The sequence below is a fragment of the Gopherus flavomarginatus genome, chromosome 18 (genome assembly GCF_025201925.1).
Source record: "Gopherus flavomarginatus isolate rGopFla2 chromosome 18, rGopFla2.mat.asm, whole genome shotgun sequence".
NCBI lineage: Eukaryota > Metazoa > Chordata > Testudines > Testudinidae > Gopherus > Gopherus flavomarginatus.
In genome coordinates this window covers 17,601,825-17,746,003 of record NC_066634.1, presented here as the reverse complement: position 1 = coordinate 17,746,003, position 144,179 = coordinate 17,601,825, and the positions used below count along the sequence as shown (strand labels likewise).

General features: G+C 49.5%; 1 protein-coding gene across 1 annotated transcript; it reads right to left on the bottom strand.

The window, feature by feature from the left end:
• Positions 1-25,402: 25,402 nt before the first annotated feature.
• LOC127036950 (deleted in malignant brain tumors 1 protein-like) lies at positions 25,403-117,222 on the bottom strand. Its single transcript, XM_050928236.1, is given in 21 exon segments — positions 25,403-25,545; positions 46,697-47,026; positions 49,032-49,141; positions 49,143-49,292; positions 49,294-49,354; positions 51,430-51,502; positions 79,169-79,275; positions 80,193-80,306; positions 81,468-81,781; positions 82,957-83,311; positions 99,562-99,876; positions 100,509-100,835; positions 101,689-102,012; positions 102,834-103,163; positions 107,621-107,944; positions 110,543-110,866; positions 111,607-111,921; positions 112,699-113,046; positions 114,200-114,514; positions 115,165-115,512; positions 117,204-117,222. Coding segments are annotated over 21 exon segments (5,046 nt in total).
• Positions 117,223-144,179: the final 26,957 nt, after the last annotated feature.

Genomic DNA, 144,179 nt, shown 5'->3' with positions numbered 1-144,179 from the left:
CATCACGAACCACTAACAACCCCAGGGACCAATCCCCAGCAATCAGTAACCAATCATCAACCACTAACAGCCCCTATCAGTAACCAGCCCTTTATAGGTCACCAATAATTTGCTGTACATTACAGCAATCAGCCATCCATTGTAATCAGCAATCAATTTGAGCTATCGGTAATCAACGTCCTGTCACAAATTTATAATAGCTATCAAGAATCATTTAATCATCAAGAATCAGCCACTATCTAATCAACAGCAATCAATAATTAACCAGAGTAATCAGTGTCGTGCCCCATCACAGCACTTAGTGACTGATAATAGTAACCATTATCAACTAGAGTCAGGAGTAATCAATCATCCATCATAACAATCAATAATTGGTAATAGTAATAATCAATTACAATAATCAGTATTACATCACAGCAATCAGCAAGCAATCATTTTAATAGTCAGTTATAATAATCACTAAACAGTGATCCAGCTTATTAGTGAACAATCAATAATTGAGCATTACTAGGTTATAAAAGCAATGATCAATATAAATAATCAGCAATCAATAAGAAAAAAATCAGTAATTGTTTAATTACTGATCAAAATAATTGCTAGTAAACAATAATCAGAAAGCAATTAGCATAGCAATCTATAACTGGATAGCTATAATAGTTAGCTGTAGGTATCAGTATTAATAATAACTGATCAGAATTGGTAGTAAGCAAACAGTAATCCATAGTAACCAATAACCAGCAGCGATAGCCAATCTTAGTAAAGGAGACTGATAATCAGTGTGGGCTGGATTCACAAAGGGACATAGGCACCTAATTGCCACTTTAAGCGACTAAATCCCAGAATCAGGCCACACTGAGAGTCACCAAACCTCTGCTCAACTGCTCCTGAACCCTAAAGGTGCCTTAACTCACCTAGCACCTGAATTTTTCCAGTAAAATTTCCCTAGGTACCTATGTTCCTGCTTCTGAGCCTGCGCACTGCAGCTCCATGCCAGGTGTCTGGATGCCTAAGTCCAAGTGCAATGCACGAACTGGCCTGGAGGCTTGATCTGGTAAGCATGCTCAGAGCTTGCCTACCAGATTGGGCCCATTTAGCTGAGTTAACACAAAACAACTACAGGGAAGGGGGTAGAGGCCCTTGCTTGTAACTTTTAGCCCAGTGGCTAGGATACTCCCCTTAGGCATGGGAGATCCCTAGTTCAACTCCCCTTTCCACCTGAGAGGGGGAAGGAGAATTGGGATCTGCCACCTTCTACATGGGTATTGTAATTACTGAGCTTGAGAATACTCTTATGCAGGGAAAAAAACCCAATCATTCCTACTGAAGCTGTGCCACTGTGGAGAAATAATTTAAAAGGTCATCAGAGCAGAGTGTCTGCATCCCAGGTCTGCCACCTCCCCGTTGAGTGTACCAACCACTAGGCTACACAGTCATTCTTATGCTTGTTTTCTCTCTAGCCCAATGTGTTTTCCATTGTTTATCCACCCTGGAACAGCTTCAATATGAGAGAGTGAAAGAATCCCCTTCCTGAGCAGTGCCACACTGAAATTCCTTTATGAATCTATCCCCAAATATAATTGATAATTGTACCAATTAATAATCAGCAGAAAATAAGTGTTTATCCTAGTATGAATGGTAAGTGGATTTGTGTGACATTCTGTACCCCAAAGTAGCACCCTGGAATCTCCATATTCACCATGGTGATATGGTTATGATATGTTTTCTACAAAGTAAACCTTGTAAGGTATCATTTTAAAAGTCTTGATCTGTTGAACATTAATAACTTGTTGGATTGTATGAATTAACATGGTCTGTGAAGTTATGAAGTATTTCTATATGTGTTACTGAAATAGGTTGTGAAGTTGGGAACACCCACAAGCAGCCTTTCAGATACAACAAAGGAGGAACCATCAAGACACGCTTGGGGTAGTTCAGTGGTTTGAGCATTGGCCTGCTAAACCCAGGGTTGTGAGCCCAATCCTTGAAGGGGCCTTTAGGGATCGGTCCTGCTTTGAGTAGGTGGTTGGACTATATGACCTCCTGAGGTCCCTTCCAACCCTAATAATCTATAAATAGCCAGACAGTGTTAATGGCTCATCAACACCCCTCAGAAAAATAACCCACTATCCCAGAGACCTTGTAGAAAAGGCACATATGCAATGGAGACTGCTTGACCAATGGGGACTGCCTGATCCCCACTTCAGAGCAAAGATCTTTCCAGCAAGCTGGGGGAGTATAAAAGAGGGTGTGACTGGGGTCCCAGGGGAGTCACACTGAGATTGCTCAGTTAGGGCAAATAGCAAAGAAAGGGGCAAAGAATCCCCCAAACTGATGGTTATTGTCAGCAATTAAATACTGGTGGTTATTGCCAGCAATAAAAACAGCTTCCATAATGCTTTACTGGTTACCCAGAAGGCAAAAATACAGTTCCTTTAAAGCAACCCAGCTGTGTGCTTTTCCATCCAGACAGCCAAGTCAGATACGAGGATTATTGGAAAACCTTGTTCATCATATAAAAAGTTGTACCAATCCTAAAGGATCAGATGCATTACCTCCCAGGTCAATGAATATTTCAGATCTTACCCTAATATACACTTACAGCCAATTCTTATTAACTAAGATTTATTAAAAAAGAAAAGGGAGAGAGAGAGTATTGGTTAAAAGATCATTACACATGGAAACTTGAATAGAGTCCTTAGGTCAGTTTCACAGTAGAGATGGTGAGCTTTAGGGTTGCAATGAGTCCTTTTCGGAATCAGTTCATCAATTTATAAATCCAATGTCCAAATATTTAATATCAGGGTGGTCCAGATGGGACCTCAATCTTATGACTCAAACTTCCCCTGAATGAAGCTTAAGCTTTTGATCTCTGAATCAATAGCTAGGAAATGTGTTTACATGGTTAACAGTAACAAGACATAAGTAAACACATACGATTAGTTTTACCTCTAATTCTCTAACAATGCAGGTTTGCATTTCAAAACCTTAGTTCATGTAACGTGGCTGTTAACTATTTATAAGGAATGGTCCTAATTACCGTTTATATTCTTCTCTAAAATGTCTCTAAAGGCTGAATTTGGGACAATTAGCTTGCTAGTTGTGTAACCCTTTCTGGGCTGTGTCACAGAGTGGAACTGACATCATCACTTGGCCTTTCTCCCCTCCCACAAATCAGTACCTGGAAGAATGTCTGTCAGATAAAGACTTTGAACTGGGGAAGAGTGGTCCCAGACTGGAAAGGGAGTCCAGTCTGTGTACTGAGGAACTGTAATGGGGTTGTACCATCAGTCAGGGTGAGAACAGCTGTTCAATTCAACTCTTGCTCAGACTAAAAGTTTAGGATTTAGAAACCATGTTTACTTTTTATGTTTTTAAGGTAACTATCTCTGACCTTTGTGCCTAACACTTAAAATCTATCTTTCTGCAGTTAATAAACTTATTTTTATGTTTTATCCTTACTAGCAAGTTAGTTTAAAGTGCTTGGGGAATGTGCTCAGATTGCAAAGGCTGGTGCATGTCCACTATCCTTTGATGAAGTGGCAAACTAATTAATGAGCGTGCATTGTTCAAGAGAAGGTCTTGAGCAAGGTAAGATGGTATATTTCTCGGGTGTAAGGCTGTGGCTGGGGGGATTTGTTGGTGTCTTCCTGTGTATAGTTCATGAGAGGCTGTGAGAGCCTGCATGTAACTTTGGCCTTCACGTGCTAATGGCTGTGTGAGAGTGAAGCCTGAAGGAGTTGCTTGTCACTAGCAGAGCAGTATGAGAGGTACACCGATCCAGAAAGCAAAAGGGGACACAGCAGACCCACAGTCCAGATTGTACCCCATGGGTGTCACAACAGCCCATGCAGGAAACTAGGCTATGGACCTGAAAGAATTGATTACAGATGTCACATGCCCGTTCATTATGTGTGCTGATCTGAGTAGTCCCAGGAGATTGTGGGGAAGTAAGGAAAAGGATAACAGTGGAAAATACGTACAGAAATTCCTTCAAGAGAATAACTTAGTGACATTAAATGAAGGAGTCCTACCAGGTTCAATATGGCAGACAGAAGTTTCTTATGTCTGGAACTGGGAAGAACTTCTAGCACCATAGCAAGTGAATGCAGCAGGGAAAAGTACAGAGAGGAAGGACTGGGTAGTGACCACTTCCTGACATTAATTATAGATCAAGGAAATACTGAAGGCAAGAATAATATCCCCACTAAATAGGCAATTCAGAAATTCTTAAGAAGTAAAAGTGAGGAATATGTGAATGAGTAATGCATCAATGAAGATACTGAGGAATTCTGTAGTAATGTTACGAAGGGAATCAGAAAGATAGCCAGCCATGGGTGGTGGGTATAATAGGCCAGAGCAGGCTCAGCCTTCCCTGGTGCTGCCGTGGCCACTGAACTCCTGGTTGTGGCGTTTTGGGGGGAAGTTTTTGATTTATTATGTCCTATGCAGGTTCCAGGGTGGCTGAGGAGGTGGTACATGCTATTTAGCTTCCTGGATTCATCAGTCATGATTGATGAACCCAGGAACCTGAGAAGCACATACTGCCTCCACAGCCACCCCAGAACCTGCATGAGGCTTATCAAAAGCTTCTTCTGGAGAAAAGCCTGAGAGACGCTTTCTGCGGGTGGCTTGGGGTCTGGGGAGAGGAGGTGCAGCACGATGAGGCTGCAGCTGGCCCTGGACTCCTCTGAGCAGGTGGGGACTGTGTATGAGGGGATCCCACAGCCTGGGCCTGGGGGACCCCTTAACTCTCTCCAGTCTGGGCTGTCTCTCACAATGCTTTGCTAGTGACAAGCAGCAACCCCCTCCAGGCGCTGTGATCACTCAGCACAACCGCATGTGGAGTGCCACACTCAACTAGATTGCATGAATGCTCCCAGAGCCACTCATGAATCACACAGAGAAAGGCACCAGCCAAATCCCCCCAGCTCCTGGCACTCTACCTCAGGAAAATACCGTATTGCATTGCTCAAGATGGGCAGTGCACATTTATTAATTGGTTCGCCACTTCAACAATGGGAAGTGGACATACACCAGCCTTTATCAAACCTGAGCAGATTTACTCCACACTTCATAGAAACACACTGGTAAAGATAAACAATTAAACACATTTATTGACTATAAAAGATGGATTTTAAGTGATATTAAGTGATAGGCAAAAAGTCATTTAGTTACCAAAAGAAATAAAATATAAGCACATAGTCTAAACTCTCAACCCTATTAGACTGGACAACATCTAGATTAAGCAATTGTTCTCACCTGCAGTCCTTAATATAGAGGTCCTTAATATAGTCCTTAAATCTGGACCAGTCTCCTCTGTTGGAGTCTTGTCTTCTTCTCAGTGTTTTAGGTGTTTGCAGCATAGGCAGGGGCAGGAGAAGGGCCCAGAACATGGCTTCTGTATCTTTTTTATACCCTCAGTCCATGTGCTTGGGAAACCAAAGTTCAGGCAAGTCTGGGGCATTGCTGAGTTCCCAGGCAAGGTTGAGCAATTCCCCTGGTGTAGCCTTATGCAGGTCAGTAAATTGAATTGTAGCTCCCTTGCTGGGCAATGGCTCTTGATGGTTGATTGACACCTGCCTGGTTACTTTCCTTGTTGTTGCCTCTGGGGAGCTAATACCTGTCTGATTCCCCAATTTACAACATGTTTTAGTGACAATCATATAACACAATTCTCATAACTTCATATGCATTAATGATATACATATATGGATAGATAAATGACTTTCAGCGGGTCATAACCTTTCCCCTGATACCTTACAAGACATGCTTCATATGTAAGATCACAATTATATGAAAATGGGGAATGTGGGGGTTCCAGGATGCTCCCCAAGGTATAGAATGTCACAGGGGAGCTTGAGGCTTTGGCCAGCCCCAGGCTCCTCCAGTTGGTGGGGTCCTCCAGGCAAGAGGGGACTCCTCCAGCTGAGAGAGGTGTCTTGGGGACTCCAGTGTAGTGTGAAAAATTCCTACCTGTAGGAATTTGTTACCCTTAGAAGCAGCAAAGAATCCTGTGGCACCTTATAGACTAACAGACGTTTTGGAGCATGAGCTTTCGTGGGTGAATACCCACTTCTTCAGATGCATGTGAAGTGGGTATTCACCCACGAAAGCTCATGCTCCAAAACGTTTGTTAGTCTATAAGGTGCCACAGGATTCTTTGCTGCTTTTACAGATCCAGACTAACATGGCTACCCCCTCTGATACTTGCTACCCTTAGAAGTAACTCATATGTAAGAAATTGTAAGAAATGCTAGCTGATGTAGCAAATGTCTATAGATAGCAGTTTCTCACAATATGCCCGCCACAGGGGAGGGGACAGGGAGGAGGTCTCAGGGCTCCAGTCATGTGAATGGGATGGAAGAGGTGGATCCTGGGCTAGCGTCCCCAAAGGGGCACTCCACTCATCACTCATGCAGCCAGGTGGCTCCAGCTTCCTTCTGAAAACCTCCAGTGAAGGAGATTCCACAACCTTCCTAGGCAGCCTGTTCCATTGTCCTACGACTCTCACAGTTATTTTGTGTGGTGAGTGCTTTGAGGATGGTTTCTATGAATCACAATATTTCTTCAGTAAGAGTGCCATGGCCAGCTATGATGGGTCTGCCTGGGTTGCTCTGTTTGTGTATCTTGGTAAGCATGTAGAACAGGGGTGGGCAAGTGCAATAAAGGAACACTTGTCCAATTCAAGCTGCATTTTTTTCAATGGATAAAGGGGCTAAGACGTTGCAAGAGATTGCCTCAGATTTTGTGCGAGCAGATGAAAACTTAGACTGGCCTAGTTTCCCAATTAATTGTGATGTACTGTCACTAGAGCGGAAACTGTGTGCGTGCCGCACTGAGTGGCAAGCAAACACTCCCTCACTGGCAAAAACTTTTTCAGCTTCTGTGTCTTGCCTCAGAAAAAATCCTGAAACACTTGGTGTTAAATGTTTACTTTTACTGGCATCTCTGTGGTTCTTGCCTTGAAGGTGCTAGGTAATATCATTTCAACCATTGGCAATGGAGGAATGTGCTCCACGTTTCACATACGACTTTGCTGTTGTCCAGTGTTGATCTGTCTTTTTTTAAAAACTTGAACTGTTTTTGGAGGTCTTCATTATAATTACATAGATGTTTCCTAGACATTTTTCTAGCAAAAAATGACCACACACAAACTACAGCAGGCAGCCTATTTGGCTCAGGGAGACTCTTAGCTAAAACAAAATGTGCAATAGAAACCCTTCCTATTTCATGCTGTCTCAACACTCAGGCTCTCAAACAAGGCAAACATTGGAGCTGGGAAGAGACCATCACGCTGTTTTCAGCCTGCAGCTGCAGCTCAGCTAACCAGAAAAAAATCAGCGTTTACAAATTAGAGCACTGCCACTAACCCCCATCAGAGAGTGAGGACTGCTGCCCGGGGGACAGTTCTGAAGGCAGCGTTTCCTGCACACATCAGGGCAAATGTCCAGTTTTAGTGAAAGAAGTAGGGAAGGCCAGAACAGAGCTGAAAAAGGGGCCTGTCCCTGCCAAAACAGGACATATAGTCACCCTAACACGGAGGAGGTGAGAGCGGAGCATTTCAAGGAGCAGGGAGCCATTGACACCTTGTGGAAGGCTTTGGGAATTACAAGAACTCAGAAAATGGCAAAAACCCATCTTTCAGCTGTCAATATGCTACTAAGGCAAAGAGAAGGGGGAATAATGTGGTTGTTTCCCAACATCATCCACTGTGAAATGTGCAAGAGGGCTCATGTCTGAACACAGCTGCCATCTCTGTGTCTAGCTGTGTAATATTACCACAAGGTGTTTATACAGCACAAAGAGCATCTCTCTTTGGTGTAGGACTATACCGCATTTGTTGGTTTTATACCTTTATATACTTTTGGGAGGCATTAATGTTAATAGCATAAGAGGGGGTGTATTGCAATAAGGTACAGGTTACATTATTCATCACTGGAATAATTTCTATACAGGTGAAATTTCCTGTGGCAGAACAAACTCTTTGGGTATTCGTTTAATTATTCACTAATTGGGTAACCAAAAAACAATAAGGGCCTCTTTCATGTAACACAGTAGAAATTCCAGGAACAGCCATCATAACTACTTCACTGTGGAACCCATCAATTTCAATTACAGATTCTTGGGGTTCATTTGTAGTGATATGATAGATTTCTATTTCCACTGATCCATTTATTTTCCACTCAATTGTTTGCTTATATGGGATATCCTGAACTTAATTTTTTTTCAAACAATCTTTAAATAAATCACTAAAGTGTGAGGGCCTTGGCCATTGGTTTTATCAGATATATGGCATTGTCTGTATTTGGATGTATTACAGGGGTAATAGTGTAATGGAGAAGATGGCAGAGGCAGTGGCAACAAGGTGCGTTTAGTACTTGTCATTTACAATCCAGTTAGGTAGGACAATACATGCTGAGGGATTTATCTGAACCACAGGGCGCAGCCTGTAGAATAAACCCCAAAATCCAACAATACCACATTCCCAGGCATGGGTCCCACAAATTTCTTCCTGCCAGTGTATAATTCTTTGTTTCTTCACCGGGGTCATTTCTTAATGACCCTTCTAGTCAAGAATTCCTGGACTTTGGCAATTTCAGTGGAGCGAGTGTTCCTTCTTTCCTGAAGCAATCGTGGTTCAGCGTTATACAGGGGAGAGGTTACCAGCACATCACCCTGTAATGGTTTTGCTTCTTCTAGAAAAATCCAAAGGCACAGTAGGTCTGTCAGTGGAGAAGGGAGAGGTTACTAGCACTTCGCCTTGTCCTTTTTCCCTGCTGTCCAGAAGGCACAGCAGAACTAGAAGGAGAAATATGCTGATCATCAGTCGGAGAATCCTCCCGAGATGGAGAGGTCTTTTTGCGGTGAGAATCATGGGTCCAGGCAGGTAGTCCTTGGCACTTCATGGCAGTGTTGGTGGTTAACAGGACTCGGAAAGGGCCTTTCCATCGTGAAGCCAGAGCAGTCTTTCGCTGATGGATCTTTACATAGATTCAGCCTCCTGGTTCCAAGGAGTGGCAGGGCTGCTAGGGTCTTTGGGTAGCGCTTCTTTACCCGTGAGAAAAGAAACCTAACACATTTAATAATGCGTGGCAGTGTTTTGCAGATCTCATAGCTGTTTGGGCTCATTCAGGCTCCCCCCTTTTCTTGGTTGTCAGCCAAGTCTTAGCTGTGAGCAGTGTCCTTGAATGGGGCCAGTCTCTTATCTTTAGACTGAGCATATTAGCTGTTTTGTTCCCCCAGTTAATTCGGTCTGTTCTTTTTCCTTCTCCCCTTCTTGGCTTCTTTTAACCTACAAAGAAAACTTCCACTCTTCACTCATACACCTTTTCCCAACCATGAACACATAAATATTGCCATTATACAGTACATTAGCCTTATTATTCAGTGCATGCCACATATACCCTTCCAGTAAAATAACTTTATTACAGAGCTTTGGAGCAACCAGCCAGGACAAGCACACCCACTTTTGAGGAGTCCACTCAGTACAACCTCTGGTGTCCAATAGCTTCCCACCATCCCCAGCCCTCTGGCTAGAAATCTGAGGTAGCCAGAAGGATCCCATGTGCAATATGGGGAGTGGGTTAACTTTTCATGTCCTTGCTTCCAAAAACTGTTGGTATGCAAATTTTAACAACAATTTTTTTTCAGTTAAAAGATCTGGCCAATGAAGTTTCTTTTTCCTACTGAAGCAAATGTATTAGACTTTAGTATATCACATTTTCCCGATTTATCAAAACACTTTGTATTTCAAGTTGAATAAAACAAGTATCTGCATTTTAATTTAACCCTTCTGTTTGATTTTAAACTAGACTATCCTATAAAAATATTAAATACAACAATTCTGACCACGAGACAAACACCACAAGGCAGGACATAGAATACAGAACATAATTCCTATTGTGTCAGTAAATGCATGGTATGTTGAATGCTGTTCAGCTGGCATCAGTTTTCTCTGATTATCTGAAAGACAAAAAACAGAGATCTACCCCTTCTGGGTAGTCAATCATTGATTTCAGGCAAAACAGAGGAATTACCTCATATTTTCTTGTATTTGTTTCATAGGCAGCCCAGGTTTCAGTGGCTCCTACCTTATCAGTTAGATAATTTGCATTAATACAGATGCTTTCTGCTTTGCTTCTGGATCCAAAGCTATCCACAGCTTAAAGATTCTTACTTTAAAAAGGACATAATTCACTTTATCAGAATTTTGATTGCCTTTTATTTCTGACTCCTGCTTTCAAACACACAAAGATCTGATTCTTATAGTGCCCCTTAGAGTCTAATAGGGTTTTAATTACATAGCACTGTATACATTTCTTTAGCCAAATGATTGCAATCAAATAATTTCTTGCCTGGATTTATTTACAAAACATTTCAAAGACACCAAGAACTTTCCTCTTTAGCATTTTTACAAAGTTCAACTGCTGTTCCCTCCAGCAACTAGAGTTAACTTCTCACTCTTTCCTTAAATCACTTGCTTGTCTCTCAGTGGCCACTTTTATCAACTCAAATCACCATTTCAAGTATTGTCCTGGGTATCTGAAATCCCCACGCTTATACTTACTTATTCCTTCTTTCCACTATGCCCTCAAAATTTTCCAACCTGTTTTCTAATCTCTCTATCTGTCATCTGCCTGCCTGGGCCCGATCCTGCTTTCCTTGCTGAACTGTCCCTTCCATGGGCACTAGCTTATTCCATTACCAGTTTAGCTAGGAGGGTGGGCTTCTCAACTAGCCCCCACCCTTCCTGGTCTCTCTCCTTAAACATTCTTACTCATAAGGCTACCAGAGTCCTCCCTCGTGAGGCTTGCCACCTGGGCAAAAACACATGGCCCATTGGCATTTAACTATTCAATTTCCTTTTGTGGCAAACACAGTGCTGTTATGGCGTATGCTGAGAACAATTGGTTAAATTTTGACAAGTTGCTGAAGGACCAATACTTGCTTAGCCAGTGCTTCCTTTTCTACCTGGAAGTCCTTTCTCAAGGCTTGCAACTTGCGCTAGGTGTAGGTTTGAGTTGCTGCCTGGTTCATGATCCATGCTCTTAATTGCTCAATTCTAGTTATCAAGTACACATCTTTTCCCTTTTCTCCAACTTCTCTATTTCTCTATTGCCCAATCCTGCTACGACTAGGGGTAGATCCACCTGCCACCCTTCCTGGTCAACTGGGGTGGAGAGAGGAATTTTAAACTCCTCTCCAGTTCTCAGACTTACTGTGGCTGAGTGGGCACACCTTTAATCATGCGATCCTCAACATATAACACCAACAATACAAAGCAAAGCAAACATAAAATAACAAGGGCAACACAAATAGATGATGTAAATTCTGCAGGGCACCCCCCTTTTCAATTGCCCACCAAAATGTGATAAATTTCCTTTATCAATCTATCCCTCGTGTCAGATGATCAGGCTGACACTACAGGATCATTGGGGGAAGATAAAGAAAACACACCATATGACTGAATTTTAAAGCTTCATTAATAAAATAATAATACAACAACAGAGAGTGTTGGGAGCGCTCCCATATCACTTGGGAAAAACATTAATGCCCCAAGCCCTAAACCACTATCGTACTCACACACGTACGTCCAGACTGGCAACGTCTGTGTATAATGTTCAGAGAAGGAGGAGAGGTGGACGGGAGATTATCCTATATACAGCTTGTCCAGAATTTCCAATATGCTTCCCCTCTTGGGAGGGCTGTTTTTTTACCCCCTGGAATCTCCTGTGGTGTCTCTTTCAGAGATTCCAGTCCAGGCCAGCTGCCTGTGGCTTCTTCAGTGTCACCAAGCCACACTGGCTCCAGGGTCGCAAAGGCACACTGTTGGATCTCATTGGACAGTTAACCTTTGCAAATGTAATCTCAGTCCTGCAACTTGTATTGCCTTTGGTTTGCCTCTGTCTATATTTTTCCACAGCCAGCTGGGGCTGAAAGCAGTTTTTCTTTGTACTTAGCATGGTCTGCATTGATTCTTGACTTTGAACACGGAGCAACTTTCTCTTTGTCTCTGGGCCAAGCTGAATTTCAAATTAACCCGTTCTTTTCCTCAGCAGACAAATTGCTCACACTGTGTCAGAGGCTTTTTGGTGATTAAAAGCTCCTCTTACATGTATAATCTTATCTAGATTGAAGGTACCTTCTAGTGGGCATTGTTTAGATGGATTTTCATGCATGTAAAGATTCAAATTTTCTAAATATCTGCAGGTTTTAGGACTATAATGTACGTACATGTAATATACTGGGGTACCCTTAGGGTGTGAGAGGAAATGCTTAGACTGTCCCCCACCCATTTTCCAATCATACCCATAGGGGGGATGCCCTGTCTGCACTAGCGGCACATAAACTAAGGGTCTCTCCCTACAGGGTACTCACACAGAAGAGGCTAACGAGGATGGCCATGACCCTCCTATACCTCCCTTCAGCAAAAAGCATTGGCTAGTCTCAGAGAGACGGCACCGCTTACTCTCGTTGTGTCCAGTGAGATGGTCAGACTGTCAGCAGCTCTCATGGAAAGGAAGGGGGCGGGGAAGATAGGTTCACACGCTCCTAGACCCAGGTAGCTTCCTCGCGACGATGCCAGGCCAAGTCAGCCCACTGTGGGTCAGATCTTCTACAGATCATCTAGTTATCGGGCTTTCGTTAGAGTAGTCCTGGTCACGAGCTTTTGCTTCGCAGAGTACTCTGGGTGTCTTCCGGTAACAGTCATTCACACTGGTGTACACACACTTACACACCAAGGCCTTTATTTCTAAATACCACGATGCATCTGTAGCTTATGTCCGGACTCAATACACATGAGGCAGTAACAACCCCTCTTGAGGCGGTAAAAACCCCTCAGCAATGGTGCACCTAATGCATTTCCCTTATGCATTAACCTTATTGGGGGTGGCCAAACTAACAGTTCCCCGACACTGCATACAGCTACCTTGTTGAAGGTGGCAAAACTAAGTCCCCAGTACCACTTCAAACTAACCTTACTGGGAGCGGCAAAACAGTTCCCCAGCATCGCTCTGCATCTGATCCTGCTGACAGTCAGTAAGTTCAGATGGCATAAGCCCAACAAAGACAGATGGCCCCACAGACAGTCCTCCGATACCCCAATAGAGATTTCAAAATCTCATACCTCTCTTGTGGCGCCATGGGGTTCAAAGGGAAACAATCTGTAGCAGCTGCTTGTGTCTCAGTAGGCGTTGGCATCCCGGACGAGCCCCCATATTGTCGGAGAAAAACTTAGTTCTCACTTTTTAGTTGGGTACAGCAAAGTCAGATACCTTATTTTCTCTTTACAATTGTATAGAGGGAAGGAGTGCCCTAGGACACAGGGTTGCTCCAGTCCTATGCAGGTCTCTCTACAGGCAAACAATTACAGCAAGCATTTATACTTTTTGTTACCTACAATAATAAGCAACAGCTGCATTTGTTTATACGTGGGCCATCTTGATATCTTATTTTTCTCACTTCTATAGAGATGCCTGTGGAAGAAGGGAAAGAATTGACAAGGATTTGTAGGGGATCTTAATGCATGTCAGTCTGTTAGCAAGAATTAGGCCAGCTGTAACCCTAATGACGTGCTATTTGTAGAAACCAGGATAGTGTGAGGCGAGTAGGAAAGAACTGTGTGAGAACTTATCACGACCTTGCACTGATAATCAAATACGTAGACTGGTGCCCAGAAGTGAGGAAAATAAGATAGCAGGATAGCCCATGTATAAACAAAATGCAGCTGTTGCTCATTATTGTCTGTATTATTGCTTGTTATTGTCTGTAATAAAGGTATAAATGCTTGCTGTAATTGTTTACCTGTTGAGAGACCTGTGCGGGACTGGGGCGACCCAGTGTCCTAGGGCGCTCCCTCCCTCTGTTGCAATTGCTGGAGAAATAATAAAGTATTTGATTTTGCTGCACCCAAACAAAAAGCGAGAACTGAGTTTTTCTCCGACATGCCAGTCTACGTTCCTCATTATTGACACAAGGTCGCAACAACTTCTCCCATAGTTCTTTCTCACTCCCCTCACACACTCTCGCTTCTACAAATCTCACGTTAGTAGGGTCACAGCTAGCCTGACTCTTGCTCACAGAGACTGTCATGCATTGAAATCTCTGTCAGTTCTTGCTCTACTTCCACAATGGGAAGGAGAGGGACACTAGTAACTCCGGGGACTTCCTTCCCCAATTTACCTAGCGAGGCTACACCAGCAGCACCTTGCCTATGGGACCCCAGAACACCCTGCGATTTGGTTTAAGGCTGCAACCCAATTACCAGTCATCCTCCCTCTTGTGGGACCTCACAGCTGCTTGTGAGACCTCAGGACTGAACCTGAACACTGGAGACTATGGCAAAGGGGCTTCCACATTGCCTTGTCCCCTCACCACAGTACCTCCTCCCCAGCTTCTCCTCTTATCCATGTCAGAGCCATCTGTGAGCTGGAGTGCTCCTGCCTGGCTACTAGATAGATAGATTCCTACTAAGTAACATCCCCCTAATTGCCGTAGTTGGTTTATCAACATCTAAGCTGTTAAAAAGGGCACACACACAAAATGCCAACTCAAATACAACAGATTGATCTCTCTCAGGAACAGCCTGAAACTGTGAGAAAACTTGTTAGCAGGTTTCAGAATATACTAAGCAGCTGAAAGGTTTTAAAATATACTAACACCATCGTCACACTGTGACCTACATGCGGATGGGAAACATGCTGAACTATTTACTCTGTATGTACACATACAAACCAACACACTTTTAACAGTAACAGTCTCTTTTCTGGGTGCTGAAATTTGGCTTTTTGGTTGCTAGTGCCAGAAAGAGGTGTGATGAGGGCGATATCCCATTCCCTGGGTTATGGCTTCCTACGACGTTCCACAGAAATTATCATAGCAGTGCCCAGACCCCCCTTTTTTCTCTTTTTGTGCTAGCCCCACATCTTCTCCCCCGAGAGAGAGCCTAGTTTGGAAGGTCACTAGATGTCGTTACCCAGTAGCTTTCATGAGTGACGAAGATCCATCTCCCACACTGGTGAATGCCCCGGCCGAGTACTCACGGAGGGATTGGGCCACTCAGCCCCTAAGGCCAAGTGTCAATTGAAAAGGAGAGAAATCAAGAAAAGAAAAACCCATCCTCCTCTGAGCCACGGACTCCCTGGTCTTCTGTAAGGTGGGGCTACCTTAGTCCAGGCGATGCATGGCTAACGCAGCGGCCTTGCCTCAGGACCAGATCAGAGAAGTCTCTGCAAAGCTGGCTGCAGTCATCAACCTGGCTCAGGGGCTGCTAAAAAACCCCCAGGCCAGGGTCGTCATGGCTCCCTGTATGGGGGAGCGGCAGTTTCTGGGATACCACAGCTCAGCCCTCTTTGCTGCCCACTCAGTCCCCCTTGCTGGGTCTCTGCCTGTCTCCTGCTCCCTCACAGCCAGGTCGTGATCCTCCAGATCCACCCTGTAGCCCCTGTCTCTGCTGCTAGGTTTGCTCTCCTCCATGGGGTCCTGCCAGGCTGGACCCATCAATGTGTCATGGTGGGGCTCTATCCCCTCACAAACCCTCATCCCACCCCCTACCCTTCTAACTGAACCTCGCCCCACTCACCACTCCTCACCCCGCCTCCAGACTGAGCCTGGCCCTATCGCCCCCCTGCCTCTAACCCTACTCTCTGACACTTACTCCACTGACAGACCCTGCCCCTCTAATCAACCCTGGCTCCAGCCTCCCTCACCAACCCTCACTGCACTCCTGCCCACTGACCCTGGTCCAATCCCTCACCTTCCTCACTGAACCTCGCCCCACTCACCACTCCTCACCCCACCTCCTGACTGAGCCTGGCCCTATCGCCCCCCTGCCTCTAACCCTACTCGCTGACACTTACCCCACTGACAGACCCTGCCCCTCTAATCAACCCTGGCTCCAGCCTCCCTCACCAACCCTCACTGCACTCCTGCCCACTGACCCTGGTCCAATCCCTCACCTTCCTCACTGAACCTCGCCCCACTCACCACTCCTCACCCCGCCTCCTGACTGATCCTGGTCCTATCGCCCCCCTGCCTCTCCCCACTCACAGACCTTGACACTTTCCCCACTCACAGGCCCTGCCCCCCTCACTAACTCTCACCCTGCCCTCTCATGGACTCTCGCCTGCCCCCCTCACCAACTCTCACCATGCTCACTGGCCCCACTCCCTGCCCCGCCATCAACCCTTACCTCTCCCCCTTGCTGGCTTAATCCACCGAATGTCCCTGACCCCATCCGTCACTGACCCCAGGGTGGTTCAGAGACACTGGACAGACTGATCTGTCCTGAACTTCACAGTCAGCCTGACAGTGTGAATAAATGGCAGGAACATGGAACTTAATGGGGGAGATGGACTGGGATGTTAAACTGTAGCGCTCCGCTCAGCCACTGGGAGGCGCTGTGTGTAATATCCCTTATGGAGCCATACTTGGCGGGGCACTAAAGCATCTAAGGATGAACGCAGCTGGAGTGGACGAGCAAGTTCTGTAGTCAGACCACATCTGGAATAGGAGCATGACACCCTCTTCCCCCCAGGTTTGGCTAGGCCATGCACTGTCCCCAGTGCATGTGTGTGTGTGTGTATGCGGGGGGGGGGGAGCAATTACAGTGTTTGAATTCCCCCTGCCCACCCATGTTATTTTTTTTACTATAGTACCATAATCCTCTTTCAAACAGCACGTTAACTCGAATTAGGAAACTTGAGCTCACGCTAGCAACGTTCACACAGGGCAGTCCAAGTGCAGCCCTTTGGTGCGCTCTGCAATTCACGCCCCCGCAGTACTCTCTGTGTGCAATGTAGACATGCCCCATGACTGGGGAGTGTGTACCCTTACAAAAATGGGGGAAATTGGGTTTGAAAATTGAAGCACTGGAATTCGAGCAAGAAGCCAGGATCACGTGTGAGCTAATAACGGTTTGGATTTCATTGGGAGAGGGAGATACAATGGAGAGTAGGCATAGGGTCCAGAGTGACCTAGAAAAACTGGAGAATTGGGCCAAAAGAAATCTGATAAGGTTCAACAAGAACAAGTGCAGAGTCCTGCACTTAGGACGGAAGAATCCCAGGCACCGCTACAGGCTGGGGACCAACTGGCTAAGTGGCAGTTCTGTAAAAAAGGACTTGGGGATTACAGTGGACGAGAAGATGGAAACCAGGGCTCAGTGTGTAGCAGGGTCACTGGCACAGCGCTGGGTGCACGAGGGCCGGGGTGGGGCCCTGTAAGAACCTACCCTGACTTTGGATAGAGCTGTGGGGTGCTCCCTGGAGATGGTGAACAGTGCACCCCTCTCCCCCTCACTGCTTAATTCTCATCTGCAATAGTCTCCAGCAGAGCTGAGGGGTCAGGGCTGGGGGGTGAGAATGGTTACATCTGGGGGAGGGGACTCCTCTGTGGTGGGACTGAACAGCTGGTGCTGTTTACTGTAGGGAGGGGGCAAGGCTGAGGGATGGGACTGAGGGACCCATAGTGTCGGCTGGGTCAGATATGGGAGATTGGGTGCTTACCATGATGCAGAGAAGGGGAAATCCACACTGACCCTCGGTCCATGCAAATCATCTGGCTCCTGCACATAACCCTGGGGTCAGGCGGGGGGCAGCTGCACTGGGGGCTGAATCAGACTGTCCCAAACCCCACCCTGGGGAAGCTGCGCCACTCTCTCTCTTCCCTTCCTGTGACATCAGCCAGGCTGCTTTGGCTTGCTCAGCCCCTCAGGAAGCATCTTTCCTCCTGGTCTGTGCCAGGCGTGTGACCCCACCTAGGGCCGCGCTGCTCCGAGCTCACAGTGTGTGGTGGAGGGTCGTAGAGCCAGGGAAATCTGTCTGGGAATCCTGAGCCATGTCACTGAGGGGTGCAGGCTGCTAGCAAAGCTACCACCTCGTAGGGCTCCTCAGGCTCCACTGCCCGATTGACACAGGCTCTGGTTCCTCTGCAACCCCCACTCCAGTCCAACGTCCCCACAGGCTGAGTATTTGGAGCTGGGAGCCATCCCCATTCTGGGTGTCCTTTCATGCCTGGCAGTGATGGCAGCTGGACTCTCTCCACCAAGGGAGGCGGTAACAGGAGTGGAGTGACGTAGGATAGAACCGGAGCCTGCACTGACAGGGGAAGGCAGAGTTGAAAGAGAGGAGCTGGCATGGGGAGCAGGAGCCCATGCACCAAATTGCAGTACCACCCACTGGCCCAGCTGCTCCTGTGCTACATGCAGGGGAGGGGCTCTGCTTACTGCCCCCCCATTGGTGCCAAGCATCCTGCCCCCCTTTCTCGCAGAGTGTGGCTAGAGTGTGATTGGCTGTTTCGGAGCTGGGGATGAGACTGGCTGTTTGGAGTTGGTCACACTGGGAAAGGACTAGTATCAGCTTGGGGTCATGGTGACCCTAACACAGTCCTTTGGTGGTATCAGTAGCTCTTTTTGTTTGGACTAATCCAGTCTTTGCCTACTTTCCCTACCCCTTCTACAACTTTCATTGTTACAGGCTAGCGTAACATTTTAGGAAATTCACCTACTTCCCATATAAGCTCACAATGAAGATAAATCTGTAGTTCCCAATGTCACAGATATGGCAATTTCCTGTAGTATCCTTTAGAACATAAGAAGGCCATACTGGGTCAGACTAATTGTGTATCTAGCCCAGGATCCTGTCTTCCGATATTGACGGGTTCCTGATACTTCAAATGGAATAAACAGAACAGGACAATTATCAGGTGATCCATCCTCTGTCATCCAGTCCAAGCTTCTTGCATTCTGAGGTTAACGCTACCCAGAGCTTGGCATTGCATCCCTGACCATCTTAGCTACTAGCCATTTATGGACCTGTCCTCCAGGAACTTCTCTAATTCTTTTTTGAACCCTATTATAGTTCTGACCTTCACAATATCTCGTGGGAAAGAGATCCCCAGGTTCACTGTGCATTGTATAAAGAAACACTTCCTTTTGTCTGTTTTAAACCAGCTGCCTATTAATTTCATTTGGTGACCCCTCATTCTTGTATTATGAGAGTTAACAAGGAGTATCCCCTGGCAATGAGTTCCACAGGTTAACTGTGCATTTTGTGTGAAGTAGTACTTTCTTAGGTTTATTTAAATGTGCTGCCTATTAATTCTATTGAGTAACCCTTGTTTCTTGTGTTATGTGAAGGGGTAAATTACTCTTCCTTACTCACTTTCTTCACATCATTCAGGATTTTATTGACTTCTATCATATCCTCCCTGAGCCATCATTTTTCTCAAACAAACAGTTTCAATGTTTTTATTCTCTCCTCATATGCAAGTGTAAGCAGAGTCAGGATGAGCTCGACCCTGACATCTAGTGGTGAATTGTGGCAAGTGTGGGAAAGAACTTCAGGGGCTGATCTTGTTTGCACAGGCACAACCACCCAGCCTAGCATGAGCCCACAGCAGCATCTGAAATGGTCACTTTGGCTGCTGTGGAATCCCCAGTTTCTTTTATTGGGGCAGGAAGAATAAAGTGTTGTTATCCTGGCTATGTGAATCAAGGACAATGGAACTGTTTTATGACAGAGGGACTCACCATCAACTAAATAACACCAGCTAGACAAGGGACATGGATTCCCACTCCCAGTACAGTGGACTTGTACTTGATGGTGTGGATGCCTTTGAAGCCTTGAAAGACCAATTGTATTTTCTCCTCTCTACACTAAGCAATATCAGAGCTAATTTTAGTTCCAGTAGGAGTCTAGTTATAGGCTGCTGAGTTGAATGCCCTGTGGGCCAATGGTCCATATGCACTGAGGCTCTTCTACTAGAAGCTGAAATCACTGAAGAGCTGAAATTGCTGAGTGCTGTGGGTGGGAGTGGGGGCTGAAGATATGTTGCTGAGCAGCTGGCAGAGCAGAGCAGTTCATGGAACGGTTCACGGGATGGCTGGTGGAGTGGAGCGGCTGGCGGAGTGGCTTATGGTGAAGGCTGCAGCAGAACCCCATGGAGAGGCAGGGCGGTTGGCCTTGGATATGTAAGGTGCTCCGTAACAGTGCTGTGCCCCCCCTCCCCCCGCCAAGTCTGGGAGGTAAAACTCTGCAGATACACTTTTGAACTTTGGGGCTGCACTGACAGAGACTTTTGAGTTGCTGGACTTAAGACCCTGAGGGGAAAAGGATACTGCCAGACTTACTTGGGGGTGGGTCTTTTGCTCAAGGTTTGTGTTATGAACCATGTTTGTGGTGTTTCCCCAACATAATGCTGCATTGTTTCCCTCCTTTATTAAAAGGATTTTGCTACACTCAGACTCTGTGCTTGCGAGAGGGGAAGCATTGCCTCTTAGAGGCGCCCACGGGGGTGGTATGTAATTGTCCCAGGTCAATGAGTGGGGGATCGAGCCGGTTTTGCATTGCATTATGGAAACGGAACCCCTAGATACTGAACCCAGCCCTTGTTGCTGCCAACTGAGATGGGCAGAAGGGTTACACAAGCATACATCTAATCATTTTTGTTGCCCTTCTCTGTACCTTTTCCACTTCAAATATATCTTTTTTGAGATGTGGCAACCAGAATTGAACTCAATATTTAAGGTGCAGGCATACCAGGAATTCATATAGGGGCATTATGATATTTTCTGTCTTATTATCTACCCCTTTCCTAACATTTCCTAACATTTGTTAGCTTTTTTGACTGCTGTTCACAATGACTCCATGATCTTTTTCTTGAGTCATAACAGCTAATTTAGACTCCTTCATTTTGTGTGTATAGCTGGGATTATGTTTTCCGAAGTGTATTACTTTGCATATATCAACACTGAATTTAATGTACCATTTGGTTGCCCAGTCATCCAGAATAATGATATCCCTTTGTAACTCCTAACACTCAGCTTTGGACTTAACTATCTTGAGTAAATTTGTATCATCTGAAAATGTTGTCACCTCACTATTCACCCCTTTTCTCAACTATTTATGAAAATGTTGACCAGCACAGGTCCCAGTACAGATCCCTGGGGCACACAACTCTCCATTGTGAAAACTGACCATTATGCCTACCCTTTGTGATGCATGGAATGGCTAGAAAGGGTTAAACAGCTTTCAGGCTGAATGGCTCAAAGCCCACCTTTAAAGTCATGTTAGACAGGTATGGGAATGATAATTAGGGCCATTCATGCTAAATAGGCTAGAACTTTGAAATGCAAACCTATCTTGTTAGAAGTAATAGTAATTGTGTATATCTTAGATGCTACTCATAAACAGACAGTTCCTGCCTGTCACTATAACTATTGATTCAGAGATCAAAAGGGAATATTAACATCTGGATGAATCTTGGGTAAAATAATGTCATTGTCTATAGTCTCTTTGAAGTCTATAATAGACTGCCTAATGGATAAATTGTCCTATGTTAATTTGTGTAATTAATTACTGATGGTGTTTAGAAAGGAAAAGGTTATATCAAAATGCTGTTGTTTAACCAGGACTATGTGCTCAAGTGGTTGCTAGAACACTGTATAAAAAGACCCTTGAGTCCTGATTCTGTCACCTCCGATCTGATTAGGCTTCATTACGGGAAGTCAGAGTCACAAGACTGAGGTCCCAGTTTTGCTGTTATACCCTGAATATGAGATTTGGACATTGGTCTATGACCTATGAACGGAATTCTAAAGGAACTCTTTGCAACTACAGAACTCACCATCTCTGCTGTGAAACTGAACGTGAATGAATTGAACTCAGGTCTGTCTGTATATTGGTCTTTTAAACATACTCTCCCTTTTGTGTTTTAATAAATTTTAGTTTAGTTAATAAGAATTGGCTGTAGCGTGTATTTGGGTAAGATCTGAAACATTCATTAACCTGGGAGGTAATGTGTTCGATCCTTTGGGATTGGTAGAATCTTTTCTTTTATATGATGAAATAAGATTTACAGAAATTTTCATCATATTTGACGTGTGTACCTGGATGGAGGCCTGAGGCTGGATCATTTTAAGGGAACTGTGTTGTTTGGACTTCTGAGTAACTAGTAAGGTAATAAAGAAGCTCTTTTACATTGGCTTGGTAAATCTAAGTATTAGAATATCCATCAGTTTATGGGGATTGTCTTCTCTATTCTTTGCAATTCACTCTAATTGAGTTACCATAGCTGGCTCCCCACTAGGACCCCGGTCATGCCTTTGTTTCCAGTCTTTTAACCAGTTACTGATTCTGAGAGGACCTTCATTTTTATCCCATGCCTGCTTTGTTTACTTAACTGCCTTTGGTGAAGGACTTTGTCAAAGGTTTATGAAAGTCCAAGCATTCTGGTACCAGTGGATCACCCTTGTCCATGTGTTTGCTGACTCCCTCAAAGTATTCTTACAGATTGGTGAAGCATGATTTCCCTTTTCAAAGGCCATGTTGACTCTTCCCCACCATGTTTGTGGGGGAGGGATAGCTCAGTGGTTTGAGCATTGGCCTGCTAAACCATTGATCTCTGGTTAAGAGATCAATCCTTGAGGGGGCCATTTAGGGAACTGGGGTAAAAATCTGTCTGGGGATTATTCCTGCTTTGAGCAGGGGGTTGGACTAGATGACCTCCTGAGGTCCGTTCCTGATGTTGTGGTGACACTGTAACTCATATTCTTCATAGTGATATTATTATACTCCACTCTAGCTTGACGTTCTCATTCGCTGAGATTTTCATCCTCCTCAAAAACAAAGAGGGTTTCAGACTGGGGCTGGGGCCTCTCTGCTTTTTCCTGGAAGGTCTCCTCTATCTACTTCTTTCTCTCCCTTAGCTCCCCCAGTTCAGCCACTCTGGCCTCAAGAGCCTACACTAGGTTTTTGAGGGATAAGAGTTGCTTGCACCAAGGGCACACGTACCACCAGGCAGGTCATTGTACATGATGAATTCAGCGCAGGAAACTGGAGAACTCCCTCTCCGCTGCTGGACATCTGCCTGCATTATTTTGATTCTTGCAGGATTTTGTTGTTTCTTTGTTCTTTGGAGGAGTTATTGGTCTATGTTTACAATATGTTTGCCAGATGTATCTGACTCTCACATAACTTCACAGAACTCCTGTTTGCTGACCCCAAAGCAGTCCACACTAGAAACTTCAGTCAAGGAAGTACACAAAAAGCAAACTAACAGACAACAAACTCACCCCAAGAGTCATGTAGTCTCTCCTCCTTCCCCTGGATAACTCCCTCACAAAACTCCTGTTTGCTGCTCCTGGTTGCTAGCTCCTCTGTCACTTTTAGCCCCTGTTAGCCCTGCCCCCCTGTCAATGGATCCTCGAGAGGTTAGAGTTCAAGGGATGGCAGGTGGGAGGCTCTTTAGGAAGTTCTCAGCCTTGCCTGGCAGTTTTTTTCTTGAAAAAACGTATTGAATTAAATATCTTTGGCATCCATTGTATGAAATGCAAAGGTTAGGTATTGTTGTGGGCCTGGGGGATGAAAGGACACATTGAATCATGTGGCAGACAAGAATGGTCCTTTGGGACAATATGTGTGAAGTGGATTTCCTGGGAAATATCTAAGGGGAGGCAAATGCAAATTGCTTCCCCCCATGCACTTCTGTTAAGCCAAAACCCAGTGAGGGCCCACTGTCTGCTGATCACCTGTTCCTGGGGTCTGAAAATCAGAAGCAAAGGTGGATAGGTCTGGAGCAACAGAATAGAGTCGGTCATTTTATTAATGATCTGGAGGATGGTGTGAATTGCACCTCAGCAAGTTTGCAGATGACACTAAACTGGGGAGAGAGGTAGATACGCTGGAGGATAGGGATAGGATACAGAGGGACCAAGACAAATTGGAGGATTGGGCCAAAAGACATCTGACGAGGTTCAACAAGGACAAGTGCAGAGTCCTGCACTTAGGACAGAAGAATCCTATTCACTGTTACAGACTAGGGACTGAGTAGCTAGGCAGCAGTTCTGCCGAAAAGGACCTGAGGATTAAAGCGGATGAGAAGCTGGATATGAGTCAGCAGTGTGCCCTCGTTGCCAAGAAGGCTAACGGCATATTGGGCTGCATCAGTAGGAGCATTGCCAGCAGATCGAGGGAAGTGATTATTACCCTCTATTCAGCGCTGGTGAGGCCACAACCAGAGTATTACATTCAGTTTTGGAACCCCCACCACAGAAGCGATGTGGACAAATTGGAGCGAGTCCAGTGGAGAGCAATGAAAATGATTAGGGGCTGGGGCACATGACTTACAAGGAGAGGGTGAGGGAACTGGGCTTGTTTAGTCTGCAGAAGAGAAGCGTGAGAGTGGCTTTGATAGCAGCCTTCAACTTTCTGAACCCTGTCCCCAGACACAGGGGCCAGCACCCCCATCAGCAGAAACAGAGTCCCCCTCAGAACCAGACAAGGAGATGTCCCAGCTGGAGGAGCAGATGATGCTCTCTGAGAGCCGCCCCCAGATTGTGCTGCAACAGAAGCAGGGGAGTCTAGACCCAGGCCACAGAGTAAGATCGGCCGGCTGGAGCTGCCTGGGGAGATCCTTCCAAAAAGGATGGAGTTCGGCTGTTCTCAGCGGTGGCAGATGACAGAACAAGGAGCAATGGTCTCAAGTTGCAGTGGGGGAGGTTTGGGTTGGATATTAGGAAACACTATTTCACTAGGAGGGTGGTGAAGCACTGGAATGGGTTACCTAGGGAGGTGATGGAATCTCCATCCTTAGAGGTTTTTAAGGTCAGGCTTGACAAAGCCTTGGCTGGGATGATTTAGTTGGGGATTGGTCCTGCTTTGAGCAGGGGGTTGGACTAGATGACCTCCTGAGGTCTCTTCCAACCCTGATATTCTATGATTCTATGATTTTTTTTTTCTACAGTTGCTTTTAATTTATTTTCTGCATAAGCTACTACTTTGTATGTGATGTAAAATACACAGTTGTAAACACCTAACACTAGTACATACAGTAAGCTACTCCTTCACATAGACTTTCTATGACTCAATGTGCAGTGGTATCCTTGTCATAATACCACTGACAATGAAACTCATCACATGGAGAGTAAATATTTAATAATGAGCTCTTCTATCTTGCAGAGAAAAGTCTAACAAGATCCAGTGGCTGGAAGTTGAAGCTAGACAAATTCAGACTGGAAATACAGTGTACATTTTTAATGGTGAGGGGAAGTAACCACTGGAACAATTTACCAAGGGTCGTGGTGGGTTCATCACTGGCTCACAGCCTCACCCCTTCAGGCAATTTTTAAATCAAGATTGGATATTTTTCTAAACAATCTGCTGGAGGATTTATTCTAGGTCAGTTCTCTGGCCTGTATTATACAGTAGGGGTGTGGGTATGTGGGGCGAGGCTCAGACTAGATGATCAGAGTGCTCCCTTCTGGCTTTGGAATCTATGAGTCTCTGCACAGGGAGTAATCTCATTGAATGATCTCCCCAGGCAGCTCCAGCCGGCCCATCTTACGCTGTGGCCTGGGTCTAGACTCCCCTGCTTCTGTTGCAGCACAATCTGGGGGCGGCTCTCAGAGAGCATCATCTGCTCCTCCAGCTGGTACATCTCCTTGTCTGGTTCTGAGGGGGACACTGTTTCTGCTGATGGGGGTGCTGGCCTCTGTGTCTGGGGATAGGGTCCCTTTGGTCAGCAGCTCTTCCAGCTGCACGTTACCTGCAAAGAAGGGGACCGGTTCATAGAATCATAGAATATGAGGGTTGGAAGGGACCTCAGGAGGTCATCTAGTCCAACCCCCTGCTCAAAGCGGGACCAAGCCCCAGACAGATTTTTGCCCCAATCCCTAAATGGCCCCCTCAAGGATTGAAACCCTGGGTTTAGCAGGCCAATGCTCAAACCACTGAGCTATCCCTCCCCGCAAACACACCAGAGCCCGGTGCCCCCTAGATTGCCCTCCCCCAGGGATAAAAGGGCACTATGTTATTGGGCCCTTTCCCCCAGGACAGGGTCTTAGGGCTGGGCCATCCACACTGTGGGACCATGGGCTCAAACCGCCAGCAATGGAGCAGGGACCCCGCTGCGGCCAGTGGAGGGAGTGCGACCTGCCTGAGAGCAGTAGGCTGTTCTCCCAGAGAGCAGTGCAGTAGTTGAGCACTGGGCTGGGACTTGGGGGGCCTGGGTTCCACCCCAGTTCTATCCCCTGCTGTGGGGGCCTGAGTGACTCCTGTCCCCTGCTGGTCCTGTAAATTGACTGGGGTCAGCAGTGACTGCGAGATGACAACACCAACCCTGCTACCTGCAGCACAGGCCCACAGCACCAAACTGGGGCTTTGGAGCCAGCCCTGATGCCAAGGAGACAGCGCTCCGTGAAGCACAGGCCCACTAGTGCCACACTGCAGCATTGGGGCAGCACTGGCTGCAGGGGAACAGAGCTCCCTGCAGAATGATCAACACCTCTCCCTGCAAATCAGCTCATGTAGTGCTATGTAGGAGGTGACATGGAGGAGGGTTACCTGAGCACACAGCACCGACATCTTCTCCATGGTTACAGTTATTGTCTCCCCAAGGCCGAGCCCTGCATTCGGTGAGGGCAGCTTCTGTCCCTGTGCAGTGAACGTCATCCGGTCAGATCCTTTCCCAAACTGAGCCCCTCCTGGGACTGATAACGCCGTCCCACAGCCCAGCTGCCTGCACACGACTCTGGCATCCTGTAAGTCCCAGTTGTGATCACACACAGTTCCCCACTGCTGGTTGTGAAGCACCTCGACTCTCCCAGCGCAGCGATTGGGGCCATTCACCAGTCGGATCAGAGCCTTACTGGGAAAGGCTGAATCTGCAAACATGCCAAGGGAATAAACACTCAGAGATTCTTCTGCATCTGATCACTAGTGATGCTGGGTAATGAACGTCTCCCACTGATGGATCTAGCACCATGTCAGATGTGAGACGGATAAAGATTACTTGCGCATCCCATGCTAGCATCTTCCCCATGGTTAGAGTGTTAGAGGTTTGAAGGCTAATTCCCTGAGTGTAAAGTAGTCTGGAAAAAATGGTTTTAAGAGCCCAGCTCTTGAGAAAATGTCTCTACATTTCTATTCCCCATGAGTACCCTTAGGGCCAGCCTGACTCCAAATCCATCTAGTGGGATCTGTGGCCACACAGAGCCCCATTCTGCTGCTGTGGGCAGGAGGATCTGGGATGAATCAGATAGAAAAATACCTGTCACAGCTCCACTCTGTGACCCTGTGCTCCAAACACACATTGCCCTCTGCCACTGCACTGGGGCACTGGGGATACCCTGAGAGGGAAGAGCACAGTCTACTCACTCACGCACCCCGCTCCCTGAAGCACCACTTCCTCAATCCCTCCTTGGCATGGCAGGGTCATTAGTGCTTCAAAGGTGAGAGCCTCTCCTGCTGAGCTGCTCACTGCAGTATCTGGTGCACTGAGACTTGAACAGAACAACTAGGGAAGAAAGCCGCCTTCTGACTCACCTGCATACCTCCTGCCAGCACATGGCTGCTTGTAAGAGTTCTGGCCATTGGGGTGAGCACGGACTTGGAGGGGATAGAGCCTCTTGCAGGGACAACCACATCCTCCCTGCAGCACAGAACCCACTAATGGCTGGTAAGTGGTGACATGGGTGCGGGTTACCTGAGCACACAACACCGGCATCTTTTCCATGAGTACACTTATTGTCAGCCCATGGCCGAGCCCTGCATTCCGTGAGAACAGCTTCCATCCCTGTGCAGGTAACCTCATCCAGCCAGATGGGGTCAGATCCTCTCCCAAAGTGAGCCCCCCCTAGGGCTGATAACGCTGTCCCACAGCCCAGCTGCCTGCACACGACTCCAGCATCCTGTAAGTCCCAGCCGCCATCACACACGGTTCCCCACTGATGGTAATGAAGCACCTCGACTCTCCCAGCGCAGTGATTGGGGCCGTTCACCAGCCGGAGACGAGGTGCTTCTGTAATGGGGAAAGATACAGTTACCCACTGGTCAAATGTGCAGGGAGATTTGAGTGCACCTGGTCACTATGGACCCTGGGGAATGTAGTGCCTCCCACTGATGGATCAAGTGCCATGTACAAAATGAGATGGATAAAGGTTACCTGAGAGCCCGACGTGGCATCTTCTCCCTGGTTGCAGTGTTAGAGGTTTAAGGACTGGTAACCTGAGTCTAAAATCACCTTGAATGATGGGGTTAAGAATCTGACCCTTAACAAAGGGACCCTGGGTTTCTAGTCCCTGTAAGAAGTGCAGACTGTCTCACACCAAATCCCACCAGCAGGGTCTGTGACCATACAGTGCCCCATTGTGCTGTAGTGATGCAGGGGAATCACCACTGATGTAGATGGGAAAACACTTTTTGCTCCCCGCACACCCTGCCCCATGCACACAGCGCCCTGAGCACCGCACAGCAGCAATATCAGAGTGCGAAGCGCCTCCTAATTTGACAGCACTGTCACTCCCGGCAGTGCTGTGCCCCTAGTACTATGCCGAGGCACTGGGGAGCAATGGCTGCAAGAGATTCTCCAAGCACAGCCATGGAGTCTTGATCTTTGGTAGGAGACAAAGGGAAGATACCCCTCCCTACAGACTGACACGCTTCTCTACTGGCCTTGCTCGCAACTCTCTTGGGCACTGGGGTCAGCACTCTGTAGCCCTGACTGAGCTCTCAGGGAGCTGAGAGCAGTGAGCAGGGGTTTGGCCTTGGTCAGAACAGGAGGTGCAGGGGGCTGGCCTCCCCAAGCTGAAGCTTCACCCACTGTCCATGCAAGTGTAGAGAAACACCAACATCACTCCATGCAGCACAGCGCTGCGTTCAGCAAGTAGGATGTGATATAAATATGGGTTACCTGAGCACACAACACTGGCATCTTCTTTGTGGCTACACTTATGGTCTCCCCAGGGCCAAGCCCTGCAATCGGAGAGGGCAGTTTCTGTCCCTGTGCAGTGAACATTGTCCAGTCAGATAGGGCCAGATCCTTCCCCAAAGCGAGCCTCGGCCGGGGCTGATAACGCCGTCCCACAGCTCAGCTGCCTGCACACGACTCCGGCATTCTGTAAATCCCAGCTGTCATCACACACGGTTCCCCACTGCTGGTTGTGGAGCACCTCGACTCTCCCATCGCAGTGACTCAAACCGTTCACCAGTTGGATCAGAGCCATGTCTGGAAGGGCTGAATCTACAAACACCCCCACGAAAGAAACACTCAGGGAGATTCCTGTGCAGCAGATCACTAGTGATACTGGGGAATATAGCCACAGCTACTGATGAAGTTAGCTCCACAGGGGATGTGAGATGGATAAAGATTACACAGGCGTGGATATTCCGCCCGGCAGTACAGGATACCAGTGACACTCTGGTATGTGGACTTCAAAGATTTAGAGGTGACAGCTCCATGTTCAGACCAGGCCAGGCTCTGCAGAACCACTCTCCTAATCGCTTGCTGTCACCATGGGGTCGTTACTGGCTCTGAGGGGAGAGCACCATTTGTGATGCAGTAGGGACTGTCTGTGTGGGGAGTGGCAGAGCAGGGGAGGACTTTAGGGGATGGACGATGCCAGAGCCTGTAACCTGAGCTAGGTAAGGGAGGGGAAAGGTCAACACCTTTGCCCGGGAAGGGAACAAAGGAAGGGAGTGGCAGGAGGGAAGCAGTTTGAGTTTGGGCTTGGGGCTGTGTGGGCGGAATTCAGGGTATCCTAGCTAGGATCCAAGCACCCTGAAAGCCCAGAAGGACTCGGTGGAGGGGTCCTGACTGTGCCTGCAAGCTCTGCTGTAACCTGTGTTCCTGTTGTCCAATAAACCTTCTGTTTTACTGGCTGGCTGAGAGTCACTGTGGGTCCCAGGAAGAGGGGTGCAGGGCCGGACTCCCCCACACTCCGTGACAACTGGTGGCAGCGGCGGGAGATACTGCACCCCGTGGACGGCGCTTCCTGCAGTAAGTGACTGGGGAGCAGTAAAACGAAGGGGTGGTTAACCCCTGGGAGTGTGTGCCCAGTGAGAAGGACTTTGCAGTAACAGGGTCCCCCGGGGGATTACAGCGAGCAGTCCCAGGGGCGGAGGAGTCTGCAGCTCGACCCTGGCAGAGAGGTGGTGACCTCACGAAGGGCTGGTGCACTAGGGGTCCCCCTGGAAACCGTGGGGAGCGGCGAGCACCCCGGCCTGTGAGTGGTCAGCAGGAAGATGTATGCCAAGCGGCGCAAGTGCGACCTGCTGGAGCTGTGCAAGCAGAGGGGGCTGCACCCAGGGAGACGCACCAAGGACCAGCTGATTGCCCAGCTGGAGCAGGGAGACCGCATGAATGAACGGAGCCCTGTCTCTGAGGGAAGCAGCCAGGCAGATGCAGCGCAGGCACCAGTGTCTGTCCCCGCTGGGAGTGGTCAGCCGGCAGACGAGGGCTTCCCGAGACCCCCCCTTCCTAGGCGTAGAGGAAGGGCGGGGAGGAGCCCAGTGTATACCGAGGGCACCGTGACACCCCCGGCCAGCAGGGGAGCCTCACGGCGAAGCTCACCCCCCAGCAGGGGATCCTCCCGGCAACGCTCGGCATCCGTGGAGCGGAGGCGGCTGGAATATGAAAGGGAGCTGAGACGGGAAGAGCTCGAGTTAAAGAGGAGAGAGCTGGAGGAGAAGGCGAAACAGCGTGAACATGAGGAGAACCAGCGTAAACATGAGGAGAACCAGCGTAAACATGAGGAGAACCAGCGCCAGCGTGAGTGGGAGGAGAAGGAGAAACAGCGTAAACATGAGCTGGACCTGGCCCGGCTGAGGAGCAGTGAGGCCCCGGCTGCGGTGAGTGAGGGGGGACCCAAGCCTACAAAAAGCTTTAATAAGCACTTGCTGCCCCGGCGTAAGGAGGGGAAGGACATAAATACCTTCCTGACGGCCTTTGAGAATGCCTGCGAGCTGCACAGGGTTGACCCTGCAGACAGGATTGCAGTTCTCACCCCCTTACTGGACTCCACAGCCGTGGAGGTGTACAGCCGACTGAAAGGGGCGGAGGCAGGGGACTACGAACTGTTCAAACAGGCCCTGCTCCACGAGTTTGGGCTGACTCCTGAGATGTACCAAAAAAAGTTCCGGAGCCAGCGTAAAACCCGTGAGGTCATATACCTACAACTGGTCAACCGGGCGCAGGGGTATGCCCGCAAGTGGACAGCTGGGGCCCAAACTAAAGAGGACCTGCTTGACCTATTCATACTGGAGCACCTGTACAAGCAGTGCCCGTCCGACCTGAGGCTGTGGTTAATGGACCAGAAGCCGGAAAACCCGCAGCATGCAGGCCAGCTGGCCGACCAATTTGTGGACAGTCGGGCAGGGGATGGCAGGAAGGAGTCTCAAAGGAGCAGGCCTGCCTCAACGCAAAGAAAGAGTCAACATGGGACCTCCCAAAGGGGGCCTATGGAAAACCCCCCCAAAAGGGGAACATCCAGCGGCAGGTCCCTCCGACCCACTCAAGGGGACCCACGAAATATGGGCTGCTATCGCTGTGGCCAACAAGGTCACATACGGGCCCAGTGCCCCAAGCTCAGGGACAGACCAAGCGGACCCAACCCGCAGAGGGTGGACTGGGTAAAAACCCAATCGGAGGAGGGGCTACATTCCCAGGGAAGGGGGGTTGGCAACATACCACCTATGGATGCTCCCGGTTCCGGGTTTTTGGTTTACCGGGTGGGCGCGGGGCTGCCCCTCCGGAAAGAGTGCATTGTTTCCCTGGAAGTGGATGGGAGGAAGGTCACTGGGTACTGGGACACGGGCGCAGAGGTAACGCTGGCCCGGCCCGAGGTGGTGGCCTCAGATCGGATGGTGCCCGACACCTACCTGACCCTGATGGGCGTGGGCGGGACCCCATTCAAGGTACCCGTGGCAAGGGTACACCTGAAATGGGGGGCCAAGGAGGGCCCCAAAGATGTGGGGGTACACCAATATTTGCCCACTGACGTGTTAATGGGAGGGGACCTTGAGGACTGGCCTAGTAACACCCAGAGTGCCCTGGTCGTGACTCGTAGTCAGAGTCGGCAAATGGCACTGCACCCCGAAAACGGGGAAGGTACTCGACCTGAGGTGCAGGACCCTAACTCAGGGAGCGGGGAACGCCCAGGGGCACGGTGCAGAGAGGCTGCGGCCTCAGACCCAGCCAGCAAGAGACAGCCGGTCCCCATTTCTGTCCCAGCTGCTGAGTTCCAGGCCAAGTTGCAAAAAGATCCCTCCTTGCGGAAGCACAGGGACCGGGCTGACCTTAGTGTGGTACAGACCATGAGAAGAGGTTGCAAGGAGAGGTTCCTGTGGGAAAAGGGGTTCCTGTACCAAGAATGGGCTCCCCCAGGGGAAGTAGAGTCATGGGGGATCAGGAGGCAGCTGGTGGTTCCCCAAAAGTTCCGTCACAAGCTGTTGTACCTGGCCCATAACACCCCTCTCGCAGGGCACCAGGAAATCCGGCGCACCAGGCAGAGGCTGCTACAGAACTTTTACTGGCCTGGGGTCTTTACCCATGTCCGACAGTACTGCCAATCCTGTGACCCCTGCCAGAGGGTGGGGAAGGCCCGGGACAAGGGGAAAGCGGCTTTGAGGCCTTTACCCATCATAGAAGAACCTTTCCAGAAGGTGGCCATGGACATAGTGGGACCTCTCAGCAAAATGACCCGGTCAGGAAAGAAATACATCCTGGTGGTGGTGAATTTTGCCACTCGCTACCCCGAGGCGGTGGCCTTGTCCTCTATCGAAGCAGACACAGTGGCAGATGCGCTGCTGACAATTTTCAGCCGGGTGGGGTTCCCCAAGGAGGTCTTAACGGACCAGGGGTCCAACTTCATGTCGGCCCTGCTCCGGTCCTTATGGCAAAAATGTGGGGTCCAGCACAACTGGGCCTCAGCGTATCACCCCCAGTCCAACGGGCTGGTAAAAAGGTTCAACGGGACGCTAAAGATGATGCTAAAAACATTTATGAACCAGCATCCGCAAAATTGGGACAAGTACTTACCTCACCTGCTGTTTGCGTACAGGGAGGTACCCCAGGAATCTACCGGGTTTTCACCTTTCGAACTGTTGTATGGAAGGCGGGTGAGGGGGCCCCTAGACCTGATGAGGGACGAATGGGAGGGGAAGGCCTCTCCCGAGGGAAAGTCAGTGGTGGAGTATGTCCTGACCTTCCGGAAAAAACTGGCCGAGCTCATGGGCCTGGCCAGGAAAAATCTGGCCCAAGCCCAGAGGAGGCAAAAGGTCTGGTATGACCGCACAGCACGAGCCCGTGCCTTCGCCACCGGGGATCAGGTAATGGTTCTTATCCCCGTGAGAAGAAACAAACTCCAGGCCGCCTGGAAAGGGCCCTTCAAGGTTATCAAGCAACTGAATAAGGTAAACTATGTGGTGGAGCTGTCAAACCGGGCACATCACCGTCGGGTGTACCATGTGAACATGATGAAACCATACTATAACAGGGGAAATGTGGTGTTGGCCGTGTGTGGACATTGGGAGGGACAGGAAGATGACCCCTTAGTGGATCTATTCCCTGGGACAAAAGCTGGTTCCCCCCTGGAGGCGATTCCCCTCTCTGAGCAACTGACCCCGGGCCAGCACGCTGAAATCAGAGGGGTGCTGCATCTGTACCGACAGCTGTTTTCCAACCAGCCTGGACGCACTAATTTGACTGTCCACCGGGTGGAGACGGGGTCACACCCCCCTATAAGATGCTCCCCTTTTCGGGTCACTGGTAAAACTGCCCAGAATCCTGAAAGAGAGGTCAGGAACATGCTGGCTTTGGGGGTGATCCAGCCGTCTTCCAGCCCTTGGGCCTCGCCAGTAGTGCTGGTTCCCAAAAAGGATGGGTCAATCCGGTTCTGTGTGAACTATCAAAAGCTCAATGCCATCACCGTATCTGATGCCTACCCTATGCCCAGGCCTGACAAGCTCCTAGACAAGCTGGGAGGTGCACGGTACCTCACCACTATGAATCTTACCAAAGGCTACTGGCAAGTGCCGCTGGACGCAGATGCCAGGCTAAAATCGGCCTTTATCACCCCTCTGGGGCTCTATGAGTTTTTGACCCTGCCCTTCGGCCTCAAGGGAGCGCCGGCCACCTTCCAGCGCCTGGTGGATCAGCTACTAAGGGGGATGGAGAGTTTTGCCGTGGCGTATATTGACGACATCTGCGTCTTCAGCCAGACCTGGGAGAACCACGTGTCCCAGGTTAAACAAGTCCTGGACCGACTCCGAAAGGCTGGGTTAACAGTAAAGGCTGAAAAGTGCAAGGTGGGGATGGCTGAAGTATCTTACCTGGGCCATCGGGTGGGGAGCGGCTGCCTGAAGCTGGAACCAGCCAAGGTGGAGGTAATCAGAGACTGGCCTGCTCCCCAAACCAAAAAGCAGGTCCAGGCCTTTATTGGGATGGCGGGGTACTATCGAAGGTTCGTGCCCCACTTCAGTGCCATAGCCGGCCCCATCACTAAACTGTGCAAAAAGGGGAAGCCAGACAAGGTAATCTGAACTGAGCAGTGCCAGAAGGCTTTCCGGGCGCTGAAAAAGGCTCTGGTTAGCGACCCAGTTCTGGCAAACCCAAATTTTAACAAACCCTTTATGGTGTTCACCAATGCCTCAGACACGGGACTGGGGGCGGTGTTAATGCAGAAGAATAAAAAGGGAAAAAAACACCCTATCGTGTACCTGAGTAAGAAGCTGCTACCCCGGGAACAAAGCTACGCGGCCATCAAAAAGGAATGCATGGCCATGGTGTGGGCCCTTAAGAAGCTAGAGCCATATCTCTTTGGGCGACACTTCACCGTGTACACCGACCACTCTCCCCTGACCTGGCTGCACCAGATAAAAGAAGCCAACGCCAAGCTCCTAAGGTGGAGCCTGCTCCTGCAGGACTATGACATGGACGTGGTCCATGTGAAGGAAAGTGCCAACCTAACAGCGAATGCGTTGTCCCGAAGAGGGGACCCTGAACTTCCCCAGGTCACTGGGCAGAGTGACCCCGCTCAGTTCAGTCTCGAAGGGGGGAGAGATGTGATGCAGTAGGGACTGTCTGTGTGGGGAGTGGGAGAGCAGGGGAGGACTTTAGGAGATGGACGATGCCAGAGCCTGTAACCTGAGCTAGGTAAGGGAGGGGAAAGGTCAACACCTTTGCCCGGGAAGGGGACAAAGGAAGGGAGTGGCAGGAGGGAAGCAGTTGGAGTTTGGGGCTTGGGGCTGTGTGGGCGGAATTCAGGGTATCCTAGCTAGGATCCAAGCACCCTGAAAGCCCAGAAGGACTCGGTGGAGGGGTCCTGACTGTGCCTGCAAGCTCTGCTGTAACCTGTGTTCCTGTTGTCCAATAAACCTTCTGTTTTACTGGCTGGCCAAGAGTCACTGTGGGTCCCAGGAAGAGGGGTGCAGGGCCGGACTCCCCCACACTCCGTGACATAGTGCCTCCCACTGATGGATCAAGTGCCATGTACAAAATGAGATGGATAAAGGTTACCTGAGAGCCCGACGTGGCATCTTCTCCCTGGTTGCAGTGTTAGAGGTTTAAGGACTGGTAACCTGAGTCTAAAATCACCTTGAATGATGGGGTTAAGAATCTGACCCTTAACAAAGGGACCCTGGGTTTCTAGTCCCTGTAAGAAGTGCAGACTGTCTCACACCAAATCCCACCAGCAGGGTCTGTGACCATACAGTGCCCCATTGTGCTGTAGTGATGCAGGGGAATCACCACTGATGTAGATGGGAAAACACTTTTTGCTCCCCGCACACCCTGCCCCATGCACACAGCGCCCTGAGCACCGCACAGCAGCAATATCAGAGTGCGAAGCGCCTCCTAATTTGACAGCACTGTCACTCCCGGCAGTGCTGTGCCCCTAGTACTATGCCGAGGCACTGGGGAGCAATGGCTGCAAGAGATTCTCCAAGCACAGCCATGGAGTCTTGATCTTTGGTAGGAGACAAAGGGAAGATACCCCTCCCTACAGACTGACACGCTTCTCTACTGGCCTGCTCGCAACTCTCTTGGGCACTGGGGTCAGCACTCTGTAGCCCTGACTGAGCTCTCAGGGAGCTGAGAGCAGTGAGCAGGGGTTTGGCCTTGGTCAGAACAGGAGGTGCAGGGGGCTGGCCTCCCCAAGCTGAAGCTTCACCCACTGTCCATGCAAGTGTAGAGAAACACCAACATCCCTCCATGCAGCACAGCGCTGCGTTCAGCAAGTAGGATGTGATATAAATATGGGTTACCTGAGCACACAACACTGGCATCTTCTTTGTGGCTACACTTATGGTCTCCCCAAGGCCAAGCCCTGCAATCGGAGAGGGCAGTTTCTGTCCCTGTGCAGTGAACATTGTCCAGTCAGATAGGGCCAGATCCTTCCCCAAAGCGAGCCTCGGAAGGGGCTGATAACGCTGTCCCACAGCTCAGCTGCCTGCACACGACTCCGGCATTCTGTAAATCTCAGCTGTCATCACACACGGTTCCCCACTGCTGGTTGTGGAGCACCTCAACTCTCCCATCGCAGTGACTCAAACCGTTCACCAGTTGGATCAGAGCCATGTCTGGAAGGGCTGAATCTACAAACATCCCCACGAAAGAAACACTCAAGGAGATTCCTGTGCAGCAGATCACTAGTGATACTGGGGAATATAGCCACAGCTACTGATGAAGTTAGCTCCACATGGGGTGTGAGATGGATAAAGATTACACAGGCGTGGATATTCCGCCCGGCAGTACAGGATACCAGTGACACTCTGGTATGTGGACTTCAAAGATTTAGAGGTGACAGCTCCATGTTCAGACCAGGCCAGGCTCTGCAGAACCACTCTCCTAATCGCTTGCTGTCACCATGGGGTCGTTACTGGCTCTGAGGGGAGAGCACCATTACTGAACCATCACTGCACTATATGCAGCACAGAACCCCCTAGGTGATGCCTCTGCATTGAGATTTGAAAGGAGAAAGAGGGAAGAGCGCCCCCTGCTGACTCACATGCAACCCTTCAGCCTGCAATATGTCACTTTGTAAGAGGCTTGGGCACCGGGGCCAGCAATGTCAGCGGGCAGCTCTCCCACTACAGAGCCACCCACATGCCTCCCCTAATGTACATCACCCACCAGCAATGCAACTGGTCACTGGAGCCAGCCTGAGAGGGGAGAAAGCCCCCACGCAACGAGTCTCCTTGCAAGTGTATATGCTTTATTGCATTAAGCTCAATAACTCTGGGGTCTGTTGAGTTAAAAAGACAATTGTTTCCGTGTGACTGAGATTTTTTTTTTAGCTCCTCTAGGAGGAGGGGTAAGCTAGTGTGATCCCTCTGGTTCTCAGCCATTTGGAACTTGACCTTGGGGAGGGGACCCATTGGCTGGCTGAGCACCTATTCAGCATCTCCTCAAAGAGTGAGACTGGATTCTCTAGACACCAGCAGAGAAGAAAGGACTTTCGGTAAATAACCTGTGTGGAAACTGACTCAGGGCCTTTTTCCCAGCCCAGCAAATGGACAGGACTTCCAATGCATGGAGTGCCCCAATCCCTAGGGAAGAGTCAGAAGAAGGTGGCCTGCTGATCCCCCATAGGACTGAGTTCTTATTTGGAGCAAATGGCGTGATGAACTTGGAGCCACAGGAAAACCACTGGGTAGGGGGTGAAGGAGAGTTCCTGCCCGAACCCATATTGCAGCTGGGGTGATCTCTGGTTAATTTATTAGCATGAGTATAAGCTCCTTTATTTGTTTTAATATGTTTTCTCTCTAATTATTTTATTTAAGAATAAATGTGTTTGCTTCTAAAGAGCTGTGGGGTAACTTAACTGTGGGCAATAATGCTGTTATTAGTCTCTGAAGAGAAGGCAAGCAGGCCTTCGGGGGAGGGATAGCTCAGTGGTTTGAACATTGGGCTGCTAAACCCAGGGTTATGAGTTCAGCCCTTGAGGGGGTCATTTAGGGATTTTGGGATTTAGTTAGGAATTGGTCCTGCTTTGAGCAGGGGTTTGGACTAGATGACCTCCTGAGGTCCCTTCCAACCTGATATTCTATGACCTCTTTCAGGCTGTCTTGCTGGGGAAAGTCATGATATAAACAGGAGCTCTGCAGCCTGGAAATACCCCAGTGAGAAGGGAGAGAGATGTGACTCTCTGGCCAAGAGCCGTGATGGCTACAAAGCCGGAAGTCTGAGAGCGGATGCTGTTGCTAGACTAAGGAAAGGGAATACAAGTGTAACTGCCCTGACCTGTGACAAGACTGCACCATCCCTCCCTGCAGCATGGTGCACATATTGCTATGTAGAAGGTGACATGGAGGAGGGTTACCTGAGCACACAACACCAGCATCTTCTCCATGGTGACAGTTATTGTCTCCCCAGGGCCGAACCCTGCATCTGAAGAAGGTAACTTCTGTCCCTGTGCAGCTGACCTCATCCAGCCAAATGGGATCAGATCCTTGCCCAAACAGAACTCCGCCTGGGGCTGATAATGCTGTCCCACAGCCCAGCTGCCTGCACACAACTCCAGCGTCCTGCAAGTCCCAGCTGTCATCACACACAGTTCCCCACTGCTGGTTATGAAGCACCTCGACTCTCCCAGCGCAGTGATTGGGGCCATTCACCAATCGGAGATGAGCCCTGTCAGGAACGATTGGACCTGCAAAAGCCCCAAGGAAAGAAACATTCAGTAAGATTCTTCTAAATCTGATCACTAATAATTCTGGCTATGTTTTAGTCATGGGTATTTTTAGGGAGACATATGCTTCTCCCTCGCTGTAGGAGTGGGATGCTGAGGAGGACCTCGGCTACCCTAAGGTTGTTCCTGAGCTTCCAGAGCACCCCACCATTGCAGACACCGAGGAACTTGTGGGACTATTTACAGCGGTGTACCTGGGAGACATTGGATGACTCCAGGATACAGGTACACCCTGAAAGGAGGGTAGAAAGTAGCCCAGGCGCAGCTGACTCTTGTTTGGCTGCATCGCTGCCTGGATCCAGGTCAGCATGTTGCAGCTGGATTGCCCAGACCCAATGGTGGAACACTCTGCTGCTGTTAGGGCCTTGGGCTCAGACCAGAAGGAGTCAGGTGGGCCCAGCTCCCCCTACATCCTGCCACCCCACCCCAGGGGCAGCCTCTCCATCATATTCCAGGAGGCCTGTGTGAGTCTAAAAACCACCAGAGCTCAGGTGCTAGATCCTTTATAGCTCTGCCATGCCAAGGACTGAGCCCCTAGACTGCTTAGTGACCTGCCATAGAATATTAGGGTTGGAAGGGACCTCATAAGATCATCTAGTCCAACACCCTGCTCAAAGCAGGACCAATCCTCAAATAAATCCCAAATCCCTAAATGGCCCCCTCAAGGATTGAGCTAACAACCTTGGGTTTAGCAGCCCAATGCTTAAACCACTGAGCTATCTCCCCAGCCTGAGGGCTGAGCCCCTAGACTATTTACCCCTCAGCCCTGCATAAGGGCCTGGACTCCTAGATTTGTCACAGCTCTGCCTTCCCTGGAGGTCAGAACCCTCTAAACTGTTTGGTGCCTACCCTGTCGGAGAACCTGGGCTCCTAGACTGATTGCTGCTTTGCTGCCCGAGGCCTGGGCTCCTAGACTATTGATTTCTCTGCCCTGCTTGAGGGCCAGAGCCCTAAACTGTTTGGGGCTCCACTTGCTTGGGGGCTTGAGCCCAGAAGCTGATTACTATCCAGCTCACCTCAGAGGCCTAGGCATCAGAGACAGCTAATTTCCCCTTTACCAGATTGCTTTTCTAGGAACTAGATAGTGAGGGGGTGTGGCCTCCCCTCGAGTTACACGCACACCTTCAGTCATGTTCTGGAAATATGTTGTAAGGTGTCCATCTAGATTGTATAGACCTCAAGACACCTGATTGTGGGGTGAGGGGGTGTCCTGCTTTGACAGCAGGTTACCATGGACATGTGTTGTGGGTTGATGCTAATCAGAATAAGGGGAACAAAACAAGCAGCCTATGAAAAATGGGGCACCCCAACATTCATGGGGTGTGGAAATATAAATAAGGAAAGAAGGGTTGATGCCCTCATGCATATACATAAGGTGTAGATGTGGTCATAACAACAGACTAAATAAGGTTCTATGATTGGGCTCCAGGGGCAAGACCCTTGGGAAGATCAAAGGGAGGACCCCAGCAGGAACTATCTTTCTAACAATAGTCAGCAGGAAAGAGATCCCCCCGACTCTATGAGATCTTCGTGTATGCGAGCATCAGTATAGCATTGGCCTGTGCATGATTCTTAGGCTGTTGCTCTTAAAATTGCAGCAATGGGAGCCAGATCCACCATGATTTAACACAGAATCATTCATTCAATTTAAATAAAACACTACAGACACCTGAGCACACAACACTGGCATCTTCTCCGTGATTACAGTTATTGTCTGCCCAGGGCCTAGCCCTGCATTCGGAGAGGGCAGGTTCTGTCCCTGTGCAGTGCACATCATCCAGCCAGATGGGATCAGATCCTTGCCCAAACTGAGCCCCGCCTGGGGCTGATAATGCCATCCCACAGCCCAGCTGCCTGCACACGACTCCAGCAGAACCACTCTCCTAATCGCTTGCTGTCACCAGTCCCAGTCGTGATCACACACGGTTCCCCACTGCTGGTTGTGAAGCACCTCGACCCTCCCAGCACAGCGATTGGGGCCATTCACCAGCTGGAGCTCCTGTACGTCTGTAATGAGGAAAGATAAAAACACCACACTCGTTAAACGCTCAGGGAGATTCCTGTGCATCTGATCACTATTGACACTGGGGAATGTAGTGCCTCCCATAGATGGATCAAGTGCCATGTACAATATGAGATGGATAAAGATTATACCTGACATGGCATCTTCTCCATGGCTGCAGGGTTAGAGATTTAAGGGATACTAACAAGATTCTAAAATCACCTCACATGATGGAGGTTAAGGGTTTTACTGTAACCAAAGGGACCCTCTTCGTGAGTAGCCGCAGGCTCCATTTGACCTCAAATCTCACCAGGGGGATCTATGGCCACACGGTGCCCCATTGTGCTGTAGCGATGGAGAAGGATCACTGCTGACTCAGATGAGAAAACACTTTTTGCCAGGGGTTAAATTCTTACACAGTATTTCCTGGATCCCTCCCTCCTGTAACATGCTATAAAAACTTGGGAGGTAGGGGTGTGAAAATATTTACTGGAACTCTATTCACAACAGCTCTGGCTGATTTAAGCCCTGTTTTTCGCTCCAGGGTGCCCCATGAGCACAGCGCCCTGGAATTTCACACAGTGGCAATATCAGAGTGGAGTGTCCCCTGATTTGCCAGCAATGTGTGCCTAGTACGATGCTGAGGCATTGAGGTCATCATGGACTGGAGAGGAGAGATTCCTCTAATGAGACCCTAACGCACTATCCTGCTTCCCGCATGCCAGTGCCCCCAGCACAGCTATGGAGTCCTGACCTTTGAAAGGAGTCCAGTGTAAAATGCCCCCTGCCGACAGACTGACACACATCCTTCCTGCCAACACAGGCCTTCTTGCAAATCTCTTGGGCACGGCGTCAGAGAGGAGCTTGCCCCTTAACGAGCCACCCAGCACCTCCCTAATGTGCATAACTTAATAGCAAAGCAATTGGCCACTGAGGTCAGCACTGACTCAGATGAATGAGGACCCCCAGAGAGACACCAACAACCCTCTCTGCAGCACTGCTCCACATCCTGACAGGTCCGATGCAATGTTAATGAGACTTACCTGAGCACACAACACTGGCATCTTGTGTGTGGTTACAGTCATGGTCTCCCCAAGGCCTAATGTTGCATTCGGAGAGGGCTGCTTCTGTCCCTATGCAGTGAACGTCATCCAGCCAGATAGCGTTAGATCCTTGTCCAAAGCGAGCCCCAACTGGGGCTGATAATGGCATCCCGCAGCCAACCTGCCTGCATACAGCTCTGGCATCATATAAGTCCCAGCTGTCATCACATACACTTCCCCAGTGCTGGTTATAAAGCACCTCGACTCTCCCAGCGCAGCGACTGGGGCCATTCACCAGTCGGATTGGAGCCGACCCAGGATCAGCTGGTCCTGCAAACACCCCCAGGGAAGAAACACACAAAGAAATTCCTGTGCACCAGATCACGAGTTATGCTGGAGAAGGTAGCCCCACCCACTGATCGATTTAGTGCTATGTAGGATGTGAACTGGATAAGGATTACCTGAGAGCCCAATACTGGCATCTGCTCTGTGTTAAAGGTCCAACCGTTAATTACCTGAGTCTAAAACCTGCAAGGACAGATTTAAGATCCCAGCTCTTGATTAATTGACCTGAAGTTTATAAAGCCCGTGAGTGTATCTAGGGCCAGGCTGACTCCAAATCTATCCAGTGGGATCTGTGGCCACGCAGTACCCTGTTGTGTTGCAGTGGGGCAGGGTGATCTGCGATGATTCAGATGGAAAAACACCTGCCACAGCTCCACACTACACTCCTCACTCCATACACACATTGTCTTCTCCCGACGTACTGGACCATTGGAGTCACCAATGACAGAGAGCGGAGAACACCCCCCACTCAGTCACCAACCCCACTCCCTTTGGTACAGCAACTCCAGCACCACACTCTGGCAGGGCCGGCTCCAGGCAACAGCGTGCCAAGCGCATGCTTGGGGCGGCATGCCGCGGAGGGCGCTCTGCCGGTTGCTGGGAGGGCGGCAGGTGGCTCTGGTGGAGCTGCCGCAGGCGTGGCTGTGGACGGTCCGCTGGTCCCGCGGCTCCGGTAGACCTCCCGCAGAAACGCCTGCGGGAGGTCCACAGGAGCCACGGGACCAGCAAGCGGCAGAGCGCCCCCTGCGGCGTGCCACAGTGCTTGGGGTGGCGAAATTGCTAGAGCCGGCCCTGCACTCTGGTTTTTAAGTCATCACTGATTCAGAACAGAGAGGACTGTCTATGGATGCCCCCTTTCCCCAGCAGTACAGGATACCAGCACCACTCTGGGTGCGTAAGTCACTAAAGATTGAGAGGTGAGAACTCCATCAGAGTCACCCAGACCAGTCTCCGCAGCACAAGTTTCCCAATGGCTATCTGGCATCATGGGCTCATTGCTGATTCTGAGAGAAGAGCACCACTGCTGAACCACCCACTGCACTGTCTGCAGCATTGAGACTTCAAGTGAGCAAGAGGGAAGAGCGCCTCCTGCTGACTCACACCCATCCCTTTGGCCAGGACATGTCCCCGTATGGAGCCACCCTCACACCTCCCCTAACATACATCACCCATCAGCAACCCAACTGGTTACTGGGTCAGCACTTACTCAGAGGGGAGAAAGTCCCCTAGAAAGACCCTATGATAGTCCTGCAATATCCCACATATGCCTTATTGAAATAAGTTGAATACCTTTGGGATCCATTGAGTTAAAAAGGCAATTGCTTCTGCGTGGCTGTGAGATTATTTGTAACTCATCTAGGAGAAGGGTGTAAGCTAGTGTGATCCCTCTGGCTCTCAGCCATTTGGAGCTTGACCCTGGGGAAGGGACCCATTGGTTGGCTGATCACCCATTCACCATCTCTTCCAAGGGTGAGACTGGATTCTCTAGCAGACCAGAAATGAGTTTGGGATAAATAATCTGTATTTAAACTGACTCAGGATCTCCTTCCTGACCCAGCAAATGGACAGGAACTCCAATGCCTAGGGAAGATTTGGAAGAAGGTGGTCTGCTGAGGCCACAGCGGTCTGAGTTCTTGTTCAGGGCACAGGTGTGATGAACTTGTAGCCACATGAAAACCCCAGGGTGGGGGCTGAAGGACAGCTCCTGCCCGAGCCCATGTTGGGGTGATCTCTGCTTAGTTTATTAGCATGAGTGTAGGCTCTTGTATTAGTTTTAATATGTTTTCTCTCTAATTCTTTTACTTTAAGTATAAATTATGGGCAATAATGTTGTTATTAGTCTCTGAAGAGAAGGCAAGAAGAACTCTTCAGGTGGTCTTGCTGGGGAAAGTCATGGTATAAACAGGGGCTGTGCAACCTGGAAATATCCCAGTGTGTAGGGAGAGAGACATGGCTCTCTGCCCAAGAGTGGTGACGGCTGCGAAACCAGAATCCTGAAAGGAGGTGTCCTTGGTGGATCCTGGAGAGGGAATACAGGTGTAACTATCCTGAACTGTGACAATACCAACATCCCTCCCTGCAGCACAGCACTCCCTGGGGAGTGTAGAGGCTGTTCCTTATGGGCAGTGTGTGAGTTTTGTGGGCAGCCAAGCGGTCAACCAACAGCGTAGAGCAGCATTAGAGGAGCTGGCACAGTCTGAGTGGGAGTTTGTTAGGGAAGTTTGGTGAAAGGAGTGTGGTGTTCTGGGCTTGTTTTGGTGTTTTTTTCCTGTTATGAGTTTAAGCAGGAAGTCTATTCCATGTACAGAGGCAGCAGTGGTAGTGACCCAAGTAATGGAAGATGTGGAAGCTACAGAATATACACTATGCTAGAGAGAGTAGCTAAAAAAGTGTAATTTGTATGAAGTGACACCAGTTGGAGCTGATGGAAGAGAAGATGAGAGGTTTGGAGGTGTAGGTGGAAACAATGGTTGAGTTTCAAAGGGCAGATGATAGAGCAAAGGCAAGGGGAGGCTGAAGGGAAAAGTCAAGACTTGCATATGAAAGCTGGGCTGAAGAACTCTGAGGGGAGACTGCTGGGTGAGGAAAGTGACCATTGAAAGCATGGGACTATGAGAACCAGGCAGAGGAAAAGACGGGTTAGTGAAGGAGAAATAGAGCTCAGGACCAGGTCTGTTGAGTTAGGAAATGAAGAAGAGGCATGGCAGGCAGCAACAGAAGATGGGATGGGAAGGAAAAGAAAAGTGTGGCTAGTCCTATAAGAACTGGGGAAGAGTCAATGGCTATAGGTAGAGTTTGGAGCCCCAGAAGGATACAAAATGACTCACAGAAGATTGCAAGGGAGACCCAAAGACAAGAGGCCTTGCAGCCAGAAAGGACCGGAGAATGGCCAGAAAATCACACCATCACCAGGAAGAGGCAGGTCTATGTGACTGGTGACTCCCTACTAAGGAGAACAGATGGGTCTGTCACCAGAATTGATCTGGAGAACACCTGGGTGTGCTGTCTGATGGGAGTGAAGATGTGGACCAGAGGCTGAAGAGGATCCTAATGGAAGCTGGAAAGAATCCATTGATTGTCCTTCACGTGGGAACAAATGATACTGTGATTCTCACTGGAATGCATCAAGGGAAACTATGCCAGGCTGAGGGAGACCCAAGGAAATGGAGGCTCAGGAGCTCTTCAGTGGGATTCTACCTGTCCATAGAGGAGGAGAGTGAAGGCGAGACAAAATGATGATGATCAACAGATGGCTCAGGCAGTGGTGCGATAAGGAGAGTTTGAGATGTTTGACCACTGGGAGGCATTCACGGACAGAGGACTTTTCTCTCAGGATGGACTCCACCTGCGTAGGGAAGGAAACAGGCTTATGGGATGGAGGTTGGCACAACTGATTAAAAGAGCTTTAAACTAGGAACTCAGGGAAGATGGTCCTGTAATCACCATGCCTGATTCTAACATTGAGCGGGAGGAAAATCAAATAAGAGAAGATAGAGTAATGGAGAAAGAAAGAACATTGTGTAGCGAATGGACATTAAGAGCATTAGGTGCTGATACCCTTGATATTAACAGTCAGGTAGGCCATACTGGCGGTAGAATGACTGTACCTAAGTAGGTGAGGAAACTGGGCAATGCCAGGCAGAAAGAAGGAAGATGTCCGCACACCTATGCATGGAGTCTGGGTATCAAAAGGGAGAAACTAGAACTACTGGTGCAGGAAGTGAAACCAGATATTATAAAGATAACAGAAACATGATGGAGTAGTACAGGTATTGAGTCCAGGTATTGAAGGGTATGTGCTGTTCAGGGAAGACAGAAATCAAGGTAAAGGTGATAGAATAGCTGTATATATATTAATGATGAGGTAGACTGGAAAGAAATTAGAAGTGATGGAATGGATAAGGCAGAGTTTGTTTGGGTCAAAATCACTTTGAGGGAAAATCTACTAGAGGTACCCCTGCAATAGTGCTTGGGGTATGTTACAGACCCCCAGGATCCAATTTGGATACAGATAGAGACCTCTTTAATGTTTTTAATTAAATAAATACTACTTGGAATTGAGAGATTATTAGAGACTTTAACTTCCCAGGTATAGATTGCTACTACTACTAATAACAATAATAGAATGCTACTAATAATAGTCGGGCCCAGATTTTCCTGGACATGATAGCTGACAGATATCTTCACAAATAGTCACCAAACCAACAAGAAGTGATGCGATTTTAGACTGGGTATTGGTGAGTAGTGAGGTTCTCAGAGAAGAACCGTTTGTAGGGGACGACCTTAGTTTGAATGATTATGACCTAATTCAGTTTAAACTAAACAGAAGGGTAAATAAAAACAGATCTGCACCTGGGGTCGTTCATGTCAAAAGGGCTAACTTTAAAAAATTAAGGGAATTGGTTAGGGAAGTGGATTGAACTGAAAAAATTAAGGATCTGAAGCCTACATATCAAGCAAGAGGAAAAATTTTGTAGGGAATGGTTGCAGATCTAGCTGGATGAGCAAGCATTTCAAACAAGTGGTTAAGAGAAAGGAGAAAGCCTAGAAGGAATAGAAGATGGGATGGATCAGCAAGGCAAGCTACCTCTCAGATGTCAGAAAATACAGGGATAAATTGAGAATGGCCAAAAGCCAAGCAGAGTTGCACCTTGCAAAGGAAATTAAAACCAATAGTAGCAGGTTCTATAGCCCTATAAATAAAAGAAAAGAAGTGGGTCTGGTACAGGAGTGGGTTGGTCAGGTTCCACGGCCTGTAAGGTGCAGGAAGTCAGACTAGATGATCATGATAGTCCCTTCTGGCCTTAAAGTCTATGAGTCTATGACATGGATGAGGGTTACCTGAGCACTTGACACCGGCATCTTCCACGTGGTTACACGTATTGTCTCCCCAAGGCCTAGCCCTGCATTCAGAGAGGGCAGCTTCTGTCCCTGTGCAGTTAGTCTCATCCAGCCAGATATTGTCAGATCCTTGCCCAAACCAGGCCTCCTCTGGGGCTGATAATGCCATCCCACAGCCCAGCTGCCTACACACGACAGTGGCATCATGTAAGTCCCAACTGTCGTCACACACGGTTCCCCACTGCTGGTTATGAAGCACCTCAACTCTCCCGGTGCATCGATTTGGGCCGTTCACCAGTCGGAGCGGAGCTGGATCTGGAATGGCTGAATCTGCAAACAACCAAAAGGGAGAAACACTCAGAGAGATTTCTGAACATCTGATTACTAGTGATGCTGCGGAATGTATAGCCTCCCACAGCCCTTGGCAAGCTGTTCCAACAGTTAATAATCCTCATCGTTACAAATTTGCACTTTATTTGTAATCTAAATTTGTCTCTCTTCAACTTCCAGCCATCAGATCTTATTAATCACTTGCCTGTAAGATTGAAGAGCCCTTTATTATCACATTTCTGTTCCCCATGATGGTAATTATAGACTGATCAAATGTCCCCATCATCTTCTCTTTGTTAAACTAAACAGACTGAGCTCCTCTGTTTTACAAGGCAGGTTTTCTAATCCTTTGATCATTCTCACGGTTCTTCTCTGAACCTTCTTACATTTATCAGTATTGTTCTTGAATTGTGGGCACTAGAACTGGACACAGGATTCCATCAACGGTCACACCAGTGCCAACTACAGAGGTAGAATAACCTCTCTACGGTTACTGGAGTTTCCCCATGTATGCATCCCAGGATTGCATTAGGCCTTTTGGTCACAGTGTCAGACTGGGAGTTCCTGGTCAGCTGATTATGCACCCCCCCACCCTCAGAAATCTAGACAGACAACATGGGTGAGCTAATGTCTTTTATTGGCCCAGCTTCAGTTGGTGAGAGAGACAAGCTTTAGTGTTCACACAGAGCTCTTCTTCAGGTCTGGGCTCTGTGTGGTTGGAAAACTTGTCTTTCTCACCAAGAGAAGTTGGTCCAATAAATTACATTTTCTCATCCACCTTGTCTCTCTCGTATCCTGGAACCGACATGGCTGTAACTACACCACATAGGAAAATGGCATATATCTAAGCAGAGCACATCAAAGCTATTCCCCTAACTAACCAAACCTCTCATCTCATCAAAATAAGACACCAATTGAGTCTGACTAGAACTTACTGGTCACAGAGCGCCCACAGTGCTGTAGTTGGGTGGGGGGGATCAGAGTGAGCAGAGGTGGGAGAGGGGCTTTCACAGTGACGTATGCACCTCAGCCTGCAGCACGGTGCCCTGGCACCACATGGTGGGATTGGGATCAGCACTTACTCTGAGAGAGAGCAGCCCTCTCCTGTGGTCCCCAAACTGCACCCTGCAGCAAGGCCCTTAGACGTGACCTGAGGCCTTGTGGTTACGCATAAATCTGCAGGGAGAGCAGCCTCTGCTGAGCCCCAGCCCCACTCCCTGCAAATGCAATAAACACTCAAGGAGGTTTCTGTGCATCTGATCACAAGTGATGCTGATCAACGTGTCGCCTACCACTGATGGGAGTGACTGGCCTTCTCCCACAGTCACTGCATGTCAAGGGCTCAGTCCCCTCCACTGACATGCTGCCACTTCAGAGTTGGACAGGGCAGCTGAGAATCAGGGCTCAGAAATGTGGTGACTGTGCATGACAGGAAGTAGGGGGAAATGTTCATCCAGTTAGAGCTTTGGGGGGCGTTACAGGTTCAGGGCTAATTATCTGTGGTGCAAATTGTCCAGCATGGTTGAGCTATTAGCCCAACTCTTGACAAAGTGCTGGGTTTCCAGTCCCCAGGAGCAGCTGCAAGCTCTGTTTGACAGCAAATCCCACAGCTGGGATCCATGCTTACCCAGCGTCCCATTGTGCCAGAAGGGTGTGAGATAGGGGGATCAGAGCGGGGAGAGGGCCTCTCATTGTGCCCCACACACCACCCTCTGCAGTGCATGCTCCCTAGCTCCGCTCTGTGGAATTGTGAGCATCACGGACTGTGAGGCGAGAGCCCCATACCCTGAAGCACAGACCTTTTATCAGCCAGCAGGAGGACTGGGTTCATCCCAGACAACTAGGGAAAAGCACCCCTTACTGTGTTCCCAACCTTCTCCCTTCAGTACAGGTCCATAGCACTGCACTGGAGCATGGGAACTCAGACAGGGAACCAAAGGTTGCGCTGAAAGCTTCCTAATCCAGTCCCTTCATCATCCAACTTGACACAAGAGATGAGGCTTACCTGAGCACTCAACACCAGCATCTTCCACCTGGTCACACTTTTTGTCTCCCCAAGGCCTAGGCCTGCATTTGGAAAGGGCAGCATCTGTCCCTGTGCAGTTTACCTCATCTCATCTAGTCAGTTCCCTGTCCAAACTGAGACCCAGGTGGGGCTGATAACGTCGTCCCACAGCCCAGCTACCTGCACATGACTCTGACCTCAGTTAAACTCCAGCTGTCATCACACACGGTTCCCCACTGCTGGTTGTGAAGCACCTCGACTCCCAGCGCAGTGACTCTGGCCATTCACCAGTCGGAGCTGAGTTAGTTCTGGGATGCCTGAGTCTGCAAACACCCCATGGGGATAAACATTCAGTGATGGGCTAGAGGAAAGGAATATAGTTTGCTCTGGCTCCCATTCACTCCCAGTGTGGCAGACTGGCTGGCTTAGGGGGGCTGAGACTAGCACACTGGTGGGTTCCCCTGTGGCGGTCACCAGCTCTGATCCAGCCCCAGAGTTGGGGAAATGGCTGACTCATGGGATGGAGAATGGGACACAGGGTCTTTCCCCCCAAGGGACTCTGGCTCCAGTACAGTCTGTGTGAGGGGCATGAGCTGATGCAGTATGTTGGGGGAAGGAAACCTGGGGCTTTTCCCTGGAGGGCCCCAGTTCCTGTTTGGCCCCAGCTGAAGGAGGGCTGGCATGCAGGGAACAGGCACGGGGAGTTCTGGGGCCCTGGGTCCAAGCTGGTAGTGAGTGGAAGTTGCAGCCACTGCAGCTCTATGATGCCAAAAATTTGAAATGAGCTGCTGGAGTTAATTCCTCTCCATGACAGGACAGGTGTGTGCAGGCCAGGTCAGCCCTCAGTCTGAGCGGCTCCCAGCAGAGGAGCAAAGGGCAAAACTGGTCAGGAGACCAAACTGCCCTTTGCCCCTGCCTGGGTTCCATCCCCGTTTGCTCCCCGATGCCCCTGCCTGACCAGAGCCAACAGCAGCAGCCTCACAGGGCTGTAGTTCTGCTCCCTCAAAGCCTCCACTGGCGCTGACTGGGGCTGACTCGGCTCCTCCATATTTCACAGCGTCCAGACAGACAGGGCTGTCCCCGTGCTGAACTGAGCACCCTCCTGTGGTGACAGCACCAAGTCAGCCCAGCTCCTGGCACCCTACCCCCACCTCCCGCAAGCCCCAGCTGGTGTCACGGTGCCCCGGTGCAAAGGTCGGGGCCATGCGCTAGTTGCAGCTAGAGGTGAGCTGAAATGAGTCTAGCAATAGCCAAAGGTAAAAATATCTGTTGCGGCAGATCATACCCCAGACTGAAGTGGCCCAGCCAGGAAATGACAGAGCTCAAATGTCACTCAGACTTGCTGAGCAAGGGTGAGCCTTTGAGATGCTGGGTGGCCTGGGTATTTGTACTGGGGCCTGAAAGCCAGGATGCCCTGTGCTCTACCTTGTTAACAATTCACTGGTGGGGAAACTGAGACACATGGCAAGGAAGTGGCAGGCTGAGACCATAGGGTGAGTTTGGTGGAGGCAGGACCTGAACCCAGGCCTCCAGTTCTATATTTGCACCACTAGATTAAATAATCTTATCTCTGCCCTTCCCCACCTCAATTTATGAGATAGCTGCACACTGCAGTATGTACCCCACACACACGGACAGACCCCCCCACCCTCTGCCTATGTTGATATTTACTTGCCATGGAGAATCCTGTCATGGAAGCTGAAAGAAAGCAAAACCATGAGGTAAGTCTCTGTCCCTCTGGCTGGACGTTTCAGGAATCTCCAAACACTGGCTGATGTAAGCAGTGGCCTCAGCTGCACGTCATATTTCACTGACTCTAGCGCCTGACTCCCAGGGGGTGGATTTCCTGCACCGACAGGAGAGCCCCTGATGTTAGCACTGGTAGCATCTATACGGAAGCGCTACAGGTACCGAGTTGCCACTGTAATGTTTCAAGTGTGGATGAGCCCTAAATAGCTGGCAAAAGAGAAGACCTGGTGAGCAACGTCAGAACCAGTGACACTGCACCAGCCCTTCCGAACCGAGCCACCTGCACCTCCGAAGGACCCCCACACCCTGCTCCCCTCCAGCCTGGCTTCCCTCCAACTTGGAGTGTGACAGCCCCACACGCTGTGTAATGCAGTGCTAAACTGTATTATACTGCTCAGCCACTAGGTGGTGATGTGTGTAAAATACCTTTTTTAAAGCTAACCTCAGCCATGAATGGCAGAGCATTAAAGGACCCTGATGTGTAAAAGCAAACTCTGTGACCAGTCCATGTCTGGTACAGAAAAACACGACAGTGTCTGGGAGTAAACAAAGAACAAAAATAGAAGGAACAAAGCTACAAAGGTTGCAGGATCTCGTCACCAGGCCACTCTTCAGTGCCCCAGAGAACTTCAGCTTTCACAAACCTCACCATGGACGCACTGGAAACAAGATTTCACATTGCTGCCAAGCTGCACAAAGACACTGGAGAGCTTTAGTGTCGGCTACGGGAAGGAGGCAGAGCATATCTTTAAATTCTTTCACGTTACTGAAGCAGTCACAAAAGTGACTATGAAAGGGGTCTGGCTATGTTTGCTGCATACTTTATATCTCAGAGAAATGCGGCTTATGGAAGAGCTTGTTTTCACCAGAGAACTCAAAAACCCGGGGAAAGTTTTGAATGTTTTATAAAAGCTCCGCATAGATAGGCTAAAAACTGTGATTTTGGGAATGCAAAGTCTGAAAATATCACAGACAAGCTGATTACTGGGCTAACAGATAAAATCCTTTCACAGCAGCTACAGCTGAAGAGAGATTTAACTCTAGCCCCAGCTGTTCAAATAGCAAACCAGTCTGAATTAGTCAAACAACAGAACCAAAGGCAGGAGCAACTTGAAAAACATGAAACTAGCTTAGGCAATGTCTACACTAGCACTTGCTACAGTATAATTTATATTGCTCAGGGGTCTGAAAAAGCCCCCCATCCCACCCGAGCAATGTAAGTTACATTGATCTAAGCACCGGTGTGGACAGCGCTATGTGGGCAAAAGAAGCTCTCCCACCGATGTAGCTACTGCCACTCATGGGGTTGGAGTAGTTAAGCCAACTGGAGAGCTTTCCTGTCAGCTCAGAATGGTTACATTAGAGAGCTTAAAGCAGCACCACTGCATCGCTGCAGCTCCGCTGCTATAAACTCTCTAGTGTAGCTGTAGCCTTAGAAGCTATAAACAGATATTTGAGTGGTAAAACCCCTGAGGCCAGGAGACAGAACACCAGACTAGGAGGGACAAATCCCGGCCTACGTGCACAAAGAAAATGCCCTAGCCCAAAAGGTGATGCATGTCCAGCCAGAGGCATACGGTGTTATTTGCAGGAAATATGGACATTTTGCAGCTGTTTGCAGCACCAAAATAGTTATGGAGTTGACTCAGATTACAGACAATCAAGAGCTGTTGTTTCTGGGATCCATCACTTGTGATGACATAGAGCCTAGCTGAAGAGTGAAACTGAATATTCATGGCAAGACAATTGACTAGCAAATTGACTCAGAAGCAGATGTCTCAGGCATCTCAGAAAGGACTAACAATCCCCTTCAACCCCTCCCAGAGCTGAAGTCACCTGACACAGCTGTGACTAGCCCTGGAGATATTCTAAACTGCATGGGCCAGTTCACCACAGAAACAACTTACTAAGACAAAAGCTTTGCATTCAGAGTGCATAGGATCAAAGAACCACAGATCAACGATCTCAGCCGCAGTATGGCAGCTGGGATAGGCTTAGTGAGAAAGGTGGAAGAACTCACTGGATGATTTGATGATATAACACAAAGTCAGCCTGTGGAACTGTTTGACAGGGGGTGTTGTGAAGGCCCAAACTCTAATAGGATTCAAAAAAAGAACTAGAGAAGTTCATGGAGGATAGGTCCATCAATGACTATTAGCCAGGATGGGAAGGGATGCAACTGCTCTGAGGGTCCTTGGCCTCTTTTTGCCAGAAGCTTGGAGTGGACTACAGGGGATGGATCACTTGATGATTGCCTGTTCTGTTCATTCCCTCTGAAGCATCTGGCATTGGCCACTACTGGAAGACGGGATCCTGGGCTAGATGGACGATTGCTCTGATCCAGTATGGCTGTTCTTATGTTCTTGTGATGTTGGGCTTTTGAAAAGAGATCCAGTAAAAATCAAGTTAAGAGACAATGCTGAATTATACAGTGTACAAACACTTCTGCTAGAGAGACCTTGAAGAGACTAGCTGCAGATTTATGGAAATTCAGCGGCTGTCATTACCCGGTTATCATGGACTATTTTTCCAGGTATATAGAAAAGTACTTGAAAGACATGTCACAGATCTTCTTTCCTGTGGCTGGTGTAAAGCAGCAACTACAATTTCACCTGAAATTAATTGAGTCAAATGGCTACATCAGGAGAAGCAGAATTTATTACAGTAACGCCTCCTTCATATTTATCAATTGGGCAGTAGGTAGTGATATGTTCGATGGTTTGTTGTGGGGAACCACACTCACACACTGGGCAGTCCTTGATTTTCCATTTGTGCATTAGATATCCGCATATACTATGGTTGTTTCAAATTCCATTCAGAGTTAACAAAGATGACCATGGAAGGTCAAACCCAGGGACCTTGTGTGTGGGATCTGGCAGAATGTGCTTCTTTTTAAGAGTTGTTTAGTACAATCTGCTTTCCAAGCCTCCTTCTGATCATAGTCTGATTGTATGAGGCTAAAGGAACGTTCCCAGAAAGGCTTGCGGACTAAGGATGTTGTGGGGTGGGGGAGGATGGCATTGTTAAAGTCTTGGTGAAAGGAAGACATCTGTTTTCTTGGATTCACTGTACTTCATGGAGTGCTGCAGCAGTTCAGTGTATTGGCAGGGGAACGATGTTAGACAGGACAGGTAGCCATGGTGTTGGAGTGGACTTAAGGGTTCCTGTGATGCATCATATCACTGTATTTAGCTGGGTATTGTGGCAAATTGCCGGTACTGTTATGCTGGATCTCACGCTTTCTCTTCCTTGGGGAAGGTTCAGGGCGCCATTGCTTGCCTCTGAATCGGTATTTTAATTACCCCACTAATGTCCTTGAGGAGGGGAGTGGAGAGGGAGGGACCTGGGCCTGCCCTCTTCTCCAGGTCCCAACCCAGGGGCCCTGAGGTTTGTGGTGAACCATTTGAACTAGCGGTTCCTTCCCCTGGGCTACTTCCCTCTCCTGCCCTTCAGCTTGTGAAGGGGCTTCTTGCTCTCCTTCCACATAAGCCAGGTGCCCCTTACCTAGGGTTTTTTTGGATTTCTCAGCCCACGGCAGCACTCCTCCAGCACTCCTCCAAACTTTCCTTTTGGCCTCTCTTCAAAACTGTTCTCTGCTCCAGCCAAACCTTCCTGCTCCAACTCCCACACTGGCTGACTGAAGCAGGGGGTTTTTATCACATGACTGACTGCTGGTGCTCTAATTGGCTTCAGGTGCTCTAGTTAATCTATAGCAAACCTTCCTCTCCTTGCAGGGAATAAGGCTCCCTGCTAACACTCTCCTACTGCCCTCTGGCCATGCTGTAGCACAGTATCCACAAGTCTTGTGTGATTGCATCTGCTCCATTCTGGTGCACAATATTCAGCTACTGAATCTACAAGTGTTCTTGCAGATGTTCGCAACACTGATGCTAATGCACCCCAGATTGCACCTGCTAGTTCCTGGATTATGTTGGCTCTTGTAGCTACCTTCTCGAGATGTTCATGGAAGGTGCCAGTGCAGTCAAGTTTCACTCTGAGATATGTTGGAGTGTAATCATGTTGCACATTTTCACCACAGAAAGCTACTTTCACATAGGTTTTCTCACTCTTATAATCAAGATGAAATGCATTTACTATTGTTTTTCTAGGGTTTGGTTTGAGCTTCCATTTCTGGAAATACTGTTCCATATTTTGGAGTCCCTCAGTTATTTCTTTCTCAATGTCATGGAGGTTTGATGTTTGTATTGTAATAGCAAGATTATCTGCATATCTAAATTTTTGTGATCTAGTTGGAGGCATGTCACTTACATAAATATTAAAAAGTGTTGGCGCAAGTAAAGAGCCTTGTGGTAGCCCTTTGTTTATGATGTGTCATGACCTTGTCTTATTACCCAGGTACACCTGTAGGCATCTGTTACTCAGCATGGTCCACAGCAAGGGAAGTGTTTGGTAGCAAGGTATAATTTTAGCAAGTCCCAGGATTATCGAGAGACTGAAGTGAACTTTTGCTTTCTTTGGTATTCCAGAACAACAGACCGCAATTCACTGCAGCAGAATTTGTCATTCCAAACTAAATATGATTTTAACGTTATCATGAGCCACCCACATTACCCAAAGCAAATGCAGGGGCTGAGAGAGCTGGAAAGACAGCCAAGCAAATCCTACAGCAGGAAGATACATTCCTTGCTCTACTGAGTTACAGATCAACACCAATAGCACCTGCTGGATGTAGTCCAGCAAAACTCCTGATGGGAAGAAAACGCAGAATGACTGGTGCAACTCTTGAAAAAAACCAAAGGGGCCAGACATGAAATGAGTCACCAAATAAGATAAAAAATGCTAAACTGAGCTTATTGTAATGGCATTGGGGTGAGGAATTGTAAAATGGGACCCTACCCCACCCTAAGTTATCTCCATGGGAAGCCACCCATCTCTCACCAACCCCACCATTACCCAGAGGAACAGGCTGGGCATGGTGCACTGTCTGTGGAAAGGGGAAGGACACTAGTAACTCCAGGGGATTTCCTTCCCTCAATTTACCTAGCGAGGGTACACCAGCAGCACCTTGCCTATGGGCAGAGCCGGCTTTAGGAAGTGTGGGGCCCAATTCGAACATTTTTGGCGGGGCCCCGGCAGGGATGACTTAAAAAAAAACCTTAAAAAAAAGCCTTTCATTTCTTAGCAACCGGTTCCCTGTAAAAAGTTCTGATTTAAGGGATGTGCCACAGTCTGTATTTTTTGTACCAATAGGGTTACCATATGTCTGTATTTTTAAAAATTCCTTCCAGATGGCTATTTAAGAACCAAAAAACTGGACATGTCCAAGAAAATAAGGATGTATGTTAACCCTACCTAAAGTTATTTTTTAAAAAGATAGACCTGAACTAGAAATGAGCTCCATTTCACATGTGTGGGTCCCCGCCACTCCCTGGGGGTGCGCTAGGGTGACCAGATGTCCTGATTTTATAGGGACAGTCCTGATTTTTGGGTCTTTTTCTTATATAGGATCCTATTACCCCCCCCCACCCCTTGTTCCAATTTTTCACACTTGCTGTCTGGTCACCCTAGAGTGTGCACATGTGTGGGTCCCAGCTGCTCCCTGCCCCCCTCATTGAAGCAGGTGTGCAGGGTTACTGCCCTGGGAACTGTAGGGCACCCATGGACATGGGGCTGGCTGGAGGCAGGGCAGGGGCTGACTGGAGGTAAGGTCTGGCTGCAGGCAGGGCAAGGGTGTGGGGCTGGCTGGAGACAGGGGGATGTGAGGTGGGGTGGGTTGGCTGGCTTCAGGCAGGGCCGCAGGGGGCTGTGGCATGGGTTAGCAGACTGGAGACAGAGAAGTGCGAGACTGGCTGGCTTCAGGCAGGGGGCATGCAGCAGGGGTTGGCTGGAGACAAGGCAGAGGGTGCGGGGCTGGTGCGGGCAGGGCAGGGGGTACGGGGCTGGAGACAGGGCAGGGGGTGTGGGGCTAGTGCGGGCAGGGGGTGCAGCAGGGGCAGGCTGTGGGCAGGGGGTGCAGGTACAGCCTACTCTGTCGGGTAAGTGCCCCCTCCTCCTTCCTCCCCCACCGGGGTAGCAGCAGCAGCCTGGGGCTCGGGGGCTATTTAAAGGGCCTGGGGCTCCTCTGCTTCTACTGCCTTGGCCTTTTAAATAGCCGTGGGAGCCCTGGGGAAGCGGCAGGGCTCTGGGGACTATTTAAAGGACCAGGACGGCAGAGGCAGCTGGAGCCCCCCGCTACCCCAGGGCTCTGGGGGCTATTTAAAGGACCCGGGGCTCCCCTGCTTCTGCCGCCCCGGCCCTTTAAATAGCTGAGGGATCCATGGGGAAGTGGCGGAGCTCCAGCGGCTATTTAAAGGGCTGGGATGGTAGAAGCAAGGGGAGCCCTGGACTTTTTAAATAGCCCCCAGAGCCCTGCAGCCCTACACCAGGGCTCCAGTAGTGGGGCTCTGGTGGCAATTTAAAGGGCCTGGGGCTTCAGTCCCTGCTGGGAGTCCCAGGCCCTTTAAATTGCACCCTGGGGAAGCCGGGCCACCCTGGTACAGCGCACCAGCAGGGCTTGGGCCGGGCCCTCTTAGGCGTGGGGCCCAATTCAGGAGAATTGGTTGAATTGGCCTAAAGCTGGCCCTGCCTATGGGACCCCAGAACACCCTGGGATTTGGTTGAAGCCTGCAACCCACTTACCCATCATCCTCCCTCTTGTGGGACCTCACAGCTGCTCGTGAGACCTCAGAACTGAACCTGAGCAGTGGAAACTATTGCACAGGGGCTTCCAAATTGCCTTGTCCCCTCACCACAGTACCTCCTCCCCAGCTTCTCCTCTTATCCATGTCGGGTCCATCTGCAACCTGGAGTGCTCCCACCTAGCTACTAGATAGATTCCCAATAAGTACCATTCCCCTAACTGGGGTAGTAGCTTTTAAGCTATTAAAAAGGGCACACACACAAAACGCCAAGTGAAATACAGCAGATTTATCTCTCTTAGGTATAGCCTGAAAATGAGAGAAAACTTGTTAGCAGGCTACAGAATACACTAAGCAGCTGAAAGATTTTAAAATATACTAAACAAATCATCACACTGCGGCCTCTACCTGGATGGGAAGCACACTGAACTATTTACTCTGTGTGTATACATACAAACGAACACACTTTCAGCAGTAACAGTCTCTTCTCTGGGGTGCTGTAATTTGGCTGTTTGGTTTGCTAGCGCCAGAAGGGGGTGTGATATCCCGTCCACTGGGTTATGGTTTCCCTTGACGTTCTACACAAATTATTGCAGCAGTGTCCAGACCTCCTCCCATTTTTTTTTCTTTTTGTGCTAGCGGAGGGGTCACAAACTCCCGCCTGCGGGCCATATGCTGCCCGAGGACCTCCCCACTGCGGAATGGGGAGGAGAGACTCAGGCAGCCAGGCTGCTGGCAATGTTCACTACAGGTGCCGTCCTCTATAGCTCCCATTGGCTGGAGGAGAGGGACAGAGATACCACCATTAGTTGCCGGGCAACTTCAGCCATGGAGGCAGCATCATTAGTTGCCAGGCAAAGTCAGCCATGGAGGCAGCATCACTTTTTCCTACAATGAATATAAACAGGTCAAAATACGAAACACAACTGTCTGATGCACACCTTGCTGCAATCCTGAAGGTTTCAACTGCTCAGTCACTGAGGCCAAACATCAACAAACTGACAGAACTGAAGCATTGCCTGGTGTCTGGCAAAGACTTAAAACTCGGAGAAGTACTTGTGGCTCCTTAGAGACGAACAAATTTATTCAGGCATAAGCTTTCATGGGTTTTAGCTTATGTGTGTGTGGGCAGGGAGGGAGGAGACAGTTACACTGTGTGAATTCCCCTGCCCACCCATGGTTTGTTTTTTCTTTGCCATGGTGACCATAGTCCTCTCTCAAATAGGATGTTAACTCAAATTAGGAACCTTCAATTCACGCCAGCAGCATCGGCACATGGCAGTCAGAGTGCAGCTCTTTGGTGTGCTCTGCAATTTACACCCCCGCAGCTGGCTCTGGGCAGAGTGAATCCTTCCAAAAATAGGGGAAATAGGCTTTCAAAATAGGACTACTGGAATTCAGTCAAGAAGCCAGGACTGTGGGTGAGTTAATAATCGGTTTGGATTTCACTGAGGCTAATAAGTATGTAATGAATCAGTGTAATGATAGTGAATGAATTCTTCACCAGACTCGGGGGCCCAGCAGTGCTGCTCTCAGATCAAGGGAGAAAATCTGAACTTTCTCAGTGATGAGCTCTTCTTTCACAGTCCAGTGACAGAGCCATCGTCTCTATATGTGGGCTCACAAAGTCTGTTGCTGGCCCTCTGGAGATGCTGGTGGATGCTGAGAGGGAGCTGAGATTTGTAATATTAACTTGTCTTTGTCCTCCAAGCTCCATCAGTGTTGGCCTGAGTCTGAGAAGGGCTGCGTCTGTGGACAGCACATTTCATGGCTGACTGTGGCCCCAGTGGCTGTCCCTGGTTGTGCGTTGTACAGCACCAAGCACAGCAGCAGTGCTGAGGGGCACTAGGCTGGGAGTGATGAGACCAGGGCTCCGTTCCCAACAGCTGCTATCACATCCTCTCTCTGTGCCCCTATTGCCTGTCTCTATCCTCTCCATTTAGACTGAGCTCTTGAGGGCAGAGACTGCCTGTTGCCCTGCCAGTGCAAAGCTCAGCACCACAGGGCCTTGAGCTCGGCATATAGTGCTGCTGTAACATGAATTCTTGTGTTTGCATAATAAATAATAATTAATATTTAATAATATTTGATATATTTAATAGTTAATAATAATAGTTAAGAAATAGAGCCTCAAACACTGAACAAACACGGTAAGAGCAGGACAGGAGTTAGGTCATTCAGGGAATCCTATGTGCAGGTCTGGTCACCCACATGCAAGACAGATGGACTGAGAGGGGACTAGGTGTAGAGAAGGGCTGCCAAGGTGGTTGGAGGGTGGAAGCTGGTCGTATGAGAGGAGCCTGGAAGAGCTTGGCTGGTTTATCTGGCACAGCAGAGGCTGAGCAGGGATCTAGTTGCTCTGTATGAATCCATTGTGGGAATGCCGGGGAGGAAGAATTGCTACTGAAGCCAAAGGACAGTGTTGGCCCAAGAAGAAATGGGGATAAATTGTCCAGGAGTCACAATAGGCTGGAAATGAGAAGAAGGTTCTGGAACAGCCTCCTAATGGGTGAAGGGAGAACGCGCTAACTCACGTAAAGATGGCGCTTGATAAGTGTGTGACTGGGATTCTATAACATGCCCTGTGTCCCATGTTCCTAAAGAGACCAGCCAAGGGCGGCTGGGAAACACTTCCAGGAGTCAGAGACATGCCAGTTTCGTTTTACTCTTTTAACACTTAACAAAAGTGAAACTAATTTTTTTGTAAAATTGTATGTGCAGCTAAATGGATCCTGGTACCACCCCCTACTCTAACTGCTAGACGCCACTCCCCTTCCCAAGTCAGGAATAGACCCCAGGAGTCCTTGTTCCCAGAACACAGCTATGCCCTGTCTGACGGGTGGGGCTGGGGAATCACAGGTTGCCCCTAGGGCTATTCAAAGCCAGAGCAAAGGGAAAACGCCACTCACCCCAAAGCCAGGCCAGGAGGATGGGGATCCTTGTGTTCCTGGCTCCAGTGCAGGCAGCTGAGCTCCTGCCAAGGGGGTGCCTGGCTGGGAGCAGGAGGTACCCGGGAAACCCCATGCTCCTAGCGCAGCCCTTGTGGGGCAGTGTGGCCAGGGGTTAGGGCAGGCGATCGTCCTTCTGAGAGTGGCAGGCTGAGCTCGGTGTGATGGTCACAGGCTGGGAGGCTGGGGAGATGGGGCAGGCACCCAAGGGGGCAGGAACCCAAGGGGACAGGGGGTGTGACAGACCTCTCACTGCAGAGACCTCTCCCTCTGCACCCCCTGCAGTGACCCAGTGGGTGTGTGCGACTGAGCCCACAGAGTAGAATTGACCCTTGAACTCTGTGCTGTGCTGTGGTTTTATTTATATCATTGGATTGTGAAATAAGTGTTCCCGGAATATGCTGAGCAAACAAACCCCTCTTGTCACAGCTGGTTCTGGGACACATGGGGCAGAGGGGCTGTTCCTGGAGCTGGTTCACAGGCAGTCAGCAGAACTGATCCACGGAGGCCTGGTGGACACAGGGCAGGTGCACGGGTTGGACTGAATGTGCGAACAGGAGCCCATGCAGTTAAAGTGAGCTGAGGGCCATGTGGACGCCCTTACTCCAGTTGAATGAGGCTGAGGCTTGGTCTTATCGACACGTAAAGCTTAGGTTCACCCAGCTTGGAGGGATGGATTAACTATGGCAATGGCGAAGCCCCTTTCATTGCTGTAGAATCTGCTTCATGACACCACAGCGGCATAGCTGCAGCAGTGATCTGTGCCATTACTGCACTTGTGGTGTAGACACAGCACTTGTCTGCTCAGAGAAGGGACATCACTGCACTGGCCTCTCCCCATGGGGACACCCCCGTGTACCTAGAGCAGGTCCATTCACACCTGAGATTATGCCCAAGCCATGTTCCCATGTTATCATCTCCGCACATCCTGAAAGGATGCTGCCTCCTTGCAGATCGAGCATTACGCCGCTCAGTCTCTGGCTAGCTCCTGAAGGCTCGGGGTGGATGTTTGGTCTATGCCCATCCTTGGCGATCTCAGTGGAACAGGGAAGTGTTTGGCATCTACGTGATCACTCTCTGCTTACCAGATTTCATTGGCAAACATGCTTCATAATTCATTGGTCTCCTGTCCTGAAACTGAACTGAGAGCTGATGGAGGTGGGTGCTGGGTTCAGCTTCCAAGGTCCTCATTGCTGATATGGTCTTGCCCCTGCACACGGAGCAGCTGACAAAAGTGACAAGAACTGAGAACATTCCCATGGGAAAAGGGCTAATATGAGCTTTATACCTTAATCTGAGATAGAGTCAGTGCCTATCTGTGTAGCTGAGGCGTGCAGCTTCCAGGGGTGCGGCTGTTCAGAGGTGTTCGCTCTGACACCCCACCCAGCCCGTTCCAAAGCCTGGTGCAGACAGCGCTCTGACAACTCACCCTGCACCGCGTGTGCTTCCCCCGGGCCTGGCCATGCCCAGATCACACATGTTTAAAGGGCTCTGCACGGCGCGCATGAGGGTTTACAGCTGGGCTAGTTAACATCTTAGCTGCCCAGCCTCCAACTGCGCCTACTGGCCTGGTGTGGACAGGGCCTGTCATAAACGGACAGTTAAGAGTTAATGGAACAGAAGTACTTCATATCTCTTTTGCCTATAAAGGGTTAACAAGATCAGTGAGCCTGGCTATCACCTGACCGGAGGACCAATCAGGGGACAAGATACTTTCAAATCTTGAGGGAGGGAAGTTTGTGTGTGTGCTGTTAGTTTTTGGTGGTTGTTCACTCTGGGGGCTCAGAGTGACCAGACGTGCAAGCAGGTTTCTCTCCAATCTCTCTGATACAGGCTCTTATAAGTTCAAAATAGTGAGTACTAGGTAGATAAAGCGAGTTAGGCTTATTTTTTTTTCTTTATTTGCAAATGTGTATTTGGCTGGAAGGAGTTCAAATTTGTATTTTGCTGAAAGGATTTTAATTTGTACTTGTATACTTAGGCTGGGAGGGTATTCCCAGTGTCTATAGCTGAAAGACCCTGTACCTATTCCATTTTAAATTTACAAAGATAATTTTTACTGTTTTTCTCTCTTTAATTAAAAGTTTTTCTTGTTTAAGAACCTGATTGTTTTTTTTTTATTCTGGTGAGACCCCAAGGGATTGGGTCTGGATCCACCAGGGAACTAGTGGAGAGAAAAGAGGGAAGGGGGAGAGAAAAGTTAATTTCTCTCTGTGTTAGGATTACTTTCTCTCTCAGGGAGAGTCTAGGAGGGGGAGAGAGAAGGAGGGGGGAAGGTGGATTTTCCTCTCTGTTTTAAGCTTCAAGGAGTTTGAATCACAGTGATCTTCCAGGGTAACCCAGGGAGGGGAAGCCTGGGAGAGGCAATGGTGAGGGAAAGGATTTACTTTCCTTGTGTTAAGATCCAGAGGGACTGGGTCTTGGGGGTCCTCGGGCAAGGTTTTGGGGGGACCAGAGTGTACCAGGCACTGGAATTCCTGGTTGGTTGCAGCGCTACAAGTACTAAGCTGGTAATTGAGCTTAGAGGAATTCATGCTGGTACCCCATCTTTTGGATGCTAAGGTTCAGAATGGGGAATTATACCATGACAGGGCCAAAGAGCAGCCCCGAGTGGTGACTCTCCACCTGGCAGCAGGGAGATATGGGACAGGTGTACGGGTTGGACAGAGTGTGCAAAGATCAGCCCATGAAGTTAAAGCTACGGTGAGGGCCGTGTGGACGCCCTTACTCCAGTTGAAGGGGGCTGAGGCTTGGTTTGGTTGACACTTAGGTCGACCCAGCTACATCCCTCAGGGGGGTGAAAAATTCAGACCCCTGGAGACATGAATAAGCTGATTTAAGCCCTGGTGTAGACACCAGAAGGTGGAACGAAGAATTCTCCCATCGGCCTGGCTACTGCTGCTTTGAGGGGTGGATTAACTATGGCAATGGTAAAGCCTCTTCCATTGCTGTAGTGTCTGCATCACGACACCACAGCAGTGTAGCAGCAGTGCTGAGCTGTGCCACTGCTGCAGCTGTAGTGTAGACACAGCCCTTGTCTGCCCAGGGAAGGGGAATCACTGCACTGGTCTCACCTTGTTGGGACATTCCCGTGTACCTAGAGTAGGCCCATTCATACCTGAGCTTATGCCCAAACCAAGTTCCCACATCATCATCTCTGCAAGCCCCAAAAAGATGCAGCATCCTTGCAGATCAAGCGTCATGCAGTTCAGTCTCTGGTGAGCTTCTGAAGGGGCTCGGGATGGATGTTTGGTCTATGCCCCTCCTTGGCGATCTCAGCAGAACAAGGAAGTGTTTGGCATCTAGGTGATCACTGTCTGACTAGTATTTTTCATTGGTAAACACGTTTCGTAATTCATTGGTCTCCTATCCCAAGCTCACACACGTTTAAAAATCTCCGCTTGGCCTGCATGAGGGTTTACAGCCAGGCTAGTTAACTTCTTAGCTGCCCAGCCTCCAACTGTGGCTACTGGCCTGATGTGGACAGGGCCAAAGAGGAGCCCCAGTGGTGACTCTCCCCATAGCAGCGGGAAGATATGGGCTTGAGCCTGCCCTGGGGTGGGTGTTTCAGACATTTATTCCCCTGCTGGGAGCAGAGTGAGTGGGGGAGGGGGAGACCGGTGCAGAGGACACAGAGCTACCGAGGGAGTCCAGGAACAGGAGCGAGCTGGGGGATGGGCAGCAAAATGGTGGGGAGCCAGGAGGCTGGAAAATGGTCGGTTGCCCTGGGGCTGGGGGGAGCCGTGTGAACCCCTCACCCTCATCCCCTGAGTCTGCACGAACTGTCACAGCACAGGGACCAGCCCATGGGCAGCTCCATGGAAACCAGAGCTCAGTGCATAGCAGGGTTACTGGCACAATGCTGGGTGCATGAAGGCCGGGCTAGGGCCCCTGTGAGAATCTGCCCTATGTTTGGATAGAGCTGTGGGCCACCCCCTGGAGATGGTGAAAAGTGTGCCCCCCTTTCCCCCCAGTGCTGAACTCCCATCTGCAAAAGTGTCCACCAGAGCTGAGGGGTCAGGCCCAGGGGGTGAGGATAGTTAGAGCTGGGGGAGGGAGCTCTTCTGTGGTAGGACTGAACAGCTGAGGCTGGTTACTATAGTGATGGGGCAGGTCTGGGGGATGGGACAGAGGCACCCACAGAGTTGGGTGGGACCAGGGCTGGCCCACAAAATTTTGGCACCTGAGACTGGGAGCCATTTCCCCTCACTTGGGCTAAAACTTTGAAAGGTCTCAATTCTGCCTTCTTCCTGTTCTACTCTTCTCATGGTACTGCTCTGCTACCTACCTCAATAAAGGAGAACTAACAACTTAAAGTGCCTTGTTAAAAAATGTTAAGTAACACTTAACTTTCAAACACCTGAACAGCAAGTGTAACTTGTCTTGTCTGCATAGTAAATACTGGCATTTTTATCTGTTTGAATAATCAAAGTGGTGCTTTCTGTGCCTTTTTGGTTGCAAAGATTTGAGTTGCTTCCTGAAGGTCCACAGTCTGGGCCAGCTCATGCTCCAGTGAAATGGTTGCAAGGCCGACCAGCCTCTCCTGTGTCATTGTGGAGCATAGATGCTTTTTATTAACTTCAGCTTGGAGAAGCTGCATTCTCCACTGGCAACTGTTACAGGAAGTGTTAGAAGTATGCACAGAGCAACAAAAGCATTTGGAAAGAGGGTGGTCATCGTATTTCATAGAATCATAGAATCATAGAATATCAGGGTTGGAAGGGACCTCAGGAGGTTATCTAGTCCAACTCCCTGCTCAAAGCAGGAACAGTTACCAACTAAATCATCCCAGCCAGGGCTTTGTCAAGCCTGACCTTAAAAATCTCTAAGGAAGGAGATTCCACCATCTCCCGAGGTAACCCATTCCAGTGCTTCACCACCCTTCTAGTGAAAAAGTTTTTCCTAATATCCAACCTAAACCTCCCCCACTGCAACGAGAGACCATTACTCTTTGTTCTGTCATCTGCTACCACTGAGAACAGTCTAGATCCATTCTCTTTGGAACCCCCTTTCAGGTAGTTGAAAGCAGCTATCAAATCCCCCCCCTCATTCTTCTCTTCTGCAGACTAAACAATCCCAGTTCCCTCAGCCTCTCCTCAAAAGTCATGTGCTCCAGCCCCCTAATCATTTTTATTGTCCTCCGCTGGACTCTTTCCAATTTTTCCACATCCTTCTTGTAGTGTGGGGCCCAAAACTGGACACAGTACTCCAGATGAGACCTCACCAATGTCGAATAGAGGGGAATGATCACGTCCCTCGATTTGCTGGCAATGCCCCTAATTATACAGCCCAAAATGCCATTAGCCTTCTTGGCAACAAGGGCACACTGTTGACTCATATCCAGCTTCTCGTCCACTGTAACCCCTAGGTCCTTTTCTGCAGAACTGCTGCCTAGCCATTCGGTCCCTAGTCTGTAACAGTGAATGAGATTCTTCCGTCCTAAGTGCAGGACTCTGCACTTGTCCTTGTTTAACCTCATAAAGTTTCTTTTGGCCCAATCCTCTAATTTGTCTACATCCCTCTATATCCTATCCTTACCCTCCAGTGTATCTACCACTCCTCCCAATTTAGTGTAATCTATAAACTTGCCATCCTCCAGATCATTAATGAAGGTATTGACCAAAACCAGCCCCAAGACCGACCCTTGGGGCACTCTGCTTGATACCAGCTGCCAACTAGACATGGAGCCACTGATCACTACCCGTTGAGCCTGACGATCTAGCCAGTTTTCTATCCACCTTATAGTCCATTCATCCAGCCCATACTTCTTTAACTTGCCAACAAGAATACTGTGGGAAACCGTATCAAAAGCTTTGCTAAAGTCAAGGAATAACAAATCCACTGCTTTCTCGTAATCCACAGAGCCAATTATCTCATCATAGAAGGCAACTAGGTTAGTCGGGCATGACTTGCCCTTGGTGAATCCATGCTGACTGTTCCTGATCACTTTCCTCTCCTCAAAGTGCTTCAGTATTTACTCCTTGAGGACCTGCTTCATGATTTTTCCAGGAACTGAGGTGAGACTGACTGGCCTGTAGTTCCCAAGATCCTCCTTCTTCCCTTTTCAAAACATGGGCACCACATTAGCCTTTTTCCAGTCATCCGGGATCTGCCTGGACTGCCATGAGTTTTCAAAGATAATGGCCAATGGTTCTGCAATCACATCCACCAACTTCCTTAGCACCCTTGGATGTAGTGCATCTGGCCCCATGGACTTGTGCTCTTCCAGCTTTTCTAAATAGTCCTGAACCACTTCCTTCTCCGCAGAGGGCTGGTCACCTCCTCCCCATGCTGTGCTGCCCAATGCAGCAGTCTGGGAGCTGACCTTGTTCGTGAAGACAGAGGCAAAAAAAGCAAGAGGGGAGGATGAGCAGCGAGTTATATTAGGTGCCTATATGCAAATGCAAGAAGCCTGGGAAACAAGCAGGGAGAATTGGAAGTCCTGGCACAGTCAAGGAATTATGATATGACTGGACTAACAGGGACTTGGTGGGATAACTCACATGACTGGAGTACTGTCATTGGTGGATATAAACTTTTTAGGAAGGACAGGCAGGGCAGAAAATGTGGGGAAGTTGCTTTGTATGTAAGAGAGCAGTATCACTTCTCAGAGCTCCAGTATGAAACTGCAGAAAAACCTGAGAGTCTCTGGATTAAGTTTAGAAGTGTGAGCAACAGGAGTGAAGTTGTGGTGGGAATCTGCTATAGATCACCAGACCAGGGGGATGAGGTGGATGAGACTTTCTTCAACAAACAGAAGTTACTAGATCACAGGTCCTGGTTCTCATGGGGTCTTCAATCATCCCAATATCTGCTGGGAGAGTAATACAGCGTGCACAGTCAATCCAGGAAGTTTTTGGAAACTGTAGGGGACAATTTCCCGGAGCAAGTGCTGGAGGAACGAGATAGGGGCAGAGCTCTTCTAGACCTGCTGCTCACAATCAGGGAAGAATTAGCAGGGAAAGCAAAAGTGGATGGGAACCTGGGAGGCAGTGACCATGAGATGATCGAGTTCAGGATCCTGACACAAGAAAGAAAGAAGATTAGCAAAATATGGACCCTGGACTTGAGAAAAGCAGAATTTGACTCCCTTAGGGAACTGATGGGCAGGATCCCCTGGGAAGCTAATATGAGAGGGCAAGGAGTCCAGCAGAGCTGGCTGTATTTTAAAGAAGTCTTATTGAGGTTGCAGGAACAAACCATCCCAATGTGTAGAAAGAATAGTAAATATAGCAGGCGACCAGCTTGGCTTAGGAGTGAAATCCTTGTTGGTCTTAAACACAAAAAACAATTTAAAGAAGAGGAAGATTGGACAAATGACCAGGAAGGAGTATAAAAATATTGCTCAGGCATGCGGGAATGAAATCAGGAAGACCAAATCACACCCGGAGTTGCAGCTAGCAAAGCATGTTAAGAGTAACAAGAAGGGATATGTTAGCAACAAGAAGAAGGTCAAGTAAAGTGTGGGCCCCTTACTGAATGAGGGAGGCAACCTAGTGACAGAGGATGTGGAAAAAGAGTAAATATGTATCATCTGTAAACTTTGCCACCTCACTAGTCACCCCCTTTTCCCAACCATTTATGAAAATGTTGACCAGCAGAAGTCCTAGTACGGATCATTGGGGGACACAGCTATTTACCACTCTTCACTGAGAAAAATAACCATTTATTCCTACCCTTTTGTCACTCGTGGAATGGCTAGAAAGGGTTAAGCAGCTTTCAGGATGAATGGCCCAAAGCCCACCTTTAAAGTCACCTTAGACAGGTATGGGAATGAGAATTAGGGCGATTCACGTTAAATAGGCTAGAACTTTGAAATGCAAACCTATCTTGTTAGAAGTAATATTCATTGTGTGTATCTTAGATGCTACCCAGAAACAGACAGTTCCTGCCTGTCACTATAACTATTGATTCAGAGATCAAAAGGGAATATTAACATTTGGATGAATCTTGGGTAAAATAATGTCATTGTCTATATGTCTCTTTGAGGTCTGTAATAGACAGCCTAATGGATAAATTGCCCTGTTAATTTGTGTAACTAATTACTGATGGTGTTTAGAAAGGAAAAGGTTATATCAAAATGCTGTTGTTTAACCAGGCCTGTGTGGTCAAGTGGTTGCTAGAACACTGTATAAAAAGCCCTTGAGTCCTGATTCTGTCATCCCAAATCTGTTTACGCTTCATCAGAGGAAGTTTGAGTCACAAGACTGAGGTCCCAGTTACGCTTAGTTAATAAAAGATGGCTGTAGCGTGTATTTGGGTAAGATCTGAAACATTCATTAACCTGGGAGGTAATATGTCCTGTCATGGATTGGTAGAACCTTTTCCTTTATATGATTAAATAAGATTTAGAGAAATTTTCATCATATTTGATGTGGGTACCTGGATGGAGGCCTGAGGCTGGATCACTTTAAAGGAACTGTGTTGTTTGGACTTCTGAGTAACAGTAAGGTAATAAAGAAACTGTTTTATGCTGCTTTGATGAATTTAAGTATTGGAATATCCACCAGCTTTATGGGGATTGTCTGCCCCATTCTTTGCAGTTCTCCCTGATTGACTGACCACAGCTGGCTCCCTACTAGGACCCCGGTTACACCTTGTATTTATAAAGTTTCATCCAGTTATTAATATGTCTGTTTCCTTCTGTTTGGAATAAAAGTCTATTTACAGAAACAACTAATCTTTACTAGTTCGCAGCGTATGGTAGCTGGGGCTGGCATCATTCACAGATAATAGCAATAGGTGCATTTGCAATGTTATAGTAGTACACACATGGCACTCATTACAAAGTTCATACTGGGGTGCAAAAAAAATCAATGTCAGGCACACCACACAATAGCAACACAAATTACTGTGACTTGTTATTAAAACAATGTTTCAATACTTCTCTGAGCCCTATAGCTCCCCAATGAGCGATTCTTACAGTCCTGGGATCTGACTGCTCAAATCAACAGACAGCCGTCCTACCTCCACTCTCCACCCTGGTGAAAACATTTCCCACTTTGATTCACAGATAGTATGAAGCGCACAGAAGGCAGCTATCACTACTGGGCTATTTATTTTCATTGGGGTCTAACCTAGTGAGTAGTCAGAGCCACTGGACTTTCAAGCAGCCAAAGGCACATTCAACTGTTATTCTGCCCCTGATGAGCCTGTAGCTGAAGTGCTCCTTGCTGCTGTTGATGTGGCCAGGATATGCCTTCATGAACCATGGGATTAAGGGGTAAACTGGTTCTCCCAGGATCACTGCTGGCATTTCAACATCCCTAATGGTATCCTCTTGTCTGGAAAAAAGTCCCTATAGCAGCTTTCTGAACAGGCCTGTGTTCTTAAAGATGCTTGTGTCATGCACCTTCCCTGACCACCCCACATTAATGTCAGTAAAACGTTCATGGTGACCCACCAGCACTTGCAATACCATAGAAAAGTAGTCCTTTCTGTTGATGAAGGCAAGGTGGTCTAGTGCCAAAATAGCGATATGCATGTCAGCTATCACCCCACCGCAGTTCAGGAACCCCGTTGCTGAAAAACCACCCAGTATGTCCTGCACATTGCCCAGAATCACAGTCCCTCATAGCAGGACACGATTAATGGCCCTGCACACTTGATCACAGCAACCCCTAAGGTGGATTTCCCAACTTCAGAATGGTTCCTGACTGATCAGTAGTAATCTGGCATTGCAGGCTTCCCCACAGCAATTACCACTTGCTTCTCCACTGTCAGTGCAGCTCTGATTTCGGTGTTACTGTGCCAGAGGGCTGGAGCGAGCTTTGCACACAATTCCAGGAATGTGGCCTTGTGCATCCAAAAGTTCTGCAGCCACAGCTCGTTATCCTATACCTGCATAAGACCGTGATCCCACCAGTCAGTGCTTCTTTCTCAGGCCCAGAACCGGTGTTCCATTGTTTGCAGCTGCTCTGTGACTGCCAATGATAAATGTGAATTATTTCTTTCCATGACGCATGGCAAGCCAGTCTGCAAGGAATTGTCATATTCCGCATGGCTCTGGAAATACTGCACGATCAGGCATGTTGTGCTCACAATGCTCATCACAATAGTGCAGATCTGTGCAGGATCCAGTCTTCTCACAGAGATGGCAGATGTGCAGGCTAGTGGGGCTTTTGAAAAGAGGTGCGAAACATTATGGGATGCAGATAAAAATATTGGATGGAGAACACTGCATCATGGGACATTGAAATCATGTTCCCAGTCACCTCTCAGACCCTTCCCAAAACACCTTGTGCTAGATGGTAGTAAGTTGCACAGTGGGTGCACTGCTCTGTGTGTCGATGCAAGTACTACTAGTGAGGATGCACATCGATGACACAAGGAGTGTAGTATGGATATGCAAAAGCGATTTAATTACTGTGACAACTGTACACTGAGGTAACTTAGGTTGACTTAATTTTCTAATGTAGACTTCTCCTCCTTCTTTCTCCAGCCTGGCCAGTTCTAGCTTTGCAGTTGTTTCGCTGGCAGTCATATTCAAGCTTTACTGTTTCTATTTCCCTTGCCCAAAATAAGCAGACGGAAAACACCAAACTGTAACTTCTCTTTGACTGTTCCCAGCCACTGCACTTGAGACTCACTTCAAATTGCTCTACCAGTGCTTAAAGTGTAAACCTTATTCAAAATAACAAGCTGTGCATAACCCCTACTTTGCCGCACCATTGTGACATCCCGGGGAACAATCTAGGCTGGTGGGGGTTTGTGTCACCCCAGCCCTGCAGCCTGGAGTGCCCTTTACAATTCCTTGTTGCTGTAGCCTCCAGTCTGGACTGCTCACAAACAGCCCCCAACACACAAGTTGTTCCCAGCTATGTCTGTGTGGGCTGCAGCCAGCCAGCCATGCCTTGGCTCCTATCAGCATTAAAGATTACCCCAGGGTGACCCCCATGCACTCCCAGTCCCAGATTTTTCCCCCAGAAACGTGTCCTGTACTGCCCAGCCAGTGCAAGTATATTGAGTCCGTTATTCCTTTAAGGGAATAATATGCACACAACTTGTTACCCCAAATGGAGTTACTCAGATGCTTCAATTTGATCCCACTGGATTAGATAAAACAATAAAACAAGTTTATTAACTCCAAAGAGAGAGATTTTAAGTGAGCGCAAGGAATGAGGCATAAAAGCCAGAAATGGTTACAAGAAAAATAAAGATAAAACACTTACTGGTGCCTAACGTAACTAACTGTATCAGAGTCAAAGCAAAGAGTTCTCACCGCATGCTTTCAGCAGATTACTGAACAAACTCTGAGATCAGGACCCCTTGTCCCAGAAACCAATGACCGTCTTCCTTTGTTTTTTTAGGTGCAATGCCAGAGACAGACCGGGACAGAGAGGGGGTGCCTTGGTGTGTCTGCCCCTTCTCTTTATAGTCCTCTCCGATCTTAGGAAGCATTTCCAGCTGGGAGCTGGGTGACAGGGAGTCTGTGTGGAAGGGAGCTCCATGCTGTTTCTTTGCTAAGATGCAGATTTTTGCACCTGCCCCTTTCTTGCCAAAAAATGGCTACTTAGCGAGTCCTGGCCCATCAGCAGTGTTTACGTCTGGCTGAAGCATCAGCTTGCCCTTTGGCTCCAAGGAACTAGTTTGGCCACTCCCCAGACCACTCTGGAAAACATGCTTTTAGTCATGGTCTCAGCTTACATTTATAACTCACACCTAGTGCCGCTGCGAGCCTTTTGCCATGATATTTTCAATCAGCAAACTAGGAGTTTTTAAATGATACCTCACCAGGTATACCTTGTACAGAGATTATTACAGTACAGGTATGTTCTGTCACACTCACCCTCCAGCTCTGCTCCCTCCCGCCATCCTGAACACTGCCCAGTGTCCTTGCAGCCCCTCCACCCAGCATGGGAATGAAGCTTCTGCCTGGCAGAGTAGTGTTTGCAAGAGACCCTCCAATAACAAAGCAGCTTATGCAGCCCCAGCCCTAAGGGGAGACCCTACAATAACAAAGCAGTGTGTGCCGTTCAGCCCCATTGTGAGACCCCCTACAATAACAAAACAGTGTGTGCAGCTCAGCTCTATGGACAGACCCTACAATAACTAAACAGTGTGTGCAGCTCAGCCCTATGGACAGACCTTACAATAACAAAACAGTGTGTGCAGCTCAGCCCTATGGACAGACCCTAAATTAACAAAGCAGTGTGTGCTGTTCAGCCCTATGGACAGACCCTACAATAACAAAGCAGTGTGTGCCGTTCAGCCCCATTGTGAGACCCCCTACAATAACAAAGCAGTGTGTGCAACTCAGCCCCATTGTGAGACCCCCTACAATAACAAAACAGTGTGTGCAGCTCGGCCCTATGGACAAACCCTCCAATAACAAAGCAGCCTATGCAGCCCAGCCCTAAGGGGAGACCCACAACTGTGGTCCCATATGCAGTGCCCGCGGGTGCCATGGCACCCACCGGGGCATTTATGTGCGCTCACCTAGTGCCCAGCAGGGGAGAGAAGCCGCGACCCTGCGCCTGCCGGGGACAGAGAACTCCGGGGCTGCAGGCTGTGGGCACCGGTGTTCTCTGTCTCTGGCAAGCACGAGGCTGCAGCTTCTCTCCAGCGTCTCTGGGGCTGCAGGCTGCGAGTGCCGGTGTTCTTGGTCCCTGGCAGGTGCGGGGCCGCGGCGTAAGCTGGAGAGAAGTCAGGGCCCCGTGCCTGCCAGGGATAGAGAATTCCAGGGCTGCAGGCTTTGTTCTATGTTAAAATAAGAATAATAAATATATTTGGACCAGCAGTTCAACAATGTTTAACTTTTTTAAAATAAATAAGATGAAATCTGTTTATGATATTTATTTTGTAAAAACTCCTTAATTTTTCTTACAAGTAGATAAAAAAGAGCAAATTCACATGGTAAGGTGAAAGAGTAATTGCAGAATAATTTAATTAATACCTTTTACATGTAAAATTACCCTTTTTATCTTATGGATTCATATATTATGAATATTAAATATGATGTTTTTCATATTATTTAATGTACAAATACAAAATAAGCCTTGAAAAATTGTTGGCACCCACCACACTCTTCTGAAAACATGAATGTGCTATTGGCCACAAAAAGGTTGGGGACCACTGCCCTACAATAACAAAGCAGTGTGTGCAGCTCAGCCCTATGGACAGACCCTACAATAACAAAGCAGTGGATGCAGCTCAGCCCTATTGTGAGACCCCCTACAATAACAAAACAGCGGGTGCAGCTCAGCCCTAAGGAGCGACCCTACAATAACAAAGCAGTGTGTGCAGTACAGCTCTAAGGAGAGACCCTACAATAACAAATCTGTATGCGTTGCCCCTCTCTTAAGCCAGGCCACTGGAAGGTACTGGAAAAGTTTGGGAAATTGTCCCCATTTGGGGCCTCTGTGTGTGGTGGGAGCTGATTCTCAACTCTCAGGACCAGGCCTTTTCTGGGACTCATCCAGCCAGCAGCTGAGGCCGTCCTGCCCTGGCAGCCCCTCAGCACCCCTCTCCAACCCCCAAGCCCATACAAACTGGGTCTCCCCTGTTCCCTACACACACTCAGCGCTGAATAGGCTGTGCAGGCCTGGCCCAGGCACAGGAGGGAGCCAGTCACACAGGGGGTTCTCGGCTTCCTGCAAGGCCCCTCCTTTGGGTCTCTCCCATGCCATGTCCCTCCTTGGGTCCACACTGGGGACAGGAAGGGGCCCAGGCCTGATGGGGGGGGAGGAGGGCTTCAGTCTGTGCAAAGGGATCTGCTGGCCCTTCATGGGGTGAAGCCTGACATCTCCACAGCGCCCCCTTTGCCAGGCGAGCAGCTCCAAGCAGTGACTACAGAAAATGGTGACCATATTTCCCTACTCTGAAAACGGGACACAGGGTAAGAGATGGCCAGTGCTCAGGGGAGTTTACAGTATGCAAAAAAGATAAGTCCGTTTCATATATTTTATATCTATGTTCATATATTTTATTTAAAACTCAATAGTTACTGGCATTGTTCCTTGCCTTGCCATTCTTCAGCGTGCGTAGCTCCTTGATACCTGTTGTATTTCTCTGACAATGCTATTTGGCTGAGGATTTGCTCGTCTTTCAGCAACTTGTTGTAGAATGCAGTGCAGTCTAGAGCAGGGGTCAGCAACCTTTCAGAAGTGGTGTGCCGAGTCTTCATTTATTCATTCTGATTTAAGGTCTTGCGTGCCAGTAATACATTTGAATGTTTTTAGAAGGTCTCTTTCTATAAGTCTAGAATATGTAACTAAACTATTGTTGTATGTAAAGTAAATAAGGTTTTAAAAATGTTTAAAAAGCTTCATTTAAAATTAAACTAAAATGCAGAGCCCCCTGGACCGGTGGCCAGGACCTGGGTGTGTGAGTGCCACTGAAAATCAGCTCACGTGCCGTCTTCGGCATATGTGCCATAGGTTGCCTACCCCTGGTCTAGAGAAAAGTTAACTCGCACACACAAGGTAGCCTACGTGGTGGAGATATTCAGATGTGATTTTTCAGGAAACCACACATCATTCATAATTGAAAAGACACATTCAACAGGCACTGTAGTACCAGGCAGACACAGCACAAATTCCACAGCCTTGGCTAGATCTGTGTATTGTACTGCATTACAGTCAATCTCTCTTGAAAAATCTTCTGCCACCTTTCGGTGATGGGCGTTCTCTGAGGGTTCCAGTCTGAAAGAGAACTGGAGACAATTGATTTGGCGCTAGACCACTTGTCAAAGAGACGATTCTCATCCAACATATATAAGGTGGGAATTCTGATGTGGCATGCAGCGAGGCTGACTTGCATTTGCTCCCACTGTGGCATATTCCTTAGCAAAGCCCACTCAAACTTTTTGGTGCAGTCAAAGGTAGGTCTCCAGTGCTCTCAGTCTCTAAGCAGGATAGGCCTGTTGTGTAAAAATTGTCAACTACATTGTAAAACTCCTTTTCTTTCATTTGCCTGCATTCTACAAAAGCGTGCAGCAGTTTCTTCACTTCTGTGGTGACAAATCTTTCTCCAAGCCTCTCCGGTAAGTTAACATGAAGAGAATGTATTTGCAGTGCCACTTCTGACACTGACAAATCATTTTTCTCTATCATCTCCATTATATTTTGAAACATGGCAGTTTGTTTGCTGACAAATAGAAGACACAGTTGAGTGGCAGGAGCATCGAAGAGCTTCTGGAACAGTGTTGGGCATTTATCTTGAGAAAGAAAATACGCTTTAAGCCCATCAAAATTGACAAAATCCTGTGTTGCTGGTCTCAATGAGAGGAATTGTGTGCTGCCATGCTCTAGTAATTTGGTATACTCAATTTCAATAAATCCACAGAAATCTTTCAGCTCTTCAGCATGCTCTGTGTAGATATGAAAGTATCTGTAACAACCTTTCCAGCACAGATCTCTACATCTAAAGGAAGGCAATCAGTCTGGAGTTATGCACAACATATGCACTGCACCCAATACTGAATATCTCTTTTCCTAAGTTGGGCTGGAGATTTCACCACAAATTGTTTTTCCCACAACGTCTGGCACCTCCAAAGTTAGTGTTGACTTCTCAATCACTTGCTGGATGAATGCACACTGCAAATCTTATGTTTCCCTGGGTAGAGATGAATAGTCAGTAATTTTTGTGCAAACTCCACCCAGTGGGAGAAAATACCATATAAGAACAGGAAGTAGTTTTTGCTCTTTTTTGTTCAATACTTCCACATTAAGCGCAATAAAGGAACACCTGTCCAATCCAAGCTGCATTTTTTCAATGGATAAAGGGGCTAAGACGTTGCAAGAGATTGCCTCGGATTTTGTGTGAGCAGATGAAAATGTAGACTGGCCTAGTTTCCTAATTAATTATGATATACAGTCACTAGAGTGGAAACTGTGTCCGTGCCGTACTGAATGGTAAGCAAACACTCCCTCACTGGCAAAAACTTATTCAGCTTCTGTGTCTTGCCTCAGAAAAAAATCCTGAAATACTTGGAGTTAAACACTTACTTTTACCAGCATCTCTGTGTTTCTTGCTTTGAAGGTGCTGGGTAATGTCATTTCAACCATTGGCAATGGATGAATGTGCTCCACATGTCTCACGTACAACTTTGCTGTTGTCCAGTGTTGAAGTGTCTTTTTTTAAAAACTTGAACTGTTTTTGGAGGTCTTCATTACAATTACACAGATGTTTCCTAGACATTTTTATAGCAAAAGATGACCACACACAAACTATTGATTCTTCTAAGGACACAGGTATTCACAAGCCCCTCACCCCACAAAAAAGGAACAAAAGCATCACCTGGCAACATCCTGTGACTGGGGGCAGCATTGCCTTCAGAGCTGGGCAATGGAGAGCATCAGCTGCTTGCCGGCCTGCCTGGCTCTGAAGACAGCGCCCCCGCCAGCAGCAGCACAGAAGTAAGAGTAGCATGGTGGTATTGCCACCCTTACTTGTAACACAACCAGCCCTTGTCAAAGGAGAACATGTGTGTAAATGAACTGTGTGTGCTCCTTGTAGGGATGTTTTGGATACATGATGTCAGTCTGCCTCCGGCTGGGACCCTGCTCCTGACAGCCCCAGTTTTGCTGAACCAATTTCTTGCTATGAGCCAAGCTAATCTCCAAGTCGAAGGGTTTACACCAGAGATTTCTATGGCCTGGTAAATCCACTACTGAAACACCAGGGTAGAATTGATTTGCAAGTGTTCCTTCACGAGGCTTTCTCGGAACTTTGGCCCAGCCCAGCATCTGGGCACAGCCCTCTGACTCTACAGCAGGCAGCCTGTTTGGCTCAGGGAAACTCTTAGCTAAAACAAAATGTGCAGTTAAAAACCCTTCCTATTTCACACTGTCTCCACACTCAGGCTCCCAGGTGAGGCAAACAATGGAGCTGGGAAGAGACCATCACGCTGCTTTCAGCCTGCAGCTGCAACTCAGCTAACTGGAAAAAATCAGCGTTTACAAATCAGAGCATTGCCACTAACCCCCATCGGATTACCTGCATGCGGCATCCTTCAACCCTGCTGATGCCGATACTCCATTTAGCCATGATCTGTGCCCACCAGTTTCTACTTTCTCGTTGCTGACCTTGCACTGAGCCGATGGGAAAATTAATTTAGTGCTTCTGTACAGCCTCCAGTTAAGTTGCTCAAAGCATTTTATTCTGAGCCTCACAGTAAGGGAGGCTCAGACTCTGAGGCAGCGCAGAAGTAAGGGTGGCAATACCATGTCACCTTTCCTTCTCTGCTCTGCCCTGCAGCCAGCAAGTGGGGCTCCTTCCCAGGGGTCAGTTCTAAAATTAGCGCTGCCTGTCAGCAGCAAATTTCTCCACTGCTGCTGGTGGGCATCGCTGCCTTCAGAGCTTATCCCCCTGGCAGAAGCCACATCTCTCTGCTCTCCATTCTGTCACCCTACTCTCTGTGCGCTCACTGAACTCAGGGAGGAATGCACCAATGTAATGTGTGCAGCACACTCATTTTACCAGAACACCAAGCTGCTCGGGAAGGGATTATACATCTCTGAGGTACAATCCTCTAAGTAAACTCCTCACTATCCTGTAATGCAAGCAGTGAACAGCTGTCCTAGGTTGACCCAGACATAAGAACTGCCTGTAGTGTCCAGTGGAGATCAGGGACTGCTGCCCAGGGGCACAGCTCTGAAGGCAGTGCTGCCTTCACAAATCAGGGCAAATGTCCAGTTTTAGTGGAAAAAGTAGGGACGGTCTGAACAGAGCTGAAAAAGGGACCTGTCCCTGCCAAAACAGGACATATGGTCACCCTACTACAGAGGGGGTGAGAGTGGGTCACTTTGAGGAGTAGGGAGCCATTGACACCTTGTGGAAGCTTTTGGGAATTACAAGAAATCAAAAAGGTTTCAGCTACCCCTATGTTACTAATGCAAAGAGAAGGGGGAATAATGTGGTTGTTCCCCAACATCTTCCCCTGGGAAATGTGCAATGAGTCTTGTGTCTGGACGCAGCTGCTGTCTCCGTGTCTAGCTGTGTAATATTGCCACAGGGTATTTACACAGCACAAGGATGGGGTGGGGGTGGGAAGTTTAGAGACAAGCTCTTTGTATCTGTATCTGTACCCTTGCCCATCTCTTTCCATTAAGCAAGGCACCATTATGCAGCTGCACTCAGTTCTGCACCTTATCTACACACTAGAAGCTGTAATGATCATTTACAGGGGGCCCGGGCTGGCTAGTGCACAGACAGATGGGGTCTGGTGGCCTGAGCTCACAGGGCATTGGGCACAGAGAGAGGAGACAGGTCCTGGAGCCCCGAGACCAGGATGCATTGGGCACAGACAGACAGACAGGGCCTGGTGCCCTGAGCTCAGGGTGCAATGGGCACAGACAGGGCCTGGTGCCCTGGAATCAGGCTGTACTGGGCACAAACAGATGAGAACACCAGGCTTTACCAAGGCCTGGCGGATCAGACACAGGCAGACACCCGTAGTCAATCTCTTCCCATAGCTCAATTTAAATATTGGGATGGTTGTTGCGTGGGGAAGGAGCTGGCTGACCCTGTGCACCTGACAATGGTTCTGCAGGGTGCACCACATGCTGTCTGCATGGCTGGGCACAGGCTGCTCAGGGATGGGCATGGGAGCTGCTGGGAGCTACACCAGGGAAAGCTGGAGGTGGGGCAGCACAGGGAGTTTTCCAAGTCAGCTGGGGGGACAATGGTGCCAGGGGCCCCCCAGCCCCCAGATGAGCCCCATCAGCGTCCCCACAGTCCAGGCAGCTGGCAGCTCTGGGGCTGCTCTGAGCAGGATCCCACCAGCCCGTCTCTCAATGCAGGTTGAGCCCAGCCCAGCCTGGCTGGCATGCGGCTGTCACAGCACCACGTCTTCCCTCACCAGCCAGGTCATCTCGCTGTCGGGCTCCTCGGAAGGCTCTGGATTTGCCTCTCCCTGAGGCTGGGGCGGGGTCCCTGGAGCCCCCAGCTCCTCCAGGTGCACATGGCCTGCAAGCAAGAGGACAGGATGAAGCACCCTGGCCACTGACCTTTGCCCCCAGTCCAACCTCAGCCAGGTGCCAGGGCGCCTTGTGAATGGGACACCACTGTGGGCTTGCCAACTTTTGAATAGCACAAAGCTGAACAACCCTGTCCCTCCAAGGCTCCGCCCCCACTCACTCCATGACCCCTCCCTCCATTGCTCTCTCTCCCACACTGTCACACACCTTCACCTGTCTGGGGCAGGGGGTTGGGGTGCAGGAGGCGGTGTGGGATCCGGCTGGGGCTTTGAGACGGGGCTGAGGATGAGGGGTATGGGGTGTAGGAGGGGGCTGGGGCAGGGGGTTGCAATGTGTGGGGGATACGGACTCCAGGAGGGAGTTTAGGTGTGGGAGCAGGTTGGAGCAGAGGGTGAGGGTCTGGGAGGGGGTTAAGGGTTCGAGGTTCTGGCACAACTTACTGTGGCTCCCAGGAACTAGCCACCAGGTCCTTGTGGAACCTAGGTGCATGGGTGGCCGGGGAGCCTCCGTGCGCTGCCTTTGCATCTGCAGGCTATGCTCTCACAACTCCCACTGGGTAGGCATGGAGCCTGCCATAACTCCGGGCCTCTGCTGTGCTATTGACCGGAGCTGCCATGGTCGTTTTTTGAACGGGCCTTCTGGTCAAAAACTGGATGCCTGGCAACCCTACACCACTGCCAGGGCAGGGCTGTAGGGATGGGGCAGGCCCTGCAGGCCAGGACACTGGGTCTGTGCATGGCAGCCAGAGCAGGGATCCAAGTAACTGTGAGAGCAGCAGGTCTCCATGCAGGGGGAGCAGCTCAGGGGCACTGGGCTCCAGCTGGTGCTGGACTCCTGGGTCAGGCCAGCAGCCCTCATCCCAGCCCCGCTTCCTTGCAGACTGTGCTCAGGAGCCAAGGCTCTTACCCAGGGGGTTTCCAGCGGCTCTGTCCCGCCGCATCCTCCAGCAGAGCAGGACCCCGCAGATCAGCACCACGACAGCACCCAGGCCAAGGAGCAGGGACCAGAGCAGCCCGGAGCCTGGGGAGAGAGCCAGGCAGTGAGCTGTGCCCCCCCATAGGCCTGCCACAACCATGGGGCTGACCCTGCCTCTGCCCCACAGCCCCTGAGACCGACTATCTCCCCACCCACAGCCCCCTGCCAAGGCTGACTCCATCCCCTCCCGCACAACCCCTCATGGCCCAACTCTGTCCCCAGCCCACAGGACCCCCCACAGCTGACTCCCTCCCCTGTACCACAGTCCCTATGGGTCTGACTCTGTCCCACCCTCCACAGCCTCCACCCTGAGGTGACCTCCCTGCCCCACCCCACAGCCCCACCTGGGATTGAGTTTTTTGCCTTCAGAACCTTGGCTGGCCAACCCCACCCCCTCTGCCACAGGGCCCGGGGAGGAGGGCGGATTGTGGGGCAGTGCAGGGCCTGCGCTGGGGGTGGCTAAGGGGTAGGGTTGCCAACTGTCTAATCACACAAACCCAAACACCCTTGCCCCACCCCTGTCCCCTACCCCTTCCCCAAGGTCATGCCCCTTCTCACTCCATCCCCTCTCCCAACCCTTGCTGGCTCTCCCCCACCCTCAGTCACTTTCACCAGGCTGAGACAGGGAGTTGGTGCGGGAGGGGATGTGGGCTCTGGGAGGGAGTTTGGGTGCAGGAGAGGGCTCAGGGCTGGGGCAGGGAGTTGGGATATGGGAGGAGGCTCAGGGCTGGGCTGCCCCCAGGGACCATTCCCAGCCCAAGAAGTCCGGGGGAGGGGGATGTGTTAGAGAGGGTTGAGGGCACTAGCTCCCAGAGGCCTCTTTTCAGCTTCTCCCACAGGCTCTGTCCCTCATACTCCTCCTCAGGGCCTGCCCCCTCGACTCCTCCCCCAGGCCCCACAGTCTCTCTGCCCCCCAGATCTGTGCTCTGGGTCTGCCTGCAGGGGTAGCAGCCTCCAGCACAGGAGCCAGGGCTGGCAGGAGAGGGAGCCCTGTGGCAAAGGAGGCTGCTCAGAGACCCAGGAGTGGTGCTCCAGTCTGAGCAGGCTGTGAGAACCTCTGGGACAGCCAGTAATCTTGGTGTGGTGGGCAGGAGCCCTGGTGCTGCCCTCCTGGAGACCGGCCTCCCCCTGGCATGGTCAGAGCATCACTCCTGCCCACCCCGTGTCTGCAGGGATATGGGCATGGCTACAGCACTGGGCACTCACCGGCCTGCCCGGCACACACCACACTGGCCTCGGAGCCACGGCTACACAGCCCAGGACCCAGCCGGCTCAGCTGGCACTCGCTGATGAGAGACTCCTGACCCGAGCAGCTCACGCCCTCCAGCCAGACGTCGCCGGCCCCGTGGCCGAACTGAGCAAGCCCTGGGGCTGACAGCGCCGTGCCACAGCCCAGTTGCTTGCACACCACCCCCGCCTCTGGCAGGCCCCAGCCGGCATCACACACGGCACTCCAGGTGTTGTTAATCAGCACCTCCACTAGCCCGGAGCAGGGGCTTGGGCCACTAGTCAGCCGCAGCCTCAGCTGGCCCTGATCTGAAACACAAAGCACAGGGCGTGAGAGGCTGTTCCCTGCCGCCATGCACCTGGATACCCAGCACAGCTCGTGGATGGGATGTGAGTGTCTGCACAGAGCAGAAAGGAGCCATTTCTATATCACTCCACCTGCGTGCATGTGTGCGTGCGCTCCCTCACTCACACACACTGCACCCCCCTATACGATATGCTGCTATACAAGCAGACACACACACAGAGTCCCGTGCACAACTGCTATATGACTCTGTGCACACATATACACATTGCCTCAAATACACATACATACTGCACCCCCTTACACACTCTGCTGAACAAGCAGACACACACACAGAGTCCCATGCACAACCCCCATACGTCCTTATGCACACATACACATTGCCTCAAATACACACACTGTCACATGCACACATACTGCCATTAGGGTTGCCAACTGTCTAATCACAAAAACCCAAACACTTTTGCCCCCTGTCCCGCCCCCTTCTCCAAGGCCCCGCCCCGCTCTCTCCATCCTCCCTCCCTCCTTTGCTTGCTGTTCCTCACCCTCGCTTTCATCTGGTTGGGGCAGGTGGTTGGGGTGCAGGAGGGGGTGCAATGTGCAGGCTCCGGGAGGGAGTTTGGGTGTGGGAGGAGGCTTAGGGCTGGGGCAGGCGGTTGGAGTGCAGGAGGGGGATGGGAGCTGTGGCCAATGAGAGCTGCGGAGTCAGTGCTCAGGATGGGGAAGTGCGCAGACACCACCTGGCCATCCCTGCGCCTAGCAGCAAGAGGGATGTGCTGGTCACATCCGGGAGCCATGCAGAGCCAGGGCAGGTAGGCTGCCTGCCTTAGCCCTGCTGCGCCGCTGGACTTTTAGTGCCTAAAATCTCCTGGATTGGTTTCAGTAGCCTCTGGGAGATGGAGGCCGATTCCAGGAGACTCTCAATCAATCTGGGAGGGTTGGCAACCCTAACTGCCACACGTGTATGCAAATATTCATAGACTGTCCCGTGCACTCCCCTTCACACACATAGACACACACACACACACACACACACATGCTGCCACAAACAGGTACAGAGACAATCACACACAAACCCTGAAATGCACACACATACCAACACACATAGGCTGACTCCCAGGGTTAGCACCCTCTGCAGAGCCCTCACCCCACTTCCAGCAGCACAGGCTTCTACTGCCCTTGGTGTTACCTGAGCACACAACACTGGCATCTTCTCTGGGGTTACAGTCATGCTCTCCCCAAGGCTTAGTCCTGCATTTGGTGAGGGCAGCTTCTGCCCCTGTGCACTGAACCTCATCCAGCCACACACGATCAGGTCCTTGTCCAAACCGAGCCCCACGTGGTGCTGATAACGCCGTCCCGCAGCCCAGCTGCCTGCACACGACTTCAGCCTCGGACAAGTCCCAGCTGCCATCACACACGGTTCCCCACTGCTGGTTATGAAGCACCTCAACTCTTCCAGCACAGCGATTTGTGCCATTCACCAGTCGGAGCGGAGCCACTTCTGAGATGCCAGCATCTGCAAACACCCAAGGGAGTAAAGACTCAGGGAGGTTCCTGTGCATCTGATCTCCTGCTGCCATGTTCTGGGAAACAGGACTTTGTAAATAAACCAGATCGCACCAAAGAAACACTTGACATGTGACTTCTCTTCATTCCAGAAACATCTGTCAAGGCCCCACTATGGCAACAAACGGGCAACACTCCTCCTTTAGGAAGAGCAGAGTGGGCACATGGCAATGGGGATGGCACCCTGACTTGCTTTACAGTTAGTGGACACTCAGCAGTGCTGGATATGAAAAGTGTAGGGAACACTGTTCCCATTGAGACATGGCAAGAGGGGTCTGCAGCATCCCCCAAATCAAAGACCAGGGTGAACAGCACTTTGAACACTTGCTGCAATGTGTAGAAAAACACTCTGTGTTGCTCTGGGGGGATCAGTCTATGGATAGCCTGCAGGGGTCTCCTGCTGCCATGAGAAAAAATTATCTCTGGAGTTTCTAAGAATGATCAGTGATAATTTTCTAACATAACAACATGGCCCCTGACAGGCTGGGCCTGCAGGAGACTGACGGATATAGGAGAATTTATCACAGAATTACAAATAAGAAGGTGCAGAGGTGCAAGTGATCCGGATCTGATTACATTGGCTTTGTGCAAACACAAAACTGCCCTGACAGCAATGATGGGGTGTACCAGATGTTTGCTGCCCCCTGCTGGAGGCCCTACCACTTTGGCACACCCTGCCCTAACAGGCTGCCCTGCTGGAAGAGAAGAGCACTCAGTTCAGACCTCTAGGGATTGCCTCGAGGGGTCTTCCACAATCAGCTGCAGGCAGAATCAGTGAGAGCTGGTCCCTTGGCACCTAGAAGCATGGGGAGCAGACAGAGATCAGGGAGCAGCAGGCCAGATGAAAAGGCCTGTACTTCTACCGGCCCATTCTGGTGAAGCTGTGACAGGGAGGGCCAGTGGGCCAGTTTCCCAAAGCTGAAAATAATTATGAGCAAAATTGATTGAGAGGAAAAGTTTAAACCCAAACTGTGAACAATAACTGGGAAATGTTTAAGATGCCCAATAACCTGACAACTCCACAATCACAGAAGACAGATTCATTGCTTAAAAAAATATCCTGGTTAAGAAGAGAAGCAATGCAGCAACAAATAATAATAATGATGATTAATAATTAACACAATATCTAACAAACAGAAAATGAGGAAAGCTGAAAGCAATGGCTATACATTAGCAGTAAGGAGATGCAGACAGTTGATAAGGGAACCTAAAGTATCAGTGTGTAAGCAGAGTCAGGACGAGCTCTACCCTGACATCTGGTGGTGAATTGTGGCGAGTTGTGGAAAAGAACTTCAGGGGCTGATCTTATTTGCATAGGCACACCCACCCAGCCTAGCATGAGCCCACGGCAGCCCCTGAAGTGGTCACTTTAGCTGCGTGGGAACCCCAGTTTCTCTGTTACTGGGACAGGAAGAATAAAGTGTTGTACCCTGATTATGTGAATCAAGGACAATGAAAATGTTTTATGACAGAGGGACTCGCCATTAACTAAGTAGCTCTCGCTAGACAAGGGACATGGGTTCCAATGCCTAGTGAATGGAAGAAGGTTGGGGATAGCTATTTGTACTTGAGAGTAGGTGTCCCTTTAAGGGTCTGAAACACCCATTGCACCTTCTTTCTTTGCCACTGTTGAATGGCAGAGCTAATTCTATTAAAAGTCTAGTTACAGACTGCTTTGCTGAATTCACTTTGGGCCAATGGTGTAGCAGTAGTGGGGCTCCCCTACTACAAACTGAAATCACTAAAGAGCTAAAATTACTAAGATCTGAGATCACTGAGTGCTGTGTTAACTAGTGAGGGGAGCCTGAAGATATATTACTAAGTGACTGGTAGAGCAGAGCAGTTTGTAGGGTGGTTGGAGTATCCCACAGGATGGTGAGTGGAGTGAGAAGGGGCAGAATGGAGCAGTTCGTGGGACGGCTGGTGGAGTGGAGTGGCTCATGGTGAAGGCAGCAGCAGAACCCTATAGAAAGGTGGGGCAGTCAACCTCGGACCATGTAAGGTGCCTCTTAACACCCCATGTGCCCCTTCACCCCCAATTTCCACCCAGGCTGGGGGAGTAAAACTCTGCAAATAAACTTTTGAACTTTGGGGCTGCACTGACCAGGGGCAGAGAATTTTGGATTGTTGGACTTAGGACCCTGAGGGGAAAAGGACATTGCCAAACTTACTTGGGGGTGGCTCTTTTGCTCATGGTTTGTGTTGTGAATCCTGTTTGTGGTGTTTCCCCAACGTAATGCTGCATTGTTTCCCTCCTTTATTAAACGGATTTTGCTACACTCAGACTCTGTGCTTGCGAGAGGGGAAGTATTGCCTCTTAGAGGCTCCTGGGGAGTGGTATGTAATTGTCCCAGGTGACTGGGTGGGGGCTCAATGCCGGTTTTGCATTGCATTATTGAAATGGAGCCCCTAGATACTGAACCCAACTCAGAGGGGCAGAAGGGTTACAAGTGTATATAATCTATGGCCAGTGCACTTCAGTACTGTTATGCTGGGTCTGGTGGGGGTTGCAGTGTTAGTTGGGATAGTTCAGAGCGGTCACTAGGGGCACAGAGCAAAGAGGTAAGAGTATCTGTGTGTAACCAGGAACTGAAGACAGCCCTGGGTCTCTGTCATCTCTACAGGGTGTGAGGGGTGGAATCGAAGAAAAGCCCAACAGATCACAGAGCACCCCCTCAGGAAGGGGAAAGCGGCAAAGGAAAACAGCCCAGCTGGTTGGCCAGCCCAGCCAGCCCAGCCAAAAGCTGCAGAGGTAGCAGCTGAGCAGACGGAGAAGAGGCCTAAATGCCCAGAGGGCCCAGGGAGACGGGCTGTGATGAGTCCAGGCTGCAGCAGGGAGTGAGGGTGGGTGACTAAGGGATATAGAAGCTAAGATGAGGGTTGCCAACATTGTATTTAAAAATACAGGCCAGACCTCAGATGTCCCCAGTCTTGGCTTGAGCCCTTGGGGGCAAGTCCCTTTTCCACCCCACCCCCACTTCTTAGGGCTTCTCTCTCTCCAGCTCTGGATGCTGCAGAGAACCCAGGGGCTCAGGTGCTGGGTCAGCAGCTGCTGCAGGTGGGCGCCAGCAGCCGAGTTGGAGGCTGCAGTTGCTGGTCTTTGCCTGCTGCAGGGCTGTGCACCCTACAGGGGATGTTGGCAGAGACTGTGAGAGTAGGGAGGCTACTTCCTGGGAGTACTGACCACCCCTGCCAGACAGAACCCTTTCCTGAGCCTGGCCCTTCAGTGCTACTCCAGGGCACACAGCCCCGTCCACTTCCCCGCCAGACAGAGCCTGCGCCGGGGCCGTGCTTAAGGGCTGGAGTCAGCAGGGGGCCCTGTGCAGCCGGGGGCCAGTATTCACAAGTGCCTCTTTCCACTCCTCTCTGGCCCCTGGCCCCTGAGCGCAGCCCCATCTGCTTTCTCTGAGAAGCACTGAAGGGTTGGGGTGGGGGAGTGGAAAGATGCACCCATGAGTACTAGCCCCTGCTGTTGAAATACGGGATAAAGGTGCCCTGTGCTGACTCAGTACGGGACAGGCAAATTTCTGTTTAAATAAGGGACATCCCTTATCATACGAGACTGTTGGCAACCTTAGATGAGACCCACAGCAACATCTGCCTGCTTCCTTACTGGGCCACATCCCCTTACGCTACACAAAGGCAACACAGAAAAAGGGGAGGGGTCTATAGTCTGGTAAAACAGCAGAAACGGCTCCATCTGACGCAGCCTTTTCCAAACGCCAACCCTGCAGAATGTGATTGACAGCACCCTGTGGGGTGGCCACTCTGGGTAGGCAGATTACAGAAGTTCTCTCAGGTGTAAATCTTTCTGAGCTCAGCAATCAGAGGAGAAACAAGGGAATGCCCTGCACTGTACAATGGACCTGCAGCAGAGTCATTGTCCCTCCCAGAAGCCTCATGGCTGCTCAGATGAAACTGTTCAAGACAGTGAAAGAAGAACTGGATGAACATTTCATGCCACGCTGCACTGTGGTGTCTGAGCAGGTACGATTTCACTTATGCCAGCCAGAGAACGGGGAGCCAGAGAATGAATTATGAGCCCAGTAGAACCTAATCGAACCTTGTGGGTATGGGGAGGTGAGCGGAGAACGTATCAGAGACAGGCTCGTGGAATGGCTGAAGATCAGCCAACTATCAGAACGACCCCAAAATGATCCCAACCAGAAAGTTGCTGGCCTGAGTTCCAGAGAGTTCAGGAAAAGGAAGATGAATAGAAAACTCAGCAGAAAAAGGGACTACGACAGGGGCATAGATTCAAATCCTTGTGAATACCAAATCCTGGCGATTGCATTGGGGTGGAAGATTCTTGAGAAAAGGAGGCAGCACTGGGGTGTGCTGGGACCCCCTCGATCCTTCTTTGTCAGGGAATCATCTGTTGGAACCAGTGTCACAGCTTGGTAGCTTTCCCGGGGTCGTCTTTCAAGTGCGTGGGCTGGATACCCATACCTGTCCATATTTACTATCCATATAGTGACAATCCCAGAGGAAATGTCCCTCTTGGCTGCACTCACAAGAACCGTCCCAGGCTTCCTCAGCTGACGGATCCGCTTTTAACAAGCTGGTCTCTATTCGGGGGTCTTCCTCCTGCCGAGTTGAGACTCGGGTGGCCATCAATCTCCGGGTCAGGTCTGAGGTAACGCCCAAGCCCCCAGACAAATGTCCTGGCCCTCCAGGTTTAGTCTGGTGTGTACTTCCTCTGACTGGCTTATCTCTTCCCCACAACTCATCATTCTTGTGAGATTGCTCTACACTTTCGGCATCCACAAGAGTCACAGGCTGGTGTCACTGTACCCATTCCTTCCGCCGGCCAGGAGGACTTGGGTGAACTGCTCGAGGGTTACAGCCTCTGCCACCTGGGCTCCAGACCTCTTGTTGGGCTCCAGCCACCTCCAGGCATAAGCTCTGAGGCACTGGGCTACTGCCCTTGGTCTAGACCCGATGGGGTACCACTCATGACGGGACCACTGTTGGTATGTTTCTGGGCTAATACCGGTCTGGTCAAGGATGGCCGCCTTCACCTTGACATAATCCAAGGCATCCTGGTGATCCAATTTTCGGTAAGCGAGCTGGGCTGGCCCCATCAGGTATGGGGCTAGAAGGGTAGCCCAGTGTTCTGGAGGTCACTGAGTGGCCATGGAAGGCCCCATCTTGGCAAGCTGCAGTGGGAGGCCAGACAGCATGGACGGACCCTGGGTTGGATTCTCTTGGAGTGACAGTCAAAGCCCCTCCAGGCCATAGTAACATTGCCATCTGCTGAACTAGCCTTTCCTGCTGGGCCTGTGGCTGCATGGACAGTTCACTCATCAATTGCTGTCGCTAGTGAGCGATTGGTTGCAACAGCTCCGCCTGGTGTGCTGTTGCTGAGGTGCTTGTCGTTACTGGCTCTCAAGTAACCACTGCGAGACTTTATCAGACTCCACTTCTAATTCTAAGATTCTCCCAATGCTAACGCACTACAACAAACAGGGGGAAAACCCGTCCCTCTGTCAGGTTTCCTAGTGCAAGCTTATCAGCAGGCTTTGATTGGTGCCCACGTTCTGCACCATGTGTGATGGGGTGGGGGAACCACAACCAGTGCAGGGTGAGTGCACCCCATACTCTGAGCTGCCCTCTGCCTCAGCACTGTGTGGCCAAATGGCTATAGTTGATATAACTGCCTCTGCTGCTGGGATGGTATGGCCTAGTGGTCAGAGTCAATTAGTCTGCCCTTGTTCTCAGGGGTAGAAAACCAAAAGGTAAGGGCCGATACAGATGCCCTCTCCCTCAGGACTGCCCATGTCTCAGGGCTGTGTGGCCCAATGGTCAGAGTCAGCAGAGTTGCCCTCACTAGCAGAGCAGTAGAGTCACCTTAATCTTCAGGGCAGTAAGGCCTTGCAGTCAGTGCCAATGGGCCTCCATCTGTGGTGTGTGTATGTGGCAGTCAGGGTAGGGGGTCCCAGGCCCACCCTGCTCCACTGGGTCCCAGCCCAGTGCCCTACCAGTGATGGAGTTCTCCACGGAGTCAGCGGGGCTCCAACCAAAACACACCAACTTCCCACAGGACTATAGCTAGTTCCCCCCGGACTACTTCCTACCATGTCTCTAGGAGCTGCCGTCGAGATCTCCAGGCTTCTCGGTGCATGTGGTTCCCTGTGACTCTGATCCCTTTTGGATGTCCGCATGCACTTGGGCATATCTCTGGGTCTCGGTGCCTCCGGCATCCACAGTCAGGGGTTCCAGCTGCTCCTGGTCAGGAGCCAGCAAAGAACGTCTTTCCTCCTCGGTGGTCAGCCCAAACTGAGCCTGGCTGCTCCCTTTTATACTAATGCTGCACCTGGAGAATGGCCCAGTAGGGACGTGGGGATGTGACTTCCTCAGCTCACAGGAGGGAGTTAACCCTTCCCCTTCTAGTACAGGGTGAGTACACGTTCCCAAAGCATGTGGTGCTGCAGTGCCTGAAGGGTAGAAGGACTGAAACAGCTATGACTGCACTGATGAAACAGGTAGGGTTGCAATTCATTCCACCAGGCTGCGTCTGCAGTTATGAGGAGAACGAATTTGTATCACAGTTACTACACGAGGTTTGCTGAGAACTCCAGATAACCAAAGTGAGTACCAGTGTTGCCTATCCTGTGAGTAAAGGGGCAGTGGAGAGAGTAAACCGCACCATTGGTTCCATTCTTACAGCCTGAGTCGATGAAGACCAACAAGACTGGGAAATGAAGGTATCGTTTGTTATGTTAGCACAGCCATCAATCAACTATCCCTTACTCTGCTTCTGGGATAATTTGTGGACCCTGCAAAACCAGGCCTCCCAGTGACTTGATGTTCAGCAGCAAGAACTGGCCTGGCCCCTGGCACCCATACAGGTCAAAGATTCAGTGGACTCTTAGGGCAGGTCAACGCTACAAACTTGGGTCAGCTGCTGTAGCTCTTCTGATGAAGATGCTCTAAGCCGGGGGTTTCGAACTTTTTTCGTTTGCGGACCTTGAAATATTTCGAATGGAAGTGGAAATCTCAGATATAGTCTGTGGACCCCCAAGGTTTCAAGAACCACAGGCTGAAAATCACGGTTCTGTGGTAACGACAACCTTTTGTTGACCCCTTAGGCAACACGTGGGGCCCGTGGACCACAGATTGAAAACCACTGCTCTAAGCCGAGGGGAGAGCTCTTTGGTCAGCTTATTAACTCCATTTCCATGAGAGACGGTAGCTGTGTCCACGGGAGACACTCTCCTGCCAACATAGGACTTTCTACATGGGGAGTTGAAGTCGGTATAACTACGTCATTCAGGGGTGCGGATTTTTCACAGCCCTGAGCAACATAGTTATACCAAAGTAATTGTGTAGCGTAATCCTGGCCGTATCTCAGTGCCTGAGGACAGCATTCCAGCAGGTGGAGGAAAAAGATGAGCCGGAAGGGAGCATGCCAGACGCGAGATGCCAGGAGAGAGGAGAATGGAATGCCCATGCAGGAAGGACAGAAGCTGCAGCAGCAGCTGCATGACTGGAAAAAGCATCCTGGAAAAGAATCCCAAACTTACTCCTTTTTGGAGGGGCTTTACATGGTCACTAAAAGCTAAACAACTTATCCTTGCTGATACCAAAAGCAAGTGCATGCAGCTTACCTCAGCACATTGCCATCTTCTACAGACAGCCTGTCCACAACAGATAGGCCTCACCGAGAGGGCATGAACCCTGAACTCACTGATAATCTAGATCCAACTACGTCTGATGTCTCCATGAGTGAATATAGGACTCCAGCATGCAGAGTGACAAGGAAACCTGTGTGGATGGCAGAGTACCTGGGTTCCTAGGAGTTATTGTTTTAAATTCTCATTTAACTGGCAGGGGGGAGGGGAAAGCTCTAGCGATCAGTGCAGGCAGCACCAATACCAATAGATGGGGCCGATGCTGAATCTTTATCTTAGTCTTAAGCTACAGAGAATGATTCAGAGAAGGAGCAAAGAAGCCCAGACAGAGCCAGAGAATCATTGATCATGTGACCTTCTGAAAAATGCTAAGAGTTTTGGGGTCAGGGTGGGCTGAAAAAAGACTTTGAACTGTGAGCAATGAAACTCTCTCCTTTTGTTTGATTTCTGCTGTATTCAGTGAGACGGGACTTTGTACATGCTTTGTAAATAACCAGGACTGCGTTGCAGAAATCCAGCAATGTCAATAATTGTCTCCCTCCTCTTATTTGATATTCCCCCACTTATACATTGCAGGATCACGTCTGCCCACTTAGCTACAGAATCTTAAATCTTTCCTTTGAACAGAAACAATCCACTTGACCCTGAAAATTAGCTAACAACTCAGATCAAAAAGGAGTAACTACAGTAAAAAGTAGTATTTATAATGTATCTGGAACAAACAGAAATCCCAGGAATGGCCTAGATCCGATACATGGCAGGGACAGTAAAATTGTCAGTAAGGATGCAGAAAAGGAAGACATGAGAGATGAATATTCCTGTTTTGCCTTTGGGAAGAAGCAGGATTACAGGTTCGGTTGATAAATATAACAGTATTTATGTACTATACTTAAGCACAATCTGAATGAGGCAAAGGACACTTGCCCAACATACTCTGGGGTGGGTATTTGCTCATGGTCATATGCTTTTGAATGGTGGTTGTGGTGTTCTCCAAAATTAATGCAGGTTCCTTTCGCTTTTTTATTAGATATTTTCTTTGCTATAGGCAGAGTCAGTGCTTGCAAGTTGGCAAATATTGCCTTTGCAAGGTGCATGAGACGATGTTTAATTTTCCCAGATCAGTGGGTGGGGGCTCGAGACAGTTCTGTTTTGCTTTGTTTTGTATTGTGTTTCTTCTGTTTTATATGGACCCTGACCCTTGCTGCCGGCTCCACCTGCCAGAAGGTTGCACATGCTTAGACTCTGTAAGGAGATTCACATTCTGATAAGAAACATTAACACTGTACAGAACCAACATAGCCCAGACAAATGGATTAAAAAGTGGCTAACGGACAGCACTCAAAAATAATTGTAAATGGGGAATCATCATCCCAGGGGCGGTGTTTCTAGTGAGGTCTCACAGGGATCTGGTCTTGATCCATTGCTATTCAATATCTTTATCAGTGATCTAGAAGAAAATATCAATTCATTGTTGGTAAAGTCTGCAGGAGATACAAAGATTAGTGGAGCAGTAAATAATGATGAGGCCAGGTCCTTTCTACATAGCAACCTGGGTCACTTCGTAAGATGGACTCATTTGAACAACATGTATTGTGATGGGACAAGGCCAGATGGCTACAGTAAAGTACTGAGGAACAGGTATGTTAGCCCCAGGCTAAACAAATCCCTACTACCCTGGTAACCAAATGGCAGTTGCTCCAGGTTAATCAAGACACCTGGGGCCAATTAAGATCTTTCTAGAAGGTAGTGGAGATAGCTACATTGATTAGAACACCTGCAGCCAATCAAGGCAGGCTAATCAGGGCACCTGGGTTTAAAAAGGAGCTACTCCAGTCAGGCAAGGAGGAGCCAGAGGAGAGGAAGCGCGTGTGAGGAGCTGGGAGCAAGAGACGCAAGGAGCTGAGACTGAGAGGGTGTGCTACTGGAGAATTGAGGAATTATCGGACAATCAAGCATTATCAGACACCAGGATGAAGGTCCTGTGGTGAGGATAAAGAAGGTGTTTGGAGGAGGCCATGGGGAAGTAGCCCAGGGAGTTGTAGCTGTCATGCAGCTGTTACAGGAGGCACTATAGACAGCTGCAATCCACAGGGCCCTGGGCTGGAACCCAGAGTAGAGGGCGGGCCTGGGTTCCCCTCAAACCTCGCAACTCCTGATCAGACACAGGAGGAGTTGACCCAGACTGTGGGTTCCACTAGAGGGGAAGATCACTGATGTGAGCAAATCCACCAATAAGAGCAGGACCCACGAAGGTAAAGGAGGAACTTTGTCACAGTATTTAAACAAAGACAAGTGTGAGGTCACACATCTAGGAACAAAGGCCCATGTCTTCAAGGGTATTTAGGTGCCTAAGTCCCATTGACTGCACTAGGAGGTGGCTGCCTTAGTCCCTTTTGGGATATAGGCCAAAGAATGTAGGTCACGTGTACAGTACAGGGTACTCTAATGTGGAAAGGAATGACTCCGCAAAGAATTCAGTGATCATGGTAAAAATCAGGTGAACATGAGCTCTCTGCTCGGTGCTGTAGCTAGGAGGGCCACTGCAATCGCAGGATGTATAAACTGGAGAATGATGTTGAGTAGGATCAGGGAAGTGGTATCACCTTGGTATATGGCATTAGCGAGACCATTACTGGATATTGTATCCAACTCTGGTGTCCACTCTTTAAACGGGACGGTGACTAATTGGAAAGGGTTCAGAAAAGAGCACCAGCTAGGGTCTGAGTTCTGGAAAATCTGCATCGCAATGAAAAAAACATAGGAATCTCTGTCATAGAATCATAGAAGATGAGGGTTGGAAGAGACCTCAGGAGGTCATCTAGTCCACCTCCCTGCTCAAAGCAGGACCAACACCAACTAAATCATCCCAGCCAGGGCTTTGTCAAGCTGGGCCTTAAAAACCTCTAAGGAAGGAGATTCCACCACCTCCCTAGGTAACCCATTCCAGTGCTTCACCACTTTCCTAGTGATTTGCAAATGAATTTTAGTTTTGCAGTTTCTCTTTGAAGTCTGTTTCTGAAGTTTTTTTGGTTCAGGTATGTCTACTTTTAAATCTGTTATAGAATGTCTATAGAAGACTGAAGTGTTCTCTTACTGGCTTTTGTATATTGCCATTGCTGATATCCTGATGTCTTCTTCTTCATTTTCAAATTTGACACCATTAATTAGTGTTTGAATAGGGACTGGGAGTGGCTGGCTCACTACAAAAGCTGCTTTCCCTCTCCTGGAATTGACACCTTCTCATCAGTTATTGGGAGAGGACTACATCCACCCTGATGGAATTGGCCCTGTCAACACTGGTTCTCCACCTGTGAGGTAACTCCCTTCTCTTCATGTGTCAGTATATAATGCCTGAATCTGTAATTTTCACTCCATGCATCTGAAGAAGTGGATTTTTTACGCACAAAACCTTATGCCCAAATAAATCTGTTAGTCTTTAACGTGCTACCGGATGCCTTGTTGTCCTCTTGATACCAGCTGCCAACTAGACATTGAGCTGTTGATCACTACCCGTTGAGCCTGGCGATCTAGACAGCTTTCTTTTATCCACCTTTTAGTCCATTCATCCTATTTAGTTTAATTTAGAGAAAGTTAAGAGATGACTTGATTACACTCTATCAGTACCTATTGGAGGACATAGAGGGCTTTTGAATCTAGCAGGCAAAATAGAATGAGATCCAGTGGCTGAAGCTAGATATATTCAGAAATATCAGGGCATTGATACCAGTGAGCTTAACCAATTACTGGAACAATATATCTAGGGACACGTGAGATCCTCTGGCACTTTAAGTCTATACAGGAAGAAGAAGACTGGGCATCTTTCTTCAAAATCTGTGATAACTCAAACAGAAGTTGTGTCCTTGGCGCAAGAGAGATTCTCTCGCTGAGTTTTGCTGATGGCTTGACTCAATGCTCAAAATGCTCCCTTCCAGCCAGGGCCGGCTCCAGGCCCTAGCGTGCCAAGCGCGTGCTTAGGGCAGCATCCCGCGGGAGGTGCTCTGCCGGTTGCCAGGAGGGTGGCAGGCGGCTCCGGTGGACCTCCCACAGGTGTGCCTGCAGAGGGTCCGCTGGTCCCTTGGCTCGATGAAGCTTCCGCAGGCACGCCTGCGGGAGGTCCACCAGAGCCATGGGACCAGTGCACCCTCCGCAGGGACGCCTGCAGGAGGTCCACTGGAGCTGTGGGACCGGCGAGTGGCAGAGCGCCCCCCCACAGCATGCTGCTATTCTTGGGGCGGCGAAATGGCTAGAGCTGGCCCTGCTTCCAGCCTTAAACTCTGTTAGTCTGAACAGACTCCACACACAGAGACTGCATGAGAATAGGAGAACAGGATCTCTCCTCACCATTGAAATGAAGTCACCTCTTGGATAGGGCCAGGCAGCTGAGAAACAGGACAGGGAAATATGGCCCAGCTGTTTAGAACAGGAAGTGAGAAAGCAGCCTGAATCCAATCATAGCTGTCAAAGAACATAACAGGTTCAGGATTAATTAACTAAGACGCAAATTGGCCACAAGAATGGGGATACCAGACCTACTCTTGACAAAGTGACCCTCATTTCTAGTCCATGTAATTGTCTACGGACTCAATTTAACACCATACCAAACCAGTGGGGCCTGTGATTACACAGTGCCCCATTGTGCCATAGCAGGGCAGGGGATCATAGATTCATCGACTCCAAGGCTAGAACGTACCTTTTTGAGCATCTAGTCTGATCCTAGAGCAGAGCTTTTACAGAAACATCCATTCTTGACTCAACCACCACCACCCAGGGTTATTTGTGCCATGGTTAATTACCCTCACCATTCTAAATGCATGCCTCATTTCCATTCTGAATATGTCTAGCTTCAACTTTCAGCCATTGGATGCTGTTCTACCTTCCTCACCTAGATTGAAAAGCCCAGTATTAAATATTTGTTCCCCAGGTGGATTCCTGTAGACTGTGATCAAGTCACCTTTTACTCTTCTCTTTGTTAATAGATTGAGCTCCTTGAGCCTGTCACTGTAAGGCAGGTTTTCTTATCCTTTAATCATTCTTGTGTCTCTTCTATGACCCTCTCCAATTTATCAACATCCTTCCTGGATTGTGGGCACCAGAACTGAATAGAGTATTCCTGCAATGGCCACGGCAGTGTCAAATATAGAGGTAAAATATTCTCTCTGCTCCTGCTCATGACTCCTCTCTTTATACATCCCAGGACTTCATTAGCCCTTTTGACCATAGAGTCTCAGTGGGAGCTCATGCTGGATTGTCTACTTCAACCTGGAAATCTGTTTCTGAGTCACTGTTTCCCAGGATATAATCCCCCATCGTGTAAACATGATCTGCATTCTTTGTTCCTAGATGTAGATATCTATATTTAAATGTACATTGTTTACTTGCACCTAGTTTACCAAGCAATCCAGATCAGGCTGAATCAGTGACCTGTGCACTTCATTATTTACCACTCCCCCAATTTTTGTATCATCTGCAAATTTTAACATCTATGATTTTATATTTTATTTTAAAACATTGATAAAAATGTTAAATATCGTAGGTCCAAGAACCACTCCCTGCCACGTGTGCCATGTTAATTTTATAAGTTACAGTTTTTTTTAATCAAAATGTTGTGCGGTACCTTACAGAAGTCTCAGTCTATTTCATCCACACTATTACCTTTATCAACCAAATTGGTAACCTCATCCAAAAAAAAAAAATCAGGTTAGTTTGACAAGATCTATTTCCCATAAACCCATGTTCATTTCCATTAATTACATTACCCTCCTTTAATTCTTTATTGTTCGACTCTCATATCAGCCACTCCATTATCTTGCCTGGGATTGATGTTAGGCTGACAGGCCGGTAGTTACCCGAGTTATCCCTTTTACCCTTTTTAAAAATTGGCACAACATTAGCTTTCTTCCAGGCTGCTGGAGCTTTCCTAGCACTCCAAGACTTACTGAAAATCAAGAATAACAGTCCAGCATGCTCCCTACTTGGCTGTTTTAAAACCCTTGGGTGTAAATTATCCAGATCTGCTGATTTTAAACTATCTTTCGTGGCTTCTGTGTAACATCCTCCTGATATATTAGTGGAAAGGACAGAGCATTACCATCACCATATGGTGAGACTATATGATCTCTTTTTCCCAAATACAGAACAAAAATATTTATTGAATACTTCTGTTCTTTCTGCATTGTTATTGATATTTCTACCATTACCATCTAAGCATGGACTGATGTCATTGTCAGGATTCTTTTGGTACTTAATATATCTTAAAAAACACCTTCTTGTTGCCATTAACTCTGCTGGTCATAGATTTTTTATTCTGTCTCTTTGCTTCCCTTATCAATTTTCTACTAACTAGAACTATCAAATGGAGGTGAAAGCCTCTCTACACAGCACACATACCCCTCTCTGCAGTAGTGGTGAGGCTCTGGGGTCAGCTCTAACTCAGACAGGAAAGCATGCTCTATATAGCTTCCCAACAGGCTCTCTGCAGCATCAACAGTGCAAGGGAAAGCAAGAGTTACCTAAGCACACAATACTGGCATCTTCTGCATAATTGAAGTTATGGTCTCTCCAAGGCCTAGCCCTGCATTTGGAGATGGCAGCTTCTGTCCCTGTGCAGTTAACATCATCCAGCCAGGGACAGTTAGATCCATGTCCAAACCAAGCCCCAAATGGCGCTGATAACGGTGTCCCACTGCTCAGCACACAACTCCAGCATTATCTAAGTCTCAATTGCCATCACACCCAGTTCCTCACTTCTGGTTATGAAACACCTCGACTCTCCCAGTGCAACGAGTGTGGCCATTCACTAGCTGGAGCAAAGACACTTCTGAGGGTATGGCTACATCTGGAATTTCAAAGCGCTGCCCCGGCAGCGCTGCGGGAGCACTGCCGCGGCAGCGCTTTGAAGTGTGAGTGTAGTCAGAGCAGCAGCGCTGGGAGAGAGCTCTCCCAGCGCTGCATGTAAACCACATCCCTTATGGGTGTAGCGTGCAGCGCTGGGAGCCGCGCTCCCAGCGCTGCTGCCCTGATTACACTGACGCTTTACAGTGCTGTATCTTGCAGCGCCCAGGGGGGTGTTTTTTCACACCCCAGTTGCAGCGCTGTAAAGTGTGAGTGTAGCCAAGGCCTGAGATGCCTGAGTCTTCAAACGCCGAAGGGAATAAACACTCTGAGAGATTCCTGTGCCTCTGCTTGCTAGAGATGCTGGGGAATGGAGCACTGGGGGGTCTGAATGGGCTCCACACACAGCAATTGCCTGTCCTGGTCTGAATCACCACCACTGACATCCAGCCCTCATGGTAGTCCCTGAGCTGCTCCCTGCAGCACAGGCCCTTAGCACCACACTGGAGTGTTGGGGTCAGCACTGACTGTGAGGGCAGAGTACCCCCTGCTGAGTCCCCCTCCCCCTCCCTGCATCATGGTGATGGATGTGGGTTACCTGAGCACATAACACCAGCATCTTTTCTGTGGTGAAAGTTATGGTTTCCCCAAGGCTTAGCCCTGCATTCACTGAGGGAAGCTTCTGATCCTCTGCAGTGAACATCATCCAGTCAGATGGGATCAGACTCTCACCAAAATCAAGCTCTGCCAGGGCTGATAACGCCATCCCACAGCCCAGCTGCCTGCACAGGCCGGCAGTGTCAGGTAACTGCCAGTTATCATCACATACGGTTCCCCGCTGCTGATTGTGAAGCACCTCAACTCTCCCAGCACAGGGATTTGGGCCATTCACCAGTTGGAGTGGATCAAAACTGAGCCTGTAAACACCCCAAGGGAATAATGACTCAGAGAGATTCCTGTGCCTCTGATCGCTAGTGATGCTGGGGAACTTATCACCTCCCACTGACAGGTCTGAACAGCCTCTAAACACAGCACCTGCTTATCAAGGACTCACTCCCCACCCCTGACATGCAGCCACCTCTGAGATGGAACAGGGCAGCTGAGAGAACAGGCACAGAAACTCATGAGCTGCGTAGGAGAGGGAGTGAGGAAGAACCGTGTCTCCAGTCACTGCTCTAGGGGATGTTACAGGTTCAGGAGTAATTAGCTGAGATGGAAATCACCCGGAGTGACGGGGGGAGGAGCCCCACACTTCATAAAGGGATCCCAGGTTTCTACTGCCTCTGAGCGGCTGCAGGCTCCATTCGACCCCAAATCCTGCAAATGGGATCTATGGTTACCCAGCACCCCATTGTTCTGCAGTGGGACAGGGAGATCAGAGCGATCTGCGAAAGGGAGGGTCTCTCACTGAGGCACATGTACTGCTTCCTGCAGCGCAGGCCCTGAGTGCTGTGCTGGGGCACTGGGCTCAGCAATAACTGTGAGGGAAGAGCACCCCCTACTGAGCCCCCATCCTACTCGCTGCAGCACAGGCAAGGTAAATGGGGTCAGCACTGATACCACGGGAAGAGAGACACTTACTGTGACCCCGAACTGGATCCCTGCAGTACAGGCCTTAGTACCATGCTGGGGCACTGGGGTCAGTGCTGACTCAGACAGGAGAGCTGGGTCTGTGTTGAAAGCTTCCCAGCCCGATCCCTGCACCACCCACAGTGACGTGATGGAGGAGGGTTACCTGAGCACACAACACTGGCATCTTCTCCGTGGTGACAGTTATTGTGTCCCCAAGGCCGAGCCCTGCATTCGGCGAGGGCAGCTTCTGTCCCTGTGCACTGAACATCATCCAGCCAGATATGGTCAGATCCTTGCCCAAACTGAGCTCTCCCAGGGGCTGATAACGCCGTCCCACAGCCCAGCTGCCTGCACACGACTTCAGCATCCGTCATGTCCCAGCTGTCATCACACACGGTTCCCCACTGCTGGTTGTGAAACACCTCAACTCTCCCAACGCAGCGACTCGAACCATCAACCACTCGGATTGAAGCCTGCTCTGGAAAGGATGAGTCTGCAAATGTGCCAAAGGAATAAATACTCAGGGAAATTCCTTTTCCTCTGATCACTAGTGACACTGGGGAACATATCACTTTGGATTTGATCAGTCTCTACACACACCAATTGCCTGACACATGTTCATTCCCCCCTACTAATATACAGCCACCTCTGGGATGTGAAGGGGCAGCTGAGAGACAGGCCATGAAAACACATGGGCTGTGTAGGTGAGGAAGAACCCCATCTCCAGTCACAGCAGTGAGGTATGTCACCGGTTCAGGGGTAATTAGCAGAAATTAAAATCACTATGATGGGGGTAGGAGCCCCACACTTCATAAAAGGACCCAGGGTTTTATATTGCCTCTGAGCAGCTGCAGGCTCCATTTGACTCCAAATCCCACAAATGGGATCTACAGTTACCCAGCACCCCATTGTGCTGTAGTGGGGCAGGGGGATCAGAGCGATCAGTGATGGGGAGAGTCTATCACTGAGGCGCACGTATTGCTCCCTGCAGCGCAGGCCCTAAGTGCTGTGCTGGGGCACTGGGCTCAGCACTGACTGCGAGGGGAGAGTGCCTCCTACTGAGCCCCCATCCTGCTCCCCACAACACCCACAGTGATGGAGGAGGGTTACCTGAGCACACAACACTGGCATCTTCTCCGTGGTTACAGTTATGGATTCCCCAAGGCCGAGCCCTGCAGTAGGAGAGGGCAACTTCTGTCCCTGTGCAGTGAAGGTTATCCAGCCAGATGGGATCAGTGCCTCGTCCAAATTGAGCCCCTCCTGGGGCTGATAACGCCGTCCCACAGCCCAGCTGCCTGCACACGACTCTGGCCTCAGCTAAATCCCAGTTGTCATCACACACGGTTCCCCACAGCTGGCTGTGAAGCACCTCGACTCTCCCAGCACAGCGATTCGGGCCATTCACCAGTCGGAGCTGAGTCTTTGAAATGCCTGAGTCTGCAAATGCCCCAAGGGAATAAACACTCACTGCATCTGATCACTAGTGACCCTGGGGAAAGTAGCACCTCCCACTCATGGCTGTGAACAGCTTGTGCAGCTGCCTGTTAGGGGTTCGCTCCCCACCACTGACATTCAGCCACCTCTGGAGTAGGACAGGGCAGCTGAGAGACCAGGTCCAGAAATTCATGGGCTGTGCAGGAGAGAGAGTGAGGAAGAACCCTGTCTGCAGTCACAGCTTTGGGGATATTACAGGTTCAAGGGTAATTAGCTGGCATGGAAATCACCCAGAGTGTGGGAGGGAGGAGCCCCACACTTCGTAAAGGGATCCCAGGTTTCTACTGCCCCTGAACAGCTGCAGTCTCCATTCATCCCCAAATCCCACAAATGGGAACAATGGTTACCCAGCGTCCCATTGTGCTGTAGTGGGGCAGGGGGATCAGAGTGATCAGCAATGGGGAAGGTCTCTCACAGAAGTGCACGTACAGCACAGGCCCTAAGTGCTGTGCTGGGGCACTGGGTCCAGCCCTGCCTGCAAGGGAAGGGCATTATTATTGAAACCACCACCCTCCCTCCTACAGCCGTCACCACCCTGGAACACTGGGGTCAGCACTAACTCCAGGGGGAAAGGCCCCTTGTGTGGTCCCCAAACTGCTCCCTACAGCACAGTCCCTTCACCCACATGGAGGTCAGCACTGACTGCAAGGGCAGAGCAGTTCCTCAGGAGCCCGCACGCTGACCCTACAGCACGGGCCCCTAGCACAGTGAGGTTACATTGGGCTCTGAACTGGCTGCTCCCTACTGATCTCCAACCCCACTCCCTGCAGCATCCACCGGGATGGAGGAGGGTTACCTGAGCACACAACACCAGCATCTTCTCCATGGTGACAGTTATAGTTTCCCCAAGGCCGAGCCCTGCAATCGGAGAGGGCAGCTTCTGTTCCTATGCAGTGAACGTCATCCAGCCATATGGGGTCAGATCCTCGCCCAAAGTGAGCCGCACCTGGGGCTGATAATGCTGTCCCACAGCCCAGCTGCCTGCACACAACATTGGCATCCTGTAGGTTCCAGTCATCATCACACACAGTTCCCCAATGCTGGTTGTGAAGCACCTCGACTCTCCCAGCGCAGCGACTCGGGCCGTTCACCAGGCGGAGCGAAGTCTTCTCTGAATTGCCTGAGTCTGCAAATACCCCAATGGAAAAAACACTCAGGTAGGTTCCTGTACATCTGATTGCTACTAATGCTTGGGAACTTAGCACCTCCCACTGACAGATCTGAACAGCCTCTAAACAGAGCGCCTGCCTGGCAAGGACTTACTCCTCACCTCTGATATGCAGCCACCTCTGGACTGGAACAAGGCAGCTGAGAGACAGGACACAGAAATTCATGGGCCGTGTAGGAGAGGAACTGAGGAAGAACCCTGTCTCCAGTCACAGCTGTGGGGGATGTTACAGGTTCAGGCAAATTAGTTGAGATGTAAATCACCCAGAGTAACAGGGGTAGGAACCCCACACTTCATAAAGGGATCCCTGAGTTGCTGCAGGATCCATTCAACCCCAAATCCCACAAACCGGATCTACGGTTACCCAGCGCCCCATTGTGCTGTAATGGGGCAGGGGGATCAGAGCGATCAGAGACAGGGAGGGTCTCTCACTGAGGCGTACGTACTGCTCCCTGCAGCACAGGCCCTAAGTGTTGTGCTGGGGCACTGGGCTCAGCACTGACTGTGAGAGGAGAGCATCCCCTACTGAGCCCCCATCCCGCTCCCTGCAGCACAGGCCTGTAGAACTGTGTGGGGAAATGGGGTCAGTGCTGACACCATGAGAAGAGCAACATTTTCTGTGATCCCCAATGGGCTCCCTGCAGTACAGGCCCTTAGCACCATGCTGGGGCACTGAGGTCAGCGCTGACTCAGACAGGAGAGCTGGGTCTGTGCTGAAAGCTTCCCAGCCCGATCCCTGCACCACCCACAGTGATGTGATGGAGGAGGGTTACCTGAGCACACAACACCGGCTTCTTCTTCATGGGTGCAGTTACTGTCTCCCCAGGGCCTAGCCCTGCATTGGGAGAGGGCAGCTTCTGTCCCTGTGCAGTTGACATTACCCAGCCAGATATGGTCAGATCCTCGCCCAAAGTGAACTCCAGCAGGAGTTGATAATGCTGTCCCACAGTCCAGCTGCCTGCACACGACTCCAGCATCCTGTAGGTCCCAGCTGTCATTACACACAGTTCCCCACTTCTTGTTATGAAACACCTCGACTCTCCCAGCGCAGCGACTCGAACCATTCACCAGTCGCAGCTGAGTCACTTCAGAGATGCCGGAGTCTGCAAACACCCAAGGGAGTAAGCACTCAGGGAGGTTCCTGTGCATCTGATCTCTCGTGTCACTGGGGAACGGAGCGTCTCCCGCCGATGGGTCTGACCAGTCTCTGCACACAGCAACTGCCTGTCAAGGGCTCCCCACCACTGAGCAGGCTAATCACTTGGGTAATGTTGAAGTCTGTTCATTCCCCTCCCAGCCAGCTGTCACCTAGTTAGGCAGACTGGACAGCAGTCTGTCCTCCTGCTCCCACTAGAGCACTTAATGAAAAAGATCACCCCCCGCACTGCTGGCAGGAACCTCCTGGGGAGCAGATTTACACTCTCACTCCTGGCACTGGTATTCGCTCTAGTGCGATACTGTGCAGTGCTGTGGGGCAGATGCTGGCATAGGCATCTTGGTGATTGGCAGCTGAACACAGTCACTCCTGTTATTAATGTTTGCCTTAGTCCGACATCAGCATTGAATTTACATGTATTGGCACCACAGCTCACTGAAAACGTCACCCAGAGTCCAGGAACAAACCATTCCAATGTGTAGTAAGAATAGTACATATGGCAGGTGACCTGCTTGGCTTAACAGTGAAATCCTTGCTGATCTTAAACACAAAAAAGAAGCTTACAAGAAGTGGAAGACTGGACAAATAACCAGGAAGAAGTACAAAATATTGCTCAAGCATGCGGGAGTGAAATCAGGAAGGCCAAATCACAACTGGAGTTGCAGTTAGCAAGGGATGTGAAGGATAACAAAAAGAGTTTCTACACGTATGTTAGCAACAAGAAGGTCAGGGAAAGTGTGAGCCCTTTAATGAATGGGGAAGGCAGCCTAGTGAAAGAGGATGTGGAAAAAGCTAATGTACTCAATGCTTTTTTTGCCTCTGTCTTCACAAACAAGGCCAGTTCCCAGACTACTGCACTGGGCAGCAGAGCAAGGGGAGAAGGTGACCAGCCCTCTGTGGAGAAAGAAATGGTTTAGGGCTATTTAGAAAAGCTGGATGAGCACAAGTCCATGGGGCCGGATGCGCTGCATCCCAGAGTGCTAAAGGAATTGGCAGGTGTGACTGCAGAGCCATTGGCCATTATCTTTGAAAACTCATGGTGATCGAGAGAGGTCCCAGATGACTGGAAAAAGGCTACTGTAGTGCCCATCTTTAAAAAAGCAAAGAAGGAGGATCTGGGGAACTACAGGCCATCAGCCTCGCCTCAGTCCTGGAAAAATCATGGAGCAGGTCCTCAAAGAATCAATTTTGAAGCACTTCGAGGAGAGGAAAGTGACCAGGAACAGTCAGCACGGATTCACCAAAGGCAAGTCATGCCTGACTAACCTAATTGCCTTCTATGATAAGATAACTGGCTGGGTGGAAGAAGGGAAAGCAATGAACATGTTATTCCTTGACTTCAACAAAGCTTTTGATATGGGGGCTGCAGGAAGCGGCACGGACTGAGGGATGTGCTGGCTGCCGCTTCCCACAGCCCCCCTTGGCCTGGAGTGGCTAACCGCGGCCAGTGGGAGCAGCAATTGGTTGAACCTGCGGACGCTGCAGGTAAACAAACTGTCCCAGCCCGCCAGCGGATTTCCCTGATGGGCTGTGTGCCAAAGGTTGCCGATCCCTGAACTAGAGATGAGTAAGGTTGGAATGAGCTCTCCCCTGACAGCGAGTGATGAGCTGAGGAGGGGAAAAAGCTTCAGGACCAGACACTATTTACATGAACTCATCCATTCTACCTAGGTATCCAGCAGACAGCTGTGTTGGCTGGTGTTGGGTTACAAATCACTGTAGTACTTGAATGCAGGGGTAGTGAAATGTTGTTCTCCTGATTGTCTGAGTAAAGGGCAGCAGAACTGGGCTTAGCCTGCCCTGACTGAGGGGGTCACCCACAACTGAACTGAACTCACTAACTAGGGAGCTCAGACACCAGACCGCTATCAAGAGTGACAGGGGGTGGAGATGAGTGTTCCTGCTGAGGGGTGTGGGCTCTGTGTAAGCAGTCTAAGCATGGTTCAATCTGCCCCTCATCACTCTTCAAAGATAGAGTTAATGAAGGCTCCGTTAGGAGGTTTTTTGGTTTAAGTGATCACTAGACCTGAAATCACCTGCTGTGAGACAGTGTTTCTGCCCAGCTGCTTCAGCACTGAGGTTTCCCCACTAAGAGCTGACAGTCACTGAGAGCTGGGTGTAGCTTCAAGAGAGTGACCTGCAGAGGTCACAGTAGAGAGGCCGGGGGCAGCAGAAGGTGAGGGCGAGCAGAGTGGTGAGTGGCTGGCAGGGCAGCTGCTACCAGAGCAAGCACCCAGACAGCAGAGCGAGCCAGGCTTTCTCCTCCCCACCCCCATTGTGGGAGCTGAACTCACACAGGTGCATCTCTGAACTCTGGGTCTTCATTGACCAAGGATAATCACTGTGAGTGGGATGTGGTGGAGAAAGAAGGAAGAGGCATCTTAAAGAACTTTCGCTTGCTGAACTCTAGAAGCTGAGGCAAGATACTGCCTAGTGTACTCTGAGATAGGTGTTTTGCTCATGGTTTTATCTATTTCCAGTGTTTTCCCAGGTTAATGCTGGGTTTTATTTAAAAGTTTCTTTTCTGCACTGAGACTCTGTGCTTCCAAGAGGGTAAGCTTTGCCTTGTAGAAGCACCCAGGGGGTGGTGTGTAATTGTCCCAGGTTACTGGGTGGGTGCTCAAACAAGTTCTGTGGTATTACTGAAAAGGACCCTAGAATCCTAGATATTGAATCCAGCCCTGGTCGCTGTCAACTCCACCTGACAGAAGGATTACCTAGATATCGACTTGTGAAATACGCAAAAGAAGACGATTCTCCCCACTGAGATGCAGCCACTTCTGGGGTAGGACCAGGCAGCTGAGAAACAGGACAGGGAAATATTTAGGCTGTGTAGGACAGGAAGTGTCCTATGTCCAGCTGTTGGGGAAGTTACAGGCTCAGTGCTAATTTCCTGAGATGCAAATCTGCCGGAACACAGTGATTGGGAACCGGACTCTTGAGAAATTGGCCTTGGATTTTTAGTTTGAGAGAGTGGCTGCAGGCTCCATTGACACCAAATCCAACTAGTGGAAGTTATAGTTACCCAGCCCCCCTTTGTGCTGCAGAGGGGTCTGGCCCAGGGATAACTAAATGCCAACTGGCAGAGGGATACTATTTTTATACCGGGATCCCCTGGGTGAGATATATGCACAATAGCTCACCAAAGGTGGCATATGAGGTCAACCTAATGGGTGCAAGATGTTTGGATGGGACATAGTTGAAGAGAGATGTAAAATGTGGAATATGAGGCTCCAGAAGTGCTGAAGTGAAGCCTGTCACCTGCTCCATGGCAATCCCTTCGGCTGAGCCAATCATCACATAAAACAAAGCACAGCCATGGAGACAGGCTATACTCACAGTCTGGGCCCAGTGGGGGCCTGAGAATTTACAAAGACAAAGACCCCCAGGATAAGTCTTTGAAGAGAGACCTCCTCTGGGAAGAGACAATGGTCTGTATCTACAAAGAAAGAGGAGAGGGGACAAGAGCTCCCTTTCACCCAGGAGGCAGCTGACAGCGTTTGTCTCAGGAACAGGAGATCACAGCCAAGCCTGGAGTAAAACCCTGGAAGGACTGTGGGGTGAGTGTTGCTCTACCAGACAGAAAAGTATCTCGTTCAGTGAGTCTAGGCTGTAGTCAGTGTGATATGATTTTATTGGCCATGGAACCATTTCTTTCCAACCCTTCTCCTTGCAACCCCTCGAATCTCTACAGTCTGTGAAATCACTTGTCCTTGTCAATATGAAGTGAACTAGGGATGTGCGTTGATTGGGGCAGAGATGGGAGGTGGAACTGGTCCGCTGGGGGCCCTGTTCCTTTGGGAGCAGCAGATCTGTGACTGCTGTGAATGCCCAGTGGGACTTGGGCTGGGAGCTGCAGGGGGACACTTAGAGGGCTGAGGTTTGGAGTGTGCCTATTGCCAACCTGGAGAGAGGCCACCCCATGAGGCTTAGAGGGAATGGCTTGTGTGGCCTGTGGCCGAGAGAGTTGGAGAACTGCCCTGCAGTGGGCACAGACAAGGCTTCCTCATATTAGGGGCCCATGGCAGCGTACTGGGGCATTAGGACCAGCACAACTGCAAGGAGAGAGCACCCCCTACTGACACCCAGCCCTCCTCCCTGCAGCACAGGCCCCTCATCCCCGCACAGGGGCACAGGGGCCAGCACTGACTTCAAGGGGAGAGTGCCCCCTACTGAGCCCCCATGCCGCTCCCTGCAGCACAGGCCTGTAGATCTGCACAGGGGAATTAGGGTCACTAGGGCGTGTGAGAGGAGAGCACACCCTACTGGAACCTCCATATAGCTCCCTGAAGCATAGGCCCTAAGCACCATGCTGGGGTTAGTAATGGCTGTGAGGGGACAATGCCCTATAATGAGCTTCCCACACTGCTCCCTGCAACAGGCACAGTGATGGATGAGGGTTACCTGTGCAAATAACACCAGCATCTTCTCCGTGGTGACAGTTATTGTCTCCCCAAGGCCGAGCCCTGCATTCAGAAAGGCCAATTTCTGTCCCTTTGCACTGAACATCATCCAGCCAGATACGGTCAGATCCTCGCCCAAATCGACCTGCTCCTGGGGCTGATAGCGCTATCCCACATCCCAGCTGCTTGCACACGATTCCAGCATCAATTATGTCCCAGTTGTCATCACACACGGTTCCCCACTGCTGGTTGTGAAGCACCTCGACTCTCCCAGCGCAGCGACTCGGGCCATTCACCAGTCGGAGCTGAGCCACTTCTGAGATGCCTGAGCCTGCAAACACCCCAAGGGAATAACACTCAGGGAGGTTCCTGTGCATCTAATCAGTGGTGATGCCGGGGAAAGTAGCACCTCCCACTGATGGGTCTGAACAGCCTCCACACACAGCTACCACCTATCAGGGTCTCACTCCCCACCACTGATATGCAGCCACCACTAGTGTGCATCTGAGAAACAGGGAAGACAAATCGGGCCCAGTTATTTAGGCAGGACAGGGGGAAGAATTCTGCATCCAGTCAGAATGGTGCCAAATGTTAAAGGTTCATGGCTCATCAGCTAAGATGCTAATTGGCCGGGGCAATGAGTTTAGGAGCCTGATGCTTGACAAAGTGATCCAAGGTCCCTACTCCTTGAGAATGGCTGCAGGCTCCATCTGACACTGAATCTGATCAGTGGGATTCAGAGTCCCAAGGCCCAAAGTGCCCACTGTGACCACCTAGTCTGCCCTCCTGTGTAGCATTGGCCAGAGACCTGCCCCAGAGTAATTCCTAGGGAAGATCTTTCAGAAACGTCCAATCTTGATTTAAAAATTGCCAGTGAGGGAGGATTCCCCACAGCCCTTATTAAGATGTTCCAACAGCTATGAATCCTCATCGATACAAATTTGCACTTTATCTGTAATCTAAATTTGTCTCTCATGAACTTCCAGGCATTGGATCTTATTAATCACTTGCCTGTAAGACTGAAGTGTCCTTTATTATCACATTTCTGTTCCCCATGATGGTAATTACAGACTGTGCTCAAGTGACCCCTTCACCTTCTCTTTGTTAAACTAAACACACTGAGCTGCTTGGGTCTTTCACCACAAGGTAGGTTTTCTAATCCTTTGATCATTCTCATGGCTCTTTGCTGAACCTTCTTAAATTTATCAACATCCTTCTTGAATTGTGGGCACCAGAACTGGACACAAGATTCCAGCAGTGTTCGCACCAGCACCAACTGCAGAGGTAAAATAACCTCTCTACAGCTACTCGAGATTCTCCTGTGTGTGCATTCCAGGATTGCATTAGTCATTTTGGTCACAGAGTCACACTGGGAGCTCCTGTTCAGATGATTATCCACCCCCAAATCTTTCTCAGAGCTACTGCTTCCCAGGAAAGAGTCCCCCCTCCTGTAAGTATGGCCTGCATAATGTGTTTTTAGATGTATATTTTTACATTCGGTCATGTTAAAAGGCATCTTGTTTGCTTGCACCCAGATTACCTAGTGATTGAGATCACTCTGTTTCAGTGACCTGTCCTCTTCACTATTTACCAGTCTCTCAAATTTTGTGTCATCTGCAAACTTCTAAGTGATGTTTTTATGTTTTCCTCCAGTCCCTTGATAAAATTGTTAAATAGTGTAGAGGCAAGAAGTGATCCTGCAGGACCCCAGTCAAAGACATTTACCTGATGATGATTCCCCGTTCACAATTACATTTTGAGACCAGGAGGTTGGCCAGTTTTTAATTGATTTATCGTGTACAATGTCAATTTTGCATTGTTCTCGTGCAGTACCAAGTCGAATGCCTTACAGGAATCTAGAGCAGTAGAGGGCAAACTACGGCCCGCAGGCAAGATCCAGCCCCTCAGGGCTTTGGATCTGGCCTGTGGGATTGCCACCCCCGTGGCGCCGTGGGTACCGTGCTGCTCCTAGAAGCGGCCAGGTGAGGGTAGGGAGTCAGAGGGCTCTGTGCGCAACGCTAACGTGTGGGTTCCACACCCAAAGCTCCCATTGGCCACAGTTCCCCGTTCCCAGGAGCAGTGTGGGCCCAGGGCAGGCAGGGAACCTGCCTTAGTGGTGCCACGCCGCTGGCACTCTGAAGCGACTCCAGGTAAATGGTGCTGGGCCAGAGCCCACACTCAGAACCCCTTCTGCATCCTGCACCCAACCCCCTGTGCTGATCCCCCTGCTGCATCCCACACCCCACCTGTACTCCAACTCCCTCTCCTGACAAGCTTTGGAGCTCACACAGAGCTCTTCTTCAGGTCTGGGCTTGGTGTGGTTGGAAAGCTTGTCTCTTTCACCAACAGAAGTTGGTCCAATAAAAGACATTTCCGCACCCACCTTGTCTCTCTCGTACCCTGGGACTGACATGGCTGCAACTACACTGCATAGAAAAATGGCAGATGTCTAAGCACATCAAGGCTATTCCCTCCCATCTCATCAGGATAAGTCACCAAGTGAGTCTCACTAGAACTCACTTGGTGAGTCACAGAGCGCCCACAGTGCTGTAGTTGGGTGGGGGAATCAGAGTGAGCAGAGGTGGAAGAGGGGCTCGCACAGTAACGTATACACCTCAGCCTGCAGCACGGTCCCCTAGCAGCACGTGGGGGAGTTGGGATCAGCACTGACTCTAAGAGAGGGCAGTCCCCTCCTGTGGTCCCCACACTGCTCTCTGCAGCAAGGCCCTTAGAGGTGACCTGGGGCCTTGTGGTTACACATAAATCTGCAGAGAGAGCAGCCTCCGCTGAGCCCCAGCCCCACTCCCTGCAGCACAGCCTTTTGCGTCAGGTGGTGCATTAGGGTCAGGACTCACTGTGAGAGGAGAGCGCCCCAATGAATCCCCGAACTGCTTTTCACAAGGACATGACGAAGGAGGGGTACCTGAGCACACCACACTGGCATCTTCTCTGTGGTGACAATTATGATCCCCCCAAGGCTTAGCCCTGCATTCGGAGAGGGAAGCTTCAATTCCTGTGCAGTCAACCTCATCCAGCCAAATTGGTCCAGATCCTTGTCCAAATCGAGCCCCTCCTGGGGCTGATAACGCCGTCCCACAGCCCAGCTGCTTGCACACGACTCCGGCATCGGTTATGTTCCAGCCATCATCACACACGGTTCCCCACTGCTGGTTATGAATCACCTCGACTCTCCCAGCGCAGCGACTTGGGCTGTTCAGCAATCGCACCTGAGCCAGATGTGGAAGGGCTGAGTCTGCAAACACCCCAAGGGAGTAGTCAGAGAGATTCCTGTGCATCTTATCACTAGCAATGCTGGGAAACGCAACACTTCCCACTAACAGGTCTAAACAGCCTCAGCACACAGTAACTGACCATCAAGGGCTCATTTCCCACCACAGACATGCTTCTACTTCTGGGGTGGAACAGTGCAGCCGAGAGACAGGCTACGGAAAGCTGGCTCAGTAGTTTAGGCAAGAAGTGGGGAAGAATTATGTCTCTCTCAGAGACTGCAGGTCTGAAACGTATACCTACGAGATTGCCCAACTAGAGCTTAATGTGTCACTGCAGAAAATGGCCCACCAGCAGAGGCCACACCTGCTGACTCATCATGGTCAGGTAACTAGCAGCAGACTGTTGATTGGACACCTCCAGGTATAAGGATTCCTGTTCCTGTCTTATCCCTTATCTGAACAACCTGTTACTAGGCCGGCTGCTGGCCAGACCCTGAGACTTGCCCAAGTTCCTGATTCTTGTTTCTGACTCCTGCTTCCTTGCCCAGTTACTGTTCCTTGCTCCCGACGCCTGTTGCCTGGCCCAGGGAGTGGTGTATGTCTCATAGGGAAACAGCACAGCCTGAAGCACAGCCCCCCAGCACCTCACTAGGACACTGGGGTCAGCCCTGACCCAAACAGGAAAGCAGAGACTGTGCTGAAAGCTTCCTAGCCTGTTCCAGGCAGCAGTCCCAGTGATGGGATTGAGGAGGGTTACCTGAGCACACAACACCGGCATCTTCTCCATGGTGACAGTTATTGTTTCCCCAAGGCCGAGCCCTGCATTCGGTGAGGGCAGCTTCTGTCCCTGTGCAGTTAATGTCGTCCAGCCAGATGGTGTCAGATCCTCTCCCAAAGTGAGCCCCCCCTAGGGCTGATAACGCCGTTCCACAGCCCAGCTCTCTGCACACAACTCCAGCATCAGTTAAGTCCCAGCCATCATCACACACAGTTCCCCACTGATGGTTATGAAGCACCTCGACTCTCCCAGCACAGCGATTGGGGCCATTCACCAGTTGGAGAGGACCTGGGTCTGGAATGTGTGAGTCTGCAAATGGAATAAAAACTCAAGAAGATTCCTGTACATCTGATCACAAGCGATGCTGATGACTATATCATCTACCACTGATGGGAGTGACTGGCCTTCTCACACAGCCACTGCATGTCAAGGGCTCAGTCCCCTCTACTGACATGCTGCCACTTCGGGATGGGACAGGGCAGCTGAGAGTCAGGGCACAGAAATGTGGTGACTGTGCATGACAGGAAGTAGGGGGAAATGTTTGCCCAATTAGAGCTGTGGGGGACATTACAGGTTCAGGGGTAATTATCTGTGGTGCAAATTATCCAGCATGCTTGAGCTAGAAGTCCAAAAAAGTGACCTGGGTTTGTAGTCCCCAGGAGCGGCTGCAAGCTCAGTTTGACACCAAGTCCCACAGCTAGGATCCATGCTTACCCAGCATCCCATTGTGCCAGGGAGGGGTGGGGGATCAAAGCAATCAGAGTGGGGAGAGGGCCTCTCACTGTGCCCCACACACCACCCTCTGCAGCGCGTGCTCCCTAGCTCAGCTCTGGGGAATTGTGAGTGTCACTGACTGTGTGGAGAGAGCCCCATACCGTGCAGCACAGACCTTTTGTCAGACAGCGGGAAGACTGGGGTGAGCCTAGACTGCTAGAGGAGAGCACCCTCTACTGTGTTCCCAACCTGCTCCCTACAATACAGGCCCATAGCGCAGTGCTGGGGCACAGGAACTCAGATGGGAAAGCAGGGACTGCGCTGAAAGCTTCCCAATCCACTCCCTGCAGCACCCACTATGGCAGAAGAGATGAGACTTACCTGAGCACACAACACCAGCATCTTCTACGTGATTACAGTTATGCTCTCCCCAAGGCCTAGCTCTGCATTCGGAGAGGGCAACTTCTGTCCCTGTGCAGTTTACCTCATGCAGCCAGATACGGTCAGTTCCCTGTCCAAACCGAGACCCACGTGGGGCTGATAATGCAGTCCCACAGCCCAGCTGCCTGCACACGACTCTGGCCTCAGTTAAATCCCAGCTGTCATCACACACGGTTCCCCATTGCTGGTTGTGAAGCACCTCGACTCTCCCAGCGCAGCGACTTGGGCCATTCACAAGTCGGAGTGGAACCACTGCTGAAATGCCTGAGTCTGCAAACACCCCAAGGAAATAAACGTTCAGGGAGGCTCCTGTGCATGTGATCACTAGTGACACTGGAGAATGTAGTGCTTCTCACTTACAGGTCCACACAACAGATACCCATCAAGGGCTCACTCCCCACCACTGACATGCTGCCACCTCTGGGGTGAATCAGGACAGCTGAGAAGCATGCTAGGCAAAGTTGGCCCAGCTGTTTATGCAGGAAATGGGAAAGAATTAGGCATCTCCCATGCACTACAGATCTCAAACCCAGGTCTCCGAGGATGCCGAACTACAGCCTTACCTGTCACATCATGGTGAAATGAGGGAATAGTAGTTGTGGCCCACAAGAAGAGGCCCACCCACCATGGGTAGGTGAATAGAAACAAACTGCTGATTGGACACCTCCAGGTGTAAAGCTTCCTGTTCCCATCCTACCCCTTGTCTGAGCAACTCGTTGTTAAGGCTGCTGTTGGCCAGACCTCAGAGACCAGGTTCCTGCTTCCTCGCCCGGTTCCTGCTCCTTGCTCCCGTTACCACCCCGTGTTCCTGGCTCCTGCTGCCTGGCCCTGTGCCTGCTCCTTGCTCGCATTACTGCCCCTTGTTCCTGCTTCCTCACCCTAACTCCAGAGACCAGCTCTGACTGTGGCTTGACCTTGGACAAGTCTTCAGATTCTGTTTTTGGCTTTCATATTTTCTGTGATTTCCAACGGTGATCCTGATGCTACCTTGTCTTTGACCACTAGGCCACACCACCGTGTTACTGGCCCTGACAGTGTCCGATCCCATCTACGCCAAGGGTAACATTAGCTAAGTTGCCAGTTTCCTGGGACATTGGGGTCAGGAGCCTGATGCTTGGCGAAGTGACCACGGTTCCCAGTGAACAGCTAAAGGCTCCAGCTGACTGTGAATCTGACTGTTGTCACCAATGGCCACAAAGTGCCAGACTGTGCCATAGCTTAGCACTGGGACTGGAGCAAGCAGAGATGGGGAAGGTCTCTCACAGGGACACATACACCTCTCCCTGCAGCACAGCCCCCCAGCACCTCACTGAGACCCTAGAATCAGCACTGGCTCAGACAGGAAAACAGGGACTGTGCTGAAAGCTTCCCACCCTGTTCCAGACAGCAGTCCCATGATGGGACTGAGAAGGGTTACCTGAGCACACAACACCGGCATCTTCTCCATGGTGACAGTTATTTTTTCCCCAAGGCCGAGCCCTGCATTCGGTGAGGGCAGCTTCTGTCCCTGTGCAGTTAACGTCATCCATCCAGATGGTGTCAGAACCTCTCCCAAAGGGAGCCCCTCCTGGGGCTGATAATGCTGTCCCACAGCCCAGCTGCCTGCACACGACTCCAGCATCAGTTAAATCCCAGCTGTCATCACACACGGTTCCCCACTGGTGGTTGTGAAGCACTTCGACTCTCCCAGCACAGCGATTGGGGCCGTTCACCAGTTGGAGAGGACCTGGGTCTGGAATGTTCGAGTCTGCAAATGAAATAAACACTCAAGAAAATTCCTGTACATCTAATCACAAGTGATGCTGATGACTGTGCATGAAAGGAAGTAGGGGGAAATGTTTGTCCAGTTAGAGTTTTGGGGAACATTACAGATTAAGGAGTAATTATCTGTGGTGCAAATTATCAATCATGGTTGAGCTATTAGTCCAACTCTTGACAAAGTGACCTGGGTTTGTAGTCCCAAGGAGTGGCGGTAAGCTCAGTTTGACACCAAGTCCCACAGCTGGGATCCATGCTTACTCAGCACCCCATTGTGTCAGGGAGGGGTGGGGGATCAGAGCGATCAAAGTGGGGACAGGGCCTCTCACTGTGCCCCACACACCACCCTCTGCAGCGCGTGCTCCCTAGCTCAGCTCTGGGGAATTGTGAGCATCACTGACTGTGAGGAGAGAGCCCCATACCCTGCAGTGCAGACTTTTTGTCAGCCAGCAGGAGGACTGAGGTGAGCCCAGACTGATAGGGGAGAGCACCCTCTACTGTGTTCCCAACCTGTTCCCTTCAGTACAGGCCCATAGCGCAGTGCTGGGGCACAGGAACTCCGACGGGGAAGCAGGGACTGAGCTGAGAGCTTCCCAATCCACTCCCTGCAGCATCCACCATGACAGAAGAGATGAGGCTTACCTGAGCACACAACACCAGCATCTTCTACGTGGTTACACTTATGCTCTCCCCAAGGCCTAGCCCTGCATTCGGAGAGGGTGGCTTCTGTCCCTGTGCAGTTTACCTCATGCAGCCAGATATGGTCAGTTCCCTGTCCAAACCGAGACCCACGTGGGGCTGATAACGCCGTTCCACAGCCCAGATGCCTGCATACGACTCTGGCTTCAGTTAAATCCCAGCTGTCATCACACACGGTTCCCCACTGCTGGTTGTGAAGCACCTCGACTCTCCCAGCACAGCGACTTGGGCCATTCACCAGTCGGAGCTGAGTTAGTTCTGGGATGCCTGAGTCTGCAAATATCCCAAGGGAATAAACACTCAGGGATGGGCTAGAGGAAAGGAATATGGGGTTTTTCTCCTACCATTTACTCTGGCTCCCATTCAGTCTCAGTATGGCAGACTGGCTGGCTCAGTGGGGCTGGGAATGGGACACTGTGGGGTTCCTCTCGGGAGGTCACCAGCTCTGATCCAGCTTCAGGCAGGGGGGAATGGCTGACTCGTGGGATGGAGAACTGGAAACAGGGTCTTTCCCCCGAGGGACACTGGCCAGTACAGTCTGTGCGAGGGGGATGAGCTGACGCAGTGCACTGGGGGAAGGAGACCTGGAGCTTTTCCCCTGGAGGGCACCAGTTCTCATTTGACCCCAGCTCAGGCCGGGGCAGTGGCTGGTGTGGGGGGAACAGGTACTGGGCTTTCACGTCTGGGGCCCTGGGTCCAAGCTGGTAGTGAGTGGAAGTCGCAGCCACTGCAGCTCTCTGATGCCCAAAATGTGAAATGAGCTGCTGGGGTTAATTCCTCTCCATGACAGGACAGATGTGTGCAGGCCAGGCCGGCCCTCAGTCTGAGCGGCTCCCAGCCGAGGGGCAAAGGGCGTAACTGGTCAGGAGACTGAACTGCCCTTTGTCCCTGCCTGGGTTCCCTGCCTGTCTGCACTCCTACGCCCCTGCCTGACCAGAGCCAACAGCAGCAACTCTGAAGGGCTGTAGTTCTGCTCCTCCAAAGCCTCCACTGGCCCTGACTGGGGCTGATTCAGCTCCTCTATATTCCACAGCGTCCAGTCAGACAGGGTCGGCCCTGTGCTGAACTGAGCACTCTCCTGTGGTGACAGTCTGCCTTGCTAACAATTCATTGGTGGGGAAAACTGAGGCATGTAGTGAGGCTGAGTCCACAGTGTGAATCTGACAAAGGCAGGATTTGAACCTAGGTCTCCAGTTCTACATTTGAACCACTAGTTTAAATAATCTTAACTCGGCCCTTCCCCACCCCATACTTATGAGATAGCTGCACACAGAGCTGCACCCTGCAACATGCACCCACACACCCCATGCACCCTCTGCCTATGTTTGTATTTACCTGCCATGGGGAATCCTGTCATAGAAGCTGAAAGAAAGCAAAGACATGATGTAAGTCTCTATCTCTATGGCTGGACACTTCAGGGATCTCCAAATACTGGTTGATGTAAGCAGTGGCCTGAGTGATCTCCCCCCTGCCATCTGTTGATGCATTGGGAGAAAAGGTCTCAGCTGCACGTCATATTTCAGTGACCCTAGTTACTGACTCTCAGGGAGATGGATTGCCTGCACTAATGGGAGAACCTCCCCCATCGGCATTGGTAGCAACTATACTGTAATGTTTCCAGTGCATATGAGCCCTAAGTAGCTGGCAAAATACAAGAGTGTGACAACTCCACAAGCCCTGTAATGGGATGCAAAAGTGTATTATGCTTCTCAGCCACTAGGTGGTAATGTGTATAAAATACCTTATTTTAAGCCAGCGGTGCGAAAACTACGGCCTGCAGGCCACATCCGGCCCATGGGACCCTCCTGCCAGCCCCTGAGGTCCTGGCCCGGGAGGCTCGCCTCCGCCTCCTCCCCTACTGTTCCCCGTCCCCTGCAGCCTCAGCTCGCCCTGCTGGCAGTGCAATGCTCTGGGTGGTGGGGCTGCGAGCTCTTGGGCAGCGCAGCTGCAGAACCCAGCCTCACCCGGTGCTTTGTGCTTCATGGTGGCGTGACCAGCCTCCAGTGCTCCGGGCAGCATTGTAAGGGGGCAGGGAGCAGGGGGGTTTGGATAGAGGGCAGGGGAGCTCAGGCTGGTGGGCAGGGGGTATGGGTGTGGATAGGGGTCGGGGTGGTCAGAGATCAGGGAACAGGGGGGTTGCTTGGGGGCAGGGGTCCCAGAGGGCAGACAAGAAGGAGGAGTGGGGTTGGATGGGGCAGCGGGGGGCAGTCAGGGACAGGGGTTCCAGAGGCAGTCAGAGGACAGGGAGAAAGGGTGGTTGGACGGGGCAGGGGTGCTGAGGGGGCAGTGAGGAATGTGAGGAGGGGATGGATGTGACAGCGGGAGGCAGTCAGGGGTGGGGGTTCCGGGGGCGGTCAGGGGAGAGGAAGTGGGTGTGTGTGTGGGCAGGGGTCCTATGCGGGCCGTCAGGGGGCGAGAAGCGGGAGGGAGGGGCAGATAGGGGGTGAGGGCTGGGCTATGCCTGGCTGTTTGAGGAGGCACAGCCTCTGCTTACTGGCCCTCCATACAATTTCCGCAACCCAATATGGCCCTCAGTCCAAAAAGTTTGCCTGCTCCTGTTTTAAGCTGATCTCAGCCGTGCCTGGCAGAGCATTAAAGGATCGTGGTGTGTAAAAGCAAGCTCTGTGACCAGTCCATGTTTGGTACAGAAGAACGTGACATGGCGTGTGGAACAAATTAAGAACATAAACAGAAGGAACAAAGCTACAAAGGTTGTAGGATCTCGTCACCACGCCACTCTTCAGTGCCCCAGAGAACTTCAGCTTTCACAAACTTCACCATGGACACACTGGAAAGATGATTTCACATTGCTGCCAAGCTACACAAGGAAACTGGACACATGCAGGTATCATCTTCAATGTTGGCTATGGGAAGGAGGCAGAGCATATCTTTAAATCCTTTGACTTTAGTGAAGACGGTCACAAAGATGACTATGAAAGGGGTCTGGCTATGTTCTATGCATACTTTATACCTCAGAGAAATGCAGCTTATGAGGAAGCTTCTTTCCACTGGAGAACTCAAGAACCAGAGGAAAGTTTTGAATGTTTTATAAAAGCTCCACATATATTGGGTGAAAACTGTGATTTTGGGGATTCAAAGATTGAAAATAACCCAGTAACCAGCCTGTGTGTGCTAACAGATAAAAAAATTTCACAGCAGCTACATCTGAAGAGAGATTTAACTCTAGCCACAGCTATTCAAATAGCAAACCAGTCTGAATTAGTCAAACAACAGAACAAAAGGCAGGAGCAAATTGATAAATCGGAAACTAGTTATGGCTTAGCTTAGGCAATGTCTACGCTAGCCCTTCTTGTGGTATAACTTATGGTGCTTAGGGGTGTGAACCCCCACCGAGCAATGTAAGTTATACCGACCTAAGCATCGTGTGGACAGTGCTATGTGGGCAGAAGAAGCTGTCCCACAGACACAGCTACTGCGGCTAATGGGGCTGGAGTTGTTAAGCCAACTGGAAAGCTCTCCTGTCAGCTCAGAGTGGTTACATTAGAGAGTTTGGCACAGCTGCCTTACTTCAGCTCTGCTGCTGTAAACTCTCTAGTGTAGCTCTTAGAAGCTATAAACAGATAGTTGAGTATTAAAGGTCATTACCATAAAAGGCCTGAGGCAGGGAGAGAGAATGCCCAGGCTAAGAGGGACAGCCTGCATACACTAGGTGTGGAAAAGGTCCCATCCCAAAAGACGATACATGTCCAGCCAGAGGCACATGGTGTAATATTTGCATGAAATATAGACATTTTGCAGCTGTTTGCAGCACCACAGCAGTTATGGAGCTGACTCAGATTACAGACAATCAAGAGCCGTTGTTTCTGGGATCCATCACTTGTGATGACATAGAGCCTGGCTGAAGAGTGAAACTGAATATTCATGGCAAGACAATTGACTATAAAACTCACTCAGGAGCTAATGTTTCAGGCATCTCAGAAGGGACTTACAATCCCCTTCAACATCTCTGTGACAGGGTGGGGTGTTCCTGTCTAGCGCCGGTGAGTGCACCCCAGTCTTCAAGCTGTCTGTTGTCTCAAGACAATGTGGCCCACTGGATAATGTCAATAGGGTTGCCCTTGTCAGTACGGTACTGAGGCCCAGTGACCTGAGCCCATAGGATTGCCCTGAGCTGCAGGACAGAAAGGTCTAGTGGCCTGAGACAATAAGATTTGCCCTGGTCCATGGGATGGTAAAGCCTTATGGCTGGAGTCAGTGGGTTTGTCCTAATTCTCAGGGCAGGAAGGCTTATTGGCCGGAGTGGGGATTGGGCTGCCTCCCAGAGGTGAGTGGTGGCCATTGTAGGAGGACCTTGGCCCTCTCTGCTCCACTGGGTCCCAGGACATTGGTAGTGGCAAGTAGGCTCGCTGCTTAGTCAGTGGGGATCCGCTTGATACACGCTGACTGCTGTAGGGACAATGGCTTGTCCTTCCCTGGGCTACTTCCTACTGTGACTCCTGCAGTCTTGGTCTAGACATCCTCTGGGTCTCAGGTCTCCCTATGCTGTGCTGCTCCCAGTGGCTCCTACCTCCAAGTGGTGTCCTCAGGTACCTGAGCATCTGCCTGCGTCTCGGTACGTCTGGGTCCTGCAGTCTGGAGCTTTGAGAGCTCCCAGGCTGGAGCCTGGGGTGTGAGTCCTTCCTCTCCAGCGGTCTGCCCTGACTGAGCAGTGCTGTTCCCTTTTATACATTTGGTGCATGCCTGGTAGGGACATGGGGGCGTGGCCTCCTCCACCCACAGTGAGAAATTAACCCTTCCTCGGCCAGTTTGGGGTGAGTGCACCCTTTCACATCCTCCCATAGTTGAAGTCACCTGAGGGCTGTGCCTAGCCCTGGAAGTACTCTTAAATGCATAGGCCAGTTCACCACAGAAACAACTTACTAAGACAAAAGCTGTGCATTCAGAGTGCATGTGATCAAAGAACCACAGACCATCAACCTTCTCAGCAGCAGCCTGTCAGCCACAATGGGCCAAGTGAGAAAGGTGGAAGAACTCACTGGAGGATTTGATCACATAACACAATATCAACTTGCGGAACTCTTTGCCAGAGGATGTTGTGAAGGACCAAACTATAACAGGGTTCAAAAGAGAACTAGAGAAGTTCATGGAGGATAGGTCCATCCAGGGCTATTAGCCAGGATGGGCAGGGATGGTATCCATAGCCTCCTTTTGCCAGAAGCCGGGAATGAGTGACAAGGGATGGATCACTCAATGATTACCTGTTCTGTTCATTCCCACAGGGGCACCTGGCACTGGCCACTGTTGGAAGATAAGATACCGGGCTATATGGATCATTGCTCTTATCCAGTATGGCTGTTCTTATGGGCTTATGATATTGGGCTTTTGAAAAGAGATCCCGTACAAATCAAGTTAAGAGACATTGCTGAACCGTACAGTGTACAAATATTTCTACCAGAGAGACCTTGCAGAGACTAGCTGCAGATTTATGGACATTCAGAGGTCGTCATTACCCAGTCATCATGGACTATTTTTCTAAGTATATAGAGATAATGTACTTGAAAGACATGTCACAGTGTTATGGAGAAACTGAAATGCATTTTTGCTCACTTTGGTATTTCAGAGCAATTAGTGACAGACAACAGACCACAATTCACTGCAGCAGAATTTGTCATTCCAAACTAAATATGATTTTGATCTTATTGTGAGCCTCCCACATTACCCCAAGTGCACAAAGCAGCTGAGAGAGCTGTACAGACAGCCAAGAAAATCCTACATCAGGAAGACCCATTCCTTGCTCTTATGAGTTACAGATCAACACTGATAGCAGCTGCTGGATATAGTCCCACATAACTCTTGATGGGAAAAGAACTCAGAACGACTGGTCCAAATTTGGAAAAGAACCTATCTCCAAAGGTGCTAGACATGAAGAGATTCACCAAATCGGATAAAAAGGCCAAACTGAGCTTATTGTAAAGGTATTAGGGGCGAGGTATTGTAAAATGGGACCCTACTCCACCCTAAGTTATCTCGTTAAGAAGCAACCCGTCTCTCACCAACCCTACTGTTGCCCTGAGGAACAGGTTAGGCATGATGCACTGTCTTTGGGAAGGAGAGGGACACTAGTAACTCCAGGGGACCTTCTTCCCCCAAGTTACCTAGCAATTTACCTACTGAGAGCCCAGAACATCCTGGGATTGGGTTTAAGGCTGCAACCCAATTACCAGATTGAGGGAAGTGATTATTCCCCTCTGTTCAGCACTGGTGAGGCCACATCTGGGATATTGTGTCCAGTTTTGGGGCCCCCACTACAGAAAGGATGTGGACAAATTGGAAAGAGTCCAGTGGAGGTCAGCGGAAATGATTGGGGGCTGGGGCATATGATTTATGAGGAAAGGCTGAGGAAACAGGTCTTATTTAGTCTGCAGGAGAGAAGAGTGTGTGTGTGTTGAGATTTGATAGCAGCCTTCAACTACCTGAAGGCGGGTTCCAAAGAGGATGGAGCTCGGCTGTTCTCAGTGGTGGCAGATGATAGAACAAGGAGCAATGGTCTCAAGTTGCAGTGGGAGGTCTAGACTGGATATTAGGAAATATATTTTACTAGTAGGGTGGTCAAGTACTGGAATGTGTTACCTAGGGAGGTGGTGGAATCTCCATCCTTAGAGATTTTTAAGGCCTGGCTTCACAAAGCCCTGGCTGGGATGATTTAGTTGGTGTTGGTTCTGTTTTGAGCAGAGGGTTGGATTACATGACCTCTTGTGTTCTCTTACAACCCTAATCTTCTATGATTCTATGATCCATTATGGCTAATAAGTATGTAATGAGCCAATGTGCTACGTTCATTCTAGTGAATGAATTCTTTACAAGACTTGGAATCCCAGTGGGGTCCCAGTGGTGCTGCTCTCAAATCAAGGGAGAAACTTTGAATGCAAAGTATTTCGGCACCTTTGTGAGATCCTATGGGCTCCACAAAACCTGCCCCAGCCCCACACACCCAGCACAGTGTGGTAGTATGGTAGAAAGTTTCAGTCTGACTTGGGTTTTACAAATTAATAGATTCCTAGGTCAAAAGGAACCACTGTGATCATCTGGTCTGAGTCCTGTATAGCACAGGCCAGAGACCTGCCCTGAAATCATTCCTAGAGCAGATTGTTTAGAAAAACATCCAATCATGAGTTAAAAGCTGACAGTGATGGAAAATCCACCACGACCCTTGATAAATGAGTCATTTCCAGCCTCAATTTGTCTAGCTTCAACTTGCAGGTATTGGAAGTTTCTCTGCTAGATTGAAGAACCCATTATGAAATACTTGTTCCCTGAGTAGATACTCGCAGACTGTGATCAAGTCATCTCCTAACCTTCTCTTTGTTAAGATCGAGCTCTTTGAATCCATCGTTATAAAGCAGGTTTTCTAGTCCTTTCTGCATTCTCATGGCTCTTCTCTGAGCCCTCTCAACCTCTTTCTTGAACTGGGGACACCAGAACTCCACACAGGATTCCAGCATCGGTCACACCAGTGCCAAATGTGGAGGTAAAATAGGCTATCTGCTTGTCCGAGAAATTCCCTTGGTCACACGTCCTATGATCACAGCAGATCTTTTGGCCACAGTGTCACACTGGGAGCTCATGTTCATCCACCCTGACCCCAAACCTTTTTCACAGTAATTGCTTCCCAGGAGAGAGTTCAACATGTAAGTATGGCACATGTTCTTGGTCCCTAGATGTATACATTTGCATGACGCTCTATTAAAATGCATATTGTTTGCTTGCACCCAGTTTACAAAGCGCCCAGGTCTCTCAACCAATGACCTGTCCTCTTCATTATTTACCACTCCCCCAATTGTGTCGTTTGCAAACTTTCTCAATGATGTGCTCTTCTTTTAGTGTCCGGCAACAAAGTTATCATCTCTGTATTTGGGCTTACAAAGTGGATTGCTGGCCCTCTGGAAATGCTGATGGATGCTGAGAGGGAGCTGAAATTTGTAATATTAACTTGTCCTTGTCCCACAGGCTCTGTCAGTGCCTACCTGAGTCTGAGACGGGCTGTGTCTGGGGACAGCACATTTCATGGCTGACTGTGAGCCCAGTGGCTAGCTCTAGTTGTGTGTTGTAGAGCACCAAGCATAGTGGTAGTGCTGAGGGGCACCGGGCTGGGACTGATGAGACCAGGGCTCCGTTCCCAACAGCTGCTATCACATCCTCTCTATGTGTCCCTACTGCCTGTTTCTATTCTCTCCATTTAGACTGAGCTCTTGGGGGCAGAGACTGCCTTTCACCCTGCCAGTGCAGAGCCCAGTACCACAGGGTCTTGAGCTCGGCATACAATGCTGCCATAACATGAATTCTTGTGTTTGCATAATAAATAATATTTAAGAAATGAAGCATCAAACTCTGAACAAACACAGTGAGAAGAGGACAGGAGTTAGGTCATTTGGGGCAATCATTTGGAATCCTGTGTGCAGTTCTGGTCAGCTGCATGCAAGACAGATGGATTCAGATGGGACCAGGTGCAGATAAGGGCTGTTAGGATGGTCGGAGCATGGAGGCTGGTCAGACAAGAGGGGCTTGGCCAGTTTAGCTGGCACAGTAGAGGCTGAGCAGGGATCTGGTTGCTCTGTATGAATCCATCATGGGAACCCCAGAGAGTGAGAAGAGCTACTCATGGAATCATAGAAACATAGAAGATTAGGGCTGGAAGAGACCTCAGGAGGTCATCTAGTCCAGACCCCTATTCAAAGCAGGATTAATTCCAAATAAAGCCAAAGGAAATTGTTGGCAGGAGAACAAGTGGGGATTAACTGACCAGGAGACATGTTAGGCTGGAAATGAGAAGAAGGTTCAAGAACTGCCTCCTAATGGGTGAGGGGAGAACATGCTAACTTATGTGAAGATGGCGCTTGACAAGTGTGTGACTAGGATTATATGACACACTCTGTGTCCCGTGTTCCTAAAGAGACCAACCCAGGGTGGCTGGGAAACACCTCCAGGATTCAGAGACATTCCAGTTTCTTTTTACTCTTTTAACACTTAACAAAAGTTAAATAAATTGTATTGTAAAATCATATATCCAGCTAGATAGATCCTAGTATCACCCCCCACCCCGCTCTATCCACTAGACCCCACTCTCCTTCCCAAGGCAGCAATATAACCCAGATGTCCTGGCTCCCAGTCCCTCTGCTCTATCCACTAGACCCCATTCCACTTCCCAAGATAGACTAGACCCCAGGAGTCCTGGCTCCCAGGACACAGCTATGCCGTGTCTGATGTGAGGGGCTAGAGAATCGCAGGACGCCCCCAGGGCTGTTCAAAGCCAGAACAAAGAGAAAAGGCCACTCACCCCAAAGCCAGGCCAGGAGGATGGGGATCCTTGTGTTCCTGGCTCCAGCGCAGGCATCTGAGCTCCTGCCAAGGGGGAGCAGGAGGCACCCGAGAAACCCCATGTTCATAGCACAGTCCTTGTGGGGCAGCATGGCCAGGGGTTAGGGCAGGCGATCGTCCTTGTGAGAGAGGCAGGCTGAGCTCGGTGTGATGGTCACAGGCTGGGAGGCTGGGGAGATGGGGCAGGCACCCAAGGGGGCAGAGACCCAAGGGGACAGGGGGTGTGACAGACCTCTCACTGCAGAGACCTCTCCCTCTGCACCCCCCTGCAGTGACTCAGTGGGTGAGTGTGACTGAGCCCACAGAGGAGAAGTGACCCTTGTGTCCTGCGCTGTGGCTTTATTGAAATCATTGGATTGTGAAATATGTGTTCCTGGAAAATGCTGAGCAAACAAACCCCCTTGGAACAGCTGGTTCTGGGACACATGGGGCAGAGGGGCTGTTCCTGGAGCTGGTTTACAGGGAGTCAGCAGAACTGAGTCATGGAGGCCTGGTGTACACGGGGCAGGTGCAGGGGTTGGACTGAGTGCGTGAGCATGAGCCCATGCAGTTAAAGCGACACTGAGGGCCATGTGGACGCCCTTACTCCAGTTGAACGAGGCTGATGCTTGGTCTGGTCGACACGTAAAGCTTAGGTTCACCCAGCTTGGAGGGGTGGATTAACTATGGCAATGGCAAAGCCCCTTCCATTGCTATAGAATCTGCATCACGACACCACAGCGGCGTAGCTGCAGCACTGATCTGTGCTACTACTGCGGTTGTGGTGTAGACACAGCTTTTGTCTGTCCAGGGACGGGGCATCACTGCACTGGCCTCTCCCCATAGGGACACCCCAGTGTACCTAAAGCAGGTCCATTCGCACCTGAGATTGTGCCCAAGCCACGTTCCCATGTTATCATCTCAGCAAATCCTGAAAGGATGCTGCATCCTTGCATATCGAGCATTATGCGGCTCAGTCTCTGGCTAGCTCCTGAAGGTTTGGGCTGGATGTTTGGTCTATGCCCATCCTTGGCTATCTCAGGGGAACAGGGAAGTGTTTGGCATCTAGGTGATCACTGTCTGCCTAGCAGATTTCATTGGTAAACACACTTCGTAATTCATTGGGCTTCCTGTCCTGAAACTGAACTGAGAGTTGATGGAGGTGGGTGCTGGGTTCGGCTTCCAAGATCCTCAGTGCTGATATGATCTTGCCCCTGCACACGGAGCAGCTGACAAAAATGACAAGAACTGAGAACATTCCCATGGGACAAGGGCTAATATGAGCTTTACCCCCAATCTGAATGGAGCCGGTGCCCGTCTGTGTAGCCGAGGCGTGTGGCTGCCAGGGCACGCGGCTATTCAGAGGTGTTGGCTCTGACACCCCACCCAGCCCGTTCCAAAGCCTGGTGCAGGCAGCGCTCTGACAACTCACACTGAACTGCGTGTGCTTCCCCCAGGCCTGGCCATGCCCAGATCACACACGTGCTCTGCGTGGCCTGCACGAGGGTTTACAGCCAGGCTAGTTAATGTCTTAGCTGCCCAGCCTCCAGCTGCGCCTACTGGCCTGCTGTGGATAGGGCCAAAGAGGAGCCCCCGGTGGTGACTCTCCCTCTGGCAGCCGGGAGATACGGGCTGGGCCCATCCTAGGGTGGGTGTTTCACACATTTATTCTCCCGCTGAGCAGGGTGATCGGGGGAGGGTGAGACTGGTGCAGATGACACAGAGCTACTGAGGGAGTCCAGGGACGGGAGCAGGCTGGGGGATGGGCAGCACAATGGCAGGGAGCCAGGAGGCTGGTAAATGGTCAGGTGCCCTGAGGCTGGGGGGAGCCATGTGAACCCCTCACCCTCATCCCCTGAGTCTGCACGAACTGTCACAGCACAGGGACAGGCGCCATGGAAACCCCAGGGCTTAGTGCGTAGCAGGGACACTAGCACAGCGCTGGGTGCACGAGGGCCGGGATGGGGCCCCGTGAGATCCTGCCCTGTCTTTGGATAGAGCCGTGGGGCGCCCCACTGGAGATGGTGAACAGTGCTCTCCCCTCTCCCCACCAGTGCCGAGCTCCCATCTGCAATAGTCTCCAGCGGAGCTGAAGGGTCAGGGCTGGGGCGTGAGGATGGTTAGAACTGGGGGAGGAGGATCTTCTGTGGTAGGACTGAACAGCTGGGGCTGGTTACTGTAGGGAGGGGGCAGGTCTGTGGGATGGGCCAGAGGGACCTGCAGCATCGGCTGGGACAGAAATGAGAGCTCGTGTGCTTCCCATGAGGCAGAGAAGGGGAGATCCACACTGACCCTAGGTCCCTGTAAACCAGCTGGCTCCTGCATATAACCCAGGGGTGCACCGAGAGCTGAATCAGACTATCCCAAACCCCAGCCTGGGGGAGCCACTCTACTCTATCTCCCTTCCCTGTGACATGGGCCAGGCTGGCTCAGCTGGCTCAGCCCCTCAGGAGGCATCTTTCCTCCTGGTCTGTGCCAGGCATGTGACCGCAGCCAGGGCCGCGCTGCCCAGAGCTCACAGTGTGTGTGTGTGAGCCAGGTCCTCAAGGGGTGCAGGCTGCTTGCAAAGCTGCTGCCTCATAGGGCTCCCAGGCTCCGCTACCCCATCAACATAAGGTCCAGCTCCCCTCCCCACCCCGCTCCAGTTACACCTCCTCACTGACTGAGTGTTTGGAGCTGTGAGCCAGCCCCATTCTGGGCAACCCCCACTCCTGACAGTGATGGTGGATGGGGTCCCTCCACCAAGGGAGGCAGTAACTGGAGTGGGGTGGCATAGGACAGAGCCGGAGCCTGTGTAGACGGGGAATGGAGAGGAGCCAGCATGGGGAGCAGGAGATCTTGCACAGTTTTGCAGTGCCACCCACTGACCAAGCTGCTCCTCTGCTGCATGGAGGGGAGGGGCTCAGCCACACACTGCCCCCAGCTCTGCTTACTGCCCCCCATTGAGTGCGTGCATCCGTCCATTCTCTGAGCTGTGGGGATGGCCAGAATGTGACTGGCTGTTTGGGAGCTGGGGGGATGGAATTGGCTGTTTGGGGTCTGTCTGGCCAGGAATGGCCAGTATCAGTTTGGGGTCTGTCACGGACTCACAGATCGTGCCCACTTTTGGTCCCATGAGGTCCGTGGGGGGTGCCCCTTTCAGTGCGACAGCCCTTCTCGGGGGTTCACTCTCTCTTGGGGCCCCTCCACCTTCTGGAGCTGCACCTCTCTGAGCCTTAGCACGTTTGTCTCTCACCGTGGGCCCCCTCAGGGAGTCCACGTGCTCTGGACCCCCGGGGCCTCCTCACTCCAGAAGGGGATGATGCAACCCTGTTCTCTAGACCGGAGTGACTCTCAGCTAGCATAAAACAGGAGGGTTTATTGAGAGTTGAACACAGCATAGGAAACTCCCAGGGTCTCAAGCCTGTCCTCCCTCAGCACAGCACATCCCAGTCTCCCTGCAGCCAGGTGCGCTCTGCCTGCTCCCCCTCTCCAGCCCAGAGACCCCTGCTTCCCAGCTGGGCTTCTGATATCCCCGGCCCCAAACTCTCTCTGTCCATTGTCTTCTTCCCAGGTAAACAGGGTTGTAAACAGGGTGGCCTGGGCCTTCTCTCCTCTCAGGCCTCCTCTGGCTCCTCTGGCTGGAACCAGCTGGTCAGGTCACCGGGGTCCTCTCTTCGCAGACCATTGTCCTCCCACTGGCCAGAACCGGCTGTGACTTCTGTGCTGCATCTCCTGGTCACCAGGTCACCAGTAGCTGGGGTCTCCATCCTCCAGGCCATCGGCTGGGGTCCCAAGTTCCCTCTCCGGTCCTCTGTAACAACAAACTCCCTTTCCTTCACCTTGTTAAACCAGTAACACCTGGGGACACTGAGTTCCACCCCCTGTTCATGCAACCCACTGGAAAACACGGAAAACCCAAGAAAACCCCCCACTTCGTCACAGGGTCACACAAATGATGGAGGGTCCCAGTGGGGAGGAAGCTGAGGAAGGGCCATGCAGAGACACAAGAAGAGGGCTTCCTCTAGGGGACTGGGCAATCTTGGATGTATTTCTATGGTAGCCTCCAGCCCAGCCAAAATCTAGGGGTTAGATGCAGGGCTTGCCGAGGGAGGGTATCCGGCCTGTGCTATGTAGGAGGTCAGACTGGATGGTCACAATAGTCCCTGCTGGCCTTGCAATCTAGAAATGTGACTCTTGCAAAATGGTTCAGGAAAAGAGCAGAGAGATAGGGGGAGGATGGGAGGAAGATGGTGAGGGCTGGAAAGGAGCCCAGGAGGGAAGGGAAGACAGGGCAGGATCTCATGTGCATGCAGCTGGGGTCTTCATGATCCAGCTTTAAGGATGGTTTTCTTCACTGGAGTACTGGTCTGGACATCCCAGTGAGTGAGTCTCACCAGCAAAGTCAGAGTCTCTGGAGCAAAGCAGAAGCTGTCAACCTTTCCCCAGGGAATCCCAGGGGTCTGCTCTGCCATTTTGGTACCCAAAATCTCCCTTTTTAAAGCTCCAAACAGGCAAAGGTAGCAGGTGGAATAATTCTGTCACAGTTCATGACAACTGCACCTGTATTCCCCTCTCTATTGCCCAGAAAGGGCACCCAGTCAAGGCTCCAGCTCCCCAGCTGTCAACAACCTTGTCTCCCTCCCTCCTGACTGGGGTGTTTCCAGGCTGCCTTTGCTGCTTTTTGCCTTCTATTCAGAGACTAACAGCAGTGTCATTGCACACAGATAAGTTAGCACTCAGCTCTTTCAAAGCAAGCACATTAACTCACAGGGCAAAAGCATTACAGAGAAAACATGTTAAACCAATAACAGAGCCTACACACATGCTAGTAATCCTCCCTGAGATCACCCCAACTGCAGCATGGGCTCTGGCAGGTGATTAGTCTTTCAAATCCACCAAGGAATCGCTTCTTTGGTCACAAGTTCCTAGCAGACTCAGCTCAGAACTAGCACGCTCATGAAAAGTTTAGACCATCCTTTCTACAGTTCAGTTGGATAGTTGGATCTGGGGTTCTCAGGTGCAGGTAATCAGCAGAGAGAGGGTTTTTCTCCCCAGGGCATAGCTTCAAAAGGCCTCCCATGTGCCTGCTATGAAACCCACTTCACACATATTGTTATAGCCAGTTCTTTGAAGTGCTTAACATTTGCGCAAGGTTTACTTTAGTCACGTCTCCTAGAAAAGTTACATATAATTCTACAACATATGAAACAATTGCATTTGGAATACAATGGACCCCAAAGGTATTAAAGTTAATTCAATAAGCTGTAACTTACTTCAGGCAGGTTTATCCAGGATATTACGCATGTTACAAGCCCATCCAGTCATTATTTCATTCACCAATTAGGCCCAATTTCTGATATACCAACTTTGGTCCATTGATTTCCAGTCCCTACTCTTCCCTTATTCATCAGTCACAAGGCTAACACAGATATTTGGTGGCATCAGTAGATATTTTTGTTTAGACTAATCCAGTCTTTGTCTCCTTTTCCTACCGTGTCCTAGCAATCTTTCCCAAATCTGAATCTTAGAGTCCAGAAAATGAGATACTAGCATGAATTTCCCTAAGCTTAATTACCAGCTTAGATTTGATAGGCTGCCACCACCCAAAATATAGTGTTTTGGGGCACTCTGACCTCCCCACCTTCCCCGGGGACCCCAGGAACCCAGATCCCCTGGGTTCTTAAAACAAGGAGAAATAAACCATTCCCCCATCTCTCCCCCTCCCAGAATTTCCCTCCCTGGGCTATTCTGAGATACTGATCTAACCTCTTAAATCACCATACAGAGAAGCATCTCCCTTCCCTTCCTAAAAGAGGCAAACAGATTCAAGGAAAACAGAGAGAGATTTTATCACTCCCTATCTCCCCCACCCGTCGTGGTGAGTTATCCCAATCCCCTGGGATAAAACAAGGGAAACAGAGAAAAACCAATCAATCAGGTTCTCTAAAATGAAATCTTTTAATAAAAGAAAGGAAAAAGTAAAGAATTATCTCTGTAACTTCAAGATGTAAATATTACAGGGTCTTATAGCTTACAGACACCAGAAAGAGACTTTTCCACCAGTACCAATACAAATCAAAATATTCCCAGCAACTACACATATAAAAGTTAACCAGCCAGATCCACAATTGCAAATAGAGTTAAAACAATTAAAAAGCCTAAACCACCTGTTTTACTTACTTTATGAAAAGAAACTTAGAGAGCCTGCAGTAATGTCTGGTCTCTCTCAGATCCTCCAAGAGAAGAACAAAGAACAAAGAACTCACACCCAAACTTCCCTCCACTTAGTTTTGAAAGTATTTTGTCTCCTGATTGGTCCTCTGGTCAGGTGTTTCAGGTCACTGTTTGTTAACCCTTTTATAGGTGAAAGAGACATTAACCCTTAGCTATCTGTTTATGACATACCCCTTCTACCAACTTTCATTGTTATTGGTTATCAGTGAACACTGATGCAACAAATTCATTTAGCTTCTCCACAATGGCCTTGTGTTCCTTGAGTGCTCCTTTAGCATCTCAATCGTTCAATGTTCCCACTGCTTATTTGGCAGACTTGCACTTCTGATGTATTTAATTTTGTCGTTGTTGTTACATGTACCATCATCAGCTCCTCCTCAGCACTACAGATAATTCTATCTCGATGTCTTGTACATCCAAAACCTTCACATTTGGCCCATAATTCACCATGTGATTCTTTCAGTTGTTACAGACCCAATTATCTGTATTTCTAATAATCAAATCCCCCATTACTATTGCCTGTCTCTACCTAATAACTAGGGCCCCTTCCCTCGGAGGGGTATCCTTAGTGTGAGAGGACACATTGAGATCTGAAAGGAGGGTCTCAACTAAAAAATTCTTTCCCTCAGCTCCAGCTTGATGTTCTCCTTCTCTGAGACTCTGGAGTAACTGAGGTTGAGATCTGGTTCCTTGTTCCATGCAGCTAAATCCCACAGCATTTCTGGTGTAAATAATTTGCAATAAAAAAACTATCAGAGCTAATTTCTAAAATGAACTAGGATGAATTTGAGGATTAGACCAATTCTGAAATCAGAATGAAGAGCTTCCTGCTAGTGCCTGTGTTGCTGACTGCAGATTTACTTACTCTTCCCCTGAGCTGGTGTAAATTGGCATACTTCCATGGGTCTCACTGCATCGTGATGCTTTACACCCTCTGGGGATCTAGCCTATTGATTCCAATAAGGCAACACTGCTTTGTGCCACTTGTGGTTGTAATTTGTCTGTCTTTGATCTCTCTGTGTTTCATTTTCAGACTCAGGCTCTCCCACCTGCTCCGTCTCCTTTATTTACAAGGGGAAATCATACTCTTCATGCACTAGAGAGGGAAGCCAACACCACCACCAACTATAACAATGATGGCCAGTGGAAGTTCTGCTCACCCAAGGGTGGGTAATTGCAGTGTCCACCTCCCGCACCATTCACCTGAGTCACACAGCAGTCATTCTGCTGGGCAGTAATGCCTAGAAAGCAGCCCCACTTGGTGCCAGGAAACAGTCCCAGAGCCAAAACCTTTGGCCAAACTTTTCTGGGACTCTAGTTAATTGTTTCCCTCTTTCACACTCCTGCTCTCTTTCCACTTGCAAGAATAATGTTTACTTCTTCATGTGCAAAAATAAACTCCCGCTCAGCACAAGTAAACAGCGATGGTCCCACAGTCTTATACACTAATGTCCCAGCTGTACATGTGCATGTATGCACAGACATGAGCGGAATGAGAGAGAGAGAGAACGCAGGATGGTGTCATGCATTAATACTAGCAGACAAAGGCAGAACCAGCTGCAATGGCTGGAAACTGAAGCTAGACAAATGTAGACTGGAACATAAATGTAGACTTGTAACGGTAGAGATAATTAATTCCTGGAACAATTTTTTACATGATGGAGAATCCAGTACATACCTAGGTGTCTCGATATGGTGACTGGACAGCTTTCTAAAAGATCTCATGGATTCAAAACTGGTTAAAAGACAGGGAACAAAGGGTAGGAATTAATGGTAAATTCTCAGAATGGAGAGGGGTACTAGTAGTGTTCCCCAAGGGTCAGTCTTTGGACCAGTCCTATTCAACTTATTCATAAATAATCTGGAGAAAGGGGTAAACAGTGAGGTGACAAAGTTTGCAGATGATACTAAACGGCTCAAGATAGTTAAGACCAAAGCAGACTGTGAAGAACTTCAAAAAGATCTCACAAAACTAAGTGATTGGGCAACAAAATGACAAATGAAATTTAATGTGGATAAATGTAAAGTAATTCACATTGGAAAAAATAACCCCAACTATACATACAATATGATGGGGGCTAATTTAGCTACGATGAGTCAGGAAAAAGATCTTGGTGTCATCGTGGATAGTTCTCTGAAGATGTCCACGCAGTGTGCAGAGGCAGTCAAAAAAGCAAAGAGGATGTTAAGAATCTTTAAAAAGGGGATAGAGAATAAGACTGAGAATATATTATTGCCCTTATATAAATTGATGGTACGCCCACATCTCGAATACTGTGTACAGATGTGGTCTTCTCATCTCAAAAAAGATATACTGGTACTAGAAAAGGTTCAGAAAAGGGCAACTAAAATGATTAGGGGTTTGGAACGGGTCCCATATGAGGAGAGATTAAAGAGGCTAGGACTCTTCAGCTTGGAAAAGAGGAGACTAAGGGGGGGATATGATAGAGGTATATAACATCATGAGTGATGTGGAGAAAGTGGATAAGGAAAAGTTATTTACTTATTCCCATATTACAAGAACTAGGGGTCACCAAATGAAATTAATAGGCAGCAGGTTTAAAACAAATAAAAGGAAGCTCTTCACGCAACGCACAGTCAACTTGTGGAACTCCTTACCTGAGGAGGTTGTGAAGGCTACGACTATAACAGCGTTTAAAAGAGAACTGGATAAATTCACGGTGGTTAAGTCCATTAATGACTATTAGCTAGACTGGGTAAGGAATAGTGTCCCTAGTCTCTGTTTGCCAGAGGGTGGAGATGGATGGCAGGAGAGAGATCACTTGATCATTGCCTGTTAGGTTCACTCCATCTGGGGCACCTGGCATTGGCCACTGTCGGTAGACAGATACTGGGATAGATGGACCTTTGGTCTGACCCAGTACGGCTGTTCTTATGTTCTTATCTGTTCTGTTGCAGACAATACCAAACTGCGAGGGATTGCAACTGCTTTGGAGGACAGGGTCAAAATTCAAAATGATCTGGACAGATTGGAGAAATGGTCTGAGGTAAACAGGATGAAGTTCAATAAAGATAAATGCAAAGTGTTCCACTTAGGAAGGAACAATCAGTTTCACACATACAGAATGGGAAGAGACTGTCTAGGAAGGAGTATGGCAGAAAGAGATCTAGGGGTCATAATGGACCACAAGCTTAATATGAGTCAACAGTGTGATATTGTTGCAAAAAAAGCAAATGTGATTCTGGGATGCATTAACAGATGTGTTGTAAACAAGACATGAGAAGTCATTCTTCCGCTTTACTCTGCGCTGGTTAGGCCTCAACTGGAGTACTGTGTCCAGTTCTGGGCACCGCATTTCAAGAAAGATGTGGAGAAACTGGAGAGGGTCCAGAGAAGAGCAACGAGAATGATTGAAGGTCTTGAGAACATGACCTATGAAGGAAGGCTGAAGGAATTGGGTTTGTTTAGTTTGGAAAAGAGAAGACTGAGAGGGGACATGATAGCAGTTTTCAGGTAACTAAAAGGGTGTCATCAGGAGGAGGGAGAAAACTTGTTCACCTTAGCCTCCAATGATAGAACAAGAAGCAATGGGTTTAACTGCAGCAAGGGAGATTTAGGTTGAACATTAGGAAAAAGTTCCTAACTGTCTGGGTAATTAAACACTGGAATAGATTGCCTAGGGAAGTTGTGGAATCTCCATCTCTGGAGATATTTAAGAGTAGGTTAGATAAATGTCTATTAGGGATGGTCTAGACAGTATTTGGTCCTGCCATGAGGGCAGGGGACTGGACTCGATGACCTCTCGAGGTCCCTTCCAGTCCTAGAGTCTATGCGTCTATGAGTCCTGGTGGGGACCTTTCTGGCGTGTCTCCTGGTGATAGCGGTGGGACAGGAAAGGGCTTCCCGGCCTCGGTCCTGGGCCTGGCAATATGTGTGTGCATTGCGGGGGTGGGGTGCTACCCGACTTGGATTCTGTAGTTGTGTGTAGAGGCTCCCTGGCCAGAATTTTGGTGTTATGGGGAGGTGGGAGGCTCCCTGGCTTGGATTCTGGTGTTGTGGTGTTGGAGGTGGCTCCCCAACCAGGGTCCTGTTGTTCCCTTCCTGGCTGCCTTGCCTAGGCCCCAAGGCTGTTTTGTGGGGATCCCCAGCCTGGGTCCCAGTATCTGGTGAGGTCCTTCAGAAAGGCTCTGGGGAACGGGGAATTTCTGGGGTTAGAGAGACACCCCAGGAAGGAGACACCCCATCACCCTGGCCTGCATGAGAAGGGACTCCCCCAGTCCCGGGAAGGTGGGGTGGGGACATTGCTCATCCTGGATGTTCCCCCATGCCAGCACGAGGCTCTGTGTCCCCAACTGACCCAAACACCCTGATTCGGGGAAGGAACATTCCCGCTGCAGTGGGGGGTGAGACCCTGTGGCCAAGCCCCGTCTTGCCTTGTGGGAAGCCCCACAGCTCTGGCTGGAGAGTGAGACCTCCCTCTGGACTCTGGGGAGAGGTCCCTGTTAGACAATCCTATGGGAGTCCCAGCCCTAAAACAGGAACCCAATCCCTTCCTCTTTCCGGGGGGTAGGATCTTTGCTAGAGACCCCACTGAAGCTCTCAGGCCCCCTTGCAGCCATCCTCTAGGCCAGGCTTCCCCAGCAGCCTTTGCAGATGTAGCCCCATGGATGGGGTGGCCTGGGAACTGCCTTCTCGTGCTCCGGGACCAGAGCGGGGGACCCAACAGGAGCTGCAAGCAGCTGCTCCAGGAATAACCCATCCTGTCCCCAAGTCAGCGTCTGAGGAGTGGTGAATTGAGTGGGATGAACAGGGGAGAAGCAGGGCTGTGTGGGGCAGCCAGAGTTTTTTTTTTTTCCTTGCTCCCTTCTGGTTGTGCAGAGATTGCCTAAGGGCACACACATTAAGGTTTAACAAGGGTCTTTTGGTTAAACAATAGGATTCCAGCTGTGAGTCAGCTACACCAGCAGAACGCAATTGCATATCAAAGGGTTTTCTTTTGTTTTAATTTAAACGTGAAAGATTAGGCAGAAGAAGTTAAAATCAAGGGGAAAATCTCCTCCTCTTTGCTAGCTATTTGCATTTTCACTGACACTCCCACTATGAGCCTTCTGGCTTGTGGGGTTCAAAGCTTTGACTGGTACTGAAACTGGGTCTGAATTTTCTCCTAAGGGGATACAATCATTCTCCACAAAGATGTTAGAGCTGATATCCTGGAGACCCCAACTACCAGCCTCCCCGATCCGTCCTGTGTCTGCCCAGGGATCTGAGCCATAGGCAAGGCAAAGGGCTCAACATTTGGAACCTTAACCCTGGTTACGCTGCCCTTCAGCATTTGATTGGGTTGCACCACACAAATCTGACAAGGGTTCTCTCAGTCCCAGAATCTATCCTTCCCATTGACCGCCACCTTGTGCTCCCATTGGGGGTCAGAGGTGGCTGAGCCTAGGAGGGTACAACAGGACATGTGCATCGTTGCATGACATGGGAGCCCATCTGTCACTATTCCCTGTGCCTCTGAGAAGCTGGCTGTGTGACTGCTTTCCTCTGACAGGTCCATCACATTTCACTCTCAGAGCCCGCCTTCTTGGATGGGCAGAGGATGACCCAGCCTCTCTGTCCCAGGAAAACCTTGTTTCATCAAGCTTTGGACATTTTGCCCACCGTGCCCTGTTTTCCTACAAACATTTGTTGTTAAGTGCTGAGGAAGGTTGTTGCTGCTGCAGCAGCTTTGTTACTGTTCTTAGATCCCCAGTGTCAGCTGTGCTAGCAGAAGTGCGGCATGTTCATTCAGCAGCAGCCCTCCGTGTTACTCATAAGGAAAGACCACTGGCACGGTTTGGTGACGAAGGCACTTGGCCAGGTTTATTGCCCTCAAGGCACAGTCCTAGCACCCTGGCTGTATGGTTACAGGTACACGAACACATGAGTGCCCATTGGCAAGGAGCAGTTCAGTCAGCAGGGAAAGTCAGTGCTATCCCTCCGGCCACATAAAGGGTTAAGGCAAAGTACCTTGACATTTATAGACTGGAGTAAACCCCTTATGTGTCCCAAGGCATCTGTTCGTTACCTCCCCTTGCTCCTGATATCTTGGACAAAACATCTCTATTCATTATTCTGGCAAGCCACATTATCTTGTACTAGAATAGGATGTAACTGTAGTAGCAGGAATTTATTTATGTAATTATCTAGTGCTTAGTACACTAGCAACAACTTGCCAAGTTCATGTACCAGACCGTGAACTTGTAAACATTTTCTTTGATACGTGGTCTGACTATGGTTCACAGCCTCTGGTTCAGGCCTCAGCTCTTGCACCAGGCCCAGCGCTCCCGGCTCTCTCTTTCTACTACATTCCCCTGCTTCCTTCAGTCAATTGATCTCAGTCCCATTTTGTGGGTCTGGGAATGTTGGGGCTGGGACTTTGATTGAGCGGTGTAGTTTTAAATTCATTTTCCAAAATGAAGATAGGCACTATTACAATCTATTCCACAGTGCTATGTAAGAAGGAGTAAACCTTTAATATAACATAAAAGAAAAGACTATAAAAATTAAACTAAATGAATTTTAAATCCAGGTCTATGCAAACACTTTGAAGGTATTTAACTTTCGTGATACTTGGTTGCGTCTGGTGGAAACCTGTTGAAATTGTTTCGTTAGCTTTAACATTTTGCAACATAGCCAGACATATATAGTATTATATTTTTGACATTTTGATATAACATTTTATAACTATATTTTAAAATTTAATAGAGGTGCAAACAAGTTTGTAAAAAGCCAAACAAGAAATTAACATTTTCTTAATATTACCTTTGGATTAATGTTGAGGTTTCCCCTTACATTTTTTTTCATTCGAATAACAAAAAACTGGGATTAATCAAAGAGAATTATTTTTGTTCGTAACTGCATTATTTTTTCAAGGCAAAAATATATTACATATCTTTATAACTGAAGTCTTCTTGAACGTTGCAAATTTTTTTATTGGTATTTTGATGGTTATACCCCAGCCGTATTAAAATAGATGGTTCCTGTTACATTAAAAAAATTATAAACTTGTTGAAATAAAAAAAAGAGTCATGTGACACACATAACATACAACACAGGACCACATACATGACATATAGAACAAACCTACATTTAAAAAAATGCTATGAAATGGAAATAAGAAAAGCCCATATTTCAAATATTAGTCAGTGGTTAGGATTAGAGGCAGAGTTAACGTTTGTGTTGCTTGGCAACCATATATTCAAGAAAGTTAGGAATATACCCAGCTATTGCATTCCTGCAGGATTGAAATAATTAATTTACTGGGTTTATTTAAAGTAAAGTTTTTACCTTGTTTTCTCTTTATTTGTTGTTTTGTGTTTGGTTGCTGCATCTTTTTCACTAGTGGAAGTTTCTGTAATAACTATAACTTTTAAAACAAAGAGGAAGCAGAAGTGATGGGGCAGGGAAGAGCAACCTAGGAAGGGAAGGTGACCTGAGTCAAGATAAATTATCTCTGTCAAGTTATCAAAGTATAGATAGCAGCAGCAAATTTAGCAAACTGAGAGAGGATATAAAGTAAAACTTAACTCATATGTAAAACTATTTGAGAAAGAAGGTTATAATATTAGTTCTGAGTGAGGAATGGGGGCTCTGTGGGTTAAAGCAGGGGGATGGGAATCCGTACCCCTGATTTTCTCCTGGCTCTGAAAATAGGGTGGGGGCTGTTACCGGCTCTTGCAAAACCTAAATTTCTCTCTTCAGTCTCTGTTGCTTTTGTCTGCATGCCAAATAGCTTGCAGTATTGCCCTTCTCTGCTGCAGTTAACCATTTCTGAGCAACTCTATGCATTAATGTATCAGTCCCAGATGTTAACCCACTCACTCTGTTTTTCACTTTGAAATTCTTTTTTACCCATCCCCCTGTGATCAAATCACAGCCCGTCTTCTAATGGGCTCTGTCAGCTCTTCTATTTTCTCCATTATCTGATTTACCAATTTAGTGGAAGTTTTGTTTGCTACTTCTCCTTCCTGTGCACTTACATTTCCTGTTCACACAGGCACCAGACTAGGGGCAGGTGACACGGATGAGTTTATTAGTCTATTGGCCCCCGGCATAGGAAGCCTTGGTGAGCACAAAGAAATGAAGGTTACAACAGAGCCCGTTCTGGGTAGCCAGAGCCCAGAGCTCTGTCCTTGTGTCGCTCAGTCAGACCTCCTCCATCTTCAGGTGTGCCCCAGCTGCCTCCAGCAGCCTAAACCCTCACCTCACATTCCTCTCCCAGTCCTTTGTTCTCCATCTGGGGAAATGCTGCTCACTATCCTGCAGAGACATGGGGAAATCTATAGGCATTGAGTTCCTAAGCACCAAAGACCTGGTCACTGGATTTGTCATTGTTGCCGTGGATTCACCTCTGCTATGGGGTCAGCCTCAGCCAGGCCCTTTCCAATGACCCACTTAGTCCCAGACAGGTAGGCACGGTTCACACCTGTATCTTAGCTTGCCCCGGAGCAAGCAGTCCCTTTCCACTCACTAGGCACCAATGAAGCACACAGGGGAAACAGAGGTACAAACCAGATTCAGACAAATATTACAGAAAATTCCCACTTTGGGAATTCCCACGCCCTTAATCCTGTTTAAGAATCACTAAGCAAAAACCAAGATCTCCCCATAGATTATTAACAGCTACAACTTAAAAAACAAAAACAAAAACAGGAAAAGAGTAAAAAACTTTCCAAAACTCTACAAGGATTAGACAAACCAGTACCCCTGCTTAGCGAATGAGGCTCAGCTTCGGGTGTCTCCATCAGTTACAGCATATTAAGTACAGTTCTGTTGGCCTTTCATTGTACAACAAGAATAACAGGATTTCATGGCCCCTGCACCCAAGACTTAAGCGAATTTTAACCAAAAAGATGTCAAATTGATTAACTTGGCATGTTAGGTATGTCCGTGCAAATATGGTGCGCTACTGAGGTTTTCCCCCATTTCATAGATAGATGGTAGGGTACAGGCTTACATGGGGTGTGGCACTGCACCTCCTTCTTCTCACCAGGCTCAGCATTTCTCCCTTTCACCAGTGGGGTTCATGGAGCAAGTTAGTCTCACTCTGGAGAGTTTTTGTTTCACACTTGGGCTTTATTTTTCAGTATTTACAAGGTGGATCTCAAGGTAGGCCCAAGCAGGTCAGAAGCCTCAGGGTCAAAGGATTAGCTCTGACATCTTGGCTACAGTAGTCACACAAGCAGGTGGGACCTGATTTGCGTGTCTGTAGTCCCTAGTGAGGTGCCAGGATCCATCTGGTTCTTAAAAGGCCAAACAGTGAACTTGACTGTTGACGTACAGCTATCAAGAACTCCCTGTTCCATTAAGGACTGAACAGTTCTAGCTATGTAGGGTTTGGCCTAGTGTCAAACCTTAGTCCCAGATTTGGACCTTAGCGTCCAAAATATGGGGGTTAGCATGAAAACCTCCAAGCTTAGTTACCACCTTGGACCTGGTACTTGCTGCCACCACCCAAAAAATTAGAGTGTTTTGGGGCACTCTCGTCCCCCTGAAAAACCTTCTCTGGGGACCCCAAGACCCAAATCCCTTGAGTCTCACAACAAAGGGAAATAATCCTTTTTCCCTTCCCCCCTCCAGGTGCTCCTGGAGAGATACACAGACACAAGCTCTGTGAATCCAAACAGAGTGACTCCCCCTCTCCGTTCCCAGTCCTGGAAACAAAAGCACTTTCCTCTTCACCCAGAGGGAATGCAAAATCAGGCTAGCAAATCCAACACACACAGATCTCCCCCTGATTTCTTCCTCCCACCAATTCCCTGGTGAGTACAGACTCAATTTCCCTGAAGTAAAGAAAAACTCCAACAGGTCTTAAAAGAAAGCTTTATATAAAAAAGAAAGAAAAATACATATAAATGGTCTCTCTGTATTAAGGTGACAAAATACAGGGTCAATTGCTTAAAAGAATATTGAATAAACAGCCTTATTCAAAAAGAATACAAATCAAAGCACTCCAGCACTTATATTCATGCAAATACCAAAGAAAAGAAACCATATAACTTACTATCTGATCTCTTTGTCCTTACACTTAGAAACAGAAGATTAGAAAGTAAAACTACTTCTCCAAAGCTCAGAGACAGCAGGCAGACAGAAAACAAAGACTCAGACACAAAATTCCCTCCACCCAAAGTTGAAAAAATCCGGTTTCCTGATTGGTCCTCTGGTCAGGTGCTTCAGGTGAAAGAGACATTAACCCTTAGCCATCTGTTTATGACACCTAGTCTGGGTAAGAATATTGCTTTGTGCTGGTATGACTCCTCCATTCACAAAGATAGTGATTGGCATGAGTCCACAGTCTTGTTGCGTTTGGCAACAGTATCAGCATGACTGAGAAGTAAGGCCTGTAGTTTTTGTTGGCCTGCGTGTTCAGCCATTGCTTTGTCCAGGTTGTACCTACTGGTTCCTCCACTGGGGCTACCATGCCATATTCAGGCATGATTATTGGCAGATGATCCAGTTCCTGAGCTGTAGTAACACAGAACAACTGGTGAGTCAAATCCACAATACATCCCTGCTCACATAGGAATTAAGATCCTAATAAGCTATTCCTTGGGTCGGTTAATTTGAGCAAGGCAAAAGTATGAACTTTGTGTATGCTGCCCACCTGTATTTCTACTGGCTTAGTAAGCATGATGGTAACTTGGTTACTAACAAAAGTTGCTAGGATTTTAGTTTGCCCTCCTGACAAAAGAGAGGACCTAGAATCCTTGTAATGGACAATGCTAGTTGCTGCCCTGGTATGAACAATACAATGAATATGGCTGCCCCCTACCACTACAGATATTGTGGGTTTCCCACTTGTCTCCCTGCCTCAAGTGGCTATGACGCTGCCTGGGGCCTGTTGTTGCTATGCAAGTTCAGGATTTTCCATTGGTTATTCCTCATGACCTTCCTCCATTTCTTCAAGACAGCTAACCCTGCAGAAGGGGAAGCTGTGTGTGAGAGATGAGAAAATGAGACAACAGGGTGGTCTGAGTGTATCGGGCCTCCTATCACTAGGTCAGTCAAATGCATCTGGAGCTCTCAAATATCTTGGTGTTTAGCCTTAAGGGCCTACTGCATGGCCTTGAACATTGACACGACTAAGTCCTCATCCGCCCCCCTGCCCCTAGGGGGAGGGGCAGTGGAACCGCTGGGCCCATACGGCTGTTGTCACTCTGCATCTCATCAGGATCTCAGATTTCATTTGGGGGTAGTCTGTAGAATATTCCACTGCCATGTCGTAGTAGGCCTTCTGGGCCTCCCCATTCAGGAAAGGGGGGAGGATACCAGCCCAATGGTCTTTGGGCCAGGCCTCACAGATGACCGTTCTTTCAAACGTGAGGTGATACTCCTCAGTGTTGTCTTCGGTTGTCATCTTTTGTAGATAACTGTTGGCCCTTTGGGATTGAGTCCCAACATGGCCACTTGCCAGAGCAGTCAAGGCTTTCAGTTGTTTCCCTACCTCTTGTAGCATAGCTCAGTCTCGGGTTTTCTGGTTCATCAGCAGTTGATTTGTCTCCTGTTGTATCCACACAGATTCCTGCTTAACGGCCACCTTGACTCCGGTAGCCTCGTGTTGCAGAACCCTGATCTACACTGATACCAGAGAAACTCCATTTTGGGGTCCCCAGATTCCATTTTATATCCCTGGCTTCCATTTTAAATAAGCAAGAGTCACTCCACCATTAGACGGAAGTTGCAGATCACAAAGCATTGGTGGGGAAACTGAATTGTCAGGAAAAAGGATGGTAACAGCAGATCATGAGGAAAATAAAGGTGGCAGTTAGAAACAAGGCTAAAAATTGACCTGGCAGTTGGCTGGAAAAGGTAAGGAAATAGATAGTTGGCAGGTGTCCAAGAAAGATCGGACAGAAAGATATTAGCAGAAGCGTCTAGAAAGTTCTGACAGAACAATATAAAAGTCATCAGGCAATTGACAGCTGCTGGTGGAGAAAGGTTGGGTTAGGTGTGGACGGTTTGAGAGTCAAAGCAGAAGAGACAGTGCTGAGAAGAACAAAGATGAGAGTGTACAGTGGCACAGAAGAAGAGAGAGAAAGCACAAGAGAGACGGTGCAGTGTAGTCTAGTGGTGAGAGGTGAGGGGCCCGGCTTACCATCCCTACTCCCAGCCCCACAGCTAGCTTCACCCTCAGGAGGTCTATGTGCTGATGGGATACTCAAAGCCAGGCTCTGCCCTGGGACCTAGCAGAGGGGATGCCCAGCCAGGGATGAGAGAATTGATGGGTGAATTGTCCACTGAGGGGGGAGCAGCAGCATCTGTTGATTTGGGGCAGAGGCAAGGGGGAACCCTGCCCCGAGGGGGAGCTGCAGAGCAGTGTGGCCTTTCCCAGGGGAATGCTCCCATTCTGGAGACACACACAGAAGTTGGAACCCAGTAGCCACAGAACTGACACCTTCCCCAGCTGTTAAAATCCATTAATCCCCTGGAGATTATGCTGACCGTAAAGGCCGAGCCATGGGGGGAGGCCCCAATTGTGAGTCATTATTTCTGCCTCTTCACTTCCCCTGGGTGCCCGTTTCATGCCTCCCCCACCCACCCACACCCTGATAAGACTTTTGTTCTAATTCTACAGATGGATATGACACCATTTGGCTTGAAATGTCACCTGCTCCAGCCAGCTGAGGGACCACGGAGACAGGTACCGGAGCTGGGATGGGGTCTCTGTGGACTCACAGATTAAAGGGGCACCTTATAGGTTTGAGGGAGACAGAGGTGGGATTCCTGCTTCTAGAGTAAGCTTCAGAGCAGGGAATCCTTTTGCACAAGGAGGCTCCTATGGACTGCTTCTGATCTAGGGACACACAGAGGAGTCAGGGCTCAGCGGGCTGCTGAGATGGCACCTTCCTTATAAGAGTTGCATTAGATAGATAGATAGATAGATAGATAGATAAGGGGAAATGGATCAGAAACCGGCCTTCACCCCACTGCTGTCATGAGGTGACTCCAAATTGGCACTACAGGAGCTGAGATCAGAACCCAGCCATGATAGTTCCAAGAAGTCCACAAACCGGTGCTGTCACTGGATTCATTACCCAGGGGATGTTAGACAAGAGGCACATAAATACCCCAGAGCTGGGCACAGAGGGACAGAATGACAGACAGACAGACTGAGTGGCCGGGGGTTTGTGTGTCACCCATTGAAGTCCTGTGTCTTTGTGCATGCAGAGCTCTATCCCAAACCCTCCATCTTTGTGAGCCCTGGAGTGGTGATGGCCGTGGGGGGAGCTGTGACCATCCAGTGCAAATGTCGGTGCCAGGGCATGAGGGTTATTCTGTACAAAGGAGGAGACCCCACACCGCTGTGATACATGGACAACGCTGGGGAAGTGGCTGAGTTTCCCATCAGCAACATGACACAGCAGGACAGTGGGAGCTACGCCTGCCGTTCTGGCAGCACATCACA